This window comes from Carcharodon carcharias, chromosome 10, assembly GCF_017639515.1.
Source record: "Carcharodon carcharias isolate sCarCar2 chromosome 10, sCarCar2.pri, whole genome shotgun sequence".
NCBI classification, from domain to species: domain Eukaryota; kingdom Metazoa; phylum Chordata; class Chondrichthyes; order Lamniformes; family Lamnidae; genus Carcharodon; species Carcharodon carcharias.
In genome coordinates, this window is record NC_054476.1 from 69358228 (window position 1) to 69502406 (window position 144179).

The window sequence follows — 144179 nt, forward strand, 5'->3', positions numbered from 1 at the left end:
ACTATGTGTAGTTGCTTGTGGAGTGCTAATCACATTCCACAGTGGCCACATGGTCCCTAGGCTACTGCACCATCCAAAGATGACCTCATCTTTAGGGTTGAAGGTGACTTATGCTTCCTCAGTGTTCACTGTGAGATTGTTGACCTTTTGTGGCACATTGAAGACGACAATGAAGATGTTGTAGTGTCCCCTGCATCAAAGTGTGAAGAGTACTGCATAACAACTTGTCATCACCTTATTCCTCCTGGAATCTTGTGGCTATGAGGTTCTCATGTGCAATGGCATCCTCATGTGGCTCATCTAAATCCTTGCACTCTTCAGATTCATCTCCTTCAACATCCTCCTCATCCAAGGAGATCGTCTAGTGAATCATGTCTCCCTGTGGCAAAACATCCCCCTTTGCAGTGCAACATTATGCAAGGTGCACCAAACAACCATGATGCAGGACTTTCTCTGTGTTGAGTATTGGAGAGTTCTATCTGATTAGTCCAAACATCTGAAACGCATCTTAAAGGGGATAATAGTCTGCTCTATTAAGGACCTTGTGGCTGAATGTGCAGCATTGTATCTCTTCTCAGATGCATTCTGTGGACAATGAACCATTGTTATTAGCCATGTCTTCAGGGGTACTCCTTATCACCAAGGAGCAAACCCTCCAAGCGCTAAGCTCCCTCAAATATCTCTGGCACTGGGAGTGACTCAAAATTACGAGTCATGTGAGCTCCCTGGGTACCTAGCACAAACATGCATGATCTACTTTCTGTCATCACAAATTAGTTGGACGTTCAGAGAGTCAAATCCTTTTCTATTAATTAATCTCACAAGCTGCTGCCAAGGAGCTGTCAAGGCCACAGGTGTGCAGTCAATAGCACCCTGCACTTGTGGAAAGCCTGCAATCACAGCGAATCCCACAGCTCTGGCATTAAGGCTTGCTTCATCTATACAGAATTGCACATAATGGTCAGCTGTATTGAAAAGGGCAACAGACACCTTCCTTATCCATTTGTGTGTTGCCAATTGGGAGATTCTGCAAAAGTTACCAGAGGAGCCCTGCAAGAATCTGCAGGCAAAAAAGTTCAGTGTGGTGGTAACCTTCAGGGCAACCATCAATGGGTGCCCTCCAAGTCTGTGCAGCATCAGTTCCTTATGGAGAATGTGTCAAATATGAGCTACCATATTCCTGGACAAGCGAAGACATTTGCTGCACTGTCTTTCACTCATCTCCATGTATGAGCTGCGCCTTCTGCAGACTCTTGGTTGCATCAAACGTCTTCATGGGTTTTGCCCCTTCTCATTGGCATCTGGGTCTTCCTGGATCCTCGCTAGCTCTTGGTCCTCATGGTGATGGTCTGCCATGAGCTGTGCCAATCTGTGACAGGCTCTTCTGCTCCTCATTCTAATCAAAGTTATCAAGAAGGCAGCATTGCCTGCAGACTGCATTCTCCACACCTCCTTGTATCTGTGAATGGATACAATTAATGGTTGTTCCTGTTGAATGGTCTCCCTCCATATACAAGGCAAGGATGCAGTCTCCACCCTTGACTTTCCCACAGTCTGCACATTGCATACAAAAGCCACCCCTTGTAGGACGATATCATCCTGGAGGGTAACATGTGGCTGAGTTTTACCCCCAGACATGACTGCTCATTAATAACAAGGGTCCTAGTGGCCACTTTCAGCCTTGTGTTTGTTGTCCTCGTGGCCTTGACAATAACTGTGGATACCCAGTCCTTCACTTATGTTATGACTCCAAGCATGGTACCCTGAATGCCAAGCCCAATGCATTAGGAACATGGAGACTTGTCAGGCTCATGCTGCCTCTATGCTGCAGATGTGGCCATTGATTCTTGGATGTTGCATCCATTCTGACATGCTCTGTAAGGATTAGGTGCCAATTAAGATGATATGCACCACAGCAACCAAAAGTAGTGGATTGTCACCTGAATGCACACCATTAGTAAAGGAGCCAAGCTCATTCATTGTTCATTAGACCCTCAGGTCCAGCAGTCGGCTGAGTCATGCTCTCAATGGTTTGAGCAGGGCATTTATAGGGTTCCCCTTCAATCAGCCATGATTTTCGGTGCTGAACTCCTCCCACATGCCCAGTGGCCCCTCCCCAGTTGATTTTTTTCTAACTTGTTTTTTGAACTGTGTCATTATAAGGTGAGATCGAAAATGGTGCTGCTGACCTTCCTCTGGGAAACAAGCTTCTAACGTTCCTCTATCACCCACCAATTCCCTCCCTTCCTCCTCCATACTCACTGCCTCTGAATTCCCATTCCTCCTGTCACTATCCAGCTTCCCCCTGTTACCCTTGAACCCATCATTATCCATGTGGATATTCCTGTTCTCCCCCCGAACCTTTTAATTTTGATGCCACCATGATTTTTGTTGACCTGACCCCTCTCCTCAAGGCCACATGCACCCTGACTTTCTGGGACAACCGCCGCCCCCCTCCCCTCCCCCATAACTTTTCAGAAACTGACCTACAGGATGCAGATACCTTCCTGAACGTGACTGTGCCATCTGCCTCAGAGTACCATGACCCTGACCCCTAGGATCAAATTCTTTGGGTGACTGACCATGCCCTGCGCGTCATACTGTGCACAACTGTTACTGCCCAGCAAGGCTTTCCCCCGCCCAAGACCAGGACCAAGACATGCGTACCATGCAGAGCCTGCTAACATGGCCCACACAGCCCAGGACAGTCGCTTCAATATGCTTCCAACTGTGTGGCCCCAGCCCTAGGATGGTCTCTGACTCTTCCTTGGACATTCTTATAACTCTTGTCCCAGGACAGCCTTTCACTACTCCATTTTGTTCCTTGATCAACCCTAGTCCTACCTCTGTCTCCTCTCTCTGTTGTTTCATTTCTTTCAGGTCCTCGGTAGATAATACTCTGCATGGGAAGCAAGCAAATCTACAAAATCCTCAGGTGATGAGCTTGTCCAATCCAATTTGCTTGCTCATTTCCATAATCATCTTTTGGATTCTCCCAATAGGTTCCCTTGGCTATAACACAGTCTGGCCACAACTTCCTCCACACACCATTCAAGAGCTCTAGTGACATTCAATGCACATTCATCTGCTTCAGAGCACTTTACAATATCTAATTTCACTTGAAGTGTAACTTATTTTCATTGTCTTTACTCAGCTGAGTTCAGGTTTCCCATCTGTGTGATTCACACCCTGCCTCTTCTGATGCTGGCAAAAATGGAATATGCTGGAAATGGGAGTGGGACTTCTGCATCTGGATCCCACCCACCATTTTTAAAGGCCTCAGAAGTCAGTCCAACTACGCAAAAATCCATCCCAACACTTCAAATCTGTGACCTTGGTGAAATGTTTGCTGAAAGGTCAATAACCTGAAATGTTGGGTGGAATTTTATGTTCATGGGACTGGGCCCATCTACATGCTGGAGAGCCGGTGGCAATACTGCCGCACCATTTCTGGTTTGAAGGCCATGCTCAAGTCTTCCTGCCCTGGGCCTGATTGGAGAAGTTGGAACAGCAATGGGCTTCTCCATCTTGCACCTTTCCACTTGATTAAATGGGCCCCCTGCCTCCAGTCTCATCTCCTAGGGGAAAATAAAATTTGTCCCATTAATCTGTTTTTCTCTCCACAGATACTGTCAGATCTGTTGAGTATTCCTAGGATTTTCTGTTCTTATTTCAGTTTTCCAGCATCCACAGTATTTGGCTTTTGTATTACTGGTTTTTGAATTGTCTTGTTCAACTTCCAGAGGAGAAATAATGGAATCTGTTTTGTCCAAGAGGGATTAGAGCATAATTATTTAGCAGCTATACCTTACATCCTTTAGACGAGGTGTAAAAAAGCCTTAAGTAAGAAAGAAAGACTGTTGTAATGCGAAACACAGCAACCAAATTGCTCAGAGATTGCTCCCACAAACAGCTAGACAATGGGTTTTTGTTCACCTGTGTCCTGCTATAGCTGATATGGGAGGGAATAAGATAGCAACAGTTGAACAGATTGGTATCCATAGAAACCAAGAGAAGGCAGAAGCAATGGTGGGGTTAGTATACAAACCCATTTGGTTGGGTACATGGAGACAGGACTGAAGGCCTTGCTATGTTACAGCCTTAGAAACTTTTTATTCTACAACTCAGTTTTAGCCGACCTGTCTTCAGACTTTGTCTCAGTTTCCTTTTCTGCCAATGATTGTGGCTGGGCTCGTCTTCCAATTGTTCCATGGTAATGTATCTTTATATGGGAGATTAAGCAATATGCAGCATACTACAGTTTCCTTAGCTACCTTCACAGGCTATAATTTTTGTAAGCAGCACCTTGATCTGACCAAATATCCATTTGTTTTAGCACATTGATGATAAGTTCGGCAAAGATCCTGACAGCTCTATGTGCTGCCTTATCATGTTGCTGTTCTGTTCAAGGCATGAAAGGGATGTCGCTGGTCATAAAACTAGTCCTCACCCAGTCTACCCATTGTTATGGTGGCAGCAAGATGCAAAGTGAAAGTGGCACAACTGATTCTAGAGTAAATTAGTATCGCATGAATAGTTTTTGTAGTCTTCGGATGAATGAAATGGAGTCACTTTCTGCTCATGAAAACTCTGAGATTGAGGCTTATATGGCCTGATGTGGCCTTAGCAGTATTCTACAATTTAGTGACAATACTCATAGTGAAAAAAATGCATTGTTTTCTTGCAACCCTGGCTGCTTTGAATGGGAGAAGAGGTGAAGAAATTTACCCTGCTGTGCAAGGCACCTGCCAGTGTCTTTATGCATCAGCATACTGCTGCATACCAAGTTTGGCATTCCACTGTTGTTGCTCAAAAGGATCCAGCAGCATAAAATGTTTATGACTATGATTACCTTGACAGCCGCTGGCAGAGTTGACCCTACCGTAAAGCTTGTCTTGGAGATCTGACCCATGGAAATGGTACATTTCTATGACTGTCTTCTTAGTGGAGGGTAGGTGAGGAAAACAGATCTCCTGATATGTCAGGGTGGGTGTATCTCAGTCTAGAGACATGGAGGCTGCAGCAGGACCTCCTCAAGCATAAACGCACCTCACTCTCATGTCTTTTAGTGTGCTTCATCCTCCCCTAAAAGACAAAACTATAAGTACACCAAGCAGGATGCCCAGCTTCAGAATGATGCATGTGACAACTTAAATGGTACCTAGAAATAAGTGACAGATATGGAGCAGGGAAGATAGGTGCCAAAAATACAGAAATTAAGCCAGAAATAAGAACAGTAATAAATTAAAGAAAATGAGGAGAAAAGGCGAATAATTAACAAATATTGCAGCAAAGCAACTTTCTATAGTCAATGGTACTCCTCTTAAAGAGTATAGTTCCCAAAATATGCTTTCAATTCAATGCTTGCTTGAAGTGGGTACTGAATAAGTTCAGAGCATTCATGGTGCGAAATGCCAGACATGGTAACAGCAGACATTAACAAATTTTGTTTAACTTTTAATTAGAGTAACACACGAAAAGGTGTGTGTAAAAATGCAGCCTAGTTAAAAACTGGTACTTCAGGCACAAAACAGGCCTAAGGCCTGTGAGCTGAATTCTCTGTGCTTTTTCACGTGATTAGCATCACTATTACTGGTGGATCCAGCTATATAAAGGCTCCTGAGATAATCGGTAGAAACATAACTGTCGTTTCTGTGGTGACTTACTGCTTTCCTTGTAATACTTGCGTGTTCCATGTTTACCGATGGTCTACCCAATTAAGTTAATTTTTCAACAAATTATAAACGAATTTTGTTTAGCATGATTGTGCTTGTGCTATAAAGAGTTCAAAATGGGGAAAAGTAATGGCACTCGTAAGTAATAACTTCTCAAGCTAATCATGATCCCAACCTGATTGTGGAAGTTTTTTCTCCTACTGTTCCCCAAAGTAAAACTGCCATATCTCACTCTTTTCCAGTTTTAGTGATCCTGGATCCCACCGTTTTCCAGATATGACAATTCTGGATCCCATATTTAGTCTGCCGCTGTGAAAATAGTCTGGTTAATTAATTTAAAAGTGCTTTACTTTATGATACAGATTCTTGTAAAGAGGGCAAACCCATACTGGAACACATTTGTTGCAATTTATAGATGTGAATATTCAAACATTCTTCTATAATTGATACTTATTTCAGATGCATCGCTGATTGTATTCTGTATATGCAAAGGTTTCAAAAGCTCTAATTTTGTCCCATATATTTGTATGCCCATGAGACATATATAATGGGGTAAAGTTTGTGCATAAGTATAGTTCTCCTTAGGGTGAGATACTTTTTCTGTAGTTCATGTCATATACTGGCCACAGTCAAGAGGGAGAAGGAACAACCTCCTCTCAGACCTCCAACAGTTTGCTCTAAATATAGATAAAATAAGATGTACAAGAATGATCCAATGTGAACGCCACCATTGATTCAGTTAGTGACTCAACTAACTCAGCCAATGTAGAACTGACTAAATCCAGATTAAGAAAATCTAGATTCAATCCCAGTATATGCTGAGTTACTTCATCTGTGGGGTATGTGTAGTTAACAAAAGATCAATAATGGACCCTTTTCCTGATTCCTTTCCATTGTGGTGTGTGTGTGTGTGTGTGTGTGTGTGTGTGTGTGTGTGTGTGTGTGTGTGTGTGTGTGTGTGTGTGTGTGTGTGTGTGTGTGTATGAGGGTGGACTGGGTGGGGACAGGATCATAGTTGATTGTGGATTCCCCCCATGGTCAATTAGATGCCACCCTACCCACCTGCCTGATGACACTCGTTCTCAAGATCCAAAGATCAATTGTGGGCATCGCCAGTGTCTTTGGAAAGGGAAGGAAGAAAAATAAAATGGAGGGGGAAGAAAATGATAGCAAAATAGCCTGCCCTAGTATAATCTGATCACGGAAAACATCCATTTTACATTCCTACAGAAAGAACAAAAAGCTTGGCATGTGCAAATGGGGAGCTGTTTATCTCACACATAGGGCAGGATTTTCAGGTCAGCGTGCAGGTGCAATTGGTGGGCCCAGGAGTGGCCGGGGAACAGACCGTTGCCCGCAATCGGCCCATGGCCGCAATTAGTCCCCGACTGCGATTTCACACTGACTGGCAATTAATGGTCAGCAAGCATGAAGCACACACTGAAATGCTCAGCACTGCTGGGGTGGGGGTGGGAGGAGGGCAGGTACTGACGTAAGTGTGGGCGTGGGCAAGCACTTAATGAAAGCTCCCTGATGGCAAAGAGCTGCCTTAGGGAGCTAAAGACTTTGAAACCAATAAATAAAGCTTTTAAAAACCAGGAAAAAATGTCCACATTTCAGTTACCTGAACATATACATGAAAATCCTGACGATATACTTTTTTTAATATATTTATTAACGGAAACCTCAACCCGCCTTTGGATAAGGTTTCATCAAAAGTGTAAAGTCTGCCTGGCAGATTCGCTGGTCCGCCAACCATAAGGTTGGACGGCCACGAAAAATGCAGGACAATTGGAACTTTAACAACTTCAGTTGCCTTCTTAATTGTCAGCAAGTGTACTTTCAACACTCACGATTGCCCGCCGACTGAAATATCGTGCGAGTGCTGGATGACATCGAGATGCTCGCCCGACATCATCTCCCGCGATTTTGCATCCAATCGGGTCGGGTCGGGTCGGGCTGCACCCACCCACCAACCTAAAAATTCTGCCCATATAGTACATAGGTGCTTGTTAGCAAGGCCATAAACATGCTAAAGTGGCACTTATGAGCATTTGTGGGGTTATAAGTCAGACAAAGATCTGTGTGTCTTACTTTGTTCTTCCACTAGCAATACTATTCTTTCCCATGTAACTTTATTTTTCTGGACATAATACAGAAAATACACCCTTCGCTAGCTTGCTGAGCCAGCCCTACTTCTGACAAATTAAGGGACAAATCATAACATTCATTACGTTCTGCTATATGCATAAATAACAATGAACAGACATCAGATTCAACTTACTGTACAGTCTTAGAAATACTTAGAAATAAGTGTCAGCAATGAGTCAGCTCAATTTCCCTGTCACCGCCTCTGGAATTCCAGCCATCACTTACAAAACTCAGAACAACTTTCCCTCATTACATTTTGCGTTAATATCCTTAGTCAGCAGTCAGCAAAGTGTGCAGGAGATTTGCCTAATGAAATACAGGAATGTGACCTATGACATCAATGTTTTCTACCTCACCCAAAGTCTCTGCTGAAACCCAGTGTCCTGCAAATACCAGCTTTTGCTTTGAAGGCTGGGTTTTCCCTGGACATTCGATTTAATTATCCTTTTTTTAGCTTTTAACAACAGCTGCATAAACACAAATGCAAAAAGGAAGTATTTATTTGCCTACATTTATCCCCAGCAATTAAGCTACTGCTTTTCTCTGCTGTGGTTTGTGCGGTTTAAAGAAAAATTCACCCCCCCCCGCCACCCCCCCACCGTTAGAAGTATCTTCTTTGTTAATTATACAAACATGCTGAATACCGCGAAATTAAAAAAAAATCAGTACAAAAGCATGTAAACAGATTTATACTGTAGAGACAGTGCAGTAAATCATGGAAATAATAGCCTTGTTTTAAGAATAGTTCTTGTCAATTTTCAGGGCCTACCATCTGTGTCCTGTCTTATGATTTCCAGCTGAAAATGGTAATGAGAAACCATCAATTTATGACAAGGGTAAAAATCACTTTGTCCACAAATCATTGTTTTCCATAGTTAGGTCAGTATCACTGTAGCCATATTATTTCTTGGATTATAATTTAGGGGTTTTATTCTGTGAGAGATAATATAACAGCCAGCCTTGTGCAGATTTATATCTACTAATTAATTAATTAATCTTAAAACCATTATTTCCACTAAGCTTGGCCAGGGCTGAAAATTTGAGAATTTCAGTAAAACCTTAGTGCAATGTTTTCAGAAGTGCTTTGCTATAAATTAGTCCTTCCAGAGTATTTTGCCAACTGAGCATACGAACATATGAATTAGGAGCAGGAGTAGGCCATTTAGCCCCTCAAGCCTGCTCCGCCATTTGATATGATGGTGACTGATCTGACTGTGGCCTCAACTCTACTTTCCCGTCTACCCCCTATAATCTTTGACTTCCTTGTTATTTAGTATTACTGTACACGGTTCTTTAGGACTTTGCTGAGCATTGATATTGTACATTCAAATGAGACAGGTGTAGTTATTGAAGGTGTAGCCTCTCCTACTGTCTATCAGGGGTCATGTGACTATTCTTGGAGACTCCGACCAATGAACCCCAAGCAGGTAATGCGGAGAGTGGGGGCTTCTTACCGAGGACGTGGTTCAAGCACGTAGTATCTGAAAAGCTCTCTGTAATAAAGTTAACTGTTTCGTAATGAAACCTATACGGTATGTCAAGTCATTGCATTTGGTGATGAAGGTAAAATAGCTCCGACACTGCACCTCACCTTGTTATCGTGAGTACAGCGAATCTTAAGAAAAAAGAAAAGACTACTCACCAGTCATGCCGCTCTTCAGCAGAATCAATCCTTATGACACAACTATGGAAGACTGAAGCCAGTATGTAGAGCACCTTGGATTTTATTTCGAAGCAAACATGCGGAGGAAAAGCAGAAAGCAATCCTTTTGAGTGTAGGTGGTAGCAAGACATACAATCTCATCAGCAATCTCATCTGCAATCTCACGGCCCTAAATGTGTCCAATTCTTAAATCCTTTAACAAATTGGTGGGCCTCATGAAAACACACTTCAGCCGAAGCCATTGTAATAATGCAGCGTTTTAAGTTTAATTCTAGAGTGAAAGCCCCTAGAGATTCCATCACAACTTATATAGCGACGTTGAAGCAGTTGACAGAACACTACAACTTCGGAGACACACTCAATGATATGTTGCGGGACAAATTACTTTGTAGAGTTCACAAACACACCATTCAGGAGTGTTTACTCACAGAAATCGACATCGGTTTTAAGCACGCCCTGAAAATAGCACTAGCCGTGGAAAGTGCTGCAAGAAATTTGTGAGCTTTACAACATGTACAACATGGTGCTGTTCTTCAGATGGGGTGGGAACTTACTGCCAGGAGTGGCACAAAAACCAGAGACACAGCAGCATCACAAGAGCTAATTTCCATTTTTATAGCATGGAAAGGCCTAGTAGAAACATTTCAGCAGCAACTCCAAGGTTAATCTGTTACTGATGTGGGGCTGACCATGTACCAGACACCTGTAGATTCAAGGAGGCAGAATTCCATTACTGCCATAAGAAAGGACACGTAATAAAGCAATGCAGGGCAAAATCAAAACAGCCCATAAAGCAGCAGACCAATATGATTGAATTAAACAATACAACAGAACCTGAAGCTGCCGATACCTGCATCTATTCCCTGTATAACATTACTACTGTAAAAACTGAACCTATCACTGTCACAATTCAAGTTAAAGAAAAGCCACTAATAATGGAGGTAGATACAGGAGCCTTAACCACAGTGGTGGGACACATTTAAGTACCTAAATGAAGGTACCCAGCCATTGAATCTGGAGTGGACAACTGCTCAATTGAAGACATGCACTGGGGAATCTATACAGGTGAAGGGCATCACCAGAGTACCAGTGCCCTATATGCATCAGACAGCCCACCTTCCAGTGATCATAGCGACAGGTGAAGGACCTGGTCTTGTAGGCTGAGACTGGTTACAAAAAATTAAGCTCAACTGGTCTGAAATATTTCACTTGAGAACAGGTGGAGTTCCTGAACTGCTAAGGAAATACAACAGTGTATTTCATGCCGAATTAGGGAAGTTAAAAGGCTTGCAGTCAAAAATATATGTGGATTCTCAGGTGACACCCTGTTTCTTTAAGGCCAGACCTGTGTCTTATGCCTTAAAGGACAAGGTGGATGCAGAACTGTGCTGGTTAGAAAAGCTGGGCATTATCCAGCCTGTCCAATTTTTGGAATGGGTGGCGCCCATAGTCACTGTGGTGAATCCTGACCAAAATATACGCATTTATGGGGCTATAAATTGACCGTAAACAAGGCAGCCAAACTGGATAAATATCTACTCCAAGGATAGATGAATTACATGCAAAGCTAGCTGGAGGCAAATCCTATTCAAAACTGGACATGAGGCATGCTTATCAACAATTACAGCTGGATAGTACATCTAGAGGGTATGTAAGCATCAACACACACAAGTATCTTTATCAATATACTCGCCTGCTCTTTGGAGTATCGTCTGCATGTGCAATCTTCCAAAGGACAATGGAGAGTCTTTTGCAAGGACTTCCCCGAGTGGTACTACACCTAGATGATGTTCTGATTACAGGCTGGGACCGACTTGGCCAACCTGGAAGAGGTGCTGAGGGTGTTCATGGGCGATTAAAGAAAGAAAAATGTACATTCCAAGCACCAGAAGTTACTTACCTGGGTCACAGGGTAGATGCCATGGGTTTGCATCTGGTAGAAGAGAAAGTTAGCACAATCAAAGATGTGCCCTCTCCATCCAGTGTAACCCGAACTCAAGTCTTTCCTGGGTATGATCAATTAATATAGCCACTTCTTGCCAAACTTGTCAACTGTGTTGGCACCATTACACTTGTTAAAAAAGAATCATTGTTGGTTGTGGAATTCACAACAGGACGAAGCCTTTTTGAAAGTAAAGAAACTGTTATATTCATCAAGTTTATTAGTACACTATGACCCATCAAAAGAATTGATATTCACATGTGATGCCTCTCCTTATGGTGTGAGAGCTGTGTTATCACACACAAGGGAAGATGGATCAGAAAGGCCCATTGGCTAAGACTCCAGAACCCTCTCCACAGCTGAGAAGGATTATTCCCAACTAGAAATGGAAGGTTTATTGGTGATATTCGGAGTGAAGAAATTTCACCTGTACCTACATGGACAACATTTTACCATTGTGTCCGACCATAAACCATTAATGGGTTTATTTAGTGAGGATAAAGCCATTCTGCCAATAGCATCAGCAAGAATTCAACATTGGGCTTTGATATTATCTGTGTATGAGTAAACCTTTATGCACAGTCCTGGCTTGCATTTGGCAAATGCAGACACACTCAGTTGTCTCCCATTACCAGTTATCAATGTACATGTTCCTATTCCACAAGAATTTGTGTTATTACTGAATTTCCTGGATTCTTCACTTGTGTGTGTGAAGCAAATTAGAAATTGGATGAACAGAGACCCACTTTTGTCAAAAGCCTGAGACCTTGTATTGCAAGGATGGCCAACTTCACCATTGTCTGAAGAGATGAGACCATTCCATGCCCGAGAAATAGAGTTCAGTTGTCAAGGAGGAATCTTGTTGTGGGGCTCGAGAGTTGTCGTCCCTTCACAAGGTAGAGAACCACTCTTGACAGAGCTTCACAGTACACATCCAGGCATATCAAAGATGAAAATGCTTGTGAGAAGCTATGTCTGGTGGCCAGGCATTGACAGTGACATTGAAAGCATGGTCAAGCACTGCCTCCATTGTCAACAACAACGAAGTTGCCTGTTTCAGCTCAACTGCATCCATGGGAGTGGCCTGATTGACCCTGGGTTAGACCACTTATTGATTATGTTGGACTGTTCTTAGGTACAATGTTTTTATTGATCGTAGATGCGCATTCTAAATGGATGGATGTGTATGAAGTCAGACCGCCGACATCGAGCACAACTATCAAAACGCTGCATCAGAAGATGAGCGCAGTGAGGAGAATGTTGAGAGCATGGAGGCAGACCTTGGTAACCTCCAGGGAGCCAGGGATGCCTTGATCCAACGCTCCTTCAGCTAGGCTACTAAAGAGCAGCTTCATCCACATGCCAGGGCTGCCACCTCCATCCCAGTTGTCTGAAATGACTCTTTCATTTGAACCCAAAGTCCACTAAGTGCTTGTGCATTAAAGTTTAGGTCCACGCACATCCAGCATTACATACTGGTGTACCCTGCACCAAAAAAATAAAAAGGTGAAGCATACTCAGGCCATTAAGACAGAAACAAAATTTATCTCATTTTGACAATACAAAAAAATGTACATAACCTTCTCTGGTCTTCATTCCCAGAGCAGTAAAGATAAAGCAAACATAAATGAACAGAAAATCATCTGTGAACTGCCCCTCTTGTGCTCATGGCACCTTTAACATATGTTTGTGAATGCTATATCTTGGTGCCCTCCTGCTTTGCTGGCACCAGCATTGGAGGCAGCCTGCTGACTCTGTTGTCTTGTTGGCCTTGATGATCTTGGCGGTCGTCCTTTGGCCAGTGGAGCCTGTGCTGGGCCCACCTGGGAGGGAGTGGCTAGTGCCATGGCTGACATCTCCCTTGTCATCGCAGACTCATCAAATGCTACAGTCACTGGCAGAGGGGCGGAGGAGCTGCTGCCATCATCCAAAGCATCCAGAGAGGAGCCCGCAGAGACAACAAGTGGCTCATGTGCTAACGTGAAGTTGCTCTGGACCTCCCTGCTCACTATTGATGGACAGTCACCTAGCTGGGATACTGAGTGCCTAATCCATCTCCCACACTAACACTGACCACCTGAGGTCATTACCTGAGTGAAGGCTTGCAGGTGTGAGCACAATCGCAGGAACACTTGATCCTGTCCATGAAGATGCCTCTCCATGAGAGTTACCACGCTTGAGGGTCAATGTAGTGCTCACGCTCCACATGAACTCTTCTACAACAGAAACCATGGCACGCAGACCCTCACGAATCTCCACCAGATTCTCCCACACATCTCGCTGGACATCCAGCATCTGCTGCCTAATGGACGACTCCAGAGACTCATCATCTGCATCATCATCCAACTGCCGGTACCATGGGCACTCTCTGCCTCCGCCTGCACCTCAAGCAAGTATGAAATGCCCTCACTAATGTGCACCGACATTCTAGCTGCTGATCTAATGCCCACCGAGGTGCTAGTATCTGCGCTGGTGCCTGCTTCAAAGAGTGGGTGTGATGTAGGTGCAAGTGAAGCCCATAGGTCCTCCGACATCAGGGGTAGCCCTTTGGGGTCCACAGAGTGATTACTTGCTGGTGAACCTAAAAGGGGGGATAAGGACATGTCATTAGTTAAAGTCATCACACTGTCACTGCGCATGCCATGCACCCTGGTGAGACCCTGGAGATTTGCATCATGGTGCCATCGTCTTTTAATGATCAACAGAGACTCCAGGTTCGAGCTATCATCAATGAAGAGACTACACTAGAATGGTTGCACAAGGTAAAATTCTCACCTCTGTGCACTGCACTCTTACCTTCGTCTGGCACCCCCACCTCTCCACACCTGGTTGCACGGGGAGCATTCTGACTCTCGAAGGTCCTGCTCAAACCTGCTAAGCAGCAGCAGGTTGGGTGGGCCTCCGCCTGTATGTACCCTCTCTGCTTGGTTATGGCTCGTCTTCTCCTGAAAGAGCAGAGGAGCATTGATTAGTCCACTGTCTACCTGCAGTGCCATTACAGCCTGGCCAATCCCAGCTGAGGAACACCTCGCAGGGCACATCTGAGTCACGGCCCTCGAGGTGCAAGGCACTCGGTCCAAGCAGCCAGGGCTCACCCAGTTGGGCAGCTGCAGGGTGATTGACAGCTGGCACTCAGAATCTAGCACCCCACAGGTCCACAGAGGGACAGCCACCCCTTAACACTTCTGCACACTGATCGGTACTCACCTTCCTGAGTGCAGCAGGTCATTGAATCGCTTCCAGCACTGCACCCATGTGCATCGCACCACATCATGGCTGCTCACCAGCACTGCCACCTCCTCCCATGTCCTCTTGGTGAGGTGTGGTGGCCTCCTCCATCCACCCCTGGGGACAGGGGTGTCCCTCCTGGCAGCCACCTCCTCTAACAGGACGGTGAGGCACTCCTCTGAAAAGCAGGGGGGCCGAGTGCCCAACCGACCTGCCCTCCCATCTGGTGTCTCCAGCTGCACTTGATCCCATCACTTGAGTTTGCTAATGCAGTACAGATGCTGTTCTGTGGCAGCCTTCCAGGACCTGGGCTATTTTTAAACCGGCCACCGGGTCGCCATTGGACCTGCCGACCGACAGGCACCCACCCCCACTTGGCCCTTCCTGACCAGTGACAAGCCGCATTTCACGCTGGGCAGGCCTTAATTGGCCCACCAGTGTGAAATCGCAGTCGGGGGCTGATCGCGGGCAGCAGACCTTTTCCTGGCCACTCCCAGGCCCGCCCACCACGACCTCCTGACGACCTCCAGGATTTCCATCTCATGATTTGTATGTTAATTACTGAACAGTGGTCATCTTTAAAATGGTGCTGTGAAGCTAACCGACCCCTGATGCACAAACAATATTAATCTATTATTGTAACATTTCACATCAGCTTGGCTTTCCTGATTGTCGACATGACTCAAAGTTTAGAGGCAATAAGGCACATGGGGAAAGAGTATCCTGCTGATATTCCTGCAGAATATACCTAAACTTGAGAATGATAAGCAAAGAGACAAACTTCTTCCTTAGTGGAAAACCCCTTGCTTGTGTGTCCCTTTAGCTCCTTTCATGTGAGGTTCTTCATGACAGTTGATCTTCCATTTTTTGTTTATTCATTCATGGGATGCAGGCTTCACAGGCTGGGCCAGCATTTATTGCCCATCCCTAATTGTAATTGAGAAGGTGGTGGTGAGCTGTATTCTTGAACCGCTGCAGTCCATGTGGTGTAGGTATGCTCACAGTATTGTTAGGAAGAGAAGTCCAGGATTTTGACCCAGCGACAGTGAAGCAACGGTGATGTTACTTCCAAATCACGATGGTGTCGAACTTCCAGGTGGTGGTGTTCCCATCTATTTGCTGCCTTTGTCCTTCTAGATGGTAGTGGTTGTGGGTTTGGAAGGTGCTGTCTAAGGAGCCTTATTGAATTCCTGCAGTGCATCTTGTAAATGGTACACACTGCTGCCACTGTGCATTGGTACTGGAGAGAGTGAATGTTTGTGGATGTGGTGCCAATCAAGTGGGCTGCTTTGTCCTGGATGGTGTCAAGCTTCATGAGTGTTGTGGGAGCTGCACTGATCTAGGCAAGTGGGGAGTATTCCATCACACTCCTGACTTGTGCCTTGTAGATGGTGGGCAGGCTTTGGAGAGTCAGGAGGTGAGTTACTCATGCAGGATTCCTAGCCTCTGACCTGCTCTTGTAGCTACAGTATTTATATGACTAGTCCAGTTTGGTTTTTGGTCAATGGTAACCCCCAGGATGTTGATAGTGGGGGATTCAGTGATGGTAATGCCATTGAACATCAAGCGGTGATGGTTGTATTCTCTCTTGTTGGAGATGGTCCTTGCCTGGCACTTGTGTGGTGCGAATGTTACTTGCCACTTGTCAGCCCAAGCCAGAATATTGTCCAGTTCTGACTGCATTTGGACATGGACTGCTTCAGTGTCTGAGGAGTTGTGAACGGTACTTAACATTGTGCAATCATCAGCAAACACCTCCACTTCTGACCTTATGATGCAAAGAAGGTCATTGATGAAGCAGTTGAAGATCGTTGGGCCTAGGACACTCCTCTGAGGAACTCCTGCAGTGATGTCCTGGAACTGAGGTGACTCACCTCCAATAACCACAACCATCCTCCTTTGTGCTAGGGACGATTCCAACCAGTGGAGAGTTTTCCTCCTGATTCCCATTGACTGCAGTTTTGCTTGGGCTCCTTGATGCCACACTTGGTCAAACATGGCCTTGACATCAAGTGTAGTCACTCTCACCTCAGGAGTTCAGCTCTTTTGTCCATTTTTGAACCAAGGCTGTAATGAGATCAGGAACTAATTGGCCCTGGTGGAACCCAAACTGGGCATCAGTGAGCAGGTTATTGCTAAGCAAGTGCTGCTTGATAGCTCTGTTGATGACCCCTTCCATTACTTTACTGATGACCGATAGTAGACTGATGGGGTGGTAATTGGCTGGGTTGAATTTGTCCTGCATTTTGTGTACAGGACATATCTGGCCAATTTTCCACATAGGCTGGTAGATGCAGTGTTGTAGCTGTACTGGAACAGCTTGGCTAAGAATGCATCTTCAGTACTATTACCGGAATATTGTCAGGGCCCATAGCCTTGGCACTATCCAGTGCCTTCAGCCATTTCTTGATATCAGGTGGAGTGAATCCAATTGGCTCAAGACTGGCATCTGTGATGCTTGGGACCTCTGGAGGAGGCCAAGATGGATCATTCATTTGACACTTGTAGCCACAGTATTTATATGGCTAGTCCAGTTCAGTTTCTGGTCAATGGTAACCCATTGTAGAGATTGTAGCAACCACTTCAGCCTTGTCTTTTGCACTTATGTGTTGGGCTTTCCCATCATTGAGGATGGGGATAATTGTGGAGTCTCCTTCTCCAGCGAGTTGTTTAATTGTCCACCACCATTCACGACTGGATGTGCCAGGGCTGCAGAGCTTAGATCTGATTTGTTGGTTGTGGGATTTCTTAGCTCTGTCTATCACTTGTTGCTTTTGCTTTTTGGCACACAAATAGTCATGTGTTATAGCGTCACCAGATTGACACCTCATTTTTAGGTTAGCCTGGTGCTGCTCCTGGCATGCCCTCCTGCACACTTCATTGAACCAGGGTTGATCCCCTAGCTTGATGGTAATAATAGAGTAGGAGATATGTTGGGCTATGAGGTTACAGATTGTGGTTGAGTACAATTCTGCTGCTGCTGATGGCCCAGAGTGCATCATGAATGCTCAGTCTTGAGTTGCTAGATCTGTTCGAAATCTATCCCGTTTAGCATGGTAGTAGTGCCACTAAATACAATGGGGGGGGGGGTATCCTTAATGTGAAGGTGGGACTTCATCTCTGCAATGATTGTGTGGTGGTCACTCCTACCGATAGTGTCATGGACAGATGCACCTGCGGCAGGCAGGTTGGTGAGGATGAGGTCAAGTATGTTTTTCCTTCTTGTTGGTTCCCTCACCACCTGCCGCAGACCCAGTCTATGTCCTTTAGGACTCAGCCAGCTTGGCCAGTAGTGGTGCTCCCAAACCATTCTTGGTGATGGACATTGAAGTCCCCTACCCAGAGTACATTCTGCACCCTTGCCACCCTCAGTGCTTCCTCCAAGTGGTCTTAAACATGGAGGAGCACTGATTCATCAGCTGAGAGAGGGCAGTACATGATAATCAGCGGGAGTTTCTTTGCCCATATTTGACCTGATACCATGAGACTTCCTGGGATCCAGAGTCTATGTTGAGGACTCCCAGGGCAACTCCCTCCCGACTACATACCACTGTGTTGCCACCTCTGCTGGGCCTGTCCTGCCAGTGGGACAGGACATACCCATTGATGGTGATGGTGGTGTCTGGGACATTATCTGTAAGATATGATTTTGTGAGGATGACTATGTCAGGCTTTTGAAACAGTTCTCCCAATTTTGGCACTGGCCCCCAGATGTTAGTAGGGATGAATTTGTAGGGTCGACAGGGCTGAGCTTGCCATTGTCGTTTCCGGTGCCTAGGTCGATGTTGGATGGTCTGTCTGGTTTCATTCCTTTTTTGAGACTTTATAGCAGTTTGAAACTGAGTGGCTGGCTATGCCATTTAAGAAGCAACCATTTTGTTGTGGAGTCACATGAAGGCCAGACCAGGTATGAACGGCAGATTTCCTTCCTTAAAGGACATTAGTGAACCAGATGGGTTTTTACAACAATGAACAATGGTTTCATCGTTAGATTTTTATTGAATCCAAACTCCACCATCTGCTGTGATGAGATTTGAACCCGGGTCCCCAGGGCATTACCCTGGGTCTCTGGATTACTAGTCCAGCACCGATATTACCATTCCATCACCTCCTCTCAATGTGCCAGTTTTTGTTTTGGACCTTGCTACACCATTCAATCAGTGCTTAATGTACACTACTTTCAGTTGATCTGCTCTACTGCCTAATTGGCATCCTTGGGACAATCTGAAGAAACTTTCAACATCTGAATGTAATTTTTTTTCCAACACTGAGCTGTACTTCGTATAGAATCAAAAATCTGAAATGTCCCAAGCTGCATCAGTTCAGCTTGAATTGTGAGTTTAAATGTAAATGTTTGCATCAGCTGGGAAATTTTAGGTTGTGAGTGTCAATCTCTGAAAGGAAGTGATTCCTGATTGGCATAACCTTGAGTTTCATTTGTCTTTTTTTTCAGTGTTTCATCTAAAACATGAGCCATGTCTCATTGGACAAGCTTCTGCCATCATGGCTGTAACTGAGGTGGCTATCAGGTAAATGGAGCATTTTTCTCTTTTTGATTTACATTTTCTGCTTGGCATTATACCTGTTCATTCAATGCCTTTGGTGCTTTAGTGATACTTACTGTGTAACTCTTTTGAGTACAAACACATTTCCATCTGTTTCAGATGAAGTTACATTGTTTCATAGTTTGCCATTGTGAGATTTGAACTCTTGATAATCTTTTAAATGAAAACCAAATCAACAAAATTGGGATAAATCAGGCACAGCCCCTAATTCAGGTCAGCTGTAAAACCAAGAACAAAGTTTAAAGGAAACTTACAAACTTTAAATCAAAATGTGATTAAAGGGGTCAACAAAACACCCCAGTCCCCGCGGTGCCCACCGAGCACGGAAGGCCTCGAGAGTGCCAGCAGACACCGCGTGCTCCTTCTCCAGGGACATCCGGCAGCGAACGTAGCCACGGAAGAGGGACAAATAATCGGGCGGGACTCCCCCGTCGATCGCCCGCTGCCTGGACCTGTTAATGGCCAACTTGGCCAGGCCCAGGAGCAGGTTCACGAGGAGGTCCTCCTCCTTCCCGACCCCCTTCCGCACAGGGTGCCCATAGATCAGGAGCGTGGGGCTGAAGTGCAAACAAAACATCAATAAAAGCTTTTTCAAATAACTAAAAAGGGAGTGCAGCCTACAACACCCTATGTATACATGGTCCACGGACTCCACAAGACCGCAAAAAGGGCATGTGTCCTGAGAGTCCGTGAACCTATGCATCCTCTTATTATAAGGGACTGCTGCATGCAACACCCTCCAACCCAGGTCCCCGATAGAAAGGGGGAGGACACCTCCGTAGAGGGCCTCCCATCGGGGGCCTCCGCCGCCGGACGGCAACAAGGCACGCCAGGGCGTGTCCGGTCGACGGACAAGGGCGAGAAAATGGAAGGTGTGCAGCAGCAGTCCGTACAAAAAGCCCCTCTTTGCCGTGCCAAAAGGCACAGAGGGCATGTCCCCGAGGCGGCTCATATTGCGGGGCACCAGCACCCAAGGGAGGGTTCGGGGCTTGGGGCCAATGTGGAATTCCGTCCGAACAGGGGAACGCTCAGACGGAAGACCACCGCGCACCTGGGCCGCCTCAAGACCCAAAATAACGTCGGGTCCGAGCACGACCGTTCTCAGGTCTTGGATGGCATCGGCTGCGACCTGGACACTCACAGACGCGTGTCGTGCCAACTCCTGCGGGAGCATCCAGCCCAGTCCTCCGCCACCCAGCACGTCCCCGATCCTGGTCACCCCTGCGGCCACAGCCCTCCTCTCCGCCAACCACTGAAAAGGACGGAGGGGCGGATTCCTGAGCAGCGGCTCTCTGACGATAGCCGCTACTCCTGACGGGGGAGAGCTGTGTCGCGAGGCGACCACTTTCCAGACTTTGATCAGGTCCTGGTAAAAGACGGGCAACGCCTGCAAGGAGCCACCGAGGCCCAGCTGTTCTATAAACAGGAGCTGCACGTCATAATTCAGGCCGTGCACCTGACGGAAGAAATACGTCATCAGGGCACACCATCTAGGAGGAGGCTCGACGTAGAGGTATCGCTGCAGGGTCTGAAGGCGGAAAGTCGCCACCTGTGTGCGTAGGCACACTAGCGCCTGACCACCCTCCCTAAGCGGGAGACTCAGAACCTCGGCAGCGACCCAGTGCAATCTTTTGTCCCAGAAGAAGTCGACTAACAATCTCTGGATTCTTGTGACAAAGTCAGGGGGAGGGGTCAAAGTGACCAGCCGATACCGCAACATGGCGGCGATCAGCTGGTTTATGACCAGAACTCGACCTCGGTAAGATAGCACTCGGAGCAGTCCTGTCCAGCGCCGCAGGCGAGCGGTGACTTTCGTCTCCAGTTCCTGCCAGTTTGCCGGCCAGGATTCCTCAGCGGGGCAGAGATGGACCCCCAGGTAGAAGAGGCTGGTCCTGCTCCAGGTGAAAGGCCTGAGCTCCTCGGGTAGGGGATCCATCTGCCACTGACCGACCAGGAGTCCAGAACATTTACCCCAGTTGATCCTGGCAGAAGAAGCGGCAGAGTAGACCTCCTGGCACTCACGCATCCTCCGCAGGTCAGCCGGGTCACTAAACATAAGGAGCACGTCATCGGCGTAAGCCGAAAGGACCACCCCGATGCCCGGCCCGCGCAGAACCAATCCCGACAACCTCCTCCGCAAGAGGCGCAGGAAAGGCTCCACGCAAATAGAATACAACTGGCCAGACAGGGGGCAGCCCTGACGTACCCCTCTCCCAAAGCGAAGGGGCACCGTCAGGGACCCGTTAACCTTCACTAGACACTCCGCGGCGGTGTACAGAAGTCGGATCCGGGCGACAAAATGCGTCCCGAACCCGAAAGCTCGCAGAGTTCCGAGTAAGTATTCATGATCCACCTGTCGAATGCCTTCTCCTGATCGAGAGACAGGAAGGCGCTCGACAGACCAGCCCTCTGGGAATGATGGATGATGTCCCGGACCAGATGGATGTTATCATAAATGGTTCGGTCCGGGACGGTGTAGGACTGGTCAGGGTGGATCATGTGGTCCAGCATGGTGCCGAGCCGAGAAGACATGGCTCGGGCAAAGATTTTGTAGTCCGTGCTGAGGAGGGAGACCGGGCGCCAGTTTTTAAGAAGGCGGAGATCCCCCTTCTTCGGCAGCAGGGCAATCACGGCCCTGCGCCACGAAAGGGGCATCTCCCCGGTAGCAATGCTCTCCCCCAGGACCCCCGCGAAGTCGCTCCCCAAGACATCCCAGAACGCCCTGAAGAACTCCACGGTCAGCCCGTCTAGTCCCGGGGTTTTGCCCCTAGAAAGACCGTCGAGTGCGCCGGTCAGCTCCCCCAGACGTATAGGGGAGTCGAGCTTTCCGGCGCACTCCGGGCCGACCTGCAGCAGGTCCTCCCACAAAACTCTGCAAGTTTCCTCACTGGACGGATCCGGAGAGAACAGGGCAGTGTAGTAATCTCGGGCAATGGCCCTGATGCCCTCCGGATCCGAGACAAGGGATCCGGCCAGCAGCGTAAAGAGCTGCTTACGGACCCCGTGCCTTTTTTCCAGTGAGTAGAAGAAGGGAGAGCCACGGTCCATCTCCTTAAGGAAACAGATCCGCGACCTCACGAACGCGCCCCGAGACCCAACCAGTTGCAGGTCCCGCAGCGCGCCCTTCTTCTCATCGTACACTGACCACAGGGCCGGGTCCGCGTCGGGCTGATGGAGACGTGCCTCCAGGTCGAGCACCTCCTTCTCCAACTCCTCGACCCTGGATTTGCGTCTCTTTGTCGACCCCTTCGCGTACTCTTGACAGAAAACTCGGACGTGAGTCTTGCCCACGTCCCACCATAGCCTCAAGGAGGGGAAGCCTCCCCGCTTCCTTCTCCAGCCGGCCTAGAAGCGACGGAACGAGTCCAGGAACTGCTGGTCTTCCAACAACAGGTTATTAAAATGCCAGTACGCGGACCCCGTCCGAGCGCAGAACGAAGTGAGCTCCGCCCACACCAGACGGTGGTCCGTGCACGGAACCTGTTGTATAGAAGCAGCCGGAACGCAGGACACATACGCCTTCGAAACGTAAAGGCGGTCGAGTCTGGACGCTCCGACTCCAGGTGACACAAAGGTGAACACGCTGGAGTCAGGATGGAGATTTCGCCAGACGTCCACTAAGTCGAAGGACCTGACCAGGTCCCGCAACTTACTCACACCTCGCGTGCAGTGCGGGGTACCGTGACAGTCCCGGACCCCGAGGGTGCAATTGAAATCCCCCCCGAGGACGATGCACTCGCCAGCGTCGATGGAGCCGAGATGAGTGGACACTTCTTCAAAGAAGCTCGCTTGCTGCTGCGTGCCCAGGGGAGCGTACACATTCACAAAGTGAAGCACCGCCCCTCCCAGACGCACAGTCAGGTGCAGCAACCGGCCTGGCACCGGCTCCTTGACCCCCAAGATCTCCGGCTGAAAATGCGGGGCCAACAAGATAGCCACCCCGCCAGAATTGGAGGCTAGGTGACTCATGTAGACCCCCCCTCGCCACTCCAGGAGCCACGTGGCTTCGTCTCCCGGAACGGTATGGGTTTCTTGCAGGAAGCACAACGCACACTTCCCGTCCCTGAGGACCGAGAAGTTCTGGAACCTGCGCTGTGCGGCCCTGCTGCCGCGGATGTTGAGGCTGGCTATAGTCGTCTTCATTGTCAAAGGTACATCAAACCTTCACCTTAAGTCATTAAAAAGAAGAAGAGGACTTTTTAGTCCTTCCTCTCCTTCAGGAGCCCAGCGAGAAACGTTTGGACCCTCCGCCGCGCGTTCCTATCCAACTCAGGAGACTTGAGAGCCTCGCAAGTGGACCAGAACACCAGCGGAAAAGAATGCCACCGGTCCAAGGCCAACTGAACCCTGTCTCGGCGACCGCGATGACTCGCCAAAAAGTCCCGGAGTTCCCTTGGGGGGATGAGGGGGGAGTCAGTGGAGGGCACCAGGGGATCCACCGCCTCGCTTGAGAGCGACTCAGCGTAATCTCCAGCGCTCACCACGGACACCCCGTCCTCCTCCAGGTCATCGCCTCCAGCTTCCGACCCCTCCCCCGCATTGAGTACGGGGGCTGATTCGGAGCTGCCAGCTGGCCCCACCTGTACCTCGATCCCACCCCCAGGATCAAGGCCAGAGGGGTCCTCTCTGGTCTCCTCTAAACGTTTTGGGTCAGAGGGCAGCGGCAGTTCTGATGCCCGCTCTCCTCCCAGCACCGGGTCGTCCGGGGAGCTCAGGACAAGCTCCTGACCCAAAACTAGGACGCCCGGTGCTAAGGTTTGGGAGGGAGCGGGAAGGCCTTCCTTTTCGCCGCCACCCAATGACCCGTTAACATTTTTTAAATTTTGAAAGCTACAGTCCCCCGACGAGCCAGAAGGAACCTCGGGGGTATCGAGGGTTCCTGAGTCGGGCACCACCTCAAGGGAGGTGCCTTCAGTGACCCCCGAGGGGCCCTGTTCAGGGGACTGCAGCAGGTTGACGGGGGTAACAGTGGTGGGAGTCGGTGCAGGGGTTTTGAGTTCCCCCAGAGGACAGGGCGAGATTTTACTTGGTGGAGACGCCACCACCTCTTCATCGGGGGAAGGGACACACCCAACTTCTTCAGTTTGGGCATCAGCCACCTCCTCCTCCGAAGCGTGACGTCTCTTCCGGGTCAGGCTGGGGGCAAGGGAGACCTCCATTTCCGAGGCCCCCTCCTCCTTGTCCAGCCCTCCCGGACACTCCACCCTCTGGGTTTTGGGCGTTAGATTCCCCGGCTCGGGGTCCCGCGTCTTTTCCCCGCCGGCCCCGGGAGCACGCGCAGGGACGACGCCGGGCCCAGCACTCGGCGCCTTAGCACCCACGGGCCCGGGAGCACACGCGGACACGACGCCGGGGCCGGATGATGTTTTTTCCCCCGAGCCGGTGCTTGCAGGTGTTTGGGGGTTTTGGGGCGTTTCAGGGGCTGCCTCCAGGTTGCGGGTCTTCCTCCGCGCCTTCTTACGGCGCAGGGGCTCTCCCCCCGCCTCACCGGCAGCCGAGATGGCAGTGGCCGCCGGCGTCGCTTCCCCCTGCCGGGAGGGAGAGGGAGTGGTGGCGGGGGGAGGAGGGGTGGTGCCAGCCGTGGCCGCTTGGGTGGGGCTCGTGGCCTTGGAGGTGGGGCAGTTCTTCCTCACGTGCCCCGCCTCCTTACAAGCATGGCACCGCACGCCCTCCACGGTCCAGAAGACCCGATAGGCGGTCCCCTCAAAATTGATAATGAAGGCCCCCTCCAGGCACTCCTCCCGGGCCAAGCGGACAAATACCTGGCGCCGGAAGGAGTACACATGGCGGAGGGCCGAGTCTTTGAGGCCGAGCGGGATTGGTGCAACCCCCGACCTGACCTCCCCCAGTTTATTAAGGTGGGGGAGGAGGAGCTCACTGGATAGAATAGGCGGGACGTTCGAAATAATAATTCTCTGGGCGGTGGCCTCAAGGGGGTCCACCGCCAGAAAAGTCCCGCCCACAGTGAGTCTTTTTTGCAGGGCGAGGTGCACCGCCCGCTCGGACCTCAAGAAGAATATGGCCTTCCCATACATTTTAGAGGCCGCGACAATGGCTGAGGGGCCGACGACCCCAGCCATAGCCTTTACGCAGGCCTCTATTGTCATTTCAGGGTGAGCATAGCTCTTTACCCCAAGGGCCCTGGTGAGGAGGCGGAATGGTGACAGGGCAGCGGGAGCAGCTGGAGCCGCAGAAGCAACCACCCCCGCATAGGTTTTCTTTTTTTGAGGCCCTGCCACCGGTGACAAAACCGCCTCCACATTAGCCCTCGAGGGCCCGGCCATAGGCGATGGTGAATTGGCCTTAGGGCCAGAGCCACGCCCACCCTGGGAAGGATTGGCCATTTTGTTTGAGGAAAGGGGGTGGGGGAGAGAGGTAGAAACAACCTCCCCTATTTTAGGCAGGAGAGGAGAGGAGGGAGAGGAGTAAAAGACAGGGAGGCACAGGAGGGAAAGAGGTAAATGTCCAGGTGGGTGTCCTCGATGGTGGATGGACGGTGGGTGGGGGCCTGATGTTCTTCAGGCAGGGGGAGGCGATGTCTTCACCAGCTATTGCTGGCCTTACTGGGAAAAGGGCTGGGTTGGGGGGAGGGGTGGCAGAAAGATCGTTTCAGCACACACACACACACCCTCCCTCTCTTCCTTCCCCAACTCCTCTGGCAGTCTTCTTGCCTCCCCCTACAAAACACAGTCCTTAATTGCCCCCACCTTAAACAAAAATACACAGTTCAGACACCCACCTAGGATGTTGTTTTTCAACTCAGTCCTGGCCTCCTGGCCTTCCTGTCCTGTAGCAACAGCAGCAACTGTTCTCTTCACTCCCTCTCTCTCCTTTGGCACCACAGGGGCAAGGCAGCAGCAGCAGCACTGGAGGAGCAGCAGCAGAAGCAGAAGCAGCAGCAGCACACAGCAGAAGCAACAACCCCAAAGGCAGCAGCAGAAACAGTTGAAACACTGAGGAGCAGCAACACCAACACCACACACCTTCTCTCCTCAGTATCAGGAAACCAACTGAATCCACAATTACCTCCACAAGATCGTTAAGAAAATGAACTCTTGATAATCTTTTAAATGAAAACCAAATCAACAAAATTGGGATAAATCAGGCACAGCCCCTAATTCAGGTCAGCTGTAAAACCAAGAACAAAGTTTAAAGGAAACTTACAAACTTTAAATCAAAATGTGATTAAAGGGGTCAACAAAACACCCCAGTCCCCATGGTGCCCACCGAGCACGGAAGGCCTCGAGAGTGCCAGCAGACACCGCGTGCTCCTTCTCCAGGGACATCCGGCAGCGAACGTAGTCACGGAAGAGGGACAAACAATCAGGCGGGACTCCCCCGTCGATCGCCCGCTGCCTGGACCTGTTAATTGCCAACTTGGCCAGGCCCAGGAGCAGGTTCACAAGGAGGTCCTCCTCCTTCCCGACCCCCTTCCGCACCGGGTGCCCATAGATCAGGAGCGTGGGGCTGAAGTGCAAACAAAACATCAATAAAAGCTTTTTCAAATAACTAAAAAGGGAGTGCAGCCTACAACACCCTATGTATACATGGTCCACGGACTCCACAAGACCGCAAAAAGGGCATGTGTCCTGAGAGTCCGTGAACCTATGCATCCTCTTATTATAAGGGACTGCTGCATGCAACACCCTCCAACCCAGGTCCCCGATAGAAAGGGGGAGGACACCTCCGTAGAGGGCCTCCCATCGGGGGCCTCCGCCGCCGGACGGCAACAAGGCACGCCAGGGCGTGTCTGGGCGGCGGACAAGGGCGAGAAAATGGAAGGTGTGCAGCAGCAGTCCGTACAAAAAGCCCCTCTTTGCCGTGCCAAAAGGCACAGAGGGCATGTCCCCGAGGCGGCTCATATTGCGGGGCACCAGCACCCGAGGGAGGGTTCGGGGCTTGGGGCCAATGTGGAATTCCGTCCGAACAGGGGAACGCTCAGACGGAAGACCACCGCGCACCTGGGCCGCCTCAAGACCCAAAATAACGTCGGGTCCGAGCACAACCGTTCTCAGGTCTTGGATGGCATCGGCTGCGACCTGGACACTCACAGACGCGCGTCGTGCCAACTCCTGCGGGAGCATCCAGCCCAGTCCTCCACCACCCAGCACGTCCCCGATCCTGGTCACCCCTGCGGCCACAGCCCTCCTCTCCGCCAACCACTGAAAAGGACGGAGGGGCGGATTCCTGAGCAGCGGCTCTCTGACGATAGTCGCTACTCCTGACGGGGGAGAGCTGCGTCGCGAGGCGACCACTTTCCAGACTTTGATCAGGTCCTGGTAAAAGACGGGCAACACCTGCAAGGAGCCACCGAGGCCCAGCTGTTCTATAAACAGGAGCTGCACGTCATAATTCAGGCCGTGCACCTGACGGAAGAAATACGTCATCAGGGCACACCATCTAGGAGGAGGCTCAACGTAGAGGTATTGCTGCAGGTTCTGAAGGCGGAAAGTCACCACCTGTGTGCGTAGGCACACAAAGAGGTGACTCTTTCGAGTACAAACCCGTTTCCATCTGTTTCAGATGAAGTTATATTGTTTCATAGTTTGCCATTGTGAGATTTGAACTCTTGATAATCTTTTAAATGAAAACCAAATCAACAAAATTGGGAAAAATCAGGCACAGCCCCTAATTCAGGTCAGCTGTAAAACCAAGAACAAAGTTTAAAGGAAACTTACAAACTTTAAATCAAAATGTGATTAAAGGGGTCAACAAAACACCCCAGTCCCTGCGGTGCCCACCAAGCACGGAAGGCCTCGAGAGTGCCAGCAGACACCGCGTGCTCCTTCTCCAGGGACATCCGGCAGCGAACGTAGCCGCGGAAGAGGGACAAACAATCGGGCGGGACTCCCCCGTCGATCGCCCGCTGCCTGGACCTGTTAATGGCCAACTTGGCCAGGCCCAGGAGCAGGTTCACGAGGAGGTCCTCCTCCTTCCCGACCCCCTTCCGCACCGGGTGCCCATAGATCAGGAGCGTGGGGCTGAAGTGCAAACAAAACATCAATAAAAGCTTTTTCAAATAACTAAAAAGGGAGTGCAGCCTACAACACCCTATGTATACATGGTCCACGGACTCCACAAGACCGCAAAAAGGGCATGTGTCCTGAGAGTCATCAGGGCACACCATCTAGGAGGAGGCTCAACGTAGAGGTATCGCTGCAGGGTCTGAAGGCGGAAAGTCGCCACCTGTGTGCGTAGGCACACTAGCGCCTGACCACCCTCCCTAAGCGGGAGACTCAGAACCTCGGCAGCGACCCAGTGCAATCTTTTGTCCCAGAAGAAGTCGACTAACAATCTCTGGATTCTTGTGACAAAGTCAGGGGGAGGGGTCAAAGTGACCAGCCGATACCACAACATGGCGGCAATCAGCTGGTTTATGACCAGAACTCGACCTCGGTAAGATAGCACTCGGAGCAGTCCTGTCCAGCGCCGCAGGCGAGCGGTGACTTTCGTCTCCAGTTCCTGCCAGTTTGCCGGTAAAAAAAAAAAAAATTTTTTTCCCCAATTTGTATAGTAACTCTTTCGAGTACAAACACGTTTCCATCTATTTCAGATGAAGTTACATTGTTTCATAGTTTGTCATTGTGGGATTTGAACTCTTGATACTCTTTTGAGTAAACCTGTTTCCATCTGTTTCAGATGAAGTTACATTGTTTCATAGTTTACCATTGTGAGATTTGAACTCTTGATACTCTTTTGAGTAAACCTGTTTCCATCTGTTTCAGATGAAGTTACATTATTTCATAGTTTGTCATTGTGAGATTTGAACTCTTGATCATGGGGTTACAAACCCAGTACCATAACCACTTGGCTATTTAGGCCAAGCCTGACACTTACTGTGTAGTAATATCCAGTTTTCCTACTCATTTATTTGTTATGCCTCCAACTCTGATTTCCTTGTTGGTAGTTGGCTGAATTTAATGGGCCTAAGTTCCCTGATAAATCAGTAATTTTAAGCTATGGGACCAGGTGTTTCTGATCTGGCCATTATCACCTTGCATCTGATAAGCTACAGACCACAGTGAAACCTAGAGTTCCAAAGTAGATACACATTTGGACTTAAAACATTAACTGTGTTTCCCTCTCCACAGGCGATGTCAGGCCTGTTGAGTTTTTCCAGCATTTTCAGTTTTTATTTCAGATTTCCAACATCCGTAGTATTTTGCTTTTATTCCAATGAAACCTATCTAACAAATTGTGGAAAATAAAATGACACAACTAAATGACCTAAAGTTAATGGTAATAACTGCAATAGACATTATAGGCGAGTTTCTTAAGGAGTGCAACAAAGGGTCACTAAGGGTTCTGGGATGGAGGGATTGTCTATGAGGAATGATTAAATAGACTGGGCCTTTATTCTCTGGCGTTTAGAAGAATGAGAGTTGACCTCATTCACATATACAACATTTTTTACATCCTCAACAGGGTAGATGCATGAAGCATGTTTCCCATGGCTGGGGGGTCTAGAACCAAGGAACACAGTCTCAGAATAAGGGTTAGGCCATTTAGTACTGAGATAATGAGAAATTTCTTCACTCAGACAGTGGTACATCTTTGCAATTCTCTTCCTCAGAGGACTGTGGAGGCTCAGTCATTGAGTATGTTCAAGATTGAGATCTTTAGATTTCTACATATTAAAAACATCAAGTGATATGGGGATAGTGTAGGAAAATAGTGTTGAAGTAAAAGATCAGCCACGATGTCATTGAATGGCGGAGTGGGCTCGAAGGGCTGAATGGTCTACTCCTGCTCCTATTTCTTATGTTCTTATATTTAGCATTAATTTTAAACATGTAGGAGGGAATTACATATCTATATGTGCCTTCTGATTGAAGACTGTTGCACCAACCTGCTGATTTATCTCCTTTTATCTAAAAGCACTCTATCAACCTAGAGACTTCCAACTCAATTTTCTCCTGCTTTTGCCACATTGGAGAATAAAATACCAGCCTAGAATTTGAAAGTAACAACACTGCCAATTTTTGTTAGCTTCGGGTTATCATGTCCTTATGGTGTAATATGAGCTAGTAAGGGAAGCCACTATTTTTAGTTAAGCAGTGGTACTGAATCACCCATGTTGATATTTAGCTCGAGTAATTCAGGCTTCTCTTTCAAACCTTTTGTGAGTTCAGGCTAATGGTCCATGACCTATTGTTATTAAACTGACACTGTAGTGGTCTAGAACAAGAAAGTTAAGTAATTAGGCATTTAACTTTATTTTTTGGCCTCAGTGACAACACTTGTATCTCCCTCATTCCACTCAGTGTCCACCATGCGAACATTTAATTTTAACTAGAGTGTACTGAAGAGTTACACTCTTTTGGTTCACCACATTGCTTAATATTCTGTCCTTTGAATTACTGTGACTTCTGATCTCTTTCTTGTTCATTTGCTCAATTCATTGCACAGCCAAGTATGTAGGCTTCCTGGCTCACCACAACTATTTTGGTTTGTGGGATGTGGATGTTGTTGGCTAGGCCAGCAATTTAAGAGTAAACCATGTTTCTGTGGGTCTGGAGTCATATGTAGGCCAGACCAGGCCTTCCCTAAAGGGCATTTATGAACCAGATTGGTCCACCAGACTTTTAATTCCAGGTTTTTATTTAATTCAAATTTCACCATCTACCATGGTGGGATTTGAACCCAGGTCCCCAGAGCATTACCTTGAGTCGCTGGAATACTAGCACAGTGACAATGCCACCACCTCCTGCCAACAATTGTACATAGAATACTACCCACAGAGATTTACTGTTCATTTGTACATCCAATCTCCTGGCATGTGAGCTTGCAGAATGGGTTAAACATGTATAATTATTTCTGGTTACTCGAATGATAGGATAGCAGGGTTATTTGAAATCTCAGTGATCCTTTTGCAAGAAGCCCAGGCCCAGGTAAGTGTCCCATGCTCAACGTTATGATCTAAGGCCAACAGCACAGAACCAACAAATTTTCGATGCTGATGGCGGAAGAGGTGCAACCTCAAGGGACAATGGCTGTTTTCAGGCATATTCTTTACTTTAAGCATACATGAGAAAGGAAACCTCATTCATGTATTCTTTTTGCTAGCCATATTGCTCATTGAAATTGAAAATGCGAAGCTGTTACAAGCAACTGAAGAGGAAAGCACAAGATTGTGAAGCATGGTGAAATGAACAGAGGACCTGCCCATGGGCAGATCATCACTACTGAAATAATTAGGTAAAATATCTTCTTCTATTTCATTCTTCATTTCATCTCTAGTAACCAAAGGGGGGAAGGTGTCCCCTTTAAGAATAAACTCTTTGTTTATGTCAGTACTGTTGAGCAGCAGATTTGGGCCAGCTCACTACTTAGAAAGGTTACAGGCATAACACTTTACAGGGCTAAATTTTCATTTCTGCCTGTAGAACTCACACACTTTTATCTCATGTGTTACATAACACATTTCTAAATTTGGTGGTTTCTTCCAAGTCAATCAAATTGCATCCTGAGCTGAGTCACAGAATCAAACAAAATAGAATGAGGCCATTTGGCCCATTGTGCCTGTGCCACCTCTTTGAAACAGCTTACCAATTTGTTCCACTCCACTGCTCCTTCCTTATAGCCCATTAGCAATGTTCCTTTTTGCCATTGAGTAGCCCCTTCCATCTACGTGATTGACATTCTGCTGCAATTGGCCTTAGGTGGAATCTTCATTTCAACATGAGGCAGAATCTCAGAGGCACAGCCAACTGAGGGTCAGCTGGATCATATACTCCAAATGGCAATGAATACACTGTGATGAATGGTCTGTTGTGTGCTTTATAGAATTCAATCATTTTCATTTCTGTATACATCACTTTTACAAAGAAATAGGTAAATCAACTTTATAAAGTCCTCTCAATCATAGTTACTTGCTTAACTGGCTTTATTATAAAGCAAAGGGTGGAGGTGCCAACTAGATCCTTATCTAGTGACACCCTGTTCTGTCTACCTTTGGCAGTCTGGGTCCAAAATGTTTCATCAAAGTCCTATTGACATGTTTTGTAACACCAGGTCAATGTGAATAAAAAATCTTCCTAGAAATGTCATGTATTGTTTAACTTCTCTCTAACAAGAAAGTAGTTAATCATTCTTTAATTATGCAGGGTTTTTTAACTGGTAAGATCAGAAATTATCCTGGGAATACAGATGCGCAACAAGCTTGTTCTCGCTAAGAAAAGTAGAATTTTCCAACCCGTTATTTGCTTTTAATCAGAACAATTATCACACAATTCTCAAAATGATCAGTTGCCAAAAAAAGTTCACCTCTGTGGCGCAACTGATGTTAATAACCTGCTGCTAAGTGGAACAACATCTATTTCTTGCTCAAGTACCAAAGGTGCATTGAAATATTCTTCCATCACAAAGGGTAACATTGAGTGTTAAAGTTTTTTGTTTTCCATTTCTCTGAACAGGTGTCATCTGTCTCCCCTTTGTCACATAGACAAAAGTGTGAGCCAATGTTTAAACTAGAGTTGCTCCACTTCTGTAATACAAGAGATAAGATGGGATATCACAAATTCAAATGGTGAACATATTGAGGTGAACAATACCTAGAGGGTGTGTGGGGTTTTGGACAGGTGGGGACAAGGTGGGAAGCTGGAGTTAAAACCATCAAAAATATAAGCATATTGGGATGCTGGTTCCAAGCCGCTGACTTCCAGACTTAAAAGGGGCATATTAGGCTACTTGCATGCAACCTCCTTGACAGAGTATTACCTAATAGCATATGCTAATTGGTCAATTAGAGTGATATTTCAACTCATTTTCAAATTTTACAGTGCATTAATGGTCTTCCCAGGATCCTGGGGCAACCATTGTGGCCTCAAAAGGGGTAGAGGCAGGCTGTTCTCATCCTTGCTCTGACTGTTGAGAGTCAATTACCCAACGCTCGCTGGGTTTGGAGCCCATAAGGACTCTGCCCAAGTCTGTTCCACCTATACAGGGCAACTCAGCCTCTGGGAGATGATGCCATGATGTGGACTATTGACTTGGGGGTTAGAAGTAGAATTAATTTGGTGGAGTCCTCACTTCCATGTTTTCTTTTGCCATCATCCTTCTCATGTCTCAGCTGGATTTCACTGTTAACGTGATGAAGGAGAGCACTATGATGCAGATCAGTGCAGCACAGTTATGCCAAGGCTAAGGTACCTGTAATCATATTTAAGGTGATGGTATGTTGGCATCCAAAGTGTGCACAGCCATGGTCAAGGCTTGCATGGACTTAGTTGGTAGTTGCATCTGATATTCCATGGAGTTGGCCAATCCAACCATGAAGAACACATTACTGCAATGCCCTGCAACAGCACTCACCACCACAGTCTCAAGTGCAAATAGGGATGGGCAATAAATGCTGGCCCAGCCAGCGAAGCCCACATCCCATGAATGAATATAAAAATAACTCTTGTTTGAAGCAGATTCTTCCATTCTCACAGTCATGGCTTGGAAGGCATGTCAGTGCATGGCACATTGTCCGCTGCTGCCCAATGATTCTCCTTTTCATCAACAGCCCCTGGGGTACATCATCTGTGCCCAGCTGGGCAGAGCTTGCACAGACCTGTGCCCTCTGATGTGGAATCTCCACTGCGGTCACGGGCACCACCATCACCAGCAGTTGAAAACCAACTTACTGGTCCCATCGAATTGTGCACCCAAGCAGGGGCCTGGGCTGTATGAGTCATGCATGGGAAGGCCACCACCAGTTATCTCCCTCTCCCTGGTCAGAGCTCTTTTCGGCAATGAGATCAAGACTGGCTGTGAGTGACTGCAGTGGCATGTGTTCATCCATTGGGATGGAGTGTATTCTGTGAAGGTGGGAACTGCATGAAATTACATAAAAATGAGGTTGAGTATCATTAGGGATAGAGAGATGGGGATGTGGGGAAGTACATAGACAGAAAGAAATGGAAGGACCTGGAAAGGAAGTGGATGTGAGGAGTGATAGAATGGAGTAGGGTTGAGAAAGCAGAGTGAGGAGGGTGGAGTGATGCACACAGCAGGAAATAGGTGAATGTATCAATCTGCTTGGGCCTTGATTGTTCACACTGATTTATGACAATTTACACACAATTTGAGTTTGGGTGTATTCTAATGATATTGGAAGGATACATGGGCCAAAATTGGCATCAACAAAATGGGGGTGTAATGTCCAAGTGCAACTTTCAGGTGGCACCCAGGAATAAAAGCCAAGGCCTGCATCAGCTGTAAGTGGGAAACATTAATTCTGTGATTTCATATTCATTCCACATGTTTAAATTGACTGAAGTATTTGTGCATTTGATGTAACTTGATCTTTCCCTGAGTTCATTTGTATTTGCATTTTGGCTACCGCTTCGACCAGAGCCCATCAATCTATTTCCATTTTTACTCTTTTTTAACTTCTTTTCTCGTCCTATCTCTTCTATCATTCTGCCTTCTTTCATTTCTCCTCTCTCAGGTACTCTGTGCTCCCAATTCTCTACCCCATTAATCCAGTAGTCCTTGACTTTTCCTGCTCTCTTGCCACCATCTCAAACTTAACACCCTCTTAGATAAGCCTACAGCTTCCCTTTGTACCTGTCTTGGCATTCTCTGATCGGCTCCTTGAGCACTCAGCGTTGGCACATTACGAGCAGCAAGTCCAATTGCCCCATTTCACTCTCTCATTGACCTTCCCGCCCAGTGTGCCCACTGAGAACTAATCTTGCCAATTTCCTTTCTGTCTAACTCATGGCTAGCTGTCTAGGCTCTGCCAGCAGATCAGTTCTCACTGCCCCTCCATGCATCTCCCTCAAGAATGTTCATTCATTTGTGAACAAAGCCCTTGCCAGCGGTGAACTTATTGTGGATGATTGCATTGACGTCATGGCCTTAACAGAAACCCAGCTGAGCATGATGATACCTTTCTTCTGAATGAAGCCCCCTTCATCCTGGATACATCTTCTACCACTTGCTCTGTCATAACCACCGCGGTGGCAGCATGGTGCTTATCACCAAATCTCACCATGGTCTAATCTTTTGATCCTCCAGGAGGGGGATTATTATTAGATTCTCCTACTTTCTCCTCCTTTGAGCATCTCACTTTATTGCAACCCTCTTACCTCTAATTCAAAGTCACCATTCTCTACCACATTCTCAAGTATAATAAAAACAACAATAATGAAGATATCTTCACTGCTTTTCTCCCTCAGTCTTGACTGCTTACCCTTGGTGATTTCAACCTACATCTGAACTCATTGTGTTAGCTCTCCTCTTGATGTCACTGCCGTCTTATCCTTTCTACATCTTTCTCTCAATGTAAACTCCTCAATCCATATTCACGGCCACCTCTTTGACCTTGCCATCTCACAACATCTTGATAGTCACATTTTATCAAGATAAGGTCAACTCTGACCATCTCTTCCTTTTGTCACACTCCAACCACATCTCCCTTCTACACCTACTTCCTTCTGAATTCAGCACAGTAAAAAAATCTATCGCCCACCCCCCCAATTCACTTACAACTGCACTTTCAAAATCCCAAATGTCTAGCGTTTGTCCCTCTGTTTGCTACAACATTTCTGCAGCTACTCGTCTGCTCAACCACACTCTGACCTCCAACTTCAATGCCAAGTATCCCCAATAAAACCATTACTGTCTCTCACCCTAGCCATCCCCCCTACTATGGCCCTCATCTCCACTCCCTTAAGTCCTTAGGGCACAGATATGAAAGGATATGGTGGATAATTGGTTTAACTATCCATTGCCAGATCTGGCTGGACCATATAAAGCATCATGGGCCCTAGTGTAATCTGGTAAAGCTGCTCACTATTCCAGGATCATCTTGGAATGCAAAGACAACCCTGGCTTCTTTTCTCTAATGCAAACCATTTCATTAAATCCCTCTCCCCAACTCCTCCACACTTATCTCCAATGAAAACTTCAAGGAGCTCATGCGATCTCTTGGTCACTAAGATCAAGACCAGCTGTATCTGCCTCATCATCCCTTCCCCTAGCTCAGATCCCTGCTCCTCTCACCCTGAACTCAGATCCTTCTCTAGTTTTTCTCCTATTTTCCCTCATGCCCAGCTCCTCTTGTCCATGAGACCACCTCCTGCTCCCTGAATCCTATTCCCACTAAACTCCTGAACAACCAAATTCCCCTCCTGGTCCCATGTTCGCCAATATTGTCACTGCTTCTCTCTTTTCAGGTGTTGTTCCTCTCTCCTTTAAATCTGTCATCATCACCCCTCTCCTCAAAAACCAACACATTACCCCCCTATCCTTGCAAACTACCATCCCATCTATAGCCTTCCTTCTCTCTCCAAAGTCCTTTAACTCCAAAGTCTGTGCCCATCTTTCCTGGAAACACGTCGATATGATTCCCGGATGATCCAGCATGGGGGGGATGATTCCAGTGAGCAGGGCTTATAATGAGATGCTAGAGTATTGAAATTAGGTTCCCGATGTGTGGCAGCGGGAATGTGCCCCACTATTGACGGGTGGAGCAAACTGGTTTTATGACGACGTGAAACCGATTTTTGCAATCTCCCGATATATTCCGCTCCTGCCTGCTGTAATGCCAGCTGCAAACGGGAGCGGATGATTCCACCCTCTGATTTTAATCACTCCAACATTGGTGCCTTAGTTGCCCAGGCCCTAAGCTCTAGAATACCTTCCCTACACCTCTCTGCCTTTCTTTCCTCCTTTAGGACACTCCTTAAAACTTACCTTTTTGACCAAGCTTTTGGTCATTTGACTTAATATCTCCTATGTGGCTCGATGTCATATTTTGTTTTATGGTGCACCTGTAAACCCCTTGTGGTGTTTTATTACATTAAAGATACTATATAAATATAAGCTGTTGTTGTTGGAGCTGTACTTGTGTCTCTAGTTATAATGATTTCTTGTTCCACTGAAGTTTGATTAGAGTACAATAGTGGTGTGAATCATGATTGGTACAGTGCAGCTCCCAATGTTGAGTTAGTTTCAGAACAAAGCAGTATCTCACAGGAGTAATTGCAGTGATCTGTAGGCCACTGTCATTGCATAAAGATTACAGTTCACTTCAGAGTTTGTTATCTACTGTTATCCAAAGTATGATCAGAGAAGTCAGTGGATGGCTGGTGTGGGCAATCTAACCTCAGATGCATCAGATCTGGGAGGGTTTAATGCTGACACCAGATACAGAAGGTGAACAACTGATCAAGTGCTCACATTAACATCCCTTACTCTGAGCACAAGACAAAAGATGTCAATATTTGGCAACAAGCAATTTGAGAGTATTCCATCATGTTCCTGACTTGTCGTTGTAGATGGTGGACAGGCTTTGGGGAATCAGGAGGCGGGTTACTCATTGCACAATTCCTAGCCTCTGACCTGCTCTTGTATAGTCATAGTATTTATGGATAGTCCAGTTTGGTTTCTGGTCAATGGTAACCCCCAGAATGTTGATAGTGGGCGATTCAGTGATGGTAATGCCATTGAACATCAAGGGGTGATAGTTGGATTCTCTCTTGTTGGAGATGGTCATTGCCTGGCACTTGTGTGGCTCAAATGTAACTTGCCACCTGTTTGAACAAGCCAGGATATCGTCCAGGTCTTGCTGCATTTGGACATGGACTGCTTCAGTATCTGAAGAGTTGTGAATGGTGCTGAACATGGTGCAATCATCAGTGAATATCCTCATTTCTGATCTTATGATGGAAAGAAGGTCATTGCTGAAGCAGCTGAAGATGGTTGGGCCTAGGACACTACCCTGAGGAACTCCTGCAGTGATGTCCTGGAGCTGAGATGTCTGACTTCCAACAACCACAACCATCTTCCTTTGTGCTAGGGATGACTCCAACCAATGGAGCTTTCCCCACAATTCCCATCGGACTCCAGTTTTGCCTTCTGCAGAATGGCTGACCAGGAACCTTTTCCAATCTTCCTGCCTGTCATCAGGCTGACAATCGACCTCTGTGGCCGTGTTATGAACGTACCTTCAATGGTCATCAAGTCCTGAAGTTGGAACTTCTGGCTCAGAAGACTGCACCACAAAATCTCCTTGAACCATATTTAGGGATTAGTAATACCTAGATTTCAATGCCATGACCCTTAAATAGCCAAACACCACTCCTGCCCTCTCCTGTTAAGTTTTACCAAACTCAAGTACTTAGTAGGTTAAAAAAAATGGTGAAATTTGTAATAAAACATTTCCAGCATGTCAGACTTATCTTCTGTTTCAGCAAATGTAAATTGGTACTTTCTTATTTTCCATTTAGTTTCCAATACCACCTGAAAAATGAGCATGAACCACATAGTAAGTAAATAACAAAGCTTGTTTGGAGGCAGAAGGGCCGAAAGAGCTCACAGTCTTCCAAAGCTGCTAACATTTTTGCCATCAGGGGCACCATTAACTTCTTCAGATAAAGGGCGGGAATTCTCCTCACACTTTTCTATACGATGCAACCACCCAGTGCCACATCCCTCCTTATCTCACTTGGAGTCTCCTCATGTGTGCACAGACCCAATGGCCTCATTGATGTAGAATCATAGAATATGAAAGCGTGCAAGAAGGCTATTAGCCCATTGAGTTTGTGCTTGTTCTTTCAAAGAGCAATCTCATTTCTCCCATGCCCCAGCTCTTTCTTCATATCCCTGAAACATTTTCTCCTTCAAGTGTTTATCTAATTCCTGTTTGAAGGCTACCACTGAATCTGTATTCAACACCCTAACAGGTCTTGCATCCCAAATCATAGAAATTCTTTTGCCAATCACCTTAAATCAGAGCATTCTTGTTATCAACCTGTCAGCCATTGTAAACAAATACTCTTTATTTACTGCATATAAACCCTTCAAAACATCCAACCCCTCTATTAAATCTTTTAGTCTTCTCTGCTCTAAGGAGAACAACCCCAGCTTTTACAGCCTATCCATGAAACTGTAATCCCTTTTCCCTGGAACTTTCCTAGAAAATTTCTTTGGGACCCTTGACTTCCCCAAAGCGAAGTGCCCAGAATTGGACACGATATTCCAACTGGGACAAAATTAATGATCTATATAGGTATTGCATAAATTCCTGCCTTTTGCACTTTGTTTCTATTTATAACGCCCAGGGTCCCACGTGCTTTATGAGCTCCTTTGATAATCTGTCCTGCCATCTCCAAAGGTTAGTGCACAAACACCCTCAAGTCTCTCTGTTCTTTAAAACTGTACCATTTAGTTTGTATTGTTTCTCCCCATTCTCCCTACCAAATTATGTAGCACCTCATATTTTCTGTATGGCATTCCATTTGCCCTGTGAGATGCTGTCAATCCCACGTGCTTGTCTATATAAAAGCAAAAAATTGCGGATGCTGGAAATCCAAAAAAAAAACAAAAATAAAAATACCTGGAAAAACTCAGCAGGTCTGACAGCATCTGCGGAGAGGAACACAGTTAATGTTTCGAGTCTGTATGACTCTTCAACAGAACTAAGGAAAAATAGAAGAGAGGTGAAATATAAGCTGGTTTAAGGGGAAGTGGGACAAGTAGAGCTGGATAGAGGGCCAGTGATAGGTGGAGATAGCCAAAAGATGTCATAGACAAAAGGACAAAGAGGTGTTGACGGTGGTGATATTAGCTAAGAAATGTGCTAATAGGTGACATTAAGGATAGAAAGCAGGATGAGAAAGGTACAGATAACCCTAGTGGGGTGGGGTGTGGGGAAGGGATCAAAATAGTCTAAAAGGTAAAGATAAAACAATGGATGGAAATACATTTAAAAATAATGGAAATAGGGTGGGAAAAGAAAAATCTATATAAATTATTGGAAAAATGGGGATCGGAAAGGGGATGGGGATGGAGGAAAGAGTTCATGATCTAAAATTGTTGAACTCAATATTCAGTCCAGAGGGCTGTAAAGTGCCTAGTCGGAAGATGAGGTGCTGTTCCTCCAGTTTGCGTTGAGCTTCACTGGAACATTGCAGCAGGCCAAGGACGGACATGTGGGCATGAGAACAGGGTGGAGTGTTAAAATAGCAAGCGACAAGGAGGTATAGGTCATGCTTGCGGACAGACCGAAGGTGTTCTGCAAAGCGATCACCCAGTCTGCGTTTGGTCTCTCCAATGTAGAGGAAACCGCACTGGGAGCAGCGAATGTTGTAGACTAAATTGAGGGAAGTGCAAGTGAAATGCTTCTTCAATTGAAAGGAGTGTTTGGGCCCTTGGACGGTGAGGAGAGGGGAAGTAAAGGGGCAGGTGTTGCACCTTCTGCGGTTGCATGGGAAGGTGCCGTGGGATGGGGTTTGAGGTGTAGAGGGTGATGGAGGAGTGGACCAGGATGTCTTGGAGGGAATGATCCCTGCAGAATGCCACCAGGGGTGGTGAAGGAAAGATGTGTTTGGTGGTGGCATCATGCTGGAGTTGGCGGAAATGACAGAGGATGATTCTTTGAATGCAGAGGCTGGTGGGGTGATAATTGAGGACAAGGGGGACCCTATCGTGGTTCTGGGAGGGAGAGGATGGTGTGAGGGTGCATGCGTGGGAGATGGGTCTGACACGGTTGAAGGCCCTGTCAACTATCGTGGGTGGAAAACCTCGGTTAAGGAAGAAGGAGGACATGTCAGAGGAACTGTTTTTGAAGGTAGCATCATCAGAAATGATGCAACCGAGGTGAAGGAACTGAGAGAATGGGATGGAGTCCTTACAGGAATAGGGGTGTGAGGAGCTGTAGTCAAGGTAGCTATGGGAGTCGATAGGCTTGTAATGGATATTGGTGGACAGTCTATCACCAGAAATTGAGACAGAGAAGTCAAGGAAGGGAAGTGAAGTATCAGAGATGGACCATGTGAAAATGATGGAGGGGTGGAAATTGGAAGCAAAATTAATAAATTTTTCCAGGTCCAAATGAGAGCATGAAGCAGTGCCGAAGCAGTCATCGATGTACCGGAGAAAGAGTTGTGGGAGGGGGCCAGAGTAGGACTGGAACAAGAAATGTTCTACATAGCCTATAAAGAGAAATTGTTCAGTGAGAGAACAAGTTCAGCCAGACGGAGGAGAGTAGTGGTGGATGGGGATTTTTTGGGCCTCTGTTCAAGGAAGAAGTGGAGAGCCCTCAGACCATCCCGGTGGGGGATGGAGGTGTAGAGGGATCGGACGTCCATGGTGAAGAGGAAGCGGTTAGTGCCAGGGAACTGGAAATTGTTGATGTGACGTAAGGTGTCAGAGGAATCATGGATGTAGGTGGGAAGGGACTGGACAAGGGGAGAGAGAAGGGAGTCAAGATAGCAAGACGTGTGTTCCATGGGGCAGGAACAGGCTGATATGGTTGGTCTGCCAGGTCAGTCCTGTTTGTGGGTTTTGGGTAGGAGGTAGAAGCGGGCTGTCTGAGGTTGGGAGACTATGAGGTTGGAAGCTGTGGAAGGAAGATCTCCAGAAGAGATGAGGTCAGTCCTGGAAACAATGGCTTGATGTTCAGTCCGTCACATCTGTTCTAATGATGCCGCTTTCAAAAACAGTTCCTCTGACATGTCTTCCTTCTTCCTTAACTAAGGTTTTCCACCCACTGTGGTTGACAGGACCCTTAACTGTGTCCGGCCCATCTCCCACACATCTGCCCTCACACTGTCCTCTCCCTCCCAGAACCATGATAGGGTCCCCCTTGTCCTCACTTATCATCCCACCAGCATCTGCATTCAAAGGATCATCCTCCGCCATTTCTGCCAACTCCAGCATGATGCCACCACCAAATGCATCTTCCCTTCATCCCCCTGGCGGCATTCTGCAGGGATCATTCCCTCTGGGACACCCTGGTCCACTCCTCCATCACCCCCTACACCTCAACCCCCTCCCACGGCACCTTCCCATGCAACCGCAGAAGGTGCAACACCTGCCTCTTTACTTCCCCTCTCCTCACCGTCTAAGGGCCCAAACATTCCTTTCAAGTGAAGCAGCATTTCACTTGCACTTCCCTCAATTTAGTCTACTGCACTCGCTGCTCCTAATGCGGTTTCCTCTACATTGGAGAGACCAAATGCAGACAGGGTGACCGCTTTGCGGAACACCTTTGATCTGTCCGCAAGCATGATCCAGACCTCCCTGTCGCTTGCCATTTCAACACTCCACCCTGCTCTCATGCCCACTTGTCCATCATTGGCCTGCTGCAATGTTCCAGTGAAGCTCAACGCAAACTGGAGGAACAGCACCTCATCTTCCGACTAGGCACTTTACAGCCCTCTGGACTGAATATTGAGTTCAACAACTTTAGAACATGAACTCTCTCCTCCATCCCCACCCCCTTTCCGATCCCCCTTTTTTCCAATAATTTATATAGATTTTTCTTTTCCCACCCTATTTCCATTATTTTTAGATGTATTTCCATCCATTGTTTTATCTCTACCTTTTAGCCTGTTTTGATCCCTTCCCCCCACCCCATCCCCACTAGGGCTATCTGTACCTTGCTCATCCTGCTTTCTACCCTTAATGTCACCTATTAGTACATTTCTTAGCTAATATCACCATCATCAACATCTCTTTGTCCTTTTGTCTATGACATCTTTTGGCTATCTCCACCTATCACTGGCCCTCTATCCAGCTCTACTTGTCCCTCCCCAATCCCCTTAAACCAGCTTATATTTCACCTCTCTTCTATTTTTCCTTAGTTCTGTTGAAGAGTCATATGGACTCAAAACGTGAACTGTGTTCCTCTCCGCAGATGCTGTCAGACCTGCTGAGTTTTTCCAGGTATTTTTATTTTTGTTTCTGCTTGTCTACATCCTCTTTAAGTTTATTATTATCCTCCTCATTGCTTACTACAGTTTCAAGTTTCGTGGCATCTACAAATTTTGAAATTGTGCCTGTGCCCCAAGTCCAAATCATCAATGTATATCAAAACTACAGTACTGCCCTAGTACTGAACCCTGGGGAACATTACTGTGCATCATCCTTAAGCCCAATAGGTGGTACTTTATCAAATGTCTTTAGAAAACACATATACACAACATTAACTGCATTGCCATCATCCGCACTATTGTTAGCTCATTAAAAGACTCAATCAAATTAGTCAACTATGATTTGCCTTTAAAAAATCCACACTGCCTTTCCTTCATTAGGCCCTAAATAATCGTTAACCTCCTCTAGGTTATTGTTTCTAAAAACTATCCCATTTCCATTGTCAAATTGATTGGTCTGTAATTCCCAGGTTTATCCCGTTTTTGACCAAGGATGTAACATTTGCAATCCTTCTGTCTTTAAAACCACCCCTATATTGAAGGAGGTTTGGAAAATTGTGGTCAGCACGTCAGCAATTTCTACCCTTACATAAGAACATAAGAAACATGAGTCCACTCTGCTGTTCAGTAAGTTCATGGCTGATTTGCTATGTCAATGTTACCTTGCTGCATAATTCCCTTATTCATTCATTCCTTCAGTTCCCAAAAATCTATTGATCTCAGCTTTGAATATACTCAATGACTGGCCCTTTGCAGCTCTCTAGAGTGGAGAATTCCAAAGACTCACAACCTTTTGAGTGAAGATCTATCCTCACCTCAATCCTAAATGGCTGACCCCTTATTCAGAAACTGTGATCTTGTGTTCTGGATTCCTCAGCTAGGGAAACAACTTCCTCACCACCAACCTTCTCAAGCCCCTAAAGAATTTTATATGTTTCAATTCAATCATCTCTCATTCTTCTAAACTCCAGAAATATAGCCCTAATCCACTTAATCTTACCTCATAGGACAATCCCCTCATCCCAAGAACCATCCTAGTTATCTTTTGTTTCTTACATTACAACAGTGACTACATTTCAATAAGTTACAGCAGGAGGCTGTCCTGATGCAGCTCTCCCTTATTTTCCCAGCCTCTCCTGCCCCCATGGAGCCAAGTAAATTAAGCCAATGTATCAAGTAAGTTCAGCTTATCAACCTGTTTCATTATCCATAATTCTTTGTGGAACAATGTTCGGTGTTAATAATTTGTACAATCTATGACCGAAGAAATGATTTTTATATTAGGTTAGTTGGGTACAATAACTGTTTTTAAAAGGCTTGCTGTCTATTGCCCTTAACAAAAATGGAAAATTTACTTTGGAGTTACTGCTGTCTGCCAAGATCTAGAAGTCAGAAATCAGTACCCCCAGCATTCCATTAGACCTAATATAAATGCAGCTAATAATTGCTTTAAAAATAAATTTCCCCTTCTGTCTGTAAAAACTGAAGTAACTGGTAACTAATATAGCAATCTTACTGGCTGAATCAACTAGTTAGGTACTATATATAAAACAAAACATTCAACGTGACAAATATTTAAAAAGAGGGATGGGTGAAATGAATCACATGGTGGGATAGTTAGGGAAGTGAATGACAATAAAGGCAGACTTAGAAAATATTGTCATGACTCACTGGGGATAGTGCGCTGTAAAATCAAGCTCCACTGTTCCCTGAGCCGCGACAAGTGTGAAAAGTTTAATCAGACCACCAGATTGCTCCAATTCTACATAACCGTTTAATTTAGATTAACAGAATACAAGCACCAGGTTTGTAGACTTAAATAACTGTTTATTGAACAAACTGTCTTTAACTAGTGGCAAAAGAAAGAAATATAAACTGCTAACTTCTAACACTATAACTTAAACTCTACCACCTTCTTAAATTCCTATACATACACACACACAAAACACATCAGACACACAAAACATGAATTTTAAGAGTGGGATAAAACAGTTCAATAGCACCAATCTAGAGTACAGGATTCGATCGGTTGATTTTGATTGATGTCTTCCAAATTCCTTTCTGTTCTTGTTGATGACACAAGGTGGTCTTCAAACACTTGTAGTCTGTAGTTCACTGGTTAACCACTTGCCTTTCAATGTCTCTAATAGTGGTTTTCCCCTTTGCCTCTTGGCAGGGGTTTTCACAAAGAGCAGGTTATAGAGATATGAGGGGGGAAAAACCGCTAGATATTATTATGGGATTACTGGAATCTTCCACACACAGGAGAAAGAGGTTTTAGGTCTTATCCTTTTCAGGCTAGGAACTATTCTGTTGCACTCACACAAACCTGGCCACCTGGTCAGGAGTCAATTAAAATGCTGTTGTCAGGCAGCTCCCTTTATCCAGGGCTCCTTTCCGGCATCAAGTTGTCTTTCATAGCGCACTCTGTTCCAGGAATGCAAAACTGTATATATATCTCATCATGTTCCAGTGGACATATATTTCAACTGCAGCCATTGTAATTTTACCACAGTCCAACGGAAAATAAAAAGATATGTTCTTTACAACAGTCCAACAGAAATAAAAAGATATGTTCCTTACAATATATATTACAAAGTATTTGGCTTCAATAAAATAAAGTATACACTCTTCTCACAAAAGGTTCAGAGTTTAGTAAACCATGCATTTTTTCCCCAACACATTTAACTTTACCTTGAATAATCTACTGTATTGTATCACCACTATTTACTGTGTTAACAGAGGTGTATCTGACCCATAATATACACCAGCAATCATTGGATGAGTGGCATAAGATTTAGTAATGAATATCTGTTTACAGTGGAAGCTGTAAAGAACTTCTCTATATTACACTGTAAAAAGGCTGAAGATGGTTGAATCTTTAAAAATGATTGCATATTGGGGCCTTTCAGCCATGTTCTTAGTTGCTACTTTTTGATTAATAAATTTAAAAAATCATTTTTTATTATTATCTGCTGTAATAAATGTGTTTTGTATCCCACTATAGCTTAGTCACTACCTCATGTGAAACCGCAACATAAAGAAATGTTTCTGCTGCTGTTGCTGAGGAGGGAGGACAGGGGCACAGCAAGCTTGAAAGTTTGCACAAATCACAAATGGTGTACCCCACTGGAAGTTTTGTTTTAATATTTATCAACATTAATAAATTAATTAACATTAATAACATTTATAAAGAACAGCTGGGCTGGTTTAGGTCTGCTGACCAAATGCGAGCATTGTCTTGGGTTGGTGGGGGGGGCGGGGCGGTGGTGCACAGAAGTGGGGTAGTTGTGGGTGAGGGGAGATATGTCAGTCACCTAAGGGCTGCCAGCCAGGCCTTTCAGGCTCTTGGTGACTTAAAGGTGTGGGACTGCATGTTCAATAACAAGTGTCATCAGTCTTTCCAAAGATTGTTCGGGCAAGAGGTCCATAATGGATAAACAAATATGGAAGCGGACAATAGAACCTCTAGGTAAACAATGGGAGTGTTGCCTGAAGGCTAGAAAATTGAAGGTGCATGCTGCATGAGCTATATATGAGGGTAACATTACCTTGCAGCCTCCCCAACAGGTAAATGTTAAATATTTTGACAACTTTAGGTGGAAGTGATGGCTAAGTGGTATTGTTGCTAGACTAGTTATCCACGGCAGATGGTGGAATTTGGAGTTAAAAGTCCAACAATGACCATGGAACCATTCTCGACTGTTGTAAAAACTGGTTCACTAATGCCCTTTAGGCCCTTACCATGGCCTACACATGACTCCAGACGCACAGAAATGTGGTTGACTCTTAAATGCCCTCTGAAATGGCCTAGCAAAGCACTCAGTTGTAATAAACCACTACAAAGTCACAGAAACTCCCGGCATCGACCTAGGCACCGGAAACGACAATGGTGAGGGAACCAACAAGAGAGAAAATCATACTTGATCTCATCCTCACCAACCTGTGGACATCAGAGCTGGTGACCTATCAATTCTCACTGCAATGCCCACTCTAAACTCCAAAATTCCCTCACTAAACTGTTTTATCTCTCAACCTGCCTCTCTCCTCCTTTAAGAATATCCTTAAACTTATCTCAATGAAGAAGGTAAATGGCAATCTCAGCCTTGTTGACACTGCAAAGTCCTCCTTACTAACATCTGGGGGCTAGTGCCAAAATTCGGAGAGCTGTCTCGCAGACTAGTCAAACAATAGTCTGACATTGTCATCCTCATGGAATCATACCCTACAGATAATGTCCCAGAAACCACCATCACTATCACTGGGTATGTCCTGTCCCACCGGCAGGACCAGCCTAACAGAGGTGGCAGCACAGTGGTATACAGTTGGGAGGGAGTTGCCTTGGGAGTCCTCAACATTGACTCCGGACCCCATGAAGTCTCATGGCATCAGGTCAAACATGGACAAGGAAACCTCCTACTGATTACCACGTACTACCCTCCCTCAGCTGATGAATCAGTGCTCCTCCATGTTGAACACCACTTGGAAGAAGCACTGTGAGTGGCAAGGGCACAGAATGTGCTCTGCGGGGAGAGGCTTCAATGTCCATCACCAAGAGTGATTCGGTAGTGCCATTACTGACTGAGCCGGCTAAGTCCTAAATGACATAGCTGCTAGACTGGGTCTTCCGCAGGTGGTGAGGGAACCAACAAGAGAGAAAATCATACTTGATCTCATCCTCACCAACCTGTAGACATCAGAGCTGGTGACCTATCAATTCTCACTGCAATGCCCACTCTAAACTCCAAAATTCCCTCACTAAACTGTTTTATCTCTCAACCTGTCTCTCTCCTCCTTTAAGAATCTCCTTAAACCTATCTCAATGAAGAAGGTTTTGGTCATCTGTCCTAATATCTCTATGGCTTTGTGTCAAATTCTGTTCGATAGTGCTTGTGGGAAGCAACTTTGGAGTTTTTAACTATGTCAAAGGTGATATATAAATGAAAGTTGTAATGTGAGGTGGCATGACATTACTGTGCAGTCTGTTATTATGTAGGGCACCATGCCAATGATAACTGCAGTGATGAGCTCAGCAATGCAAGCTCACAAGTGCTGCAACCTGCAAAGCTACGGACCAGGTGCTGAAAAGCGCAATTAAGATAAGCGGTTAGTTTCTTTTTTCTCTTTTTTGGCTGGCGTAGGCAAGATGGGCTGAATGGCCACTTCCTGCACCGTAACTTTTCTATGGTTCTATGATCTACATGTAAAGAGTTAGAATTTGGGCGAAGTACAAGACGTTAGACAGTGCCCATGGAAATAAAGCCCGCGATTTAATTAATTTAAGAATTAATACTTTCATGAGAAGAGGGAGAAAATTGGAAAAATAACTAAAAGAAAAATGGAGCCATTCGCAATGGTAATAAATAACAGTTTAAAGAACGCTATGTTCCAGAAACAATTCCTTTTTAGCCAATTTTACTAAACAAACAGAAGAAAAATGTTACAGAAGGTCTACTGCATGTTCAATAAAATTTTCAAGAGCATTCACAAATGAATAAATGCACAAAGTTTCAATATATTAACTGAAAATTATTGGTGTCTTTTGCAAACGTCACTAGAAGCTGCATTTAATAGAGATACACTTAGACTGGAATGAATGTGTGAATTGTCATGTGATAAGTTAAAAGGTAACGCATTAAAATGAAGGAAGGAGGATTTTGATATGAGCTCATAACCCATCCATACAAGATGACCTCCAGTCTTTGTGGAATAATTTAGTACCCCATTTTCCTTTTCTTTCTGTATAAGATGTTAAATATCTTTCTCACATAGATTTTAGGAACCAGATTCAAAACAGACAATAGATACTTCTGTGAAATATGAATCAGTGAGCAAGAACAACATGAAATTGTGACAAATCTATAATAGTCCAGATTTTGCTGTCAAAATAATGGCGATCAGAGTTATTTATTACAACAGCTTCAGGTGAATGGCAGATGCACAGTTAATTTTTAAAATCCAGAAGTTGCTATCTAAGTTGTGCCATTCTGCTGTTAACTTTTTGAGAACAGCACTGGACTGTTTGCGTCACACCACTGAGATGCATTGAATTGCTTGTAGTTGCTGTGTTTGAGCAGTGGGTATGAACGCATCACGGAAAATTAAGTCTTGTCATTTCAAACGTAAGTATTCTTTTAACAATGGGATAAATGTGAATTACAGCCTCTCTGGCAATGAGCCCCATTCCTTCAAATTTCAATTGGTGGAGATTTTAAAAGCGTAAAAATTTGAATTTTTTTGTTACTCTTTCTTTCTGTCTCTTTTTTTCTCTATCTCTTAATTCAATCTTTTCGTCCTTCTCTTTATTTCCCATTCTGCACCTGATTTAGCATTGAACTTACCCAATCCAATCTACACCCCTTCTCAATACTTCAATCTCAATGGTTAAGGAGACGCACAGTTGGTTGCTCTGTTCTCTCAGGTTCCAGATACCATGTTTCCCTCACTGCACCATTAACAGCTCGTACTTCCAGTAACTTGCCACACAAAAGTTTTAAAACCTAGACATGCAAGGGCAAGTCTAAGTAATGGCAGATGCTAATAAAGGTTCCACAACAGCAAAATCTGAACTATTAATTATCTTGTGTCGAGCAGCTATTAAGCTATTAATTGGTAAAATTTATGAATATTTTCAATATCCTTTGGAATAAAAACTTAAGGAGCAAATTTACAAGGTCAGTTTCATTGCCCAGGTAGAAAATACTTGTTAACCGAATAATAAAGATTCAAGATTTATTTTAGTTGTTAACAGTAGCAGTCTATGTGGCAATGTAGTATAGATCCTGTGAGATTAGGGTTGACTATTGTGATAACATTGAGAGAAGAGGTTTCTTTTATTGAAAAAAAACCAAGATAAGAAAAACAACAGCATGACATGACAGCGAAAATATCAAAGAACTTCTGTAACTATAAGTAAAGAATGTAGCACAAGTGAAAAGAGTTGGATATGCAAATTTTATTACACCTACTATGAAAGCAAAGAGACTCTAATCCTCGAATAAACTTATAGGAGGGCAAAGGGTAGACCCAGGGGTGAAGTTACAGAAGTGGAAAATGACTGAATAGGTATTGAAAATTGGAGAATAAATTGAGGGGAAATTTCTTGAAGGGACCAAGCTCAAGAACTGAACAGATACACAGCCACTTGATGCTCACTAAATTGGTCATTCATTATATGATTTGCATTATAGTTGCACCAATGTAACCATACACATGGTGCACAAGTCCTTAATCATTCATGTAATGACAATACACCTCTCAAATTGATTAATATGCTTAAGTGAAGCAATACTTCAGATTCTTGGACTAGTCCGGGAATCCTTACAATAAAAAACTACAAACTACATTGAGGCTCATACGGATTTTATGTCTTTTACATCACAGCACATAAACTCCTCAATCCATCCAGAACCATGTAATCTCCTGCGAGAAACACAAACCAGATAAAAACCCAGGCCAATTAGTGGAAAAAGATTGGATACTTCCTTTCCAACCCCCTCAGGCAATCAAGACTAGTCCAGGAGATCACATTGATCCTGATTTATGTTACAGGATATCTGCCTCTTATACAAAATATAATAATAGCCAAAAACAAGTTCTTCTCTCTTGAAGGTATTTGATGAATCAGCATTCACTGCACAAGTTGGCAACCTGTTCCACACATTCACTATTCTCTGAGAAAAGAAGAATTGCCTAAGAGCCAAGCTAGATTGACCCTTACATAACTAGTAAGTGTGACCCCATAGCCCTCCCTAACTTTTCTGTTGAAATAATCGGTCCACGTGAAGACAGTCCAGTCTGTTCATTATTTTATAAACCTTGTTCTACTCCTCTCTAAAGTGTACTGGCCCGGCTTATTAAACCTATCAGGGCAACTAAAGTGTTTTAAATTGGGGATTAATCTTGTGGCCCTCTTCTGCACTCCTTCCAAAAAAAGCTAACAGCATTCTACATGCTGTAAAATTTAACTGTGGACAGCAGCCTCCTGAAAGAGCAGCAGGCAATGAAAGAGAAAGGAGCTGATGGTGTAGATATACCAGCTCAGACCAGAAGCTGCTTTGCTTCTGTCTTGCTTTCTGGTTTTTCTACTGAGTCCCATTTTATGGGTGGTGGCTACATATTGATGGAATAGTAACATTTGCTATTCACACATGCTTAGGGTTGCCAATATATTCCTGGAGGTGACCTCAAATTGCCTTGTTCTTGCAAACAGCCTTTTTACACCAATTCCAATATTCCTATATCTAATAAATGCAAGCGTTAAAAAAGCAAATTGAAAAAGCACACAATTTGTTTAATTCTGTTATGCTTTATTTTCTCCACTGTTGCTCGCAGTCCTGTTGAGGAAATCTGTCTTTAATTTCTGTGAACTCTGGGACAGTCCTGTTTGCTTGGTAACTATACATGTGCTATAAGATTGTTGGTAGGCACATATGTACAAGCAGTGATGCCCTGTACGGTGAAGTGGCCAATTTTGTAAAACTTTAGCTTTCTTTGCTGCTGCTGGTTACTCACTGCTGAGATGAGTATAGGTTGGTGCATGATAAGAAAGAGTTCCAGTTACTCCTGAGTGGAACAGTGGTTGATTGCTTTGCTGTCTCCAGTCCAGAAGAACTGTACTGTAAAAGAGAACACTGGTGGCATCCTCTGCCACTGGTAGAACAGAATGCCCCTGGAGCAGGTGGTTTACTGCAGTCACAGCATGCTTGCTTGGTCTGAGCCTCATCATTCACTGGTCCTTTGCAATACCAGTCCGCTGATTTTATCACAATATATTCCTGCCAGGGGCAGTAGTGAGGATTCTCACCTTTAGTACAAACTTCTTGTAAGTTCAGTAGTGGGAGGTGCATTGAGGGAAGTTAGCACCATTTATTGTTGAAGTCTATCCACCTAAAGTTCATGCTGAATATATGGACATCATAGAGCAAGCGAATGCGGTTTCCCAGATTGAGTAAATGGCAAAACAGCCAAGAAAATGTGCCCACTCTGTATGCATTCTTATAATTATTCCAGAGAAGGCATGGACCAAAGTAAATGATTCGTTATCTCACTCTGAGGGAGTTGGAACACATAGAACATCTGCCACTGTGCTACTCAAGAGCAATTAGGGATGGGCAATAAAAATGCTAGCCTCAGCGACACCCATGTCCCGTGAAAGAATAACAAAAAAATCTCCTTCAGAGGTTGGAAGACAGAATTCAAATGGGACACAGTAACATGTTGGACATAACTTTTCAAAGTTCAGCTCAGTACAGATAGCAGATATACCATTCTACTTAATGTACCAGGTCCTGAACGTGGAAAGGAGGTACCCAAATAGCTGCTGATATAACCCTAAATATCTTCTGTGTGCAGGTCAAGATAGTGCACAACTACCAGGAGAGGGCCAAGATAGGTGGTGGAGCAGCCAAGCATAGACACCTTCACAAGGGAGATCACCCTCATTCTTTTATAACTGCAGACCTATGGAAGGATTGGTTTGCTTGCATAGTGCAACCATCCAGCAAGTATCTTATTATTCTTTCTACACTGACCCACTCTCTTAATCCTCAAAGAAAAGCTACACTTGCAGCTATTAATGTATATAATATTATTGGAAAATATTTTTCTTTTAAAATAGAGGTTTAATCTGTGGTTGTGTCTTAACTGTATTAGAAGCCAGCTAGCCCAGGTGCTTTGATGTGTACTAGTTTTGATATGTAAAAGAGATAGAGTGTATTTGCATTTTTTGAATAGAGCATTCAAGAAGTGGGGTGAAAACTGACACCTATCTAGCAGATACCAAGAAATATGTTCATGTTCATATTACTATTAAATTTTGTACTACAAAAGGGGTTTTATTGTTAGAGCGGTTTAGTTCCAAGGTTGGTGACACAATGAGTATTTACATTCCATAAGTGGTGCTGGGTATAACTTTAGCAGTGTTGTGTGTGCAGGGCAGAGGCAATGTAACATCAAAGCAGCTGTGAGCCTACCACTGTCTCCACAGGAACCAAAGTGAAAAGAACCTCATTTTGAATTCGTAAGATGAAAATGCTTTGTCTGGTGTTTGGTTAAGTCTCTGGGTTGCTGTTGCCATAATGGAGATTAGCTTGGGAATTTGTTAAAAGATATGATAGTAGTAATTTGTAGGCATGTGTATATATATATATATTTTTTTTTTAACCTATGTAAATTAATAAAATGTTTAATTTAGTTTAATGTGAAACTTCAAGAACTGGTGATCTGAATCCTGAATTTAGAGTCGCATCTCAAACCTAACACTTAAAATTATAGGTTATGGCAGTTGTTTAAAGATTCCCCCTGGGATTTTTAAATAACTCAGCTGTACCAACTGCATTTGTCACAACACTTGCTCAGTAGTTGCATGGCACACAAAAGGTTTTGTCCTTGTACCTCTTTTTGAAGGTATTGTCTTTGTGGGACATGATAAACTCTCTTCCTTTTCTCTTGCTAAATGTTCTCTCTAAGATTAGGCAAGAGTGGCACCACATCCCAGAGGGTGCTGGTGAAAAGTGACTGAAACAGTCTAGGAGAAGTCAACGCAGTCACCACGACTCAGGAGGGAATCGAGGAGAAGGACTCTTGCACTCAACATTTGAAAAAGAGCGCTGATCTTGAAGGCAGGTCAGTTGAAAAAGAGCACGGAGATTGAAAGTAAAAGGAGGGGAAGCTGAAGAGGAGCAGCCAGCCTGTGAGCGGCCAGCGTGTGAGTGGCCCAGTGAAGGAGTGGAGCTTTGAGGCTTTGGCTTGAGAGGCTTAGGCAAGCAGAGGCTGAGGACGATCTTGCTCCCAGTGGGGTAGGGCCAGGTAAAGTCCTTCAAGTAAATTAGGAGTAGGTAATGGAGGTAGCAGTTGGGGCAGTCGAGTGCTCCGAATGCAGCATGTGGGAAGTCAGGGACAGCACAATTGTCCCTGATGACTACACCTGCAAAAGGTGCATCCAGCTGCAGCTCCTGAGAAGCCGAGTTAGGGAACTGGAGCTGAATGACCTTTGGATCATACGGGAGGCAGAGGCAGTAATAGACAGGAGTTTCAGGGAGACAGTCACCTCTAAAAGTCAGGAGGCAGGCAGCTGGGTGAATGTCAGGAGAGAGAAGGGGAATAGACAGAAAGAGCAGAGCACCCCTATGGCTGTTCCCATCAACAATAGGTATACCATTTTGGATACTGTTGGTGGGGATGACCTACCAGGGACAAGTTGTAGTGGTCGCGTCTCTGGCACCGAGGCTAGACCCTCAGCTCAGAAAGGAGGGAGGGAAAAGAGGATAGCAGTAGTGATAGAGGATTCGATAGTTAGGGGGACAGATAGGAGGTTCTGTGGGAGAGATCGAGAATCCCGGATGGTCTGTTGCCTCCCTGGTGCCAGGGTCTGCGATATCTCAGATCGAGTTCTCAGTATTCTCAGGAAGGAGGGTGAGCAGCCAGATGTCATGGTCAATGCAGGGACCAATGACGTGAATAGGAAGGAGGAGGAGGTCCTGCAAAGAGAGTTTAGGGAGTTAGATGTTAAGTTGAAGGACAGGACCTCCAGGGTTACGATCTCAGGCGTGCTACCCGTGCCACGTGCTAGTGATGCTAGAAATAGGAGGATAATGCAGCTAAATACGTGGCTAATGACATGGTGCAGGAGGGAGGGCTTCATGTTTCTTGACAATTGGGCTCTGTTCCAGGGGAGGTGGGACCTGTTCCGATGGGATGGTTTGCACCTGAACTGGAGGGGGACTAACATCCTTGCGGGTAGGTTTGCTAGTGCTGCTCTGGGGTGTTTAAACTAGATTTGCAGGGGGAGGGGAACCAGAGTGTTAAAGCAGATAGTGAGGTGGAGGAGCATAAAGGTCAAGCGAGGAATGCATGTATAGACGGAAATCAAGGGTCCGTAAGTGATAGAAATGTTCTCAGGTGCATCTATTTCAATGCAAGGAATATTGTCAGAAAGGCAGATGAGTTTAGGGCGTGGATTGGCACGTGGGATTACGACATTATTGCTATTAGTGAGACTTGGTTGCAGGAGGGGCAGGACTGGCAGCTCAATGTTTCGGGGATCCGTTGTTTCAGACGTGATAGAGGGGGAGGGATGAAAGGGGAAGGAGTGGCATTACTAGTCAGGGAAAATATCACGGCTGTGCGTAAGCAGGACAGCCCGGAGGGCTCGTCTACAGAGGCCATATGGGTGGAGCTGAGGGGTGGAGCTGAGGAATGGGAAAGGTGTGACCACAATAATAGGGTTGTATTATAGACTGCCCAATAGTCAGAGAGAATTGGAGGAGCAAATCTGTAGAGAGATAGCAGACCGATGTAAGAAACAGAAAGTTGTGATAGTAGGAGATTTTAACTTTCCACATATTGACTGGGATTCCCATACTGTAAAAGGGCTGGATGGCTTGGAGTTTGTCAAATGTGTTCAGGAAAGTTTTCTAAATTAATATATAGAGGTACCAACGAGAGAGGATGCAATACTTGCTCACCTATTAGGAAAACAGACAAGTCAGGTGACAGAAGTATGTGTAGGCAAACATTTTGGGTCCAGTAACCACAATGTCATTAGTTTTAAGCTAATTATGGATTAGGATATGTCTGGTCCTCGAGTTGAGATTCTAAATTGGAGAAAGGCCAATTTTGTGGAAATGAGAAAGGATCTAGGAAGAGTGGATTGGCATAAGTTGTTTTCTGGCAAGGATGTGTTCAGTAAGTGGAAGGCATTCAAAGGCAAAATTTTGAGAGTGCAGAGTTTGCATGTTCCTGTCAGGATTAAAGGCAAAGTTAACAGGCATTGGGAACCTTGGTTTTCAAGGGATATTGGCGATCTGGTTAAGAAGAAGAGAGAGGTGTATAGCAGGTATAGGCAACAAGAAGCAAATGAGGTACTTGTAGAATATAGAAAATGTAAGAAAATACTAAAAAAGGAAATCAGGAAGGCAAAAAGAAGACATGAGGTTGCTTTGGCAGATAATGTGAAGTTAAACCCCAAGGGTTTCTACAAGTATATTAAGAGTAAAAGGATAGTAAGGGACACAATTGGTCCCCTTGAAGATCAAAATGGTCATCTATGTGTGGAGCCTCACGAGATGGGGAGATCTTAAACAGTTTTTTTGCATCAGTTTTTACTCAGGAAACTGGCATTGTGTATAAGGAAGGAAGGGAAACAAGCAGTAGTTTCATGGAACGTATAGAGATTAAAGAGGAGGAGGTGCTTGCTGCCTTACAGCAAATAAAGGTAGATAAATCCCCCTGGCCTGACATGATATTCCCTCGGACCTTGAGGGAGACTAGTGTAGAAATTGCAGGGGCCCTGGCAGAAATATTTAAAATGTCCTTAGCCACGGGTGAGGTGCCGAAGGATTGGAGGGTAGCTCATGTTGTTCCATTGTTTAAAAAAGGCTCCAAAAGTAAACCAGGTAATTACAGGCCAGTGAGCCTGACGTCAGTGGTAGGCAAATTATTGGAAGGTGTTCTGAGAGATCGGATATATAATTATTTGGGCAGCCAAGGGCTGATTAAGGATAGTCAGCATGGCTTTGTGCGTGGTACGTTGTGTTTAACGACCCTTGTAGAGTTTTTCGAGGAGGATATCCAGAAAGTAGATGAGGGAAAGGCTGTGGATGTTGTCTACATGGACTTTAGTAAGGCTTTTGACAAGATCCCACATGGGAGGTTAGTTCAGAAGGTTCAGCCACTTGGTATCCATGAAGAGGTTGTAAACTGGATTTGCAATTGGCTGTGTGGGAGAAGACAGAGAGTGGTAGTGGATGATTGTTTCTCAGACTGGAGGTCTGTGACTAGTGGTGTGCCTCAGGGATCGGTGCTGGGACCATTGTTGCTTGTTGTCTATATCAATGATTTGGACGATAATGTGGTGAATTGGATCAGCAAGTTTGCTGATGACACTAAGATTGGAAGCATTGTGGACAGCGAGGAAGGCTTTCAAAGCTTGCAGAGAGATCTGGACCAACTGGAAAAATGGGCCAGAAAATGGCAGATGGAATTTAATGCGGAAAAGTGTGAGGTGTTACATTTTGGAAGGTCAAACCAAGGTAGGACATACACAGTAAATGGTAGGGCACTGAGGACCGCGGAGGAACAAAGGGATCTGGGAGTTCAGATACATAGTTCCCTGAAAGTGGCATCACAGGTAGACAAGGTTGTAAAGAAAGCTTTTGGCATACTGGCCTTCATAAATCAAAGTATTGAGTATAGGAGTTGGGATGTTATGGTGAGGTTGTATAAGACATTGGTGAGGCCAACTTTGGAGTATTGTGTGCAGGAAGGATATCAGTAAGATTGAGAGAGTGCAGAGAAGATTTACTAGGATGTTGCCGGGTCTTAAGGAGTTGAGTTACAGGGAAAGATTAAACAGGTTAGGATTTTATTCCTTGGAGCGTAGAAAAATGAGGGGAGATATGATAGAAGTTTACAAAATTATGAGAGGTACAGACAGAGTAAATGCGAGTAGGTTCTTTCCACTTAGATTAGGAGAAATAAACATGAGAGGACATGGCTTTAGGGTGAAAGGGGAAAGGTTTAGGGGGAACATTAGGGAGAACTGCTTCACTCAGAGAGTGGTGAGAGTGTGGAACAAGCTACCATCTAACATGGTAAATGCGGGCTCACTCTTAAGTTTTAAAAATAAATTAGATAGATACATGGATGGGAGAGGGTTATGGACTAGGTGCATGTCAATGAGACTAGCGGAACAATATTTCGGCACAGACTAGAAGGGCCGAATGGCCTGTTTTCTGTGCTGTAGTGTTCTATGGTTCTATGGTTCTATGTAGCTTGCATCAAGCATCGTTGATGCCCACAGCATCAGGACAGATACTAGTATCCAAGACAATGTGAGGAATGAGTTTTAGAAAGGTGAGGTGAATGATTCATAAAAATGAAGAGTAAGCAGGAGAAAACATTTTACAGAGTGCTGTGAGGCTGTGAAATTCACTTCCCAAATTAATGATTGAGGCAGAAATTATGACAACATTCAAGGTTAGAGGGAATAGTTGGGTGAAGGAAAGGGGTTAATGGGATATGGAAACTGGGTTGGTAAATATGATTAGGACTATTTGCTCATATGGAGGGTAAATACCAACACAGACTAGTTGGGCTGAATGGCCTGTTTCTGTATTGTTGTAACTTCTATGTTACTGGCCCCAGTTGCATCTCAGAGAAGCAATAAATAGGAGAAAGAAGGGCACATTAAATCATCCAGGGACAGTGTGAAGTGAGGAAAAGGTAGTTAGATTGTGTTCACTATGGGTTTTTTTGTAGTGCTTGAAAATATGGGCTCTTATCATTCTTTGTTATTTATAGAAATCAGAGTCATGCAGGAAGGCGTGAACTTTCCTGTTTATTCATTCAATCAGGAAATTGTTGATTGATACGTTCATGCAAGGACAAAGAAATCTGATGTGATCCAATGTTCTAGGAAGACTACTGGATTGAAGATTAGACCTTTAATTGGAATTTTTTTTCATTCATTCATTGGGGTGGAAGTCCTGCCCTCTGGATCTGACAGCCAAATCGATTAGCCAGCAGCACCATCAGCCTTGGCAGCGCCAGGAAGGCATCAGTGGCCACTGCTAGGACTGCAATTGGAAAAGAAGATCAAGGCCATGGATCCGCAGAGCAGGTAAGTCCAGAGTTCTGGGCCGGGAGGGTTTAGGTAGGTTAGGGAAAGGGGCAAAGTGGGGGAGAGGGTGGTTTTAGGGAGGAAGCAGGTAGGAAGGAAGGGTGTGTTCGACCTAAGAGGAGGCCATCCCATGTTCAGCAAAGGACAGCCCCCGAAGAGTAACCCCCCACCCACCACCTTGCTGCCCTTTAAACATCTAAGTTAAAAAATTGGGCTTCCTGCTCCCACCCTGTTGCTCATACCAAACGTTTTATGACATGGGCAGTGTATTATCAGGATCAATTGGTTTGATAACAAGTTGAGTGCATGGCTGGTAAAATGGTGCAGGAGGGAGGGCTTTAGGTTCCTGGGACACTGGGACTGGCTCTGGGGGAGATGGCACCTGTACAAGAGCTGGGACTGAGTTCCTTGTGGGGCATTTTGCTAGTGCTGTTGGGAGGGCTTTAACCTAATGCGGCAGGGGTGTTGGAACCAAGAAAAAGTATTAGAGAGGAATACCAGGGTGCACAAAATATTAGAAGGACATATAGCACTAGTATAGAGAATATTGAGTTAATAGGTAAGTAAAGTGGGGGCAAGGGACAAAATAACAAAATCGAAATCAGGGTTATGATGCATGTATGTGAATACATGGAGTATAGTAAATAAGATTGGGGAGTTACAGGCACGGATTGCCTTGTGGAAATGTGATGTTGTGGCGATAACAGAGACCTGGCTCAAGGAAGGGTAGAACTGGGTGTTAAATATTCCTGGGTACAAGGTGTTCAGAAGAGATAGGAAAGGGAGGAAAGGAGGAGGGGTGGTGATAAGGAGGGCATTGCAGTGCTGGAGAAAGAGGATGTCCCAGAGGGTTCAAGGACAGAATCAATTTGGCTAGAGCTAAGGATCAAAAAGGGTGCAATTACATTGCTCGGTGTAGTCTATAGACCACCAACTCGTGAGAAGGACATGGAAGAACAAATCTACAGGGAAATTACAGAGAGATGTAGGCATTATAGTGTAGTTATAAAGGGGGACTTTAATTACCCCAATGTAGACTGGGATAGTGCTGGTGTATAGAGCAGGGAGGGGCAAAAGTTCCTGGATTGTGTTCAGGAGAATTTTTTTTACAACAGTACGTGCCCAATCCAACAAGAAAAGATGCACTATTGGACCAGGTTCTTGGAAATGAGGCAGACCAAGTAGATCAAGTGTCAGTGGGGGAATATTTAGGAGACAGTGATCATTGTAACCTATGTTTTAGGATGGTGGCAAAAAAGGACGATAGACAATCCAGAGTAAAAATAATTAACTGGACAAAAGCTGACTTCAATGGGGCAGGAATGAACTTATGAGAAGAGTTATTGCTCATGGAATAAAAGGGACAGTAGCAACATGGATACAAAATTGGCTGAAAAATAGGAAGCAGAGAGTAATGGTCAATAGATATTTTGTTGGGCTGGAGGAAGGTTTGTAGTGGAGTTCCCCAAGGGTTGGTATTATGACTCTTGCTTTTCCTGATATATATTAATGATCTAGATCTTGATGTGCAGGGAGCAATTTCAAAGTTTGCAGATGATATGAAGCTTGGAAGTGTTGTGAACTGTGAGGAGGATGGTGTGGAACTTCAAGAGGACAGAGACAAGTTGGTGGAGTGGGCAAATAGGTGGCAGATTTAGTTCAGTGTGGAGAAGTGTGAGGTGATGCATTTTGGTAGGAAGAACATGGATAGACAATATAAAATAAGCAGTGAAATTTTGAAGGGGTTGCAGGAGCTGAAAGACTCGGGTGTATATGTGCATAGGTCATTGAATGTGGCAGAACAGATGGAGAGAGCAGTTAATAAAGCATATAGTATACTGGGCTTTATAAATAGGGGCATAGAGTACATGAGCAGGAAGGTTATGCTGAATTTATATCAAGCACTCATCAGATCTCAGCTGGAATACTGTGTACAGTTCTGGGCATCATATTATAGGGAGGATGTGAACACATTGGAGAAATTCAGTCTCATGTTAAATAGATGAGAACACTTCACTGAGCAGTTGTAATCTGATGCTCCTACCAGTAATCCCTAAGGAGTCCTTGGAATGATGATCATTCTGATGCTTTGCTCCATGCACTTCTATGTCCAAAGCCACATTGGCCTTCCCAGGAATGTCCATGTTCAGATCTTTTTGGATTGCAAAATTGTTCAGAGCGGCGTAAGCTACAAATATATGAGATGCTCAAGTTGGAACCTATTGCCAAACTCTGCCTGACCTGTAAAGATGAGGAAAAGATCCCTTTAAGATCACAGTGCTCCTCTCAATGAGAATTCTAGTAAAGGTGCATGTCTTACTATAGTGAACCCTTGCTGCTACTCATGCAACTATTAGATGGGTCATTATGTTTGGTTGCACTGGACATGAGTTATCCACTATGAGGCATCCTTTGACATGATATTCTTCCATGAACATCTCAGGAACAATTAAGTTCTAAAGGATAAATGTACTGTTACACATTACATGCAAGATTCTCACACCTGCTTTCACACACAGTTTAGATATTCAATGAGTGTTAGCACTTATATTTAATGCATTCATGGGATGTGAACATACCTGGCAAGGCCAGCATTTATTGCCCATCTCTAATTGCCCTTGTTGTCATGTGAAAATTGAATGAATTCCCCTGATCTACTGAAAAATGTGTCAGTCAGCTAACAAATCCACACATGGACAGCACCTGGGTGATATTACAGCAATTCCTTGTGGTTGCTTGAATTGACCCAGTGTCATAAAAGTGCAGTGAGGTCATGATTTTCCCAAAGTATTTCCATTGGGAATTCTGATTCCTGTTCCTGATAAACCTTTGATGTGGCAAAAGAGGGATGAGCTAAAGGGATGAGGCAAAAGACTTTGGTGGTCTTACAATGCCATAGGCAGTCAGAAGTAGATCCAATGCTACCTGAGCTCAAAGGAAAAATCAAAAAGCCAAAAAATGTCCTTCCTAGTTATAGCAATCAGGATCTCAAACTTTCAATGGTCTTCCAGCTCCAAACCTACTCACATCCATTAGTATCAGCTCACTCTGACAACAGGTGCCACCACTGTTTGTCATTCTAACCTATCTCTAGTGCACTGTGGACATAGTTTCCAGAGATTGCAAACTCACATACCACTGGCCCTCATTTACATACATTAAAATAAGCTTTATGGAGTCTCAACTAGCAGATGGCAGAAAGGGCCAAATTGCAATGATAAATTTAGGTGTATCGTTTGTGGTGCAGAAATGGTGTTACTCTATCTTTCTGGCCAAAAGGAAGAGGAATTACTCCAACTGAGCACCACAAAAATGCCAAAAATGGCTTGAGTTCCAGGTCTGATCAGTTTTGCATTTGTAGTTGAATATGGATGAAGTTAGGAATAAATTCAGCTGTGATATCAACTACTAACAAACAATGTTGAAATACACATTAGTTAATGTTAAAAGGGATTTCAGTGGGGGTGGGTGGGGGAGCGGTGGAGTTGTTGATTTAATATGTCTCACCAGAAGCGAGTTGCAATCAATAAAGCCAATGAAATGTAGGACTATATGACAAAAACAGTGTTAGTAACAGTCAGAGGAAGTTACGCATAAAGTTTTAATAGGACCACATTCTGAATACTGCATTCAGTTCCTGTGTTCGAAACCTAAAGGAAACATTCTGGAGTCCTGGAGTGAGCCCTGAGGCTGATCACGGCAGTCCACTTGATTGGCACACCATCCATCATCTTAAACATTCACTCACTCCACCACCAATGGTGGCAGCAGTGTGTACCATCTATAAGGTGCACTGCAGCTACTCACCAAGGCTCCTTCGTTAGCACTGTATGAATCCATGACATCTACCAGCTAGAAGGACAAGGGCAGCAGATGCCTGGGAACACCACTATCTCGAAGTTCATCTCAAATCCACACATCATCCTGACATGGAACTATTGCCATTCTTTAGGTCTTTGGATCAAAATCCTGGAATTCCCTCCCTAACAGCACTGTGGGTGCTCCTACGCCATATAGACTGCAACAGTTCAAGAAGAATTTCACTACCACTTTCTCAAGGGCAACTAGGGATGAGCAACAAATGCTAAAAATCACTAGTTTAAAGATCTATGATATCAAGAAGAACTAGAAGAATTTCCGCCTTGAGAGGAAGCAATTGTGAATTCTCCATTTAGCGGAGTATACAATAGTAAGTAGTATAGAAAAAGTAATTGTGGAAAATTAATTCAAATGAAGTCATGTAAATTGGCCCAAATCGTAGCTTCAAACTTATCAGTTAGGATTGGGGTCAGGGTATGAAATGGAGTCAAAACCTCTGCAACCATTGAAGAAATAATCAAACCTCCTGCTGGGTTAGCAGGAGCTGCAGGATCTTGTAAAACACTCTGCTAACACTCATTGTGGATGTACAGACATGACCAAAGCACCACAGAGCATCAGCTTTATTGGTGGCAGTGGAGTTGAGAGAAGGGGGAGGGGCGGCAGGCGAGGGTGGGGGCAATGATTGAGGTGGGTTGGTAAGGAAGAGTTTGGTCTTGATGCCATACAATGATGCTTTTAGGTGAGGAGAGAAAGAAAGAAAATTGGAGATCAAAAGAAAAAAAGAAGGGAAGTCAGTGCTGGGGAGCACTTATCTATTTTACGCATCAATGAAGCATTCCAAGGTTAGTTATAGCAGAGACCACAGATGCTGCATAAAAACCTGAGATCTGAAGTTAATTTATTATTGAAGTGCTGTCAGCGACAGACATGTAGGAATCCTGCAATCAACAACACACTAATATAAAGCAGAGGACCTCTGTCGTCCTGGTGGAATAAAAGGCCTAAAATGTTGATCACGTCACTAAAAAAAACAGCAAGAGGAAGTCTTCCTCCCTATGTGCCGACAACATCTTTAGAATATAATATAAGAAACGAGCCAAAAGCATCTTTTTGGATGCATTTTGTAAGGCTCTTACATATGGTCTGTTCCACGTGGAATGATTTTAACAGCATGGATTAAAGACAATATTTATCTGTACTCTGTGAACTTTAATTTTAACAAGTTTCAAACAGCTGCCAGTTCTGAATTTCTGTCACAGTAAATAGGTTCATTTGACTGAGTAATATTTTAACCAGGTGGAGATAACACACTTTAATGTAAATCCTCACAGAGATAAAAATGACAATGTAAACACTTATGAGATCATTGACATAAGAGAGATGTTAGGAAACTACATGAGATTCTTTGAATAAATATTTTAACAATTTCAGTATAAAATATTTGCTTTTGTTACTGAACTTATCCAGCTATCATATATGTGAATGAATAATGTTGGAACATGTGCATGTTTAAATGGTTCCTTTACCTTATGCAGAATGCTAGACAGGCTTTGTACAGATTGTCAAAGCGAAAGTTCATTATGTCTCCTTTCAATGATGATGAAAGATTTCCCCCTAAATGTATTTTTTTTTAAAGTGCACTACAATCCTGTCATAATTTTTCACAAAAAATGTGAGTTTCACTGATTTTTCACATAAAATGTGAGCACATTTAAAGATCCACCATCTCTATTAAGAAAACAATTAGCAAAATTTGCTGCAAAAATCAGTTGCATAATGCCTGTACAGGTGCAGTTTTGGGTCCAAAATAGTGTCCACAAACACACACTTCTGGTAAGGACTGTACCAGATGTCATTTCAGGTAGGTTACCAGTGCAGCAGTGAGAGTATGCACCAGAAAAGGCAGAGCAGCCAGATCATGATGTCAGTCAATGTGTGACGCTGATTTGACTCAAGCAGTGCCATTTTCAGCCTCAAAGCTCCACTGAAAGCATCTCTTAAGCTCACAAAGGAAACTATGCACTCAGCAGCAAGAAGAATCAACCCTCCATCGCCAGCCCGCACTACACTCCACCAACCTATTTAAAGATATCAAATACTTTCAGGTAAGTTGATGGCTTTCTACTGATTGTTGCTGGGTTAGTAGGAAAGTTTGGAGCCCTGCCCCATGAGATGAAGTTGACAAATTCTATAGGAAGTGGTGAAACAGACGGTGAAGCATTGATTCTGATGTCAAGGGTTCTGCTCACACCACTTACTCCAAGTCATGGGTGGCGTAAAATGTTTCACCCTTGGCCAGCAACATGACATGGGCCAGAATTTTCTGCTCTCTGGGCGGGAGCGCACCTGACTGAGCGTAAAATGACACGTGATGACGTTGAGTGAGCGTCCTGATGTCATTGTGCACTCGTGCGATATTTCGGTCAGCTGGCACATGCGTGAGCTGGCAGTGTGCCCGCCGACAATTAACAGGGCTATTAAGGCCATTAAAGATCTAATTGAATTAGCTTTTTCGCTGCCCATCCAACTTTATGGTTGGCAGGCAGGCGAAAAGGCCAAGCGGCCTTCGCATTTTTTGTGAAACCTCATGCATGGCTGGGATGATGTTTTGGGGAGTCATTAAAAAAATAATTTTCAAACTAAATTCTGACAGAGTCACATGAGAGGACATGTTTTTTAACATTATAAAATCCTTTATTTTTTAATTTTTTATATCTTCAGTTCCCTGAGGCAGCTCTGTGCTTCAGGGAGCTTTCCCTGCATGCATGCATGAACTTGCACACACAACCTCCTCCACCACAACTCAGGCTGGGTGGGCCTTAATTGGATTCTCGGCCACCACTGCTTGCCCCCGCAGAGCCCGCCTGACAAGGCAAATTCTTGGCCATGGAAAATGAGCAAAGGTGATATTTACATTCAGCGCCAGTCCACTTGTCAATGTCTGGTGGTGTGCAACCATACTCAACATATCATGCAGGTCAATGTCTGGTGTCCTAGCAGCAATTATGATATTTACATTCAGTGCCAGTCCACTTGTCCACTGTACCATCAGTATTTGAGCCACCATGAGAAACCAGAGGGTGGTGCCTAGGCAACTTGACTTATGACTTTCGTGCACAACCCTGAGGCTGAAGGCACGAGATACTGTAAAGGCCATGGGCCCTGACATCTTCCAGCACAGCTACAACACTGGTATCTACTCGGCAATGTGGAAAATTGCCCATTTATGTCCTGTCCACCATAAAAAAGGACAAATCCAACCTGGCCAATTACACTCTCATCAGTCTACTCTCGATCATCAGCAAAGTGATAGAAGGAATCATCGAAAGTACTATCAAGCAGCACTTAACTCAACAACACCTTCCTCACTAACTCTCAGTTTGGGTTCGGCAGGGCCATTCAGCTCCTGGCCTCATAACAGCCTTGGTTCAAACATGGGCAAAAGAGTTGAACTCAAGGGGTGAGGTGAGAGTGACTGCCCTTGACATCAAGTCAGCATTTGACCAAGTGTGGCATCAAGGAGCCCTAGCAAAACTGACATCAATGGGAATCAGTGGAAAAACTCTCCTCTGCTTGGAGTCATACCTGGCACAAAGGAAGATGGTTGTGGTTGTTGGAAGTCAATCATTTCAGTCCCAAGACATCACTGCAGGAGTTCCTCAGGTAGTGTCCTCAACCCAATCACTTTCAGCTGCTTCATCAATGACCTTCCTTCCATCATAAGGTCAGAAGTGGGGGATGTTCACTGATTGCAGAGTTCAGTTCCATTGGTAACTCTGCAGATAATGAAGCAGTTCCTATCCACATGCAACAGGATTCAAGAATTGCACTGATAAGTGACAAGTATCTTTGGCATCACATTAAAATGACCATCTCCAACACGAGAGAATCTAACCACCTTTTCTTGACATTTGATGGCATTACCATCACTGGAAAGCATTCAGGCTTGAGTTACTAAATGGCAAGTAGCATTCATGCCAAACAAATGCCAGGCAATGACCATCTCCAACAAGTGAGAATCTAACCATCTCTCCTTACCATCAATGAATCCCCCACTATCAACATCCTGGGGGTTACCATTGACCAGAAACTGAGCTGGACTAGCCACATAAATACTATGGCTACAAGAGCAGATCAGAGGCTAGGAATCCTGTGATGAGTAACTCACCTTCCGACTCCTCAAAGCTTGTCCAACATCTACAAGACACAAGTCAGGAGCGTGATGGAATACTCTCCACTCGCCTGGATGAGTGCAGCTCCAACAGCATTCAAGAAACTTGGCACCATCCAGGACAAAGCCTGATTGGCACCACATCTGCTATCTTCAACATCCACTCCCTCCACCACTGATGCAACATGGCAGCAGTGTGTACCATCTGCAAGATTCACTGCAGCAACTCACCAAGGCTCTTTCAATAGCACCTTCCAAACCCATGACTTCTACCACCTAGAAGGGCAAAGGCAGCAGACGCACTTGCAAGTTCCCCTCCAAGCCATCCACCATCCTTACTTGGAATTACATCACCATTCCTTCAATGTCACTGGGTCAAAATCCTGGAACTCCCTCCCTAACAGCACTGTGGATGTACCTACAACACATGGACTGCAGGGGTTCAAGAAGGTGACTCAGCACCACTTTCTCAAGGACAATTAGGGTTGGGCAATAAAAATTCTGGCCTAGCCCATAGCCCATGAAAGACTATTAGAGAAAACACATCTGCAGCATGCATATAACAAGAGCCATGCTGCCAGATGATATTTGATCAAGCAGATCATTGGGGTGTTTAAGCAAGTCTTCTGCTGGGTGGACCACTCCAGAGGAGTGGGTATCACAATTTGTCACAGTCTGTTTTATTCCACAGAACCTCATCATCATGAGGGTACAGCCTTTTCCCCTGAACAGGTATATGGTGAGCAGCTGAGGAGGAGGAAGAGGAGGAGGAAACTATCTGTGGCAGCCTTCCACCTCATTAGAGGATGGTGTGAACCATGCTGGTCAACTCTGCATTAAACATTACATGATGTGGCTCAAGAACAACACTCTGGCATGGCAGTCTCTGCCGCATTTGCTGCAGAGGTAGACAGTGGGCTGAGAGGGTCCATGATTCACTGCCCTCTGTTTTCTCTTGACCCTCTTCTCAGCCAGTTGAGCTTTTTGTTTATGCTCGCCTCTACCAATGCCCTTCTAAACAGTCAGCCTCCAGAGGACTCAGCCATCAGCGACTGTCTCCAGCTGTCTGTGTCAATACCTACCATCTTCATATCTCACTTTTAGATGTCCTTCCAGTGGAGATACAGATGCCAAGGACGGCGTGACCCAGTGGCCAATTCACTGTCCAGAAGGTCTTTGGATATTCAGCCATCATCCATCCAATGAATGTGGCCATACCAGCACAGACATCACTGGCTGAACATTGAGTGTACACTGATGGAATTAGCACGTTCCAGAGCCTCTGAGTTGGTGACCTTGTCCTGCCAAGAGATGCCGAGGATACGTCTGAGACAGCAAAGGTGGAATCTGTTCATCCTTTTCCCCTGCCAAGCAGATGCTGTCCAGGTCTCACCACTGAGGATGCAGGCTTGGTGGAATTGCAATTCAGTGTTCTCAGTCAGGTTGCTGTTGTTCTGCACTCTCTTACTCAGCTTGAACATAACAGCTGTAGCTTTTGTGATATTTGTGTTGATTTCAGCATCAAGTGACAGATTGCTAGTGACTGTGGAATCTAGTTATGTGAAGCTATCAACAACCTCCAATGTCACATTGTCAATGCTGATAGATGTCGGTATAGCAACATCCTGGACCATGACATTTGTCTTCCTGATGCTGATGGTCAAACCAAACTCTTACATGTGTGAGAGAGTCTATCCATTTGCTGCTGAAAGTGTTCCTCAGTACGGAATGCTACTGCGGCACCGTCAGCATAAATCAACTCCCTGATGAGGACTTAGTGTACCTTTCCCTTGGATCTCAGACAAGCAGGGCTGAACAGCTTTCTGTCAGTTCTGGAATGCAAGTAGACAACCTCTGTGGATGACCTGAAGGCAAACGATAGCAGCAAAGAGAAGGATATATAAAAGAATGTCGGTGGCAGACACTGTTAAACCCCACTGCAGATTTCAGAGGGTTCTGATGGTTCCCTGTCATAGTTGCTGTTACCCATCATGTTGTCATGGAAAGAAGGGATCACACTGAGCAACTTCAGTGGGCAGCCAATTTTTAACAGCAGCTTAATTAGTCCACCTCTGCTCACAGGGTCAAATGCCTTGGTGAGATTGATGAAAGCAATATGTAGTGGTCTCCTTTGTTCACAGCATTTTTCTTGCAGCTGCCAGACTAAAAAGATCATGTCAATTGTGGATCTTCCAGTTTTGAAACCACACTGGGATTTGGGATAGATGTTTTCAGCTGGGATCTGCAGTCTGACAGGGGCAACATGGGCTAATATTTTTCCCATGATGCTCAGCAGGGCGATGCCTCCATAGTTATTTCAATCACTGCAGTCACACTTGTCCTTGTACAGTCACAATCTTTGCATCACATACATCCTGGGACACTGCCCGCTCCCTCCAGCAGAGACAGAGAAGTTTGTGCATATGCAGCAGGAGTGCTGGTTTCCCATGCTTGATGAGTTCAGGCAGTATAGCATCAGCACCTGGAGCTTTGCCCATGACAAGCAAATCAATAGTAGGAGGAAGGGAGGAGGCAACCAACAGAATGCCTTTTCATCCAACTGTGGTCCCAATGAACGCAACACCAAGTTCTAATTCACCAACGTTCTCACACCTTACCATTTCTCTACCACTGACCATTACAGTGCCCTCTTGGCCACAATACTGAAATATAAGCTGTCACAAACAAACATTCCAAACCAACTTCATCAATCAAACCATTCAATATTCCATACAAAAGTCAACTAATCACCCTTGTGCATTCCCTTATACCTGTCTTCCTAGTGCTGCCTGTTCTAAAGCTCCCATGCAGTGCTACCTCAGTGGTTGCAACATTGCTGCCAGAAGGCTGCTGAATTTCAATGGAGGAGTTTGACCTTGCATGACTTCAGCCTGAGCTTCCACTGCAGCATGTGATGGATTCTAATTGTGCTAAAACGGAAGATGAGACATTGGTAATCAGGCATTTCAGGTTGGGTCCACAAGGATGGTAAAGGAGTTGGCCACCATTTCCTGGCTGGAAAGACTGGGCTCCAAACTTCACATAAAGCCCTGTGCAAGATGGTACTGGACTCCTCCATGCTACTTGGCAATAACTACAGGCTTTCTGGCAGGCCTGTCAATGCACCAAGTGTTTGACCACGTGTGTGAAGTCTTCTTGTGGCACTCAGGGCTATACTGCTGGCATTGACCACCATGATGGCTTCTCCCAGTGCCGTCACAATGCCTGTCTGTCACAAGGTTGACCTTTGTGATCCTTTGTAGATCAAAGACACCTTTCTTCCTGTCCTCCTCCTGCACCAAGGTTTCCCATGCTGTATTGGAGAATCTTGGGGAATCCTCTCAGCCACATTCTGTCATACTTGTGTCTTTCAAAAGTTTGGTCCTTAAATAACCCTAAGTGACCATTATGCATCTGCAAACAGTCATCCAGTACTTAATAGGCTGTTAGAGAATTTCTGTTATGGTTAGCATGTAATGATCTCTCTGGTGCACTGGCCACTACCTTTTGATACCAATAATTAATCTCTAGACAGTATTATTCACTGTAACCTCAGGCCCTCAAGCAAAAGAACATAGCAACATAGTTCCGATTTAAGCTTACTATACTTGACCAAGCTAAAAATTCATCTTCAAAATTATAATACAATACATTTTATAATATGAAGCATAAAGGAATTCTGTTTCAATCACAACAATAATGGTGAAAATGACTCATTAGTTTCAGTTGTTCTTCCTCCACCTAATAAAGATGGTGGGTTAGAAATGGGGTAACCCCATTTTTTGGGCACAGAGGTCATGATTCACAGACCGGTGATGGTATGACCATGAAATTACTGCTATTCTCCTCACTTACCCTGCCCTTCCCTTGCCCCAGTCCTCCCCTTCTGCTTGTATGCTTTCAGATACAGAAGACCTCCAGTCTAGACAGCCTCAGCAGAGCCAGGAGGGAGAGCAACAGAAATTCCATGTCAATGATGAAGAAGCAGCAGCATGTGGCACCAGCTACCAGCTCAGATACTGGCACTCTGTGAACTTTAGAAGCTAATATAGAGTCGAGTACAGCACATTGTGAGTCACTGGGTGCAAAGGTACCCACAAACCAAGCATTAAGCAAATGCACAGGGGTGAATAGTTCAATGCTCTTTGTATCATTAAATGTGGTTGTGTATAAAGATATTTTGTGAAGGTTTTTGATTGCGGCTTTCATTGCCGAATGTTGGCCAAGGAACATTGTGATGTAGAATATGAAATTGGTGTGATGGTGGCGCCATATTGGTATGGGAGGTGGGTTGAAGTGGAAGTGCAGCCCTTCAGTTCATTCATGCAAAGTCCATCTACTTACACAGGGTCCACAATGTCTCCTTCCCCCCTCCTCTTGTGCTTTCTCCTCTTCTTCCTCCAACTCTCCCTGCTCACAGAGCTTCTCCTCTCTATCTTCTCCGTTCCATTTCCTGGTCATGCTGCATACAAGGAAGCACTGCAACCAACTGCCCCCATACCTGGGATCAGGTAGTCCTCTTGCCCCCTTGGCTATATTCCTAAACTGGCAGAAAACACCCCCAAGAACCCACAGCAGAGCTCCCACAACTCTGCCTAAGCAAATATTACTCAAAAACACAGAATCACAAATTGTTACAGCACAGAAGGAAGCCATTCAGCCCATTGTGTCTGCACTCTAAATGACCAATCCACTTAGTGCCATTCCCCCACCTTCTCACCATAACCCTGTATGTTTTTCCTCTTCCAATAACAGTCTAATTCCCTTCTGAATGCCTCAGTTGAAGCTACCTCCACCACACTTTCAGGCAGTAGCTTCCACCCTACCTGCAAATTGTGGAGTAGTTCTTTGATGGTGACTTTCATTGTTAAATAGCACAGGTTCAGGGTCCATCTTGCAGCTTCACACTTGTTGCTTGCAGAGTGAGCAATGAAGAGGTTGCTTGCTCTTTTATTGTCCAAGTTTGGATTCCTGGTATCACATCAACTGGTTGGGTTGTGTGATGTCAAGATAGTGTCAATTGAAGATCTTCCAGCACACACAGGGGACAAACCTATCTGCACCTTTTTATCCAGCAATGCCATGCGAGCCACATAGAAAATGATTGGGGACATGAGCAGCAGTAGGTTCTGTAGTGCCACTAAAGGCGGCAATACAATAACAAATTACTAACCTGGTGACTTTTTAGAAAGAGCCCATATAAAGGATACCATTGCAACAAGACTAATTCATATGGAAAGTTGCTGCTTCATATTTGAATAATAAACCATTTTGGAATATTTGAACAATTAAACTGTAAATAATGCAGATTGTGTTTGATGTGATGTACTGCCATGCAATGCCATCGCAATATGTCATCTTTCACAATACGAACTTTCTAGTGCTACCTTATCAGAACACATGGATATGGAGGCTTCCTGAAAGACGTCCTAACAACTTCTCATGATTTACTGGCTATCTATTTCTTTATGCTGCACACCCAGATGGTTCTACATGTAAGTCAGGAGTGGACTGTTTCTTACTACCTGCAGAGGCTGCATGCTAATGAACCTATGAAAACAATGAACAGGAAAAGACCTGTGCTTCCATCAATCTTGCCCCATCAGTGCAACTTATGACCACCAGTCTGTCATGCAATCACTTAAGAGAGGAAAAAAAGAGAAAGAAAAAGCCCAAGGTTGGAGTTTATTCTGCCATTTGTCCAGAAACTCTTTAATGGCAACGGGCTAGTAGTGGCTTTTAAAAAATTCATTCTCGGGACATGGGAGCCACTGGCTAAGTGACCATCCCTCATTGCTCTGAAAATAATAAGAGGGTTGTTAGGTCACTTTAAAGGGCAGCTAAGCGTCAAGTGCATTGGTGTGTGATTGGTTTTACGCATAGGCCAGACTGGGGAAGGATGGCTGTTTTCCATCCCTAAAGGACATTAGTAAATCAGTTGGGTTTTCATTTCAACAGGTTGGTGGTTCACTTTTGCTGATGTCAGCTTTTTTAAAAATTTCAACTGAATTTAAATTTTTAAATTGGGATGGTGAGAATTAAACTCATATTCCCTGGATTACAGCTTAGTAAAATAGCCAATGCACTGCTATGGTCAATCACAACTTAAAAGTAGCTTCCTCACTGCTGTTGGAAGTCGCCAGGTTCCTTTGATCTGTGACAGCATGTCCCAAGGTAACCTGTAGCCTGTCTTTGAATTCCTTCCCCATGACTTTGCAGAGGAAGTATTCAAATATGTTAAAAATTAGCCTTTATATTTTGGAATTAGTCAGCAATTTATCACCGATGCCAATGAGAACATTCCTGAGAGATTCAACAACTTTGCATCTTATGAAAAGGCCCATGACTCTCAGGTCTCACCTGCAGATGCCACAATATTGCAATCCTGCCCAAAGGCAGTCTGCAAAACAGGGGGCTGAATTTTATTTGAAATAGTTTACCTTCCTCAAAGTCGCACATTTTTAGGCATTTTTAAGAGTGTGACCGTTGTCTTAAAATGTTCTGAAAATCGTGTCCCTAGGGCTGAATTTTAGAAAGGCAGGGGCTCAGGGTTTGCTAACAAGTGTTGATTGGTATAAGGCGGGACTTCCACCCTTCAGTCAGAGGAAGTCCCGCCTTGGGAGTTGCCGGCCAATCAGATTGGCTGGTAGCTCAGCACTTCCTCCAGCTGCAGTGGCCAGAAGAGGCATTGCACAGAGCTGTCAGAGCTTCAGCCCTGGGAACCGGGGGCCCAGATAACTGTCAGGGGTCCCAGGGTGGGGAGGGTAAGGAAGGCCTGGAGGGTTGTGAGGGGGCCATCAGGGTCTCGGGGGATAGGCCGGGGAGTAGGGAAGTCTGGGGTCACAAGACTTTAAGGGGAGGGTGCCCCCAGTCAGAAGGGGGCTTCTCATGGATGCATCCCGCCCCCTGTCCCTCACTTCCCACCCGAGATCCAACTCTCTTCATTACCAGCTTTAGCCCCCCCCCCCCCCCGCCACTGAGCTGTCATCTGCCCACCAGCTTAAAAATTGAGGTTGGGTGGGAAACGGCCCTTAAGTGGCCATTAGTTGGCAACTTAAGGGTCTTAACTGGGGTGAGGGTGGGCTTCCAGTCTGAGACCCTGCTCACCCCAGTGTAAAATCGCTGCGAGGTCAGGGCGGGTGCGAACCCAGAGGGAATCCCGTCCTGCAATTTCACACTCCCCCACCGTCTCAGCACCTGTCAGGTAGGGGCAGTGTAAAATTCTGACCAGAGAGTTGTGAGTGTGTAACAGTGTGCTCAAATGCCTACTGGTTGGACCAGTATGCAGTACAATAAGGTAACAAGTGATCACTGCTGACATTTGCGATTGGACAATAAGTTCAATTTCAGAGGTGATCCATAGGTTGGAATCATGCAGCATTTCAGCAGGGACAATGGCCATACTCAGCCGCTATGCAACAAAAGCCAATGTTCCTTTAGTCATTATTCCTGACACTTCAGGCTGAATTTTCAGAGAGTTGGGATGACTTGGAAACCCTTTAAAAATGGCGGTTGGGTTTCAATTCCAGGATTCCCAACCCCATTCCTGGGCTGTCTGCTTTTTGGGACTGCCTTTAATGGGTAAGGGCTGGTTTCTGTCAAAAGCTCGCCCCCAGCTCTGCTGACCTGACTGGCTCCATTGCAGAGGTAGGCATATCCTACTCCTCCTCAACGTCCATGGGGTTAGGCCAAGTTTTTAAACAGTTGTGGTGCACGGCACCTCGGAGGAGTCATGAATCCTAGTCTGCATGAGGGCCTCATTGAGTACATTTAGCTAAGGGCCCAGCCATCCATTACTCTTGTTGAAACAGCTGCACCCTAGGATAAACATTGCTTGATTCATAGCTCTGGCTTTTTGATCTCTGTAGTCAATTTCACAATATTTATTTATCTATGGTTAAGTTGTTACAAGGGTTTGTGGTTTTTGTTATTGTTACCTGAAGTACTTGGATGACTGACATTTTTATTGTCTTATAATGACTTCTTTTTTTAAAATGTGGAAAGTAATGAATGAATGGCTTTTAAAAAAGCTTTTTTTTTAAACACATCCTACTGTCACTACAGGGCTTATTGGTTCTATACGGTGTGTATAATGAGTCAGTGGGCATGGAAGTGCCATTGCTTGGCATAGGGTGTACAAGGGGTCATAGCAGGTGGATGGAGTGCCATAGCTTGGCAGAGGGTGAATGAGATGGCATGAATGGGGCATGAGGAGTGTGTGGAGGGAGAGGTGGTATGAGGGTAAGAGAGCCTTGGTGTTTTTATTATATCTGGGACCAAGTCCCACAGCGCCGACATAGGCTTTTTGAACAGTCTGTCTTGGCATCCGACAGCCCCTGTGGCTACCTCCGAACTTTATTCATGGATTGACTGACCTGACTCCAGCCTATGCCCACATTCCCCTACTCCAGCTACCCCTGGGCAATAAAGATCCCGCCTTTGTGGGCACTTTCTCCCAAGACAGGCAAGCTGAGCCTGGAATTTTGTCAACTTCTGCTACCCACCTTGAGGATGAAAATTCAGGCCGTCCACACTGACTCGGGACTCATACCACATTTAAGTCAATAAAAAGTGTACAAGTTGCAATTCTGATAGAGGTTCCTGTATTGAAGCTTGTGGTCCTGTTAGACCTGATTACTTGTTCTAGAGCTGTGAAAAATCCAAAGCTAGAAAATGATGTAATATGAAAATATTGGTGTATTTAGACATTCTGTTGCTGTATACACTATTTTCTCTTGGCATGCTGCAATCACTGATTTACACCTACTGAAACTCATTGCCACAGTTAACTATCGATCCTCATTGTGTAAACCAGGAGTAAGGTCCTCTCATTCAGTTTGTACCTCGCCCACGCCCTCTACAGCCTCCAAGCTGTGGTATTATCTCTCACAGCCTTTCTGGAGTGGGTAAGTGGCTTTATCGATAACAGCTCCCCTAATGCGTTGTCTCCTACTGAAAAGAGATGAATAATACATCTTAAGTTAACAGGCAGCCTTGAGCAATATCCAAACGCCCCAGCTCATTTGAATGGTACTGCCTTTCTTCCAGGATTTCGCTCCTTTAAGTTGACACTTTTTCTGCTGCTTTTGCTCTTCTGCTCTTCCACAGATATATGAAGATCCAACCACCCCCACCCACCCAGAGTAAAATGCCAAATAATCAAGCTATGGCAACATTTCAAATGCATGATTTCATTTGATGTTATGAAGGCACACTTCCAGTGCGATCCTAATTTGGTTTGATATGCAGTACCTTCCAATAATTATCTATTCCCGAAATACAAATACCAAAAGGAACACAAAAAGGGGCCTTTCTTCATTAGATTTGACTGATTACAGTGCAACTTAGTAGAAGCTTTCAAAGTTATGAAAGGTCTGGACATGGTAGGCAGACTGTTTTGAGTGATTGAAGGGTCTGCAATAAAGGGGTTTCGAAATAAGATTAACTTAAGGTAGTTGGCTGCAGAGGTGTACGAGAGTATCCAAGCAATAGGTGCTGTTATTTTTATTATCTTTAAATTACATCAATAACCTAGATTTGGAAACACAATGAAATTTGTTCAGGTTCACAGATGATACTTAACTAGGAAGCCTAATGAAGCAGCCAAGGAAATACAGAAGAATCTGGACAAAATTCATAAATTAGCAAAACAGATAAGTGCAAAGTGTTGCATGTTGGAAGACAAAATGGAGAGTGTAGTCAATGAATAGTGACGAACTAGCTAGAGGATAGATTAAAAGAGGTCTGACATTGATTAACTCACTAGGTACCATGTCCAATCATTGCTGAGCAGTAATCAGACTCGAGAAAAATAAGTTTAATTTCTGTATCAGTAACATAAAATTCTGAGGGTACCACACTAAAGTTACAAAGTGCCCTCTGTTTGGGCCACATTTCAACTTCAGCCTTCTGATCTGGCTACTAGAACAAGAGAGGGAAAAAACACAAGCCCCAGCAGCATCACAGGAAAGGGCCATAAAGCAAATTCCTTGTGTCAGATTAGAAAAGCTGCCGATGCTATAAATCTGAAATAAAAACAGAAAGCGCTGGAAATGCACAGTAGGTCAGCCAGCATCTGTGGAGAGAAAGAGAGTTAACGTTTTGGGTTGATGATGTTTCATCAGGACTATTGGATTCTATGAAGGATAACTGAGATGGGATGAGTGACTTCCCAGATTTGTACCTGCCTCTCTGTGAGTGGTGTTTGCCGCTTTTGTGGGTTTTCCATCTATGTTGCACCAAAATTCTTGCAGAAAAGCTGAAGAACCCTGTCGAAAATTAGACCTTGGTGATTGGGTCCTGACATATGAGAAAATTCATAACTTTCATCCTATTATATTTAAAGAAGACAACAGAGCTACACATAGCAATTATAGGGCTTTTAACCTGATCTCAATAATTAGAACCAAATGGAATCAGTGATCAGTAGGACAATGAAAGTGTAGCTGCAGGAAAAGAATCTAATATATATCAACCAAAACCATTTCAGAACAGAAAAAAATCTGACCAATCTCAGAATTTTCAAGGAGATAGCATGCCATACTGGCAGGCAAAACTCATGTGATATATGTATCGAGATTCCCAAAAGACTGATGATCAAGTATTACCTAAGAGATTCCGTTATAAATCAAAGTCAAGGGTAAAAAAATGGATATGGATTAATAACTGGTTGAATGGAAAGAAGCAGAGGGTATTCATAGGGCAGTTAGATTGAAACAGAGTGATGGTTTGAACAGGGTGACCCATATAGTTGTGCAGTGGCCCTCCTGTTTGTTGGACACATAAATGACCTGGATTTGCAAGTTAGTTAAATTCACAAAAGATACTGAGTCAAAGTAGACTCTGGATTAGGAAGAGGCAGCCAAAATTTGACAAAAAGATTTTGGCAGGGTCTACATCTTGGCTAACCAGTGATAAATGAAATTTAATACAGACAAATGCAAGGTATTAAACACTGGAAATAAAACTAGGAGGCACGTGTAGATGGTGAATGGGATAAAAATTGTTAGAAGTTGAAAAAACTAGCACTATTGATAGATACATTACTCACCATGCCCTTTACAAAGAAACAAGTGACAACTTGAACAGAATACAGGATATATAACTAAACTAGCTGTGGCCATTCTGCGGTTGTTATGTTGAAGCTGTACAATTCTTTGGCTAGAATAGCCTGAGAGGACTGTGTAGGTTTTTGTTAATGCAACATAAAGGGGTTATCAAGAACCTAGGTGCAGAGCAGAGAAGAGTGACACGACTGATTTTTTGTGCTTGAGTTAAAACAGATGAATAGATAAAACAAGGCTCTTTAGCTTCAAAACATATATTTCGATTGGACCTTATATAACATACTTAATGAAATATAGAATGTGAATGCAGCACAGTATTTTTGATCATATAAATGCAACAGGCCAAAAGCACAAAGGTTCAATATTGTGAAGGGCAGTTTTGAGATAGATGTTAGGAAATATCTTTTTGCAGAGAGGATGAAACAGTAGAAAATGATGGACTGGAATAATGGCTAAGGTCAGCTAGTGTTGTGGTGCTATGGTGATGTTAGGGCTGATAATATGGAAGGAATCAAGTCGCTGAAGGACTTTCTTCACCTCAATCTATTTGATGGTCTGATCGTATTTGATTTTATGATAAGACACTACTTGAAGAAGAGTAAGGAGTTTGCTTGGTTTCCTGGGTAAAATTAGTCCTTCAGCCAACACAACCAAAAGCAGATTAACTGATCATTCAGCTCACTGCTTGCTTGTGGGATCTTGCAGTTTTCTAATTTGCTGCAGTTTGTTTACATAATGACAGTGACTGCCTTCAAATAGACTTCATTGTCTGAGATACTTTATAAATGCAACTACTCTCACCATCCCTTCCCCCACCTCTCTCTCCTTCTTTCTCTTTGATTTTGGCTTTTGAGGTAGCTTAGCAACACATTTCTAAAAGTCAGGGAATAGGAATAAGTGTTAGAATTTAGTGCTCCCAGTGCATATCAGGATCTTGGGTGTTGAGGTCAATGCACTTGATTCACAGCCAAATGATTTTCCATCCATTAACCTTTAATCTCACTATTTAACTTCTTAGGCCTGTATGTTGATAATATCCATCTGTTTCTATGTGGTACCAAAAGATCTGAATGGAAGAGTGAAAGTAAGGAAACTGTTGCTGCAGCTGAAATGCATGAAGACAAAAATATTTCAGTGGCTGTAACCAACCTGAGAAATTTCTATATAGTCTATATCTCAATGAATCCCTGTGCTACATATCTTTAGCTTCAAACATCCATTTTTACTGTGTATCTTTCTTATTTTTGTAAATAGTCTTTAATGTGCAACCGATATGCTATATTTTCTCAATGACACTTTTATCTTAGACCAATTCTTCATCAAATCCTCTCTCCATTTCTACCCTAACTCATTGCCATGCACAGGAAGTGAGGCTGGTAGTATGGGGACAAGAGTGGACACTTAGTTCATGAATTAACTTGGGAACCCATGCTTGGTGGCCAGACTGTTCAATAATCAATTACAGCCCTCATCAAAGAGGTCATTCGAGTCTTCAAGCAACAAATTCATTGCCTGCATTGGTCCAATGGTGTTTCCTGCAATATAGCCTGCAAAGAATGTCCCATATGATTGTAATTTTTTATGCACTGTATAACTTTACCCTGCAATGTAGACAATTGCCAATCATTGGATATGATGACTGAGACAATACTGGTGAAATAGTGGTTGGCAAAGAAACAGGAGGATTCCAACAGCCAGAGCTGTTTGGCAGAGGCTCATCAATGACTTCACAAAGGGGCATAGCTGCATCATCCATTGAGGTGGCCATGCATTCCATAGTTGAATGCCACATGCCTCAAACCTCAAACCTCAAACAAGTTGATAATGGACTCTCTCACAATCTTCAACATGTTGCAATAGCTCCCTGGCAGGCATTTGCTGCATTCAGCAAATACTCAGGTCCAGAAAACATTTTTCTTTTGAATGTTGGGTCCCTAAAGTCTTCTTAAGCTGAACTAAGGCCCAAGCTTACTCTCAGGAAGCCATTTTGTGGGCTGCCATTTCCACTTGTGCTGAGTGAATCATTTTATATCTCACCAACCATAGCAGGATGGATACTGATTTCTGTGCTGAAGGATAAAGAGAAAGTGGTGGTGCACCTTGAGCAGAGTTCCCTTCTTCAGTCTGTGTGGCTGCAGGGAGCTATTTGAAGAAATGGCAGGGAGTAAGAGAGATGTGAAGAGGAATCTTTGCAGCCCTGCTCAAGTCCCTCTGCAATGCAGTCAGATCCTTGGAACAATTCTGGCAACATTAACTGGTGGGTTAATTTTCTGGAATACCATTCTTAGGTTATTAGAAAAAAAAAAGGACCTCTTTCCTGTTCCTTACTTGCTTCACAAGTACCTCCAACAAGCTGATCAGAGAATGACCATGTGTCCCAATGGTTCACTCTTCAGTGAAAGGCAAAACTTTGAAAGATTTACTTCCCTTTTTATGGGGTGCAGGCTACATTTAAGCTATGATCTCCCTCTCAATCAGTGATCTACCAATAAAGAGCATGATTAGTGATGCCAGTTCTCTTATTTTATTTCAATTAAATTCAACCATGAAAATTGATTGGGTCTTCTGCTGACATCAGACTTAGCGGATCCTCCGCCCAACCAATGTTGCGTTCGGCCTTCGTCATCGACTAGAATTCACTGAATTAAGTTTCAGCTGCAGAATGTTTGAAGATGGCTAATAAGTCCAAATTGAGCATGAAAAGATCAGTTATGCATTGGACACACATATTGTTGGTGCAGAGGAGGTGCTTGAGGCTCTGGTATTGCGAATGTTCCCTGTTGGCTAATGTGTGGCTGTTCTGTTCCTAGAAGCTGGCATCTTTGGTATAAGACTGTATTATATAGAGCCATCCTGTGCAAGGTTCGCCCATGTCTTATCGGCAATGTTGAAAATCATTAGTGCCCATGAAATGCTTTTTCTGGCCTCCATGTGAACTTTTCCTTTCAATTAGCTCACTGCAGAAGATCTTTTTTGGCAAGCATTTATCAAACGTTCGGACAAGACGTCCTGTCCATCTTATCTGAGCTCTATTCAACACAGTGTGGATGCCGGGCATGTCAGTCAGGAATGTATTGCTGTACTAGGAACCTTGTCTTGCCATTTGATCTTGTATAGTCTCCACAAGCAGATCATGTGAAAGTGGTGCAGCTTGTTTACATGCTGGAGTAAATTGTCCATGTCTCACAAGCTATAAGAGAGTGGGAAGGTCAACCACTCTGTTTACCTTCAGTTTTTTGAGAGAGAAATTCGTCTTCATTCCCAGACACTCTTTCATAGCTTGCCAAAGGCAACACTGTCCTTTGCTATTTTGGCATTGACTTGGTTGTCAGTGTGAGTTATTCTGGAGAGGATGCTGATGAGGTAGGTAAATTTCTCAACTGCTTCAAGCCTTTGACCATAGACTGTAATAGTTAGCTTCACATAATGCTTTTGTGGGACAGGTTGGTACAGGATTTCAGTCTTTTTGGTGCTGATAATAAGGCCAAAGTTATTACATGCAAAAATAAGCAGTCTATATTATTGCACTAAACAAGGATGCTAGGTGAATTCTACTAGCCCTAAAAATGGATGGCACTGGAGCGTTGGGCAACACCCAGCCATCGCACACAGTTTTTCCTGGTAAAGTGAATGATTAGAGGTCTTTGGGGCCGAAACGATCTCAACCTATTCTCAAACTTTACATGGGTAAGAAGCCCGACTCGCTGGCTTGGAGCCAGGCGTGGAATACTTATTTTTAAATTGGGCATTTTATTAATGCTGTTAAGTTTGTTTTCATGCAACTCTTAGATACACAAACATAAAACAGGCAAAAACTAAGCTGCACCATACAAAGAATTCAAAATAAGTCATTCCTTGAAGAAAAGGAACATTAAAAAGAGTGGTGGGATCAATTAACTCCATGTCATTGAAATGTTCAAACCAGCCAACACATCCCAGAGGTTGTTATCGTTACTTCGCCTTGTTAGTTGCAGACTGTGGTTATGGATCAGTACTTTTATGCAGAACAGACATAGACTCATCAGTCTGACTCTAATCAAGAATGAATTCCAGATTTTAAAAACCTGAATTTCTTTTTTCTAACTTATTAGTGAATCCTTGCATAAGAATCCAGCCCAAGGCGACTTTGACCCAGAAAAGAAATGTATTTGGCCATGAGTCTTTCCACTTTATAAGGATGTATCTATGAGCTGGCACAATAAGCAGATTCATCCTCTGACATGAATTTCACTTCGGCTCTGAGATCTCTCCCAGCTGTAGCAGACAATTAGCTAATGGAATGTCTGAAGCAGCCTCTTACACAATTGGATAAAGTCCAGAATGGCTTTCCAGAAAACTGATATCAGAGGGCAATCCCAAAGCATGTATATGGTAGAATTTTCCAAAGAGCCATAGCAGGGTCTGTGGTCCATTCATATAGGGTGTGCAGGGCAAAATCAGGTCTAAATATTATTCCAAACTATACTTGTCTAGTGTGGATATATATTGCAGGCGAATGGTTCCCAAACAAGAGCAGCTCATGCATCAATATCAAATCTGGTCCCAATTCATCTTCCAATCTTCATTCAATAATATTTCAATTAATGATTTATTATAACATAGCTTGAACATTTTCTTTATTATTGCCCACATTCCTGCAAGTTGTTCAAATGCTGTTTGTGACCTCCCACTGGCCAAGAGTTTGTATGGGCTAAGCACAAAGTGTCCTTCCAATGTAAAGCGTTCATAATCTTTCCCTTCCAAATCAGATTTGGCCCTTATTAAATCAAGTAAGTGCAGAATTGTGTTCTCACCAAGTCAGCTATAATTGAGATTCCAAAGTCAGTTATGTTTCTAATGTTGACTATTATATATGTCAATTAGAATTATGTTGACTCATGTTAAGTAAATATTTGATCATGTTTGTTGGCACAATCATCCTCTGTATCATATATCTTATTCTGTTTGATATTTTAAAAAATAACAAATTACAGTACATTAAGCATAATAAAGCAAGGGGGTAACTGGGTAGTACCACATTCATGCCAAATAAAAACATGCATTTATACTGTGCCTTTTATTTTGATGATATCCCAAAGTACTTCATAGATAGGTAACCGATCACACTTAAAATGGATGCCATGTGCAAGAAGAAGCTATTAGGACCAAAAGCTTGATCAAAGAGACAAATTTTAGGGGGGGCCTTGAAGGATGAAGAGGGGATGCAGAGGCAAAGTAATCTAGGGAGGGAATCGCAGGGCATTTTTCCAAAGCAGCTCAATGCGAGAAGAGAAATATAAGAGAGGCCAATTCTAGAGAAAAGGAGAGAGTTACATACGAACATACGAACAAGGAGCAGGAGTAGATTATTCAGCCCTACAAGACTGCTCCACCATTTAAGAGAAAGCTCTGGCTGGTAAAAGTAGGAAAACTCCAAAGATATTCTATAAGTATATCAATGGGAAGAGGATAACCAGGGAAATAGTAGGGCCCATAAGGGAACAAAGGGGAAATCTATGGGTGGAGCCAGAGGACATTGCTAGAGTGTTGAATGAATACTTCACATTAATCTTCAACCAAGAGAATGAGGATGAAGGTATTGAACTCGGGGAGAGAGACTGCGAGGTTCTTAAGCAAATTGATATAGGGAGTGACAAGGTATTGGAGGTGTTGGCAGGCTTAAAAGTAGTCCAGATGATTTGTGTCCCAAACTGCTGAGGGAGGCAAGGGAGGCGATCGCAGGAGCTCTGACCCAAATTTTAGATTCCTCTCTGGCCACGGGGGAGGTGCCAGAGGACTGGAGAACAGCTAATGTGGTTCCGCTATTTAAGAAGGGTTGTAGAGATAAGCCAGGGAACTACAGGCCAGTGAGTCTCACGTCAGTGGTAGGGAAACTATTGGCGAAAATTCTGAAGGAGAGAATCAGCTCCATTTGGAGAGGTAAGGTTTGATCAGGGATAGTCAGCATGGCTTTGTCAGAGGGAGGTCATGCCCAACAAATTTAATTGAATTTTTTGAGGAGATGACCAAGTGTGTAGATGAGGGTAGTGCAGTTGGTATAGTTTATATGGATTTCAGCAAAGCCTTTGACAAGGTCCCACATGGGAGACTTATAAAGAAGGCAAATGTACATGGGATACAGGGTAATTGGATTCAAAATTGGCTTAGTTGTAGGAGACAGAGGGTGATGACAGAAGGATGCTTTAGTGATTGGAAGCCAGTGTCCAGTGGCGTACCACAGGGATCTGTGCTGGGTCCCCTATTATTCGTCATTTATATAAACGACATAGATGACTATGTGGGGGGTAGGATTAGTAAGTTTACGGATGACATAAAGATTGGCCAGGTGGTTAACAGTGAGGTTGAATGTCTTGGACTACAGGAAGATTAGACGGGATGGTCAAATGGGCAGATAAGTGGCAGATGGAATTTAACCCTGAAAAGTATGAGGTGATACACTTTGGAAGGAGTAATTTGACAAGGAAGTATTCAATGAATGGCATGACACTAGGAAGTTCTGAGGAACAAAGGGACCTTGGCGTGTGTGTCCATAGATCCCTGAAGGCAGAGGGGCATGTTAGTGGGGTGGTGAAAAAGGCATATGGGACACTTGCCTTAATCAATCGAAGCATAGATTACAAAAGTAAGGAGGCCATGTTGAAGTTGTATAGAAGCTTGATGAGGCCACAGCTGGAATGCTATGTGCAGTTCTGGTTGCCACATTTTAGGAAGGGTGTGATTGCATTGGAGGGGGTGCAGAGGAGATTCATCAGGATGTTGCCTGGGATGAAATATTTAAGTTATGGAGAGAGGTTGGATAGACTTGAATTGTTTTCATTGGAGGAGAAAAGACTGAGGGGTGACCTGATCGAGGTGTACAAGATTATGAGGGGGATGGACAGGGTGGATAGGGAGCAGTTGTTCCCCTTAGTTGAAGGGTCAGTCACGAGGGGCATAAGTTCAAGGTGAGGGGCAGGAGGTTTAGGGGGGATGTAAGGAAAAACTTTTTTACCCAGAGGGTGGTGACGGTCTGGAATGCACTGCCTTGGATGGTGGTGAAGGCGGGTTGCCTCACATCCTTTAAAAAGTACCCGGATAAGCACTTGACATATCATAACAATCAAGGCTATGGGCCAAGTGCTAGTAAATGGGATTAGGTAGGTAGGTCACGTGTTTCTCACGTGTCGGTCCAGACTTGATGGGCTGAAGGGCCTCTTCTGCACTGTGAGATTCTGTGGTTCTGTGATTAATAAGATCATGGCTGATCTGATAGTAACCTGAAATCTGCATCCCACCTACCACTAATGACCTATCACTTCCTTGCTTACCAAGAATCTATCCAGCTCTGCCTTAAAAATATTCAAAGACACTGCCTCCACCACCTTTTCAGGAAGAAAGTTCTAAAGACTCACAACCCTCTGAGAGAAAAAATTTCCCCTCATCCCTGTTTTAAATGGGTGGTCCCTTATTTTTAAACAGTGAGCCCTAGTTCTAGATTCTCCCACAAAAGGAGACATCCTCACCACATCCACCCTGTCAAGACCTTGCGGGGTCTTATATGTTTCAATCAAGTCACCTCTTACTCGTCTAAACTCCAGCGGATATAAGCCTAGGCTGTACAACCTTTCCTCATAAGGTAACCCGTCCATTTCAGGTGTTAGTGGTAAACCTTCTCTGAACTGCTTCCAACACATTTACATCCTTCCTTAAATAAAGTGACCATTACTGTACACAGTACTCCAAATGTGGCCTCACCAATGCCCTGTATAACTGAAGCATAACCTCCCTACTTTTGTATTCAATTCCCCTCACAATAACATTCTATTAGCTTTCCTAATTACTTGCTGTACTTGCATACTAGCCTTTTGTGATTCATGCATTAGGGCACCCAGAGCCATCTGCACCTCAGAGCATTGCAACCTCTCACCATTTAGATAATATGCTTCTCTTTTATTCTTCTTGCCAATTTCACATTTTCCCACATTAAACTCAATCTGTCAGATCTTTGATCACTCACTTAATTTATCTATATCTGTTTGTAGCCTCCTTATGTCCTCTTCACAACTTACTTTCCTACCATCTTTGTGTCAACAGCAAATTTGGCAACCATCCCTTCGATCCCTTCATACAAGTCATTTATATAAATTGTAAACAGTTGAGGTCCCAGCACTGATCCCTGTGACATGCCACTCATTACATCTTGCCAACCTGAAAAAGACCCATTTATGCCTACCCTCTGCTTCCTGTTAGCCAGCCGATCTTCTATCCATGCCAGTATGTTATCCCCTACACCATGAGCTTTCATTTTCTGCAATAACCTTTGATGTGGCATTTTATAAAAAGCCTTCTGGAACTCTAAGTACAATACATCCACTGGTTCCCCTTTATCCACAGCACATGTTACTTTGTCAAATAACTCCAATAATAAACACAATTTTCCTTTCACAAAACCATATTGAATCTGCCTGATGACCTTGAGCTTATCCAAGTGCTCTGCTATAAGTTCTTTAATAATAGTTTCTAACATTTTCCCTGTAACAGGTGTTAAGCTGTTAAGGCTGTAGTTTCCTGCTTTCTGTCTCCCTCCCTTTTTGAATAATGGAGTTAGATTTGCTATCTTCCAATCTAATGGGGCCTTCCCTTAATATAGGGAGTTTTGGAAAATTAAAACCAATGCATCAACTATCTCATTAGACACTTCTTTTAAGACCCTAGGATGAAGTCCATAAGGACCTGGGCTCTTGTCACCCTCTCTACTCCCCTAATTATGTGGTTCACAAGAATACCAATCCCAGCATGGTTTGGGCGTAGACCGTCCCAACGGTACAGATCCCACTTTCCCCAGTACTGGTGCTAGTGCCCCACGAACCAGAACCCACTTCTCTCACACCAGTCTTTGAGCCACACATTCATCTCCCTAATCTAAATTGTCCTATGCCAATTTGCACGTGGCTCAGGTAATAATTCAGAGAATATGACCTTTGAGGCTCTGCTTCTTCATTTGGTGCCTAGGTCCTCACACTGACTGTGCAGAACTTCTGCCTTTGCCCTGCTTATGTTGTTCGTTCCTACAAGGACCACGACAACTGGGTCCTCCCCTTCCCACTGCAAGTTGGTGTCCATCGCCTAGCATATGTACTGCACCCTGGCACCGGGCAGGCCGTCTGGACTTATGCTCTTTGCTGCAGAGAACAGTGTCAATCTCTCTCACTATACTGTCCCCTACTACCACTACACTCTCTTTTGCTTCCCCCACATGGATGGTTTCCTGTACCATGGTGCCTTGGCCAGTTCGCTCATCCATCCTGCAGCCCCAACTCTCAGCCAAACAAGCTGAAAAAACCTCAAACCTGTTGGACAATTGCAGAGATTCACACTCCTGCCCTCTGAGTCCCCTTACCTGCCTCACTCACAGTCTTACCCTCCTGCCCCTGACCACTGACCAAATCAGAAAACCCTGTCCTGAGAGGTGTGACTGCCTCCTGAAATAAAGCATCCAGGTAACTTAACCCCTCCCTGATGCATTGCAGTGTCTGTAGTTCAGCCTCTAGCTCATAAACTCTGAGCTGAAGCTGCTCAAACTTCAAACACTTACTGCAGACGTGTATGCTCTGGATCAAACTGGAAGTCAGGAGCTCCGACATATTGCAGCTGTGACACATCACTTATCCTGACATCTTTCATGTGTTCTAATTAACTATTTAATTATTTCATTAAATTATATATTTTACTTTTGTTTTTATTTATTTTATTAACATTACCATCAGTTGCTAGACTATTTATTTTGAACCTTAGGAATAGAATAAACCTTAGTCACTTACCAGATACTCACAAAATAACTAGCTTCTTCCCCTGTAGCAGAGAATGACCACTTCCTGAAGGCTGAGAAAGTTAGAAAGCAGAAAGCAAAAGAGAATCCCTTTCCCTTCCTTCCCTAACTACCTTAATTACCCAACTCCCAGCACTCTATTCTAATTCACAGTTCTTGCCGTAAACCTTACCTAAGGCTCCTCTTTCCCCCTCTTTACTGAATTCCCCCTTGAACCAAATTCCCAAAAACACTCACTCCATCTCCGTCTCACTCAAGCCGAAGTCTCCATTCACTGATCATGCGCCTCTTACTGAGTTGTAGGATTGGAGACAATTACAGAAATAGGAAGTGGTGATGTCTTGAAAGGATTTTAAAAAGGGAATGAAAATTTGAGGTTTTGGGGCTGGATTTTTAATCAGGGTAGGGAACCAGAAATGGAGGTTGGTTCCAGGTCCCAACCTATGTTTTAGGCTCCCCAGTAGGGAACTGTCAATCATTCAGAGATCGGCAGCCCCACTGGCCGAGGTGAGAGCTGCTGTCATGAGGAGGCAGACAGCAAAAGAAAAGTGGAGCTAAGTTATTTTTAATCTTTAGGTGTCTGGCCATGACCCTGGGGCAGCAATCCTTCCAGGGGGTGGCCAACAGCCACAGCTGTGCACTGGCAGTCATCATGGATCTGGTGGGGCCAGGGAGGAAGGGGTGTGCCCCTCACATGATTCAGCATGCCCCCACGTGCTCTAAGCCCACTACATGAGATGCCCCCATTGCCAACTGGAATCCCTATCAGCACAGGAACAATGCCTTAAGCTTTTAGATTAAATGATGTTTACAGAGGATGGTGAATGGTAGACCAGCCTAGAGGGCATTAGGATAGCCAAGTCTGGAGATGGGAAAGGCATAGATGACACTGTTTGTGACAGATAGGTTGAGGTAGGGGCAGAGGTAGGAAATGATATGGAGTTGGAAGTCAGCTATCTTTGTGATGGGCAGGATATGGGATCAGAGCTTAGATTGGGGATGAAAAGGATGCTGAAGCTGTTCACTATCTCATTCTGCCTGATAGCATGGTCAAGCAGAGCAATGGAGTCTTTAGTAGTTTGTGACAGAGACTGAAAGCAATGAAACACAGAACTATAGAAAATAGGGGCAGGAGTAGGTCATTAGGCCCTTCGAGCCTGCTCAGCCATTCAGTATCATCATGGCTGATCCTCTATCTCAACGTCATATTCCCGCCCTCTCCCCATATCCCTTGACATCTTTAGAGTCCAGAACTCTATTTCCTTCTTAAATATATTCAGTGACTTGACCTCCATAGCCTTCTATGGTAGAAGATTCCACAGGTTCACCACCCTCTGAGTGAAGAGGTTTCTCCTCATCTCAGTCCTAAATGGCCTACCTTTTATCCTGGGACTGTGACCCCTTGTTCTAGACCCCTCAACCAGTGGAAACATCATCCCTGCATCCAGTCTGCCCATCCCTGTCAGAATTATATATGTTTCAATGAGATCCCCTCTAATTCTTCTAAACTCCAGTGAATACAGTCTTAGTCAGCCCAATCTCTCCTCTTATGACAATCCTGCCGTCCCAGGAATCAGACTGGTGAACATTCACTGCACTCCTTCTACGGTAAGTATATAATTTCTTAGGTAAGGAGACCAAAACTGCACACAATACTCCAGGTGTGGTGTCACCAAGGCCCAGTACAGCTGCAGTAAGACATCCTTGCTCCTGTACTCAAATCCTCTTGCAATGAAGGCCAACGTATCATTTGCCTTCTTAACTGCTGGCTGCACCTGCAAAATTGCTTTCAGTGATTGGTGTACAAGGATACCCAGGTCCCTTTGTACATCAACATTTCCCAATCTATCACCATTTAAATAATACAATGCCATTCTGTTTTCCAACTAAATTGGATAACTTCACGCTTATCATGCTATACTGCATCTGCCATGTATTTGCACACTCACTCAAGCTGTGGCTTTCGCCTTGAAGCTTCTTAACACTCTCCTCACCACTCACATTCCAACCAATTTCATGTTGTTGGCACATTTAGAAGTATTACATTAGGTTCCCACATCCAAATCATTGATAAATATTGTGCATAGCTGGGGCCCAAGCACTGATCCTTGTGGTACTCTACTAATCAACATCTGCCACTCCAAAAAGGACCCATTTATTCCTACCCTCTGTTTCCTGTCTGCTAACCAATACTCAATCGATGACAATTTATTACTCCCAATCCCATGTGCTTTAATTTTACACACTAACCTCTTATGTGGGACTTTATCAAAAGCTTTCTGAAAATTCAAATCTACCACCTTATCCATTCTTCTAGTTACATCCTCAAAAAGCTCCAGTAGGTTTGTCAAACATGATTTACCTTTCATAAATCCATGTTGATTTTGTCTAATCCTGTCAATATTTTCTAAGTGTCCTGATATCACAGCCTTTATAATAGGCTTTAGCATTTTCCAAACAACTGATGTTAGACTAACCGGTCTGTAGTTCACTCCATTTTTAAATAGAGGTTACATTTGCCACCCTCCAACCTGCTGGGTCTGTTCCAGAATGTACAGAATTTTGGAAGATGACAACCAATGCATCCACTATTTCCATGGCCACCTCCTTTAGTGTCCAAGATGTAGATTATCAGCCCCTGGGGATTTATCAGCTTTTAGTCCCACTAATTTCTCCAGCACTATTGTTTAGTAATACTAATTTCCTTCAATTCCTCCTTCTCACTAGACACTTGGTTCCCTAGCATTTCTAGGAAGTTATTTGTATCTTGCTCCTTGAAAACAAAAGAACTAAAGTAATTGTTTAATTGCTGTACCATTTTCCTGTTCCCTATTATAAATTCAGACTGTAAGAGACCTACATTTGTCTTCACCCAGCTTTTTCTTTTTACATACTTATAGAAGATTTTACGGATCACTTTTATGTTCCTTGCAAGTTTACTTTCATACTTTATTTTTCCCCGCTTAATCAATCTCTTGACCCTACTTTGCTGAATTCTAAACCATTCCCAATCCTCAGGCTTGTTACTTTTTCTAGCAACTTTATATGACTCCTCTTTGGATCTATCCTCAGTTTCCTTAATTATATTTTGGTTCTCTCAAAGTTGAAGTGAAGGAAATTATAGCTCATCTGAGACTGGATGCCAGACAAGTGGTCTGACAGCACAGAGTTAATCGACGGGTCAAGGGAAATAGTGAGAAGTACAGCTGAGGTCATTAGTTCACATGTGAAAGCTGATCCCATGCTTTCCACCATCTGAAGAGTTCCCGCTGACTCCAATTGCCCCACAGCCATGTTACGCTCGACTGATTGTTAATTGGCTGCAGGTTGGACTTCCACTCCTCATTCTAAAGGAAGTCCCGCCTTAGAGAACTGCTGACCAATCTGATTGGCCACTGCCCTCCAGTCCCTGCAGTGCCAAGAGCTGCAGTGGACTGGTGAGAGAATGCAGGAGGACGCCTGAGACGCAGTCCAGGCACTTGAGGCCCAGTTAAGTTTAAGCGGTCCTAGAGCAGGGAATGTAGGGAAGGCCTGAGGGAGTGCGAAGGTGGCAATCAGGGTCTTGGGAGCGAGGCCAATGGGGTGGGGCTGGTGGTGGGGGGAGGGTGATCCGGAGGCCAGTAGACCTTAAAGAGGGGGAGGTGCCCACCTTCAGAAGGGGGCATCTGATGGCACCTGTGATCTAACTCTGTTGTTTTTCAGGCTTCCCCCACACAACTTTAATCCACCCGCCAGCCTAAAAATTGAGGCTGGGCAGGAAACGGCCTTTAAGTGACCAACTATTGGATACTTAAGGGCCTCAACTGGGGCAAGGGCGGGCTTCTTGTCCGAGGACTTGCCCACCCCAGCTTAAAATCACTGTGTGGTTGAGGCAGGCAGGAACGCGGAGGGAATCTCGTCCCTTCAATTTCACGCACCCCTGCGTAAAAACCCGCCTTTGGGGGAGTGCAAATTCTGGCCCATTTCTGTGGGGGATGTCATCAAGAGGCAAGATATAGATGAAGGTACCAAAGGTAGAGCTTTGGGATACCCTAAGAGTGACAGCATCAGGGCTGGAATCCAAACAATGCAAAAGATATTCTGGCCTGATGTAGAAAGGTAAGAGTGGAAAGTGAGGGTAGGGGTAGGAGATGATGTGAGTCCAAGGTGGGGAATTGAATCCAAGCCAGCAACAGCTCATAGTATTTTTGTTGAGAAAAGAGGTGCACAGCTCCTCCTTCTGGCTCGAAAAAAAATCTGACTTTATAATCATTTTGTGGCCCTATTTTTCAACTGCATTCAGTAAACGTCTCAAGATCTGTACAATGAGTTTGCACTTGAATTTTGCATCAGAGTCCTGCAACCACCAGATGATCCCAGTCTTGCATAGTAAAGCAGCCCTGTGCTTGTTTTAGGCTGGCCTTAGGCAGAGGTGCCCTGCCTGATTTTTAACTCCTGGCTGCCTGTTTCTCAGGTGCAAAATGGACAACCATGAGCTGAGCTTGTCCTTCTAAATGCAATTAACTTGGGCAGTGTAAATCACATTGAAAGTGGGTGCAGGCTCACACTTTAAAACCGACCATAACGTATCACAAAAATTGCAGTCTTACAAAGAGGCCATAAGGTGGCTAGTATGGAAATTTGAAAAATGCCACAATAGTGCAGTTGGATGTGCTCCTCTCAGATCAGGATTTTTTTATGTATTTGTTCACGGGATGTGGGTGTTACTGGCTAGGCTAGCATTTATTGCCCATCCCCAGCTGCCCTTCAGAAGTGGTGGTGAGCTGCCTTCTTGAACTGCAGTCCACGTGGTGTAGGTACACCCACAGTGCCGTTAGGAAGGGAGTTCCAGAGTTTTGATCCAGGGACAGTGAAGGAATGGTGATATATTTCCAAGTCAGGGTGGTGAGTGACTTGGAGGGGAAACTCCACTTGGTGGTGTTCCAATTTGTCTTGCCCTTGTCCTTCCAGATGGTAGCAGCCGTGGGTATGGAAGGTGTTGTCTAAGGAGGCCTGGTGAGTTCCTGGAGTGAATCTTGTAGATGGTACACACTGCTGCCACTGTGGTGGAGGGAGTGAATGTTTGTGGATGTGGTGCCAATCAAGCGGGTTGCTTTGTCCTGATGATGTCAAGCTTCTTGAGTGTTGTGGGAGTTGTACTCATCCAGGCAAATGGAGAGTATTCCATCACACTTCTGACTTCTGCCTTGTAGATGGTGGACAGGATATGGGAAGTTAGGAGGCGGGATACTCACTGCAGCAGAACCATTACCAGCCTCTGACCTGCTCTTGTAGCCACAGTATTAATATGGCTAGTCCAGTTCAGTGTCTGGTCAATGGTAACCCCCAGGGTGTTGATAGGGGGATTCAGTGATGGTAATGTCATTGAATATCAAGGGGCAATGGCTAGATTCTCTCTTGTTGGAAATAGGCATTGCCTGGCACTTGTGTGGCACGAATGTTACTTGCCACTTGTCAGCTCAAGCCTGGACATTGTCCAGGTCTTGCTGCATTTGGACATGGACTGCTTCAGCATCTGAGGAGTTGTGAATGCTGCTGAACATTGTGCAATAATCAGCAAACATCCCCTTCTGGCCTTATGATGGAGGGAAGATCATTGATGAAGCAGCTGAAGATGGTTGGGTTGGGACACTACCTGGTCTGGCCTACATGTGACTCCAGACCCAAAGCAATGTGGTTGACTCTTACATACCCTTTGAAATGGCCTAGCAAGCCACTCAGATGTAACAAAACTGCTACAAAGTCACAAAAAAGGACTGAAGCCGGATCGACCACCTAGGCACTGGAAACAACAGCAATCACAGCCCTGTCGAAACTGCAAAGTCCTCCTTACTAACATCTGGAAGCTAGTGCCAAAATTGGGACAGCTGCCTCACAGACTAGTCAAGCAACAGCCTCACATAGTTATCCTCACAGAATCATACCTTACAGATAATGTCCCAGACACCACCATCACCATCATCATCACCATCAGATGTGGCGGCATAGTGGTATACAACCAGGAGGGAGTTGCCCTGGGAGTCCTCAACGTCAACTCCAGACCCTATGAAGTCTCATGGCATCAGATCAAACATGGGCAAGGAAACCACCCACTGACGAGCATGTACCACCCTGCCTCAGCTGATGAATCAGTGCTCCTCCATGTTGAACACCACAAGGGCGCAGAATGTACTCTGGGAGGGAGACTTCAATGTCCATCATCAGGAGTGGTTCGGTAGCACTACTACTGACTGAGCTGGCCGAGTCCTAAATGATATAGCTGCTAGACTGGGTCTGCAGCAGGTGGTGAGGGAACCCACAAGAGGGAAAAACATACTTGATCTCATCCTCACCAACTTGCCTGCCGCAGATGCATCTGTCCATGACAGTATCAGTAGGAGTGGAGACAAAGTCCCACCTTCACATTAAAGATACCCTTCAGCTTGTTCTGTGGCACTACCACCATGCTAAATGGGATAGATTTAGAACAGATCTAGCAACTTAAAGTTGGGCATCCATGAGGGGCCATGGGCCATCAATTGTACTCAATTGTACTCAAAGACAATCTATAACCTCATGGCCCAACATATCCCCCACTCTACCATTACCATCAAGCCAGGGGATCAACCCTGGTTCAATGAGGAGTGCAGGAGGGCATGCCAGGAGCAGAACCAGGCATACCTTAAAATGAGGTGCCAAAGTGGTGAAGCTATAACACAGGACTACTTGTGTGCCAAACAGCATAAGCAACAAGTGATAGGCAGGGTGAAGCAATCCCACAACCAATGGATCAGCTCTAAGCTCTGAGGTCCTGTCACATTCAGTTGTGAATGATGGTGGACAATTAAACAACTCGCTGGAGCCGGAGACTCCACAAGTAACCCCATCCTCAATGATAAGGGAGCCCAGCACATCAGTGCAAAAGATAAGGCTGAAGCATTTGCTATAATCTTCAGCCAGAAGTGCCGAGTAGATAATCCATCTCGATGTCCTCCGGACGTCCCCAGCATCACAGATGCCAGTCTTCAGTCAATTTGATTCACTCCACCTGATATCAAGAAATGGCTGAAGGCACTGGATACTGCAAAGGTTATAGGCCCTGACAATATTCCAGCAATAGTACTGAAGACTTGTGCTCCAGAACATGCCACATCCCTAGCCAAGCTGTTCCAGTACAGCTACAACACTGGCATCTACCCAGCTATGTGGAAAACTGCCCAGATATGTCCTGTACACAAAAAGAAGGATAAATCCAACCCAGACAATTCCCCATCAGTCTACTCTCAATCGTCAATAAAGTAATGGAAGCAGTCATCAACAGTGCTATCAAGCGGCACTTGCTTAGCAATAACCTGGTCGCTGAAGCTCAGTTTGAGTTCTGCCAGGGCCACTGGGCTCCTGACCTCATTACAGCCTTGTTCAAACATGGACAAAAGAGCTGAACTCCAGAAGTGAGGTGAGAGTGACTGCCCTAGACATCAAGGCAGCATTTGACATGTGAGTGGCAGCAAGGAGCCCAAGCAAAACTGGAGTCAATGGGAATCAGGGGGAAAACTCTCCACTTGTTGGAGCACAAAAGAAGATGGTTATGGTTGTTGGAGGTCAGTGATCCCAGCTCCAGGACATCACTACAGGAGTTTCTCAGGGTCCTCAGCCCAACCATCTTCGGCTGCTTCTTCAATGACCTTCCTTCCATCATAAGGTCAGAAGTGGGGATGTTTGCTGATGATTGCACGATGTTCAGCACCATTTGCAACTCCTCAGATACTGAAGCAGTCCACGTCCAAATGCAGGAAGACCTGGACAATATCCAGGCTTGGGCTGACAAGTGACAAGTAACATTTGCACCACTCAAGTGTCAGGCAATGACCATCTCCAACAAGAGAGAATCCAACCATTGCCCCTTGATATTCAATTGCATTACCATCACTGAATCCCACACTTTCAACATCCTGGGGGTTACCATTGACTAGAAACTGAACTGGACTAGCCATATAAATACTGTGGCTGCAAGAGCAGGTAAGACTCACCTCCTGACCTCCCAAACCTGTCCACCATCTACAAGGCATAAATCAGGAGTGTGATGGAATACTCCCCACTTGCCTGGATGAAGGCCGCTCCTACACCACTAAAGGAGCTTGACACCATTCAGGACAAAGCAGTCCACTTGATTGGCACCGCATCCACAAACACTCACCCACTCCACCACCGACACAGTAGCAGCAGTGTGTACCATCTACAAGGCACACTGTAGGAATTCACCGAGGCTCCTTCAGCACCACTTTCCAAACCCACGACCACTATCATCTAGAAGGATAAGGGCAGCAGATAGATGGGAACACCACCACCTGGAAGTTCCCCTCCAAGTCACTTACCATCCTGACTGGAAATATATCACCTTTACTTCACTGTCGCTAGGTCAAAATCCTGGATCTCCCTTCCTAACAGAATGTTGGTGTACCTACACCACATGGACTGCAGCGGTTCAAGAAGGCAGCTCACCACACCTTCTCAAGGGCAATTAAGGAGGGTCAGTAAATCTTGCTCTAGCCTGCGATACCCACATCCTGTGAAAAATATATTAAAAAATCCTGATCTGATCTGAGGATCAGCCAATGAAGCCCACATCCCATAAACATTTTTTTTTAATTGTCAGGGCCCATAGCCTTTGCAGTATCCAGTGCCTTCAGCCATTTCTTGATATCACATGGAGTAAATCGAATTGGCTGAAGACTGGCAACTGTGATGCTGGGGACCTCCGGAGAAGGCCGACATGGATCATCCACTCAGCACTGGCTGAAGGTTCTTCCAAATGATTCAGCCTTATCTTTTGCACTGGTGTGCTTGGCTCCCCCATCATTGAAGATGGGGATATTTGTGGAACCTCCTCCTTCAATGAGTTGTTTAATTGTCCACCATCATTCACGACTGAATGTGGAAGGACTGCAAGATCCAATGGTTGTGGAATCGCTTAGCTCTATGTGTTGCTTGCTGCTTATGCGGTTTGGCACACAAGTTGTTCTGTGTTGTAACTTAACCAGGTTGACACCTCATTTTTAGGTATGCCTGGTGCTGCTCCTGGCATGCTGTCCTGCACTCTCCATTGAACCAGGGTTGATCCCCTAACTTGGTGGGTAGGGTAGAGTGGGGAATATGCTGGGCCATGAGGTCACTGATTTTGGTGAGTACAATTCTGCAGCTGCTGCTGGCCCATGGCACCTCATGGATGCCTAGTTTTGAGTTGCCTGATCTATTCGAAATCTATCCCATTTAGCACAGTTGTAGTGCCACAGAACACAATGGATGGTATCCTCAATGTGAAGACGGGACTTTGTCTCCACAAGGACTGTGCAGTGGTCACTCCTACCAATACTGTCATGGACAGATGCATCTGCGGCAGGCAGGTTGTTGAGGATGAGGTCAGTATGTTTTTCCCTCTTGTTGGTTCCCTCACCACCTGCCACAGAGCCAGTCTAGCAGCTATGTCCTTTAGGAGTCCTTGAGTCAGAAGCAAATCCTTTCCTAGGTTCCTGAACCTTTGATGCTGGCACTAGATGCTAAAAGTTAAAAAGTGTACCATTCTTTGCTATTCTTTCTTAACTTGCTCAGCACAAACTTAATCAAAACTAAAAGTGTAAATAAATGAAAGGTATTGCACCTGGTTCATGTTTATCACACTTCAAAATGACACATTTACGCAATTGAAAAATGTCACACTTTGCCAGACAGGTAAAATGTTGCACATATAAAGTAACATTTGCCCCTGATAGGCTGAAACATCATGCACATTGCAAAAGAATGTAGCAGTCAGTTGATCTCATATTCTCAGTGATCAGGCATTGGTGAAATGATTTGTGTGGCAGAATAGAAACATTGCTTCAATGCCTAGTTGACTCGTGACAGAGAGTAAGAGAGGAAAAGTAAGTGAGAAAGGAAGTGAGATACAGAATAAGAAGAGTGAAAGTTAAAAAGAGAGAAGGGAAGAATGAAAAAAAAGAGTCAGAGAGAGATGTACTTGTGTGCTAAAGAATAACAAAGGAGCTGGCAAGCATAATACAAAAAAGTCAGACACCCAGTTTCAAAATAGCAAAATGCAAGTGCCTGCTTCTCTCTCACCACTGTGACAAACACACACTTGAGATCTATATGTGTGTGTGTGTGTGAGACCACAATGGCCAGCTGAAGTGTCACCCCTACAGTTGGCCAGTTGTTCACATGGAGAAAATAGATTTGTTTTTTTCCAAGTCCTGACCAGTCCTCCAGTCTTCCATCTCCTCTCCTAACTGGAGCTCAGGGAATTCTCTAGTCAATAATTAAAAGTGGGGCTGGAAATTGGGGTGTGGTGGGGGTGGGAGAGTGAGGACATTATGTAAAATTTAATTTGAAGCTTATGATCAATGGTATTCATTGGCAGACTGCAGAACCCTTTCCCTGGAAATAGGGTGGGTTGTCCGAACACATAACAAAATTGTCCTAGTGATTTTTTTTTTGAAAAAAGACACCGGTTTCAGACCTTGAAAGTATGTACATAAGCTCAAAGACCTCAAGTTCAGATCATAGTTGGGCCAAATTGAAAAACTGCATTGAAATAGTTGCATCAAACTTCAGTCTACCACATGATTCCTGAGGTGATAAGCATTTTAACTCACATGTTGCTCAAACCACTTAATTGATGGGCAGAGCAGCATTTCACAGCAATTGAGCACTTCTTAAACCGATAGTATTGGCAATGCATATACTAATAATCACTTTCAAGTTTAAGGATAAAACTCCTGATACTTCAAAAGGCTATATGAAGTACTGAGCCATACTGCATTTGGTGTGATTTAAACCAGTTAACAGAGCAATATAAACAATTCACAATGCCTGACAAGCAGAACGTATGAGACTCCTGAAAATTGCACAGAATTCTTCTCAGCATTATAGAGTATAAAGAAATCCTAAAATATTCACATATTTGCAATAAATGCCCTGCAGGATAAAAATAAATGTGTTAATTTTGCAAGAAAGGCAGAATAAAATAAACTCTTATGCCTTTGATAGACATTTGAGACTCTAATCGTAAGTCCATGTGTTTTAATACATAAGGGTGTGATAGGGTGAAAGGTGGGAGACATAAAATGACAAAAGAGATGATGTTGATGCAAGGTGCAGTTGATGCTAAAGGGACAAGTTAAGAAATAAACAATATGCCTAGAGGAATGGCAGCAGCAGAACCATTACCAGCATCTGCTGGTTATGATCTGAGATTGTTGAAATCAAGCTTTGGGTCCAGGTGGCTGCTAAGTGCCTAATCAAAAAGACAACGTATTGTTCCACTGGGCTTCATTGTAACAGTGGGGGAGGCCGAGGACAGAGAGGTCAGAATGGGAGTGGGGCAGGGCCACCAGAACCTCGGGTTACCCTTATGGACAGAGTGATCACACAATTTAAGTTTGGTATCCCCAATATAGAGTGTTGTATCATGATCAGCAAATACAGTTGGATTGAAGAAAGTATAAGTAATTTGCCATTTCACCTTGGGGCCCTGAAAGGTAAGAAGGATGAAGGTAAGAAGGCTGGTGTTACATCTTCTGCACTTGCTTGAGAAGGTGGTATGGTAATGGAAGGGGAAGAGAAGGTGATTAGGGTATCTCGTGAGAGCAGTCCCTTCAGAATGCCAAAAAGGGAAGGGAAGAGAAAATGCGTGCAGTAGAGGCATCGTGCCGCAGGTGGTGGAAATAGTGGAGTATGTTCAACTGAACGTGGAGGCTTGATGGGTGGAAGGTGAGAACAAGGGGTTCTGGGAGGGAGGGGAAGGGGTGAGGACAGAAGTTCAGGAAATGGATGGAATGGTTGTGGGCCCTGCAATTTGATATTTTTGCACAACAGCTTAACAATCATTTTTAAATCTCTACACAGTGAGCTGCTTCCTCAAGCTGGAGAGAATACACATTGTGGTCTTGTAATTGAATTTCGCGATTTGCTCGGTGACCTTGTAGCATCCCACACTTTGAGAACCTTTAATATCATGTCATCCACCAAAATTGTAACTTTTTGGCACTGCTGAAGTAGAACATTCATAAACTTTACAACAGAGGTTTTCTCTTATGGAAGTTATTTGGATGGTTGAGAAAACTGAGCAGGGCCATTGTATAAACAATTCACTTTACAATCTACAGCCACATACCGAAACAGCTGGATCTCTAAGGAAATCACTATAGTCTGAGATAGACTTTTGCTCGATCGCAGGAGATGATATTCCATTTTAACCCTGACCCACAGCCAAACTTCATCTCCCTTCATAAAACGGTTATAAAAATGAATAGTTTAGCCATGAACAAGACTCACTAAAAAATGTTCTGAACTGCTTCAGGGTTATGTGAAAACCTCAGATACAATGGTTTTTCCTCTTGCCTCAACTGTAGCGGGTTCAGGGGGGTGGGGTCTGATAGGGGGATAACATCACTACTCTCTCTTGTAGCAAATTCCATGTCAAATCCAGCATTGTGGCCAACTTGAGCTACGCAGCTTGATAGAACCAGCCACAGATGTCAGCCTTCTAAATAAAAATCAACATTGACGTATTCCTTGTTAATAATATCTACCATGACCTCCCCCACGATTGCAATTATGTTTCTTTTGGGATAATGAACAAAAGTGGTGGATCTCAAAATTAGGGATGCATGAGCTGGCCAAGGTTCTGACCTCCTGTTCAGTTTGGTTTAATTCGCTTCTGTTTGACTAAGCTTCTTGATTGAACTTTGTCATCTATTTCCTGGCAAAGAATCCAGCTTTAAAGGGCAACTAACCATTGCAGCCAAGAGCAGAAAGCACCATGCAATTGTATATATGTATCATGGTGATATTTTAGTGGCAGTATTACGCAAAGTCTCATGGTCATAGCATCATGAGTTTGGCAGAAAAATATGAGAAGCTCTGGCAAACCTATCACATGAAGATACATTTCCATGAGCAACTTTTGAAAGAAAACCCATGTAAAGATGGGGACAGTAGGGAGAATTTTTTCATCCTGTCCAAAGATAAGAATCAAGAAAAAGAAGGGGGGGCCAACAAAACTCCAAGGAGGAGGCAGGTTGGACTGATGAAACCATGTATCACCGGAATGATGACTGGCAAAGTGAAAGTACCAGTGGATGAGGTGGATGCCGGGTGAGGGTTGGATGGCATGCTGTTTGGCACTCCAGGCTACAGCAATTTAATGTGCTGGCAGGAGGTGGCAGCCAGAGTAAGTGTTGCGCACTAACTCCAGAACCGGGAACCTATACAGAAGAAAATGACACACCTTAGGGAGGCTGCCAAGAAAGGTAACAACTCACAGGAGTGTTATCAAATGAAATTTGACACCAATCCAAATAAAGTGATATTAGGACAGGTGATTAGATACTTGACTGAAAAGTAGGATTTGAGGAGCATCTTAAAAACAGAGACAGAGGTAGAGTGGCAGAAGTGTCTAGAGAGGAAATTCCAGAGCTTGGAGCAGCTGCCAATGGTGAAGTGATGAAAATTGGAAATGCACAAGAGGCCAGAAATAACTGAACACCAACCCTGGGTAGATGGCACATGTACGCATACCACAACATGTTGCTGATTAGCCTGTTGTAGACTTGCCACTGGTCCATGCCAAGCCTTTGTACATTATAGCTCTTTCATGGCTTATTATGCATGGGCATATTTCAGCACAGGGCCCTGTAACCTACAACAGTCACATGCATAACTTCAAAGATTTTCACATTTAAAATCATTTGAACCAGTTAGATGAGACATCATCATGATATTGGTACACTGAGACAGCCCCATCAATGCCACTAATTAATTTTATATTGATAACTGGGATTAAATAGTTGAATAATGAAGTTTGAGAAGAGAACACTGCAAAGAGATATTATTGTGTTTTTCAAGACTCTTCAATGTATCAATGTATTTCCTATGATCCTGAGAATGAAAACAATGGAACATAGGTTGAAGCTCCAAAGAGGTATAGTGAATGGACAGATAAAATGCTACACAATGAGTGATACATATTTCATGTAAACTGTCCAGGGAAGCAATTTAAGATTGACACCATCAGTAATTTTCTGAGTGAGTTGCATTGGCATTTGGGTTAGAGCATCAATTGAGTGATACAGTTAGTGAATGGTGTGTTCTGGTTTTCAACTTTGGGTTCAACCAGATGGGCAAAAAATATTGCTTTTCCAGTCCTGTCGATACCTATCCTCTGGTGGTAATAGGCAGCCATATTAACTTGTTGCTGTTCAACAGGAAGGAGGATGAAACTGGTGGACATGTGACTAATACATTAACTACTTATTTAACTGCCATTGACAGTTACAATTTTATGGGCAGTATGCCATAATCAATTGGCTGTGGGGTGATGCCAGGTGTAAAGATTTGATTGTGCCTAGGAATTGGAACATAGAGGGTTGGTCATGCATCTTTTACTGTGGTCCTGCACAGCATGTAATATTCATCCTGTCTGCTTACTATCAAGAGACAGGCATGTGGCTAACATTACCCCACCATTCATTGGCTGCACGGTTGTGTTGGGGGCAAGATATTGGGCATCTCTGATGCCAACCAAAGGCAGCCAGCATCTGTTAAAAAGGAGATGTGCACTGGCTACAGACAACAGAGAAAACTTATAATGAGAGAAGTGGTTGCAAGATCAAGTCCAAAGATTCCTCGATATTGTGTTGTAGGTCCTGATATTGGGCAGTGGAAATCCAAAACAAAAGTAAGAATAAAAATACCTGGAAAAACTCAGCAGGTCTGACAGCATCTGCAGAGAGGAATAGAGTTAACGTTTCGAGTCCATGTGACTCTTCAACAGAACCAAGGAAAAATAGTAGAGATGTTAAATATAAGCTGGTTTAAGGGCGGGTGGGACTGTTGAGCTAGATAGAGGGCCAGTGATAGGTGGAGATAGCCAAAAGACGTCATAGATAAAAGGACAAAGAGGTGTTGACGGTGATGATGTTATCCAAGGAATATACTAATAGGTGACATTAAGGGTAGAAAGCAGGATGAGCAAGGTACAGATAGCCCTAGTGGGGGTGAAGTGGGGGAAGGGATCCAAATAGGCTAAAAGGTAGAGATAAAACAATGGATGGAAATACATTTAAAAATAATGGAAATAGGTGGGAAAAGAAAAATCTATATAAATTATTGGAAAAAAGGGGGATCGGAAAGGGGGTGGGGATGGAGGAGAGAATTCTTGATCTAAAATTGTTGAACTTAATATTCAGTCCGGAAGGCTGGAAAGTGCCTAGTCGGAAGATGAGGTGCTGTTCCTCCAGTTTGCATTGAGCTTCTCTGGAACATTGCAGCAGGCTAAGGATGGACATGTGGGCATGAGAGCAGGGTGGAGTGTTGAAATGGCAAGTGACAGGGAGGTCTGGGTCCTTCTTGCGGACAGACTGAAGGTGTTCCGCAAAGTGGTCACCCAGTCTGCATTTGGTCTCTCCAATGTAGAGGAAACCACATTGGGAGCAGCCAATACAATAGACTAAATTGAGGAAAGTGCAAGTGAAATGCTGCTTCACTTGAAAGGAATGTTTGGAACCTTGGACGGTAAGGAGAGGGGAAGTAAAGGGGCAGGTGTTGCACCTTCTGCGGTTACATGGGAAGGTGCCGTGGGAGGGGGTTGAGGTGTAGGGGGTGAGGGAGGAGTGGACCAGGATGTCGCGGAGGGAACGATCCCTTCCGAATGCCACCGGGGGGGTGAAGGGAAGATGTGTTTGGTGGTGGCATCAAGCTGGAGTTGGCGGAAATGGCGGAGGATCATCCTTTGAATGCGGAGGCTGGTGGGGTGATAAGTGAGAACAAGGGGGACCCTATCAAGGTCCTGGGAGGAAGAGGAAGGTGTGAGGGCGGATGCGTGGGAGATGGGCCAGACACGGTTGAGGGCCCTGTCAACCACCATGGGTGGAAAACCTCGGTTAAGGAAGAAGGAAGACATGTCAGAGGAACTGTTTTTGAAAGTGGCATCATCAGAACAGATGCAACAGAGGTGAAGGAACTGAGAGAATGGGATGGAGTCCTTACAGGAAGTGGGGTGTGAGAAGCTGTAGTCAAGGTAGCTGTGGGAGTCGGTAAGCTTGTAATGAATATTGGTGGACAGTCTATCAACAGAAATTGAGAAATAGAGGTCAAGGAATGGAAGGGAAGTGTCAGAGATGAACCATGTGAAAATGATGGAGGGGAGGAAATTGGAAGCAAAATTAATAAATTTTCCCAGGTCCAGACAAGAGCATGAAGCAGCCCCGAAGCAGTCATCGATGTACCAGAGAAAGAATTGTGGGAGGGGGCAGGAGTCGGACTGGAACAAGGAATGTTCCACACACCCCATAAAGAGACAGGCATTACTGGGGCCCATGCGGGTACCCATAGCCACACCTTTTATTTGGAGGAAGTGAGAGGAGTTTGAGGAGAAATTGTTCAGTGAGAGAAGAAGTTCAGCCAGACGGAGGAGAGTAGTGCTGGATGGGGATTGTTCAGGCCTCTGTTCGAGGAAGAAGTGGAGAGCCATAGACTATCTCGGTGGGGTATGGAGGTGTAGAGGGATTGGACGTCCATGGTGAAGAGGAGGCGGTTGGGGCCAGGGAACTGGAAATTGTTGATATGATGTAGGGTGTCAGAGGAATCAGGGATGTTAGGTGGGAAGGGGCTGGACACAGGGAGAGAGAATGGAGTCAAGATAGCAAGAAATGAGTTCCATGGGGCAGGAACAGGCTGACATGATCGGTCTGCCGGGACAGTCCTGTTTGTGGATTTTGGGTCGGAGGTTGGGAGGCTATGAGGTTGGAAGCTGTAGAAGGAAGATCTCCAGAGGAGATGAGGTCAGTAACAGTCCTGGAAACAATGGCTTGATATTCAGTTGTGGGGTCATGGTTCAGGGGGAGGTAGGAGGAAGTATCTGCGAGTTGACGCTCAGCCTATGTGAGGTAGAAGTCAGTGCGCCAGACAACAACAGCACCACCCTAGTCAGCAGGTTTGATGACAATGTCAGGGTTGAACCTGAGAGAACGGAGTGCAGCAAGTTCAGTGAGAGACAGGTTAGAGTGGGTGAGAGGAGCAGAGAAATTGAGATGACTGATGTCACGCCGACAGTTCTCAGTGAAAAGATCAAGAGAAGTTAAGAATCCATAGGGAGGGGTCCAGATGGAGGGAGAATATTGGAGGTGGTTAAAAGGATCCGTTTAACAGGGAGAGGACTCCTGCCCAAAGAAGTGAGCACGGGGACGAAGGTGGCGGAAGAAGAGTTCAGCATCATGCCAAGCCCGAAATTCATTGAGATGAGGGCGTAAGGGTATGAAACTGAGCACTGAACCTTCAGCATCAGAGAGGGGAAGGTCAGGGGTTACACTGAATACATGGCCGGGGCTGGGATTAGTAGATGGGGTGGGGACAGAGGGATGGGCAGGGGTGGAGGGTCCTGGATGGGCGTTGGTGTCGATGAGTTGTTGGAGCTTGCGTTCCTTTGCACCTGAAAGAAAGAGACAAAGTTTCTTGTTGAGGCGTCGGATGAGACGAAGAATAAAATGAAACTGGGGGCACGGGCAGCTTAGAAATAGGGTGCATCAGTGCTGCTGGAGGGACAGGTCGAGTGTGTTCATATGGCGGCACATGGCACTGAATGTGGATCTCAGGATGTGACGAGGAGCGTTGTATATCCCGGAGGTACCTATAATCCTGGGTGGTTTCAAAACATGAGGGATGGAACTTCAGTTGAAATCCACGTGGGGTAAGTCAGAGACAGAGACAGTCACTGAGGAAGGAAATATGGCTGTGAAAGCGGGTTTTAGTAAACACCTTGTCAAACACCAGGAGAGAAATGGAAAGTAATGAAGATGAACAAGGCAAAAGAGAGAGACGGAAATCCTGTCGGAGAGAAGAGCAATACTTCTTCAAGGTAGGCATTCCTTGAAGAGAAGTGGCAGTCAATTAAACACTAAGATAAAAGCAAAATACTGCAGATGCTGGAAATCCAAAACAAAAACAAAAATAAAAATATCTGGAAAAACTCAGCAGGTCTGACAGCATCTGCGGAGAGGAAAACAGTTAATGTTTCGAGTCCGTATGACCCTTCAACAGAACTAAGGATAAATAGAAGAGAGGTAAAATATAAGCTGGTTTAAGTGGGGGTGGGACAGGTAGAGCTGGATAGTGGGCCAGTGATGGGTGGAGATAGCCAAAAGATTCCACAGGCAAAAGGACAAAGATGTGTTGACGGTGATGATATTAGCTAAGAAATGTGCTAATAGGTGACATTAAGGGTAGAAAGCAGGATGACCAAGGGACAGATAGCCCTAGTGGGGATGGGGTGGGGGGAAGGGATCGGAATAGGCTAAAAGGTAGAGATAAAACAATGGGTGGAATACATTTAAAAATAATGGAAATAGGTGGGAAAAGAAAAATCTATATAAATTATTGGAAAAAGGGGGGAGCGGAAAGGGGGTGGGGATGGAGGAGAGAGTTCATGATCTAAAATTGTTGAACTCAATATTCAGTCCGGAAGGCTGTAAAGTGCCTAGGTGGAAGATGAAGTGCTGTTCCTCCAGTTTGCGTTGAGCTTTACTGGAACAATGTAGCAGGCCAAGCACAGACATGTGGGCATGAGAACAGGGTGGAGTATTGAAATGGCAAGTGACCATTTCTTCTTAACCATATCTTCTTTTGCCTTTTTTGTTATTGGACTCTAGCCCCACCCTCCTTATTTCTGAAATGTATGTGTGTGTGTGTGCGTGCATCTGAATGACTGCATGAGGGCCTAAGGCTTCACCTCACATTTATTATTTACCTCTGGTTTAATGGTTAATAAATTTGCTTTCTTTGACTCAAGAAGACTTTGCAAGGTTGACAGGGCTGAGTTTGCTGTTGTCATTTCCAGTGCCTAGGTTGATGCCAGGTGGTCTGTCCTGTTTCATTCCTTTTTTGTAACTTTGTAGCGGTTTTAATACAATATGTTTAGCATGTAACTCATCAGGCACTAAGACATAAAAAAAATTGAAAAAGAGCTCTCCAATAAGCTTGTAAATAAGGACCCTTATCTAAACAAGTTTTTCATTGCTTTAAATAGTCTGGAAGGCGCTCTGGATACCTATGGCGGTAGATTATGGCATGTGACACATTTCTGCATCAAAATGGTTCCCGCTCACCATATTGGAGGCTTACTCATCTGTTTGGTGCCTAAAAAAATGGGCACAGCACAATCAGATTTCTCAGCCACAGTCCTATGGCCTAATTCCTATGCTCACTGTCAAATCGATTCACTTGGGCCTGCAGTTATGATTAGTAGTCCGATTCTAGTGCCCATGTCTCTCACTGGCACCCTTGTCTCTCACTGGCACCCTCTCCTTGCCTTTGTTCATCTTGGACTATGAAGCAGTGTACTTGTAGTCTCTCAAAACCAAGCTCCATCACTAATTTCAACTTTATTTGTTGGTCCCATGGAACTCCTCACTTAGAGTTTGTTGTTCTCTGAGCCCCAATTCAAGCTTGCATTATAAAAGTTCCCTTTTCAAGCCCACTACACTTTTTTTGATCCTTTGCTGTCCTGCTCATACCTTACAAATGCAGTTGACACGTAGGTGGGCTATTTAGATTCCATATGTACAGGCTGCTGGATATAGTAAGTGTTCAAAGATGTTTTCTCAAATGGGATTATATTTTTCTTTGGTTTACAAGCTGAAAGTAGCATTAATAGGAATGTACTTTACACTTTATTTTCCCCCAGGAGTCTGATGGATACAGCTAAATTATATATCATTGGAAAGCCTTTATAAAGCATTTTGATAGCGTAGATAGGGAGAACTCCTTCCATTGGCAGGACAGTCAGTAACTAAAGGGTACATATTTAAGATAATTGGCAAGAGAAGCAAGGACAAAGATGAGTTTTTTTTTTACAAAGTCAAGACCTGAAATACACTGCCTGTGAGGTTGGTGGAATCGGATTCAATAGTTGTTTTGAAATTAGAATAGCATAAGTACTTGAAAAAGAAACAGGGCTATGGAGAAAGAGCAGGGAAATGGGAATAATTAGATTGCTCCTTCAGAAACCTAGCACTCGCACGATGGGCCAAATGGCCTCCTTCTGTGTTGTATGATTTTATGATTTTTCATTACTGAAGAAGTCTTGAAATTTGACCAAGTATTTATAAAGTAAATAATTCATAAAGTTTCCAGCTCTCTTGTAGCTAGACGGCACTAAAATTAGCTCCTCAAATGGACCTCAAAGCAAATAACTGATTTCCCCATCTATGCTATCATGGTTTTGCCTTTTATGCACTAAAGCTGACTTACAAGTTGCACAATTTTGGAGAATCTGTGCAAGTTCTAGAACTCCTGCACCTGAAATGTTTAAATAACTCTACAAAAAGCTGAAAGTCTCGTTGTTCCTGGTTGACCTCATTGTAACATCGCTGTAGATGAACTTTCAAATCAAATAAGAGGAGACTACACCCATTAAATATTTACATTCTCAGAAAAATTTCAGAAATATTTGTCTAATTTAACCATTTGAATTGAGAGAAGCATCACCACACTGAATAGGAATGGTTAAAGGGTACAAGATTCATAGGGAATGATAGCTTTAAGAAAATAAAAAGCAACTATTGTAATTGGTTTTATAGAATCAAATAACAAGAATTTGAATTTTGTTATAAAACATGCAGTTCAAAGGGAAAATCCATAAATTCAGCACCAGCGTTCCGTGATTTACGAAGATGAAGTTTACAAGTTCCCTATCATCAACAACAGCCACTTGCGTTTAAATAGCTCCTTTAATGGAATAAAACTTCACAGCAGCATTATCAAAGTAATGTTGACACTGGACCACATAAAGAGATATTAGGTCAGGTGGCCAAAATGCATGATAAAGCTTGTTTTAAGGAATGCCTTAAAATAGGAGAGAGAGGCAGAGGTGGGTTGAGGGAGAATTCCAGTTTAGAGCCCAGGAAGCTGAAGTACAGCCACCAGTATGTTATCAAGAAGTGCAAATCGTCATGAGGCACGACCAAAGATCCTGTCTCCTGATCATTTTATTCGACAATGCAAAGGCATTCAACAAAGGCAGCCAGAGCCAGTAACCATAAATAAAGGTGAATATGTGTTTGGTTTTAAAGCTAGAGACTGTTTATAAAATCACAATAACATAACCTCACATTTGATTTCTCTCTAGCCCTGCAGTCTTTTGTGCAGAAGCAGTGCAATGCACAAAAATTGAAAGTTTAAATCAAATTGTTTTTTTCTTACTTTCTTTTTCTGCAGTGTGCCCAAGACACGGGATATTAGAATAGAGTTAAATCCAAAGTGAAAACCCTCTTACTCTGCACCACCAAAATAATTCAGTTCTAAATTCAGGCACATGCTCCCTCCAGCACCAGGGTGCCATTTTTTGATTCTCATGCTAGCTGTTCTGTTTTAATTTAGTGTTGCATTAAAGGCAGTTTTGTGCTGTGTGCCCAAGCCCACGTGCACCTAGGCTGAAGCTGTCTGAGCACATAGGCAGTGAACCAGGGAGACTTTCATCCATGAATCTGGGCTGAATTTAAACCCAGGATTTGATAGTAACAGAACTGTGCCTTACTCCATTGTACCACCCAATCACCCTAGCAACATTCACTTAATAAACAGTGTGCTTTTCAAATACCTAATTCACAGCACCTAGTCACTTTTATCACCTTTTCCATTAAATAAGAACTAATTTTAATGAGCTCACTTTTCACTTACTGAGAAAGATAATTAATTGCATTGGAGAGGTTTTAAATGGCTGTTTGTCACTCAGCATTAATAATGAAATGCTTGTAATAGGGAAAACTGGAAATCTCAACTAAAGTTTACTTCCAGGCCACTTATTATAACTTTATGCCCACCGATTAAAGAATATCATGAGTTCCCTGCCTGCTAATGGCTTCACCACATGCTGTTTGAAGAGTTTTATTGGATTTAAGGCTCAAGCATAGGAACACAAGAAGGTAACTAAGTCAATCTATCTCACTCTGTCATATGGGGCAGAATTTTCTGCCTGCCGGGCGGGTGGGCTCCACCCAATCTCCGGCGGATGGGGAGCCAATCCCCGCCGGAGAAGCAGGCCCCGCCGCTATTTTATGTGGGCGAGCCAATTAAGGGCCACCCAGCGTGACATCTGCCAGGAAGCGCTATGCGCTCCCTGTGCGGGTGGGGGGGCGGGGGTGGTTCCCCAAAGCGAGAGTGCGCTCTTTCGTGCATGCACACGAAAGAGCACACATCTCCCTGAGGCTAAGTGCTGCCTCAGGGAGATCTCTGGCAATTCTAAAAACATTAAAAATAGAGGGAAAAAAATGCTTAACATGTCCCCCTCATGTGACAATGTCACATGAGATGGGACGTGTTCATAATTTACACTAAAACGTTATTAAACTTTTTAAATCCCTACATGAAACCTCATCCCGCCGGTGATTTTGCTGCGGGCCCGCCTTCCTGAAGATTTAAATGAGGCGGGATGATGCTGGGGGTTCCGCCCAATGTTATCCCACGTCATTTTACGTGTCGGCGAGCGGACCCCTTCCCCTGCTCGCTGATGGCAAAATTCAGCCCATGGGCTTTGTTTCAGCACTTGTGTTCAGAATTCCTCATCTTTTTCTTATCTCACTCCTGTGTGCCTCCATAACCTCATTAATTAGGAATTGATCTAATTGGCGTTTGAATGTGAACTGGATTACTGTGCTAGGTATTGACCTATTTTGTGAGGGAACAGCAAGCAATTGCAATGAGAAATGTATTGAATCATCACGCAAAACAAAAGAGATGAAAAGAGATAACCGATATGATTCAGCTATTTTATTGCCATGTCTTATGTTTTGCACTTGCCTTCAGCACTTGAGACAGCTGAAGGGTAATTAATTTTTTTGAACCTCAACTGATGTGTGCACAATGAAGTTTCATTTCAGTAATATAAGGAAGGAGGACCAGCGCTTGCAGGGAAGAATACAAACTATTGTGCTGAGCTGCTATTTTCCTATTCTACTAGCAGATCACCTTTGGTATTGCTCACAACAAGAGTCAGAGGGCCAGCCAAAGTCTGGTATTTTAAGTGTGACTGCTAAACCATACAGGAGATAGAGTGGTGCTTAATGGAAGTTCTTGCTATGCACAGAACTTTTAAGATTATAATAGATTTTACATTTTTACCTCTACTAATATATTAAAAGGCTTTCATTTTTGTTTGCTGTATACTCTTTAATACCTTTTCCAAAACTGTCCTTCCCATTGTGACCTTAAAATCTGCTTTCTCAAAACTTGATATATCCATCCAGTTACCTCTTGCTCCTTCATACTACAGTTATATGTCTGTATTACCCCATACTCAGGACATGCTTTCCTGTGCCGGCCTTTCAATATATCCCTCCTTCACCACAATATCATCTGTTTTTCCTTAATCCAATTAATATTTATCATCCACTAAATTAGTCCAAGGAACTTTCTTTCAAGCGAAATTCTTGATTTAAAAAAAATTATATTTAACCATCTTTGAGGAATTCTTGTTCGCCATACTACTTGTTAGCACTACACAGATTGTTATCAGCACATCAATACATTGTTCCTCTCTTATTTTCTTTAAACAATCTAACTTTTTACCAAATAATCTGTATGTAAGAACATTTTATCCCTGTTCGGTTTCATAGTTTTTTTATAACCTCGTTAAAAGTTATTAAAAAGAGGAAACCAGTAACAAAGTATTTACACATATCACCCAGAGGAATTCATATCCTTTTATCTGTGGTGTACAGCAGTTAAATCCTCATATTTTGAACACACAAAAATCACTATATTTCTCTGCACATATGACATTTGATGTATCTTGCGTATTGTTGTTTAACTTCTCTTATTTGAAAGCTTAGGAAAGCTTGATAAGCCTTCCCTAAAAGTCTAATAGTAGTCATAGTAATTCAACAACATCAATAGTTTTACAAGCAAGAAAAAGCTTCCCCATTAACAGACAAAAACTTCTCTGCCATATAGCTGCCCTTCTGTTATAGATTCCTTTGTTTCTAAAATTCATTGTTAAACTCTTACTCACTTTCAAAGCCTCCTTTTGTCAACTAATTCATTTTCCATACGTGGAATCTTTTTTGAAGAAATGCGCTTCTGAGATTCACCTTCTTCCCCTCAGCACAGATAATTAACTCTGCTTCTAGAACAGCAACGTCTGGAGCTGTGCAACATTTGCTCACACAGTATAGTGCAGTGTGCATCCCACTATACTGCAACCTCTGGAAAGGCTCTTTGGAAGACTATTAGAATTACTGGGAGGGAGCTGCCCAGCCTTGAAGACATTTTTTTGCACAGCCAATTGCTGCATACCTTTCACATAAAGCAAAACCAAACCCTGAACCTCTGTTGCATTCCCTGCCTCCTGGGGAATAAGGAAAAGAGAAAGGGCTATAGGAAATGATTGGTAAGTCATATTGCCTAAACCACCTCCATGCATAAATGAACAGAACTTATCTCCCGCTGTTAAACTAGCAGGTATAGTGAACAAGGAAGGGAGCAGAAAATTGTTAAAGAGTACACAAATGGGTAAAGGAAGGGGGGAGAATGATAGCAGATGCATTGTAAACTTTGTAAGCAGAAACAGCTGATGTGAAGACAGAGTAAACAGGGAAGTGCTAAAAAGGGGTGGGGCCACAATTTTTCCAATGAAGAGCAAGAAATGATGAGTCCCTTCAAAGAGCCAGATCCTATGGGCTTCAGCAAGGTCTCAGAAGCGAAAGACTCTTGCAAATAGCCACAAGCAATAGGTCCAACAAAGAGCCAGGGGTGATGGTTTCCAGCTAATGGCAATGGGCTCCAGCAACAAGCTGAGGTTGTTAGGCTTCTTTGCTGCAAGTTTCTGTGGCTCTACAAAGAAAATAGTTTTGTGGTCCAAGGGCAGAAGTCATTATGTGTCCACTCACTAGTGAAAAAAGTGATCAAAACAGACATTAAGATACTTAACTTCACCACTATAGAATGTAAATGCAAGGAAGTAGTACTGTTTTGACCCAATTTTGAAATATTGTGCTCTTGGAAAGGCTATTGCCTCTGGTTGGGCATATAGTGAGAAAAGCTGATCCATTTAAAATTATTACTAAGGCAGTGAGAAAATATAGGTTAAGAAGAATTTCTATTTGCAGGAAATTGTTGGAACATGGAATGTTTTGCCACTGATTAGCTCATCCAGAAAGAAAAATAAGTTGAACTAGGTTGAATACTGCAACTGCATCTTACCAGCCTCGGCTAGGAATAACCGGCATGCACTAGGAGCAATGAAAACAACTGGAAAATCCAACTGAAAATCAGTTGGCACCTGATTTTGTTAACCAATTTTGCCTGTGATTGGTTGTGATTTACTGGGAACAGTTGGCTTGTGAATTGGGGACTGACTGGCTGAAGTCAAGATGCTGTTCCCCATTCTTGTGTGTCAGTTATCAGACTGTATGGTCTCCACTCCTGTGTGCTGTCAAACTGTACATGCACTTTCCCCCACTCCTGTGCATCAGGGATTGGACAGAGTTTGTATACCCTTGCCCATTTTGCCAGTTTTAGTTGTGAACTAGGTTTAGGTTCTAGTCAGTGTAATCCCTGAAATGCTTCTCTCAGCACCTGAAGAGTGAAGTGTGATGACTGTGAGAAGCAGCATGCAGCCCAGGAGTGCTGATTGTAGTCAGTTTTTCCACCCTGGCAGTGCCTGGTGCCACTAATTGGTGCCAAACTTCCCTCTGGCCTAGCTGGGGAATCTGCACTTTAAAAATGCAGTTGGGACCCAGAAAAGATCCAGGCGTCGTGTTCTCAACACCCATTTTTCGCTTGAGTCTAAACAGCAGATGTCAACCTATTACTTGACTGAAAAGTATTACAGATAAATATAATGCACCCCTCCCCATGTTCAGATTAGATATATTCAAAACTGGGAGGAGTTTTGATAAAGTAAATAAGGAGAATCTGGCAAGAGGGTCCAGAGTAACCAGAGGACATTGATTGAGGGTAATTGGCAAAAGGGCCAGTGGGGAGATGAGAAGAATTTATGATGTGAACAAGGCCAAAGGCCTCCTCCAAAACAGCATGAATCCAACATTGAGGAAACTAGAAAATAAGTGAGTCAGAGCTGGCAGAGTTGTTATGCAATTGTTATGATAGTAACTTTCAAAAGGGAATTGGATAAATGCTTATGAAGGAGAAATTTGCAGGGTTATGGTAAAGGACAGAGGTTGGGACTGATTGGATAGCTCTTCCAAAGAGTCAGCACAGGCACAATAGGTCAATGGATTGAATGGCCTCCTTCTGTGATGTAAGTTTCTAGGAAATTCTCTTTCTATTGAGGGTCACTGGTCAAGGGTGAGAACCTAATTGGCTGTTTTTTCATTTCCTCTCAGCAAAGGAATGCTGTGGGTATTTGCAGCACCCCTACTACCATGTAAACTGATGCCTGCTAATGCAGTACAGACTGATGACTAGACCTGGACCTTCTGTTCTGTATGGTTCATTTACTCATTAACTTTACCAACTGAGACACCAGAGGGACAATAATGATCATTGGAAAATCAAAAATATCATTTTCATGACCAGAATGAAATGATTGAGATTTTTTATTAATCTTGTAGCATGCAACTAGAATGTCTTTTTCTTTTTAACTTATACGTGCAGGATTTTCTTTTGCTCTATACCCAAGAAATGTTCATTTTCCTAGGTACAATGCAAAGAGTAATGGCCTGGAGAGCTGTGATACCTTTGCACTGCTCTAAGATTTCTGGGTCTCCAAAGATGGCAACACCCCCAACTCCAGCTCACTTAGTTCCCTGGTTCCCTTAACATTAGGTTCACACTGTTTTGGAGGATGGCCCAAAATTAAGCCCAGGGCCTTGTTCACGTTGGAGGATCTGAGAAGAGTTCTATGCTTCCAGGAACAGGGCCCTGTCAGGTGTGGACCTGCATGAGGGAAGTCTGGCCTATTATGATCAGCTCATCTTGAGAATGCAGTTGTGTTCATGTCATGTCTAGTGATGTGCAATTGGTCTGACTAGAGCGAAAGGAAAACTGGTTCCATAGAACTGTTAACAAGTGTCTGGTGATGAAAATGTCAATTTATATACAATAAATTATAACTGCTGAGATTCACTTTATTTTTGAATAAACCTTCTCTCCTCTTCTTTGTTTAGACAAATAGGAGTAGCATATTTGACTGCAACCAGCACTGCTCTAGCAACCCAGTTGGATTGAATCTATACACAAAGGTACATTGGAGAACTCCTGTCTGTAGAGATTTCCCTGAAATTTTGAGCATTTGGAGTTTTCCTTCTCTTCCTCCCACTCATGCTGCACCCAGCATAGAAATAGGAATTTCTCCAATGCACTGGAGGTTGTGGGGTATTTTTATGGATTGTAATTCCTCCTGAGATCCTTCACATTGAGTCTAACTACTCTCAGAAAAGGACACAGATGGAAAAGGGAGAATTGAATGATGATTCATCTTGATTTGCTGTTGTACTCCCCCTGGTTCTACAGCAAGATTAACAGAAACCCACAAAGAAAATTAACTACATTAAAATTACGTTTAATATTTGTTTTGCCTTTTAAATTTACTCCCTTTTCCTTGCTGCACACTGCTCCACTAGACCAAGCGGACTGTGCAGCTAACTTGCTCCCAAGGCGTTTATTTGCTCATAAATTGATTTATCTTTCTGCTCCTTTTCCATTGGCTCAGATAGACATTTAAGATCACATGGTAGTGTTTGAGAAAGAGCAAAGAATGGCCAGTGCCCCTCCCTCAGGCAACAACTGCTGAATTTATTTCTCATTGAATTTTGTAAGCAAACGAGCTGCCCACTTGTCTATATAAAGTGACAATGCTGGAATGGTAAAGGTGCAGGCAGAAGCCGTAGCATCCTTTAAGAAAAATAGCATAAGCATCTCAAGGAGTAAAAGTTATAGGATTATGGAGTGAGCACAAGGACTATTTTTGGATTGCTCAGCAAAAAGCTGACACAGAGCTGCCATCCTTTAGTGCTGCAGACTTCTATGATTGAATTTTGGGCACCTCACCATATATTTGCCTTTGTGAACGTCCAGAAATGATTTCAAAGGACTAAGTAAAGTGGTTGTGTTATTTTGAGAGCTTAGCTAAACCTGTGTTATATTCCTAGAAATATTCCTTAGTATTTCTGTCAACATTAAGCTTAATGCCAATGGCAAATGGAGAGAGTAGCCTGCCAGTCACAGGAGTATATGGCCTGGCATTCACTTACCACCCATCATTTCCTGGCCCTCTCAAAAGTGTTGTGAGTTGCATCTATGTGAAAGTACCATTGAGCTGAAATTGCATGAGGACAATCAACCCTGCAGACTGATATTTAACAGTGAAGAACCACATATTGCAGCAGCCAAGAATCACTCATTTGATGCTTTCAGCCCTCTCATACAAAGAAGCCTGGTCAGTAAAGGGTACAATGAGGAAGCTCGAGTCATTCAAAAGTTGGTTCAAATTATCTGTCCAAATTGTATGTTTTTGCACACATCCTTTATTTAACTTGCACTAGAGGAAGACAAGCAAGAGCAGGGAAGGCCTGCCCATGGTGTCAAATGGCATACCATCAAGTCCCACTGGTGTATTAAACATGCCAGGCACAGTTAGCTAGTAAGAACAATAAAAATATTCCCAAAAATGTTGAGGTTTAGGTGAGAGGCACCTCCATCAGAAGGAGATCCAGACAATAAGTAACATCCACATGTTTGGCCATGGTCAGTATGGCCCTGCTTCTTCATACATCAGGATCCTTCTAGACCAGAAAAGCAGATGTTTACAGTTTCATCCCACTTGCTGTTCACAGACTTATCAAGTAAATCACAGGTGCATTACTGAAGGGTCAACAAGGTTCATCATTGACTAAGAGCACAAAGTGAGAGAGCAACAAAATTTTACACCTGCTGTCTCTTGTGTACAAAAAAATCATCAACTTTTCCCATATTCCCTGTGTGAAACATTGCCTTTATGACCTGAAAGGGACCTTTTTGATTCAATATGCATTAAGCACCAACATGGAATCAAGCAGGTCAAAGCCAACTTCCCCAGAGATTCAAACAATGCTTGCAGATTTTGGTAAAATTCAGACTTGCATTCTTTTTACGAGCTTATACAATTATCATAATTAATGCAACCTCCTGGCTCAGATTGAACCAGTTGCTCTTAAAGGCACCACCTTAAATTTAAAGATAAGCTTCTGCTAAAGGATAAATGACTGCATATGAATGAAAGAATCAAACAGCATAGAAAGAGGCCACTCAGCCAATTGTCCCTGCGCCACTTCTTTACCAGCGATTTAATTAGGACAACACTTTCATTCTTTCCTCACAGCATTGCAAATTTTTCCTTTTTAAGTCAAAAATCATTGAAAATATTAATACTGTTCCAATAGCTGAATGTCTCTTACACTTGTGGATGTGATATAAGAAAACTATTGCAACCCCTCTCCTAAATCTAACTTCCATCCTCTCTCCATTACAGTGCTTGTTGCCTTTCTCTAACTTAATGATACTACTATGATGACTATTATTACTATTGTCCTTCTCCCAACTGTTAATTGTATATCAATTGTGCTTAATTATATGCAGGGGGAGGGCATTAATTATGTTTTCACTTGAGCAGATATAAAGAGATACTTACTGAAACTGTGGTGTGATTGAGTTGGGAGGTATATGCTTGTGATGTTTCACTCTGTAAATAAACATAAGACTGAGTAAAGATTGGTTCTGGTATCACCCCTCACCAATTGGCTTTCTGGAATAGAACACCAACATCCGCATTGTTTCTTAATGTAGATGTATCACATCGTTTACTACTCTAATTCATTCTTTCTCAATCTCCAAACTAAGGAACATTATATTTCTCAGTTCTTTTCTTCCTACTACATAAACCAAGCTTCAGAAGCTACTTAATTATTGCCTCATCTTGTACTTTTTTCCAATTTTCATGATGGGTTTTGGTAGTTTATCTTGATTTCTCATTAGTTATGATTACAATGAGAAAAATATGGCTTTCTTACTAAAATAAGTCTTACATTGGGTCAAATATTTGCAATTTAAAAAATTGTGTTGGAGAGGAGTTTAGTGGCTTTCAAATATTTTACAATGTTTGCTGGCATCTTAAACCTCATAGCAAGGAGTTAAAATCTTTTCACAGATGTTTTCTACCTAGAAGCAATGCTGGAGATGCTACCAAAACAGTCCATAAAGAAATAGAATTTGCATATGGCAGAGCTCAAGCTTAGCAGTTACATTGGAAATCATTCAATTTTGAATAGGTTCTGAAGGGAATTGAATTGATGGAGCAATGGCTCTCCAAGCAGTTATGTTTTGGGCTGGGGATCACAGAAGGAAAGAATGGATAAACATATTGTATGCCAACCATGTAGACAACATGGGATCCTGGAGTTTTGCGATGGAAAATAAGTTTACCTAGGATGGTTGCATAATTTTTTTGTATTTTTCCATTTATTTGTACACAGATGCATGTGTGCTTGCTATAAAAATGGTGGCATAATCATTGTAAGGTTTCCGTAATTAGTGTGTGGGCCAAAACTAGAGGGAATTAGATTAAAAATAATAAGGTTCAAGCAAGGCTAGAGACTGAACAAAACATTTTTTTTCCATAAAGTTAGCAGAAATGTGGAACTCAGCCCCAACAAAAAGAAAGTTGAATTTTAAGGAGATGTAAGTTTGGGAATAGGATTTATGGTAATAAAGATAAATGACTTGCAACACCAAATAGCTCATAGCTTAGGACACAATTGGTGGAACTGTCCCAGAATTGCACTAAGTGCGGTAGTGGGCAGGTAAAACAATGTTTTATCCATTGGTTGGAATGGCGGGTTTTCACGCCATATTGTCCCAAACCTGCCGCATTACTTATGTATTCCTGGGAAACGTGCCGTTTTCATGGCAGGCAGGCTCTGATTCACCTGCCACACCATCAGCTCACCACTTCATCATGCCAGGCACCAAATTTAAAGTACAGCTGCGCTCAGTTCTTCCAGCCCAGGACAGCAGCAAAAAGACATGGCCCCGAAAGGCAAGAAGACTGCAGCCTTCCAGCACCTTTTGGACACCATGAAGATCTGCTGTGATGTCCTCTACTCCCACCCTGGCCACAGGAGGGGCAGCTATATTACCACTCTGGTTTGGTAGGCAATGGCTGTGGTGTTCAGTGCCAATGGTGCAGAGAAGAGGTTGGCCATCCAATGCCGATAGAGGATGAACGACTCATCCATGCAGCCAGAACATGGCAACCATCTCATCACTCTAAACTCATACACTCAAGTCCATCCATATTCACTGGCACCTCACTCACTGCCAGCTAAAGGGACATCACCACCCATTCTCACACACACACCCTCACATGTCCATCTGGCCTCATCTCCTCTGGAGCCTGCCTCGTCAGCCCTCACCATCTTGAGGCCATTTGCACAGATCAACATGTGCCTTGCATGCACTCTGGGATATTCTCCTTCCCCAGTACAGTCCTCGTCCTGCAGCCTCTTCCCTTGCCTGAGGTCACTTCTCCCCCTTCCCTCAGCTAGACCTTGCCCTGCAGCCATTGAAAAGCCACCCACATATAGGTGATCTGGTAGGAAGAGACCTAAAAGCGATGTGTGCTGTCTATGAAGCCTGGCACTGATGACTGCGAGTGCTGACCGAAGGTAGGCAAACAAATCTCGAAGTCCTGTGTAAAGTGTAGCCCGCTAATATATGCTGTTGTGAAACACATTGGTGTATTTTTCCGCTGATGTGGGCGGACGATCCAGCAGGGGTGGGGGGAATGATTCCGACGAGCTGGCCTTATAATGATATGCTGACGTATTACAATGAGGTCCCTGATGTCTGATGGCGGGGAACACGGGCCGCCATTGGTGGGTTGAGAGGATGATCACAAACTGGTTTCACATCGTGAAACCGATTTTTGGCCTTCTCGCCATATTGCCCGTTGACCTCACCGAACACACCTGGTGCCAGCGGACACAGAAAATCCCAGCCAATGGTTCCTGTGCTGTGAGCAGTGGGGACATTGTCTATATGGTGGCAGACAAAGATTAAAATAATGGAAAATGAAACTAGATAAAAATTGCTAGCCTTCTGGGAATCAGGACGTCCTTATGGAGAGCTTTACCTCCAGATCTTAACATGGATAGGGTTTCATTGTAAGGTCAATTATACACAGTCCTGGGAAGGCTCAAGTTTCAAGGGCTGAATCATAGATAGAATCATTCAATTCGCCCTACTCCCCTGCTCTTTCCCCATAGCCCTGCAATTGCTTTCCTTTCAATAATTCCATTCTATATATTTACCTAAATATTCTAAGAAACAGTAAACATGGGGATTGATTTTTGTCTGCAGTGCTTGGTGGTAATCTTGTGGAGAGCATTGTTTGCACTTTATAGAACCCACCTGCTTTTCATCTGTTAAATCTACCCCATGGTATTAAAAATGCATGTAAAACATGAGCATGCGTATCATATTAGAAGAAGCACTTTGAACAACTACAAATTGTTGGCTTCAAAATGTATTTTGGATTCCTCCATTCTGTATCTCTGGCAAAGACCCAACCACAGCAATTCCTTGTGAGGGGCAGAACATCTACCTGCTCTTTGCAAGACAAATGTTGGCCAGAGGACAGCTCCAGGGACACGGACTCCCCAAGTCACAAGTTCACACTCCTGGGCTTCAATCGGGGCCCAGGGCAATAGAGGTGATTGCTATGCCAAGTGAGCAGAGGGAAACCAGCTTCCACAAATCCAAACATGAGCTAGGCTAATGGAGACCAGCTCTTGTCCATAGTCAGAGCCTGGACAAAAACCCTCTCTCCTCAGGCAGACACTCACTAGAATTTCCAGCAGTCAGGTGTCAGAGATTCACCCAAAGGTGCACTCATTCCAAAATGGCCCACGCTAATGAGTTGCCTGCACACTGGGCCTACAAACTCCAGCAAGGTCAGCAGTAGTGTGGTGGTGGGGGGGAACTATCAACCGCAATCCAGATATAAGCATCAGGATCAGGACACAAGGAATGACAGGGCATGAATGTTTTCATTTTATATAAAAAATTACACAGATAGCTTGAAGTAGCTACTCACCAAAAAATTATAGGGCGGAATCTCACTGCCTTAGTTTTGCATCAACGGTCAGGACCATTTCCTTTCGTGACCCCGCTGATTTTTGAAGGCCATCCACCTGTCCACTCTGACCAGAGGTGCCAAGAGGCCCCCTCCAGGAGCCCCGTCCAATTAAGGATGGTGGGAGGGCTGTGCAGGCAGGTAAGTCACACAAAGCATCTGAAGCTCTGAGCGGCAAGCTGTCCCATCGGGAGAGGTGGGTGCTGCCGTTGTACATGTGAGACTGTGAAAGGTGCCTCAAGATGGAGGCACCCTCTGAAGACTTTTGTATTTTTAAAAATAAACTGGCCAGAGTTGACAGGTCATCATTGTGGAAGGAGAGCCCCTTCATGGAATGACCTGTGGCTGCAGATGAGGCCCTTGGCATTCACAGCACAGGGGTTGAAAGCCTCAATGGCCCCTGGCCTGATGCCACTTCTAGCCATCTGCCATGCTTCAGCCTTACTGGGAGGCCTGTCCGGATCTGGTAACACCCCAACAGCATAAACAGTTTGCCCCTAAGTGGGCACTTAATTGCTGCCGATTACCTACCCAGCACTGCCAGACAAGTATCATTCCCAAGATTGCTTGGAGACAGGAGCGTGTGAGGGAGGGTCTCCGACACAAGGTTTTCTAAAACACCTTGCTCCTCCAAAACTGCCACCAAGCAGCTGGAAAGATTACAACCTTAGGAGGGTGAATTCATCAAACCCACAGTGAGAAGCTGTATCTGAAGGGAGCAAAGGCTGGAGACAGACGTGACAATATCTTCACTGATTCTCCAACTTACTCTCCCTTTGAACAGGATTAGCTGCTGGGAGTGTGGATCAGTGTATTTACCCATGAAGTATTCACGACTATAGGAATAGGGAGATTTGTATTCAAATTCCTTCATAATGTCACCTCTCCCTATTCCTGTAGCCTTCTCCACCCCTACCTCCCCAAATCTCTCCCATCCTCCAATCTTGGCCTCTCGCCCATCCTTGATTTTAATCACTCCATCATTGGTGGCTGTTCCTCCAGCTACCTAAGTCCTAAGCTCTGAAATTCCCTCCCTAAATCTCTCTGCCTCTCAACCTCTCTCTCTCCTCCTTTAAAACACCCCTTAAAATGTACCTCTTTCCTGCCCTAATATCTCTTTATGTGACCTGGTACCAATTTTTTATCTTTAACATTCCTATGCACTTTGGGATGTTTTACTCCATTAAAGGTGCTGTCTAAATGAAAATTGTCCTTGTTGATAGGCATTAGAGGAAGCCAACATTTTGACCATCTTCAATACCTATGGGCAGATCATTTTCATCGTCCTCAGTTGAAATACTTCCTATGGCCAAATTTCACACTGACACTCAGCTGCCATGGTTTGCACAGCTGAAATATGAACAGGAACTTGTGGCACTTCTTTAACTACACACATCAGAAGGAAGGGAGAAAAAGAACTCTAGGTCAGGTATAGTTAGAAATTCAAAAGAGAACCTAAGGCTGTAATGCAAAGGCAAAATACTGTGGATGCTGGAAACCTGAAAAATCAACAGAGTATGTTAGAAATACTCAGCTGATCAGGCAACTTCTGCAGAGGGAAACAGAGTTAAAATTTCAGATCATGGATCTTTCATCAGATGCCGATGTTGACCTGAAACACTGGGCAGGATTTTTCCGTTTAAGAGGAAGTCCCAATACCAGGGTTGATTTAGGGTGACACACGGGAGGGTGGAAGGGCATCCTGAAGGACTTTCCTGTTTGCAGCTAATTAACGGCCAGTGGGCAAAAAGCCAGCCACCATGATGGGCATGTTCCCGCTTGGCAAAGGAAGACGCCATGTTTAAAGGTAGTCAGCAGCCTACAGGCTGCTAACATAGAGGGGTGCTGTACAAGAGAAGCTGAGCAGAACTGGCTAGAATCAGATAAAGGGTGGCTCCAAGGTTTAGTGAATCCTCCCTAAAGGTGAGTCTACAGGCAGGATGGGACTAGAGAAAGGTACTTTTCCCAGTAGACATGAGGATGTGAAGGCCTCACAAAGAAGACATGGCTGGAGATGATCAAGGAAGTCAGCAGCCACAGGTGGTTTCTCAAGCATGCATGCAGTACTAGAAGCATTTCACTGATTTGGTACAGTCCAGAAAGGTGAGTGACATTCATAATAACAAGCTTGTGGCCATGAATGCCCTCAATAGTAACCATATGATAAGGAGTGAGGTGGCAACATGCATCAAGAATGACCAGGGACCAGCATTCAGTGAGATGCAAAGTACAGGAGGCAATGATCTATCAGTGTTGATCATTACATTGCCAAGACTGGGGCATGAGCGACACTGTGTATCTATCTGGTTGCAGGAGAAGTGCCCACAATGCAGGGAGCTGAGAAGAACTGGAGGTGGTGTGGCGTTCATAGACATAGTGACCAGCATTTTACACCACACGGTTAATTGCTCACTTAATTGTCGACAAGCGACTTCTAACTTCTGCGCCATCCACTGACCGAAAAATCACACGAGTACATTCACGCGATATTTTGGTCAGTGAGCATGTGCAAAAGTCAGAAGCGCACCCACCAACAATTAAGTGGACAATTAAGCCCATTAAGGAGGCAGTTATCTACAATATTTCGTGGCCTGTCTAACCTTAGGGTTGGTGGATGGGTGAATCGGCCAGGCAGCCTTTACATTTTTCATCAAACCTCATCCAAAGGCAGGATGAAATTTCCATATAAAATAAATATCTGGGGACAGTACTTTTAAGAGGTAAAAACAAAAAACCGTGGATGCTGGAAATCCAAAACAAAAACAGAATTACCTGGAAATACTCAGCAGGTCTGGCAGCATCGGCGGAGAAGAAAAGAGTTGACATTTCGAGTCCTCATGACCCTTCAACAGAACTGAGTGAATATTAGGAGCGGGGTGAAATATAAGCAGGTTTAAGGTGGGGTGGGGGGGGATGGTGGGGGGAGAGAAGTGGGTGGGGGGGTGGGGGTGGAGTGTGGTTGTAGGGACAAGCAAGCTGTGATAGGAGCAGATAATCAAAAATGTCACAGACAGAAGAACAAAGAGGTGTTGAAGGTGGTGATATTATCTAAACGAATGTGCTAATTAAGAATGGATGGCAAGACACTCAAGGTACAGATAGCTCTAGTGGGGGTGGGGAAAGTCTAACAGGGCATAAAAGACATAGATTTAAAAATAATGGAAATAGGTGGGAAAAGAAATATCTATATAAATTATTGGAAAAAACAAAAGGAAGGGGGAAGAAACGGAATGGGGGTGGGGATGGAGGAGGGAGTTCAAGATCTAAAGTTGTTGAATCCAATATTCAGTCCGGAAGGCAGTAAGGTGCCTAGTTAGAAGATGAGATGCTGTTCCTCCAGTTTGCGTTGGGCTTCACTGGAACAATGCAGCAAGCCAAGGACAGACATGTGGGCAAGAGAACAGGGTGGAGTGTTAAAATGGCAAGCGACAGTGAGGTTTGGGTCTTTCTTGCGGACAGACCGCAGGTGTTCTGCAAAGCGGTCGCCCACTTTATGTTTGGTCTCTCCAATGTAGAGGAGACCGCATTGGGAGCAATGAATGCAGTAGACTAAGTTAGGGGAAATGCAAGTGAAATGCTGCTTCACTTGAAAGGAGTGTTTGGGCCCTTGGACGGTGAGGAGATGGGAAGAGAAGGGGCAGGTGTTGCATCTTTTGCGTGGGCATGGGGAGGTGCCATAGGTGGGGGTTGAGGAGGAGGGGGTGACGGAGGAGTGGACCAGTGTGTCCCAGAGGGAACAATGCCTACAGAGGGCCAATCATGGTTGGGGGTCTGTTTCCTGGCCGCTCCCAGGCCAGCCAATCGCGTGCGCCCAATGACCGAAAAATTCTAGCTGATGCTGATTACAATGGAAATAGGAAGTAGGGTAGCCTAGCATTGAGGGAGAGGTGCATCTGAAGCCTGTGGAGAGTGAGTAACGCGATGTAAGCAGGCATTAAACCTTCTGACAAATGCTAACTATGGTTCCCCTGTGGGCTTTGGTGAACAGTGGAAACTCCAGATAAAGACAGGCAGCAGGAGTAGGTTGAAAATGCAACTCGTTAACATCAGTCGTATCTCCCGCAGGTCCAGTAGCAGATGAGGGTCTGTTGATAGCTCTGGGGATGCATGAGACCTCAGAGAAGGTCTACTATCTAAGGAGACAGCATCACGGCAGTATTGCGCACCCTCCACCAGCTCAGATACTCTCATGACAGTGGGCATTGGTGCACAGTTAGAGTTGGTGGCACCAGCTAGTAAGCACGTCACAGACGTACAAAAACAGGAAACAGAGGCAGTGACAGCTATGGCCACTCCCCATTGGAGGATTGAGGATAACCCAGCAATGCTCAGCTTTGTGCATGTGTTGAGCTTCGGGGATCATCAGCCAAATGGATTATACTGGAGTAGCAATGTGATATGTGTGGACATCTGTCAGGGTTAGCAGAGGTTGTTCGGTCCCAAGGGCAAACGATGGAGGAGTTCACTAATGCCATGAGTGGTACCAGGCCCCTGATGTCTGAGAACATGGCCTCTCTTTGGAGGGAGAGAGAAAGAAAGAAAGAGAGAGACAGACCACATTCATGGAGAGCACTATGCAACTTACCAATGAGTGGATGAAGGTGGTAGGCACCAACATTCACTGTATGGTGTCCTCCATGAGTTTTATTGAACGATAGATGGGTGAGATAGTCCTGAGACACCTCGACCTGCTGCCAAGTAGGCAGGCAAAGGCAGTTCAGCTTTAAAAAGGCGGAGGAGTGACTGGACTCTCTCAAGGTGCCCCCTGTGTTGAGGACAGATCTTTGGTCCCTGTAACATTGACCCAATACTGCATGAAAGCCCAGTGAGAGAAGTGTTCCTGTAGAGGTGCAGGTGGCTATCCATGTGCCAGGCCTTCTAGACCTCAGGCACCCAGAGACCAACCATTGCCACCATCTCATGCAGTAGCCTATCTCCACATCAACTGCAATGCCGGGAGAGCATAACATAGGAGCACCCAAAAGCATTTACATAGATCCACCTAGTTGCACTTGGGTTCTCACTGTGTGATAGTGTCATAGCCAATGTCAAAGCATTATATGTATATGCAAATTAAAAGGACTTGTGATGCATTCTATGATGGTTTGTCTGTTCATTTATGCACCAGCTGGTGACCACTTGAGATGGAGAGCATGGAAAGGTGAATGCAGAATGAGGGCAATGATGAGTGTATCCCTTGGAATAATGAGGTCACAGAGATGGTTAATGTATCTAATAAAAGGCCACCAATGCTACCTCAGAGGGAAGAGAGAATCGTCTCCAGGGGCGTTTAATGGTCTCTCAAGAAAAACATGTGCTTATGAGTTAGTCACATGTCTCCCTGGTTTAGGTATCAATGCCCATTGATATCAGACAGGGGCATTTCCAGTGGCTGCCTAGTCTGAAAGTACCTTTAAGTCTTCCTCCTCCTCAGAGGAAGTGGTGTGCTCAATGTAGCTGTCATTGTCTGAAGCGCTAGGCTATGTATACCACAATGATATGTAAGATCCTTGATATGGCATATTTCAGGGCTCCCAAAAATCTATCAAGGTATATGAATCTCTTTTCAGAAGGTCTATGGGCCTTCTTAGTTGTGGCCCTTACAGTCTTTTGGCATTGATTGTACGTGTCCTCTGGTTTGATGGTGGGATTCTGCACATGTGTAAACAGCTATGTGAGAGTCCTGGCAGCTTTCCAGGGAATGCACATAGACCTGCAGGATCCTCTTGTTGTATTCGCAGACTAATTGAACATTCAGAGCGGAACCACTTACTGTTCATGAAGGGTCCAGGCTGCTTTGTGGGAGCTTAGATGACTACATGCATGCAGTTGATTTCCCCCTGCAGCTCCACCTCCAAGTCCATCATCACAGATTTGCTAAAATTTTGCCCATTAATTATAATATAGGGCTTAGGAGCAGGAGTAGGCCATTCAGCCCTTCAAGCCTGCTCCGCCATTCAATAAGATCAAGGCTGATTTGGTTGTGGTCTCCACTTTGCCATCTGCCCCCCATAACCCTCAATTCCCCTGTCTATCAAAAATCTGTCTAACTCTGCCTTGAATAAATTCAATGACTATCCTCCACTGCTTTCTGAGGAAGAGAATTCCACATACTAACAAATCCTTGAGAGAAAAGAGTTCCCATTTCAGTCTTAAAAGGTAGACCTCATGTTGTTAAAATGTGTCCCCTGGTTCTAGTCTCTCCTACAATTGGAAACATCCTCCCAGTATCTACCCTATTAAATCCCCTAATTCTAATCTTCTAATTCTGTTTCTCTTTCCACATACATATTTGAGCTGCATATTTTGAAAAATCTTTTACTACAATATGGTGAAAGGCAATTAATGTGTTTATTTCAAATATAACTGCCTGCCACACAGACACAGTCACACTCATAATTGTAGATCATTTAAAGTTCAGCACTGCTGTTAATGTCTTTTTTTAATCAACTGAGCTAAGCTGTTGGTATCAGAATTGCACCCAGCTCACTCAGACGTTTAGACATTAGGGTGACATCATTTTCTTTTTTGGAGCAATGCTTTAGCTGTTTCTTTGCATGTCTAACTGTGCCCAATCTAAAATTGTGTTTTATGATTGCGTATAATTTTATTTTCCGATTTACGCCCTTTCTAGGAACTTAGGAACAGGAGGAGGATATTCAGCCCCTCGAGCTTTTTCCACCGTTACTTTAGATCTCATCTGTATCTTAATTCCATCTACCACCTTGGCTCCATAATCCCTTAATATTCTTGCCTAAGAAAAATCCAATGATTTCAGTTTAGAAGTTTACAATTGACAGCCTCTACAGTTTTTTGCGGGAGTTTGAAGTTTTCACGACCCTTTCTATGAAAAAGCACTTCCTGACATCTGGTCTGAATGGCCTAGCTGTAATTTTAAGATTATGCTCCTTGTTTCTCTCCATCTAGTCAATGGAATCCTTTAGACATTTTAAACATCTCAATCAGATCATCCCTTAATCTTCTATGTTCAAGGGAATACAAGCCCTAATCCACCCAACCTGTCCTCCTAATTTAGTTGTTAAGCCCAAGCTTCATTCTGGTGAATCCGTGCTGTAACCTCTGCAAGTCCAGTACATCAATCCTGGGACATGGTGTCCAGGACTGAACACAGTATTTTAGATGTGATCTTACCAGTCTTCTAATGTGGGCTCCTCCACACCTCATGTTTTGGCTCATTCCCCACTTTTCTGTACCCCAACATAGCAACCAATGACTATTGGGGCTCATAATTCACAGCACTTCTCAGGCACTGCAAGGAATGCTATTGCAGGCAGCTAGCTTCGCCAGTTAACAACTCAGTTCGCTTACATTTCAGCATGCCACTCCTGGGCATACAGAATGGAGTGCCTAAGGTTCAGGGCCTGGGATTTCCTGAACACAACCAAGGAATCAGGAACCTTCCTGGTGGGCATTTGTCTGGGCCATTCACCTTGTGCCCAGTTAACCTGACATTATTACTGTCAGATGGGGTGACTACTTCTGGTTCAGCACGTTCTGAAAATGGGGTCACTGCATGCCTTAAGGATCCGTGGCAGTTTAAATGAAAAAGCTACTGATACCACAGTAGCCACTGAAGACAATATTAGGGGACAATCATAGCAACTGCAAGGCATCCCACTTCAATGGACAGGAGCTTGACAATCCACTGCAGCAAATGCAATCAGGGAAGTCTCTTGTTGCACTGCGGTGGATGTCGGATGAGCTGAAGGGCGGGTGACAAATCTTGGTAGGAGGTGTCTTTTCAAGTAAATGCCAGAAGCACTGGACCAATGTTCAGTGCTGACTAAAGTTCAATGACCCTCCTAAGAGTGGCAAGAAAAGGAACCACACTGTAATTCATGTTTTGCAATGCATAAAATATTCCTAGCATGAACTGTTCTTTCCAACACTCACTGTGGCCCAGATTTTGTGGGCAGCAGCACAGGTGACCTCAAATAAATCTCTGCACGGTCCTGGTGGTGAGAGTTTCAGCTAGCTTGAGGGATGATTCCCTCCTGGTATGGGTCATATCGAGACCTAGCAATGCAGTGGAGTGCAGGCGAAAACAAAAGGCAGTTGTGGCCATGGTTTACAGTCACTGCATCACAATAGCTATATAAAGCAGACTGCTGTAAAATCACATTAAAAATGCCATTGGGAAATTACATTTTTAGTGGGTATAATTAGGTTTATAACATTAAAAAATTAGAAATGTTTCACAATATTTAAAATTTAGACATTATTTTCAAAATTATAAATGCAAGCATATCTTTAAAAGTACAATAAAATACAGAAAAATCATTCAAAAAATGATATTTAGGAACTCTGATATAAAATAAAATGTATGGCTTTTTAGCATGATTTAACAAGATTTATCTGTCTTATAATAGATTCCATGTTTAAAAATCGACCCATTTTAACTTTTAAAATGGTGTGGGCCTCCTCCATAAGTATTCACTAATTGAGAGGAGGGCCCTTATGCTTGTAAATCCAGATGTAAAATTTTGAATTTGTTGTGAAACCATGTTTTATATCAAAAAAAAATGATTTTTGAATTTACTGGCTGGAAACCCTTAACTGATTTTTTTTAAAAAACGATTAAAGCCATATTCCAATGACTTATGATCCCAGTCATTTGCACCACTGTACCTTCTACATTCCAAAACTATTGAAATGGAGGCAGCCTGTCTGCAAAACCACAACAGGAACAATTGCCTTGAAAGAGAGGAATGGGGTCCATCTCCTATTAGCAAAGTGTCCAGCCAATCACCTGGGTACTCAACTGGGTGGAGACAACTATCAAACATAGGCCCAAATTTTCACAACGATGGAGAGGCTTTCCATTGTGGTGAAAATTGCGGAAGTGGCTAAAAATCCTAAGTCACAGACCCAAGCACGGTATTTCTTATTTTTGCAGAGGCGGGACTGGAGTCAAGCCAGGGTTCGTGCAGGTGTATTTTACAGAGGCAGCTGACCATTTAAGTCATCAGCTGCCTGTACCGAAATTTTGGTAACCCAGCAGCGAGAAATCCAGCGTGTACAGATTAGGCCAGATAAGAGAAGGTCTAACTTGGTGGATTTGTTTGGAAAGGCAGTCTACTCCTTTGAAGTGATAAAGTACTCCTTTGAATATTGTCCTGGGACACCTTTGGGATAGGTTATACACCCTTTGGGAGAGGTAAGACACCTTTTGGAGAGGCAAGGTATCCTTTGGGATTGTTAAAATTAGACATGATTGTGTGTAAAGTGTGCATAAACTCATTGGAACTGTCAAGCTGTCAAAGAACTGTCAAAGCTGTCAATGGATTTAACTCTGCTGGGCTTTAATTTTTTTAAAAGTCTAGAGTTAAAAAAATCAGTGCTTCATATTTCTGTTGATATAATCCCCAGAGTTATCATTAGAGGGCTTGTGCTTGTTAAGTGATCAGTTTGACTGACAGTTTCAAGTGATTATAGAATATAAATGTTCGTTTCATAAGAGATTAGTTAAGGAATTTATATATATTCATTTTTTAAAAAACAAATGAGAGTGTTATTTGTTTAAAATAGTGGTATCATCAATAGACATAGAACTTTGTTCATGTCAGCATGGTTCCTAAGTTTGTTCATGGTGGATACTAGGTGAGTTGGCATGGAGGGTTTAAGGACAAACGGTGGCGGGTAGGGGGACAGGTGTTGGCATGAGTTGACACTAAATTGGCATAGGGGCTATAAAGGACCATGAGGATGTGTGGGGCATAAGGGGTATGAAGGCTATGGGATTGGGTAGGGGGACATAGATTGGCTAATGGGTATGAGGGGGCATGGGTTGGTATGGAGTTATGAGGGGTCGTGGATGGGAGTATGAGGTGACATAGTTTGGCATGGATGGGGCATGAGGAGTGTGTGAGGGGGGTGAGGCTAGAGGGCAGTTATTTGTTTTAATAATTTTTAAATTCAATTCAACAGATTGTCAGAGCACAGAGGCAGGCCTTCCGCCCAGCACCCGGCAGCCTCTGCACTCATTCTGGGGGCCAGTAGGCCTGACTTCTAATCTAGTCCATCCTCCTGGAATGAAAATTAGAACTGCAGGCCACCATTTTTAAAGGTTGGGTTCACAGAGCTAGGAATTCTCCCATCTCTACGCACCTAACCCGGATGCAAAAATCTGGGTCATAAAAAGTTGGACAATGGAACCCAAGCTGAGAGAGGAATTCCCAGCCATGATTTAATCAAGGTAACTGGAATACCAAGTCACAACCATATTTGGGTCATTGGGCAGTTGAAGAAAGAAGGTCATGTGACAAGCTAATACCTTGTGTGTGTGTAAGCACCTGTTTTTCCTGCAAAACTGGACAAACAACTGGAACCCTAAAGGAAAAGAGTGGGTTCCTTGCCTCTCTTTCTCCCTCTCTCTCTCCATTCAACTGGCAAGTTTTGAAACCTGTCTGCTGATTTTGATTATGCAGGTGCTACAGACAGAGATTTTAAAAATAATTCAATCCAGTTCTATTGTCTCCAGAACAGATAAATAATCAGTCTACACCTTTAAATTGCCTCAGCGCTGAAATCAGCAAGGCCACCAAGTGAAAACAGCAGGACCACTGAACTCGGCCTGATGTCAGCCAAGCCACCAACCTTCAAGAGTCATATCACAATATCTTTAAAGTGCAGAAGGAGGCCACTCAGCCCAAAGAGTCCACACGAGCTCCCTGAAAGAGCATTCCACCTATCCTACTTCCCTGCCTTATCCCCATAACCTTGCACATTCTCTCTGCTCAGGTAGCAATCCAATTCTTTTTTGCCTCCAGCAGCCTCTCAGGAAGTTTGTTCCAGACTCCAACCACCCTCTGGGTGAAAGTTTTTTCCTCACATCACATTCACTCCTTTTGCCAATTATTTTGAATCTGTGCCCTCTAGTTCTTGATGTTCTCTTGAGTGGGAACAGTTTCTCACTATTTATCCTGTCCATAGTCCTCAGGATCTTGAATACCTCTATCAAGTCTCCTCTCAGCCTTCTTTTCTCCAAGGAAAGCAGTCCTAACCTCTCCAATCTACCCTCATAGCTACAGTTCCTAATCCTGGGAATCATTTTGTGAATCTCTTCTGTACTTTCTCCAATGCCTTTACATCCTTCCTCAAATGTGGCGCCCAAAGCCTAAGATACTATATTCTTTATTAACCGCTCTCTTAACATGCCCTGCCATCTTCAATGACATATGTAGGTATACACCGAGGTCCCTCTGTTCCTGCACCTCCTTTAGAGGCTCTCCCTTTATTTTGTACGATCCCACCAGATCTTTCCTGCCAAAGCGAATCACCTCACACTTCCCTGCATTGAACTTCATCTGCCACTTGTCTGCCCAATGCACCAACATGTCCAAGTCCCTTTGAAGTTCAAGAATATGCTCATCACAGTTGACAATATTTCCAATCTTTGTATCATCTGCAAATTTTGAAATCATGTCCAGACACCACAATCTAGGTAATTTATTTGTGTGCATGTGCATGTGTGCATGAACTTCGAGTGTGTCCATGTGTGAAAGCTGGAAACTTTTTAAAATTATTTTACTTAGGCTGGGCTAAGTACAATAAAACTACCCTCTTTTCTTTTGTAAAACTTTAGAAAACCTGTTTGATTATGTCTTTTATGGTCATAGTACATAACCAGTTAAACAGTCACAGAATTGGCAAGTCTACCCATTTTTAAAAAACCTGTTGCAGTCAAGAGGGGAGAGGGAAAAGAGGGGAGCCATTCGACCCCTCCTTACTCGATCGAAACAAAACGAATTCCTTTGGAATGAACAGCCAATTAGACTAAAATTGCGTTGGTTCCATTTGAAATAGTGAACCCTTTGGAATATCATTGGTTGATGCACTGCAGCTTTCCAGATTAGCATACTGTGTGCTCCAGAAGTGGCAGAGCCTATCTGACATCCAGTAGTAGTGAGCGCTGAATGGGTTGCAGCTACTGGCACCTCAAAATTGGGCTCATTATTTAACTATACAGTCAAAATTGGTTCAGGCATAAAACAAGCATAATATCTACCAGATTCTGGGAGTGAATTTATGTGATGCCAGCGTAGCTGCTGCTATATTGTTCCTCGCAGGTTTTCGGCATGACTGGTGGCCACCTGAAAGCAGGGGTATACTGATTTAAACAACAGAGGGTCCTGTACCTCTTTCTAGACCATTTTGCAAAATTTGTGCAGAACTTGTCAAAGCATGGGCCTTGCTACTGTACCAGATTCTACAGTTCCTTAGTGGCCTAACTAGTGGTCCTTATAGGGAAGAAATGATAGGGAATTTTGAAGAAATGAAAGGGATTTTTTTTTAACATTTCTTCATTACAAAGCAAATGAAAGGGCAAAGGATTCTCTAAGCCAAGAGTTTCCATTCCTGGCCCCAAATGGGGGTCCAACCTTATCAGTGCACAGTTCAAATTGAGGTGTACCAGCCTCCACAAGGGTATGAGTGGGCCCCTGTGGGGTTCTGGCCTGGCAGAGAACATGAATCTCAAAGATGATCATGTACTTGATATAGGAAGCTGGGTAGCTTTAGCTTGGCTGATTTTCTCAGGCTGATAAATTATCTTATCCTCTGGAAGTTGGACAGAGCAAACATTCTCTCCAGTGACTCCTACCCATACTCCTCCTGTCTCAAAGTGCAAAATATTTTGAAGCAACGACTCCATAGCTGTGTCTGTGAAGTGTAAGCGTTGTCACCTATCACTGTTACAGTGCCTCATTAATTCGAATTTCTATACAATTTTTAGTTACTAATAAAAAAACCTGCCCTTTCGAAATGGCTGCCTTGGCCCTTCAAGAGCTGCATTAATTTCAGCCCACCTCCTCCACTCTTTGAGTAAACTCCATAGAGGAGGCCTACTCCAGATTGGAGCACAGCCAGAAGATCCACTGAGGTAAGCTGTGTGCAGGACATGTGGATAAGTATGCCCATTGAGCATCTGTCCAGCTTTTAAAAAGACAGACACATAAATGGTATATCCATATCACAAGTGTACCCAAAGCTATTACCAACTCCTTGTAGGTCAGAATATTAAACTAGAATTCAGCTTCATGAACAAAGGCTCTGAGCCACAAGCAGCACCTAGCAGTATCTTTGACAGGACATTTTAGTGACAGTGGTCATTGTGCACACAGGTATTGCAGTTATATCCATAAGTGAGGCATTCAAGAGGACATTAGATGATTGTTTGAATAGAAACAATGTGCAGTGGTACGGGGAAAAGGTACGGGTACAGGGGAATGGCACTAGGTCATAATGTTCATTTGGAGAGTCAGTGCAGACATGATGGGCCGAATGGCCTCCTTCTGTACTGTTAAAATTCTGTGATTCTGAAGTGCAGTACCAGGCCAGTGTCAGCAAGAAGGAGGATTAGAAGATGTGAGAAAATACAATGTTCCCAAAGGCAGTTAAAACAAAGTAGCTACTTGACTCACTCATATATGAGAAAATGACAAACATGAGGATTAGTTTCTCAGTACAATAAGCTTGAGACTGCTCAAGTTATAATCCAAACCAGTTTACTTACTTTCTGTGACTAAAGAGGCTCAGCTATTAGGAAGGTATGTTTTTATAGGGTTGAGAAGGGAAAGTGAACCAGGAGAGCCATGTGTCAATGATATTTTCGGTTTGCTTTTCTCCTCTTCTATTAGAGGCGCTGACTCTATTGAGCAGACACCATTCTGTGAATGGGAGCAGCCCCCCTCCCAGTGCTGTGCTCAAGCATTCAGACTGTGAGAGTCAGCAGTGTATTCAACTATAGAGGAGACCATAGCCAAATCTAATGCAGTCCTCACTCAGTGCAGAATTTAACACTCCCTGTTGTGGCGAGTTTGGTGGTGGGGGGACTCCCACCCCCACCCTCTTCCCACCTCTGCTCTGATTAAGTCCATGAAGGGAAGGCTCTGCATTGGCCTTCCCACCACACTGCCAATTGATTGAGGCCTTTAAGTGGGCAATTAATGACCAGTTAAAGGCCCCATCTCACTGCTGTTGGTATTCACCACTGGGGACTCGTCAAACAGGAAGCCTGAAAAGCAAACTCTGTTGGGTTGCTTGCGGACTCCCCGGTGGGGTCTCTCATTCAAAAGCACTCAGTGCCTAATCGAGGGACTTGGCACCTGGAAGGGGGAGACCTGTGGAGAGTCACACCACCCCCCCCATCCCCATCCCCACCCCCACTACCCCAGATTTGCTGCTGATTCCCATGACCCCTCATCAGCCCCACAGGGCAATCTCCCTTCCTACCATCACTCACCTGTGACTTGAATACACCAGTGATCCTGGGCCTCGGCTGAGTCCTTTACACCACCACCTCCTCGGTGGAGATGCTGAACAATGAATTGGCTGGCTGCTCTTAGTGGGTGGGACTTCTGCCCCTGAGTCCTTGATCCTGGGGAAGGCTCACCGCTGCCCAGTTACTGCAGTGGACCTTCCCAAAAACAGGTACTGTGGAGCTCTCACCAGCTCCCCAGCAGGTAGGCGAGACCTCCATCGCCTACATTAAATTTCACCCTCAGTCTCTTCACTTATAGTTCTTCCATTTCAGGGGTCATTGGATGACAGCAAGGGGTGGGAACACTGATAGGTATTTTCCCATGTATATTCCTGTGTTCTCGAGGCCAATTGCTGTTCAACTGAGATCATCCAACTGAGCAGAGTTTAGGAATCAATTCTTCTCTGTGTAGCGTAGTAAAACACAGGAGAGTGATGTGTCCACATACTAAACCATTGGGGGAGCTTTCAACACACATAATTCAATTAGCATATTTCTGTTTAATTTATGCCAACACATAGGATGTTAAATGATCAAAGAAAAGGAATGTTTCATGGATAGAATCGTGCAGCCCAGACAGAGCCCATGCAGCCCAGACAGAGCACATCCAGCCCAGACAGAGCCCATGCAGCCCAGACAGAGCGCATGCAGCTCCGACAGAGCCCATGCAGCCTAGACAGAACTCATGCAGCTCAGATAGAGCCCATGCAGCCCGGACAGAGCCCATGCAGCCCATACAGAGCCCATGCAGCTGAGACAGAGCCCATGCAGTTCAGACAGAGCCCATGCAGTTCAGACAGAGCACATGCAGCTCAGCCAAAGCCCATGCAGCCCAGACAGAGCGCATGCAGCTCAGCCAAAGCCCATGCAGTCCAGTCAGAGCCCATGAAGCCCAGACAGAGTCCATGCAGCCCAGGCAGAGCGCACGCAGCTCAGCCAAAGCCCATGCAGCCCAGACAAAGTCCATGCAGCCCAGTCAGAGCCCATGCAGCCCAGACAGAGTCCATGCAGCCCAGACAGAGCGCATGCAGCTCAGCCAAAGCCAATGCAGCCCAGACAGAGCCCATGCAGCCCAGACAGAGCCCATGCAGCCCAGACAGAGCCCTTGCAGCCCTGACAGAGCACATGCAGCCCAGGCAGAGCCCATGCAGCTCAGACAGAACACATGCAGCCCAGGCAGAGCCCTTGCAGCCCAGGCAGAGCCCATGCAGCTCAGACAGAACACATGCAGCCCACGCAGAGCCCATGCAGCCCAGGCAGAGCCCATGCAGCTCAGACAGAGCACATGCAGCCCAGGCAGAGCCCTTGCAGCCCAGGCAGAGCCCATGCAGCTCAGACAGAGCCCATGCAGCCCAGGCAGAGCCCATGCAGCTCAGACAGAGCACATGCAGCCCAGACAGAGCCCGTGCAGCCCAGGCAGAGCCCTTGCAGCCCAGGCAGAGCCCATGCAGCCCGAAGTGTCTTTCCTGTTGCGAAAAGAATATCCAATTTGTCCCACTCCCTTCCCCCAACCTCATTGACCTGCAAATGTTTCCTTTTTAACTATGTAGCCGCCTCCCTTCAGAAAGTTAAAAAGCATCTTTGGATGCTATTGGGTAAGATTTTTCTTTAGACCATTATCGAAGAGTTTAACTTTGAGATCTTCAGCATCTGAAACTTCACAACATCGGGCAATCATTTTTGTAAGGTGCAAAATGAAAATAAACTTGCTTAATAAAAAGAAAGATTGAATCTATTGTCCTCATTATACTTCTATTTGCACCAGGTGGTAGTTATTCTAAACCCTGCACTGGTTCAGTGTAAGATTACAACAGTTTGTGTCAACAGGTTCTGAATCCTCTACAGTTCCCTCTACCTTCACTTCCATCTTTACTCTTGAATTGGAGCTATTGACTATGGTAATGTTGAAGTGAGCAAAACTAGATTAGACATGATCATTATGTTTTGTTATTGGCCTGCTGTCACACATTAAGACATCCATAAAGAATCTAGGACATTATGTGGTTTCATGGTTTTATGATGTTCACAGCTGTCATGTTCCGAGATGCACAAGTACACATTTTGTTGCTCAATAATTAGGTCTGAGTAATTTTACCCTGCCTGAATTCAGAAGGGTTACTGTAGCAATTCAATCTCTGAAGCTCTGACGTTTCTAGTTTATTTTGCTGTAAAACAATATTTATTCTTAAAAAGCAGATTTATTTTTATATCTATTTTGCTTTTGATGTTGCTAACCTCCATCAATCTCTTCTCATCCATCCCTTACCTTGTAGACCATGACTAATGCTAATGTATAGTCTCAGCAAACTTCCAATCTCTTCTTCAGATACTTCAAATATGAGCTGAGCTTTGTGTATGGCCAAGCTATTTCACCACAAAGACCATCATTTCTAATTCTGGTCCTGCCCTATTGTAGCTGACATTCAGAGGCCCAAAATTCCTGCAGGAATCACACAGGAGCAGGAACTCTGACATTTTCTTCTCCATATTTTCAGCATACATCAGGCAGGCAGCAATATACGATTTTAAACAAGTGCCTCAGGAGACAGCCTCACAATTGCCTCATTCTTCAATATTTATCCATGGAATGCAGTAATAAATGAAATCCAGTTACAAGCAAAATAATGTTGCAAACTCTCTTGACTTCTTCATTTGGGTAGTTGCTCTCTGTTATAGCTCTGAGGTCAGTTGAGAAAAGTCATGGGACTTATTGCCTCTTCTGCTTGTTACGTTCATTATTTTGGACCATCACTCTTGACTGCAAGGCATGATTCAGGTTGTTCTGTTATGACTATTTGGAGCTAGCTACTTACCTATGAACAATCCATATTGCACACAGACAGCCAGTGGTTGAGACCCAGTATCCAAGTCTCTGCATTTGGCAATCAAAATCAGTGGACATTAAAACTTCTGGCACTCTGAGGTGAGGGGATGGCGTAGTTGTATTGTCACTGGACTCGTAACCCAGAGACCCAGGGTAATGCTCCAGGGACCAGTGTTCAAATCCCACCACAGCAGATGGAATTTGAATTCAATAAAAAAAATCTGGAATTAAAGGTCCAATGATGACCATGGAACCATTGTCGATTGTTGTAAAAACCCATTTGGTTCACTAATGTCCCTTAGGGAAGGAAATCTGATGTCCTTACCTGGTCTGGCCTAGATGTGAATCCAGACCTACAACAATGTGGTTGACTCTTGCATGCCCTCTGAAATGGCCTAGCAAGCTAATCAGTTGTAACAAACCACTACATAGACACAAAAAATGAATGAAACTGGACGGACAACCCGGCATCTAACTAGGCACTGGAAATGACAACCACAATCACAGCCATGTCAACCCTGCAAAGTCCTCCTTACTAACACCTGGGGGCTAGTGTCAACATTGGGAGAGCTGTCTCACAGATTAGTCAAGAAACAGCTTGACATAGTCATCCTCAAGGAATCATACTTTACAGATAATGTCCCAAACACCACCATCACTGTCCCTGGGTACGTCCTGTCCCACCGGCAGGACAGACCCAGCAGAGGTGGCGGCACAGTGGTATACAGTCATGAGGGAGTTTCCCTGGGAGTCCTCAGCATCAACTCCAGACCCCATGAAGTCTCATGGCATCAGGTCAAACATAGGCAAGGAAACCTCCTGCTGATTACCACCTACCACCATCCTCCATGTTGAACACCACTTGGAGGAAGCACTGAGGGTGGCAAAGGTGCAGAATGTACTCTGGGTGGGGGACTTCAATGTACATCACCAAAAGTGGCTCATTAGCACCATTACTGACCGAACTGGCCGAGTCCTAAATGACATAGCTGCTAGACTGGGTCTACGGCATTTGGGGAGGGAACCAACGAGGGAAAAACATACTTGACCTCATCCTCACCTACCTGCCTGCCGCAGATGCATCTGTCCGTGACAGTATCAGTAGGAGTGACCACAGCACAGTCATTGTGGAGACGAAGTCCCGCCTTCACATTCAGGATACCTCCATCGTGTTGTGTGGCAGTACCACCGTACTAAATGGGATAGATTTCGAACAGATCTAGCAATTCAAGACTGGGCATCCATTAGGCACTGTGGGCCATCAGCAGCAGCAGAATTGTACTCAAACATAATCTGTAACCTCATGGCCCGGCATATCCCCCACTCTACCATTACCATCAAGCCAGCGGATCAACCCTGGTTCAATGAAGAGTGGAGGAGGGCATGCCAGGAGGAGCACCAGGCATTCCTAAAAATGAGATGTCAACTTGATGAAGCTATAACACAGGACTACTTACGTGCCAAACAGCATAAGCAGCAAGTGATGGACAGAGCTAAGTGATCCCACAACCAATGGATCAGATCTGAGCTCAACAGTTCTCCAGTCGTGAATGGTGGTGGACAATTAAACAACTCACTGGAGAAGGAGGCTCCACAAATATCCCCATTCTCAATGATGGAGAATGCCAGTACATTAGTGCAAAAGATAAGGCTGAAGCATTCGCAACAATCTCCTCTAGAGGACCCCAGCATCACAGATGCCAGTCTTCAGCCAATTCGATTCACTCCACATGATATGAAGAAATGGTTAAAGGCACTGGATTCTGAAAAGGCTGTGGGCCCTGACAATATTCCGGCAATAGTACGAAAGACTTGTGCTCCAGAACTTGCCGTGCTCCTAGCCCAGCTGTTCCAGTACAGCTACAACACTGGCATTTATCCGGCTATGTGGAAAATTGCCCAGGTATGTGCTGTACATAAAAAACAGGACAAATCCAATGAGGCCAATTACCACCCCATCAGTCTACTCTTGATCATCAGTAAAGTAATGGAAGGAGTCATCAACAGTGCTTTCAAGCAGCACTTGCTTAGCAGTACCCTGCTCACTGATGCTCAGTTTGGGTTCTGCCAAGGTCACTCAGCTCCTGACCTCATTACAGCCCTTGGTTCAAACATGGATAAAACAGCTGAACTCCAGAGGTGAGGTGAGAGTGACTGCCCTTGACATCAAGGCAGCATTTGACCAAGTGTGGCATCAAGGAGCCCTAGCAAAACTGGAGTTAATGGGAATCAGAGGGAAAACTCTCTGATGGTTGGAGTCATACCTGGCATAAACGATGGTTGTGGTTGTTGGAGGTCAGTCATCTCAGTTCCAGGGCATCACTGCAGGAGTTCCTCAAGGTAGTGTCCTCGGCTTCAGCTGCTTCATCAATGACCTTCCTTTCATCATAAGGTCAGAAATGGGAATGCTCGCTGATGATTGCACAATGTTCAGCACCATTTGCGACTCCTCAGATACTGAAGCAGCCCATGTCCAATTGCAGCAAGACTTGGACAATATCCAGGCTTGGGCTGACAAGTGGCAAGTAACATTCGCGCCACACAAATATCAGGCAATGACCATCTCCAACAAGTGAGAATCCAAACATTGCCCCTTGATGTGCAATGGCATTATCATCAATGAATCTCCCACCATCAAAATCCTGGGGGTTACCATTGACCAGAAACTGAACTGGACCAGCCATATAAATATTGTGGCTATAAGAGCAGGTCAGAGGCTAGGAATCATGCGACGACTAACTCACCTCCTGACTCCTCAAAGCCTGTCCACCATCTACAAGGCACAAGTCAGGAATGTGATGGAATATTCCCCACTTGCCTGGATGAGTGGAGCTCCCCCAACACTGAAGAAGCTGGATACCGTCTAGGACAAAGCAGTCCACTTGATTGGCAGCATATCCACAAACATTCAGTCCCTCCACCACTGACGTACAGTAGCAGCAGTGTATATCATCTACAAGATGCACTGCAGGAATTCACCAAGGCTCCTTAGACAGCACCTTCCAAACCCACAACTGCTACCACCTAGAAGGACAAGGGCAGCAGATAAATGGAAACACCACCACCTCAAAGTTCCCCTCCAAGTCACTCACCATCCTGACTTAGAAATATATCGCCATTTCTTTACTGCCACTGGGTCAAAATCCAGGAATTTTCTCCCTAACAGCACTGTGGGTGTACCGAAATCGCATGGGCTAAAACAGTTCAAGAAAGCAGCTCACCACCACATTCTCAAGGGCAATTAGGGATAAGCAATAAATGGGGGCCCAGCCAGCGAAGACCACATCCCGTGAATGAATAAAAAAAAATTCTGTTCTTCTCTGCATGTGCAACCTAGAGGACAAACTAGTCCTGGCAGAGGGGGAGAGAGAGCAACACTCTGGCAACTTGAAACTTTTTCCATCCTAGAATTTGAAATCATAAGTGGCTTTCTGTGAGGGCAGTTGGAGAAATTGATGTGTATGTTAGTTCTGCAGCCGAGAAAGCTTAAAGCTCTCTTAACAAATCAGGAAGTAGGGCATATGGGAATGTGAATGGTACAATTTCCTTCAGCTCCCCCTTGGTGCCCTACTATGTGTAAATTATTCCTTCCCGCAATAATTTGCTAGGTCATCCCCATTTTTACTTCTCCTCAGTCCCTATTTTTTTAAATATTGTGATTTCTTTTGGTGCTGGGTAAATCACACCTGGTCTCTTTTCTTGCACTGCAATTCTTTGTCTTGGCAACAATCCACTGATTTTTATCAGATCCATTTTTTAAAAGTCCCATTTTTGCCTTAGAGGCGACCTCATCACTTTTCCCTATTTCACAGCAAGTACTCATCCATGGATCCAATACCTGATATATGCTTGCAGTTGCATGAGGAGAATTTTGTTTATAGTGCACTCTGAAAAAGAACCTCTAGAGACACCATCCAACTTACTCCAGCATCCTGAGTGACATCTTCCAAGTACACTTTACGTTAAATTGAAGTCTGCATTGATTTTTGATGTTAACTTCTGCATATGTGCCAGCCGTTTGCACTTTGGACAGTATCTGAGCTTGCCATTAAAAATCAATGGAGATTTAAACTTCCCATGCTCTTCTGTGCTTGCTCCATATGCCAGAGTGGTTCATTTTTCTCTGTGTGTGCTTACCTGGCTGCTCAAAAGTGAAAGGGCTGTGAGGGTTTGCTTGAACGAGAGAGAGCTATCGAGAAATTTTTTTATCCATTCATGAGATGTCGACTTCAAAGAATCACAGAATTGTGACGGCGCATATGGAGGTCATTTGGCCCATCATGTCTGCATCAGCTCTACGACTGAGTAACTCACCTAGTGCCAATCCCTATAACGGTGGACATTCTTCCATTTCAGATAACACCCTAATTCCCTTTTGAATGCTTGGATTGAAGCTGCCTCTGCTAAGTGTTCAGGCAGTGCATTCCACTACCCACTCGCTGTGTAAAAAAGTTTTTTTATCATAGCATTTTTGCTTCTTTCACTAATTAATTTAAATCTGGGCCCTCTTATTCCTGATCCTTTCATGAGTGGAAACAGTTTCTCCCTATCTACTCTGTCTAGACCCTCATGATTTTGAATACCTCTATCAAATCTCCTCTTAACCTTCTTTTCTCCAAGGAAAACTGTCCCACCTTCTCCAGTCTATCTTCATAACTGAAGTTCCTCATCTCTAGAATCAGTCTTGTGAACCTCTTCTGCACCCTCTCTAATGCCTTCAGATCCTTCTTCAAGTGCGGCGCCCAGAACAGAAGGCAATACTCCAGCCGAGGCCAAACTAGTGACACGTACAAATTTAGCATAACTTCCCTGCTCTTCTACTCTATTCCCCCTATTAATAAAGCTCAGGATACTTTACTAATTGCTCTCTCAACCTGCCCAGCCACCTTCAATGATTTATGCACAAATACACCCAGGTGCCTCTGCTCCTGCACTCACTTTAGAGATGTACCCTTTATTTTATATGTCCTCTTCATGTTCTTCCTACCAAAACAAATCACCTCATACTTCTCTGCATTGACCTTCATCTGCCATCTGTCTGCCCATTCCACAAAATTATTTATGTCCCTTTGAAATTATACACTATCCTCTTCACAGTTCGCAATTCTTCCAAGTTTTGTATCATCCACAAGCTTTGAAATTGTACCCTGTACACCAAGGTCTATGTCACTAATATATATCAAGAGAAGCAAGGGTCCCAACACTGCCCGTTGGGGAACTCCACCACAAACCTTCCTCCAGCAGGAAAAACATCCATTAACCATGACTAACCAATGTTTTATCCTTGTTGCCACTGTCCTTTTTATTCCTTGAGCGATAACTTTGTCTGTTGTGTGGCACTGTACCAAAGACTGTACCAAACACAATGTACACCACATCAATACCTTTGCCCTCATCTACCGTCACTGTTACCTCTTCAAAAAACTCCAGCAAGTTGTCAAACATGATTTTCCCCTATAAAATCCATGCTGGCTTTCCTTAATTAACCTGCATTTGTTCATGTGATTATTAATTTTGTCCCCAGTTATTGCTTCTAATAGTTTCCCCATCATTGAAGTTAAACTGACTGGCCTATTGCTGTTGGGCTTATCTTTACACTCATTTTACAAGGGTGTAACGTTTGCAATTCTCCAGTCTTGAGGCACCACCCCTGAGTCTAAAGAACACTGAAAAGTTACAGCCAGTTCCTCCACAATTTCTACTCTCACTTCCTTTAGTATCCTTGGATACATCTCATCTGGTCCTGGTGCCTTATCAACATTAAGTAAAGATAACCTATCCAATAGCTCCTCTTTCCAATTTCAAACCCATCAAGTGTGTTAATTATCTCATCTTTTATCATGGCCTGGGTAGCACCTTCTACCTTGGTAAAGAGAGATGCAAAATATTTGTTTAAAACCTCAGCTATGCCCTCTGCCTCCAAGCGTAAACCCTTTTTTGGTCCCTAATCGGCCCAAATCCTCCTTTTACCACCCTTTTACTATTTATGTCTGTGGAAGACTTTCAGATTCCCTTTTATGCTATCTGCCAGTGTCCTTTTGTATTCCCTATTCACTGGCAAGGCCAGTATTTACTGCCAATCTTAACTGTCCTTGAGAAGGTGGTGGTGAACTGCTTTCTTTAACTAATGCTGTCTATCTGGCATTGACACACTCACAGCGCTGTGAGAGACAGGTTTCCAGGATTTTGACCCAGCAACAGTGAAGGAACGGCAATATAGTTCCAAGTCAGGATGGTCAGTGTCTTGGGAGGGCACTTGCAGGTGATGGCGTTCCCATGCATCTACTGCCCTTGTGCTTCTAGGCGGTAGAGGTCACGGCTTTGGAAGTTGCTGTTGAAGGAGCCTTGGTGAGCTGCTGCAGAGCATCTTGCAGATGGTACACACTGCTGCCACTGTGTGTCGGTGGTGGAGGAAGTGAATGTTTAAGGTGGTGCATGGGGACCAGGATATTTCAGATCGCGGGGTTTCCTATCCCACCATCTGAACAGTCCCCCGCCGAAACTGCCTGTCCCAAGACTTTTCACGCTCCAATTGGTTGCTGGCGGTAGCCCT